Raw genomic sequence first — 144179 nt, 5'->3', positions numbered from 1 at the left:
ACTCATGCATGAGATCTAGGCTGAGTTCCTGTCTCCTAACTTCTACCTGGCCCTGCCCTGGCTGTTAGAGCATTTAGGGAGTGAATCAGTAGATGGAAGAATTCTGTCTGTTTCTTTGTCTGTGTTTCTGTCTCCCTGCTTTCAAGAAAACAAAACAACAACAACAAAAAGGAAGGGAAGATTCGGTAGGATAGGGCTTTAAAGTGCTGGATTCCATGTAGGGCTTTTGCATCTTGAAAAGAAAGGTCTTTTGTTGCCATCTCAGGGAAGTATTCTTGCAAGTGGGTATATTCTGTCCCAGTGTCCCAAACTCAGAAATCTTGAGGAGTTGTCTACCCACAGGGCAGCCCCTTATGTCAGGCTGTGGCAGTGGAGGAGTTAAAGAGCACTCTGATTTTGCTTCAGGCAGAGGGACTGTGAGGACAGCTCTGCTGGCTGCTGTGACTCACTGGTGCACGATGATTATGTAAGCGCCCAGGAAACTGCGTATTACATAGACCCAGGCAGCCGCAGGCTACTCCAGGCCTCTGATTCATTAGTACTTTTTAAAAAAATCTTTCCTTTGGACACAAGCGTCTCTGAGTTCATATTTGGAATGGCAGTGGAAGCATTATTGGAGAGCATGTGGAACATGAATTATCCACCAGTCAGGGAGTGCCCAGCCCTCTCCGAGAAGCTGGAGTTAGCCCATGGAACCTGGAGCCTGCCTGTCCAAGCTCAGACTTGCTGCTCGCCCTCTCCTCCCTCCCTGCTGCAGGACCCATCTCCCCTCCAGACTATCCAAGGTTGCCTAACCCCCCACTGGGAGCCTCAGGCAGGAAAAATGAGTCCCAGATCAGGGACAGTCCCAGGGACCGTGCAGTACGTGTGTGGCAGACAAGCATGCGCGTGTGGCTGGAGCACGAGTGAGTATTGGAATTCATTCTGCAGCTGGAGCCATGACTTGTAGAGGATTTCTGTAGGGCACAGGATGGAACCTAGTCCACTGAATTCTCCAATCAGATCACACACTTCAGTCTCTCCTTGCAGGGTGCCATAGAGGTCAGCTGTGGCTGACTCTCTACCTCCCCTGCCTTACATATCCATTGGCAAACAGTCATTCTACTTCTTGGTTTGCTAATCATTGCATGCTTTATTTGGGTGTCCCTTCACTTACCGGAAGTTTACCTTCCCATATGTGTTCACATCCACACCCTCTAAACCACTAAACACGACAAGCTGATAAAAGCCTCTTCCCCTCACATCACACATCATTCTTTCCCCACCCTACACAAATTTCTTGAACCCGTGAGTCTGTCCTTTGCTGCCTTCACTTCCTCATCTCTCACTTGTGTCTGACTCAACAGGGCAACGAACTATCCTGTGGTCCCTGGTGACCTTCTCATCACTCAATCCCAAGTCCTTTTTTTAGTCCTTATCCAATTTAGCCTTTTGCAACATGTGACATGCCGACCAGCTGTTCCCTTTCTGTCTCCCTCTCTTGGCTCCTGTGACCCATGGGTTTACTACTCTATTTCTCTAATACCTCCTCCTTCTCAGTTCCTCTTGCCATTTTCTCTTGCATGGCTTGCATGCCACCTGTATGTGTGTATAAAAGGCAGGTGTTTTTCCACTGTCCTCTAAAAATGATGTAAACAGGTGATAAAAATATTCCCTAGCCCAGAATAATAATAAAGAAAGGAATGAGATACAAGTGGTGGGGAATTAAGAATAAATTGTCGTTGGCATAAATTAAAGGTGCAAAACATCATAAAATTATCTAGTCAACAAATCCAATCATGTGACTCTTCACCAACAAGTCCTGGATGACACAGTGCTCAACTCCACAGCTTAGGTTCTCACAGTCTAATCCTAATTTGTTTTTCCAGCTTATTTTCTGTTTCTGGGCCTGGTACAAGTTGATCATTTTACTTAGAACACATAGCTGTCCTTTCCCCATATCTCTCCTTTCCCATTTAACAAACAGCTACCCATTTTGTTTAAAGATTTGTTTATTTTTATTGGAAAGGCAGATATACAAAGAGGAAGAGAGACAGAGAGAAAGCTCTTCCATCTGATGGTTCACTCCACATGCGGCCACGGTGGCTGGAGCTGCGCCGATCCAAAGCCAGGAGCCCGGAACCTCTTCTGGGTCTCCCATGTGGGTGCAGGATCCTAAGGCTTTGGGCCATCCTCGACTGCTTTCTCAAGTCACAAGTAGGAAGCTGGATGGGAAGTGGGGCCTTTCATAAGCCTGAGTTTCTGCTGCTAGATACTGGGGATAATAATAGAATCTACCCCTTCATTGTGAAGATGAAGTACACACAAGATTCAGTGCCTTGTAAGCATTTACTGGATGTTGGCTGCCAACTATTTTACTTTCTTTTAAATAGAGGGGACCATGACCAGGAGAATGAGATATTTTTCCAAGTTAGTTACAGATGTGTGATGACAGAGCTCAGAAGGAACCACCAGCTCCTCTAGCACAGGCTCCTGACTGTTCTGACCCTGCCCACAGCCTCTTATATGGCTTTGCATCAGTCCCTGGTCATTCCCCTCTGGAAAACCCTTTCCACCCCAGCCATTGATCCTTTCTGGCTTGTACACCCGAGGCGTGTATAACTTCATCAGCACGTGTGCAAGTATGGGTGCTATTCTGGACTGCCTTTGCTCTCCTTCTGTTTCCTCAGTCTTGCAGAGGTCATAGTCTGTGAGATTTAGTACCACAACAGTCTGGTCTCAGTGTGTACCAGGATTGTGAAACAAATTCAGAAGAAATCAGGGAGAAGGCATCTTAGTATCAACAGGCTGCCAGGAATGGGGGCACCAGTCAAGGCATTACTGGCCCTCATTGCCAGGAAAGCTTGGGCGCTCTGAAATCGGGCTCACAGGGGCAGCAAGCTGCCACAGCTGCCAGGGTGGGTTCCTGAGGGCCACCTCAGCAGCTTTCTAGCTATAAGTGCTCCACAGAGCATGCACCTGAGTGTGTGTCTGTGAAACAGCATTGTACTGTTTCTCAAGAAGTACTTGTCACCCAAGAAGCATCTTGGATCACAGTCAGAGGTTCATTGTCAGTCCCTCAGCAACATGTATTTAACTGGGGAATCTCATAGTAATTATACCTATACCAAGATATAGTTAATATCATTCAGAGCAATAAGAAAGAAGGCCTAAGATTGCCAAATCTCTCCCACAAAGTCTCAGAATTCTAGGTGGTGTTTATACAGGAGCTGAGGTCTGCCTGATGCTAAGGCTGGGTTCTTCATTCTGTAGCTTGTGCCCTTTTAGAAAAGTAGAAAAACAGGACTGGTGCTGTGATTAAGCAAGTTAATCCACTGACTGCAGTGCCAGCATCTCTTATCAGCTCTGATTTGAGTCCTAACTACCTCACTTCCAATCTAGTTCCCTGCTTGTGGCCTGGGAAAGTAGTGGAGGACAGCCCAAGACCTTGGGCCCCTGCACCCACGTGGCACACCTGAAAGAAGCTCCTGGCTCCCAAATTTGGGGCAACTCAACTTTGGCCATTGTAACCATTTGAGGAGTGAATCATTGTATGGAAAATCTCTCTCATTGCTGCCCCCATTTCTGTAACTCTTTCAAGTTAAAAAAAAAAAACATAAATTAAAAAAAAAAAAAAGCAGCAGCAAAGTGGAGAAAGACACGAGGGCTTCTAGATAGCCATATACAGCACCCTATCAGTGGAAGATGCTGTATTATGACCTTCCTGAGGTGCCATCCTGCACATGCAGATCACCCCTGAAAATACTCTTAGGTGATGTGTATATGGATATACTCAGAGGAGGGAAATCACTGGCTTTGGGATGGGTGCTGAAGTTAGAAGACACATGGAGAGCACTCTGCTGCTTCCAGCCCTGAGATCTTGGGCATGTCCCCTTCAGTTTGTCCATGTGTACTAGGAGCATTGTGGAGATAGCTTTAAAGTACCTCCTTCAAACAAGAGGCATCATATCTCTCCCACAGGATGAATATTGTTTACACAGTTACAGTGAGCTTGTGGGGTCTTATCTTGTATGTGTGTGCAACTTAACCCTTCCCTCTTCGTGTTTGTTAACATTCAGGAGTATGGCTCCTTTTAACTTTATTGATGTTGTGCAGTATTTTTCATACTTCATAACAATTGAGTAATTTGATTTTTAAAAAATGATACTTTCCCTCTAAGATCAGAATTGCCAGCACTTTCATAACTGGCATTTGACTATAGGTGTCAAGGAGTGAAATGAGCAGGTGTCCAGCATGGCAGGGAGAGGTCAAGGCCAGGTCTGGAGAGGAGTGTGTTTTCAGCAGGTGCAGAGTGCTCCCAGGATAGCAATCAGAGAGTGCAGCTTAGAGAGGCCACGTAAGTTTTCTGCCCATAGCTGGATTTTGTCTGGTCTACACAGTGTTTTCAAAAGATTGAAAAGAGTTTCTAAAATTGAAAATCAAGTTACTTCAATGTTTAGAGGAAGGACAATTAGCCCAACAGTTAATACATAGTCTTACTGAGGTCTTGCCTAGGTTCAAAACCTGGCTCTGGCTTTTGGCTTCAGCTTTACACTAATGCAGACCCTGGGAGGCAGTGGTGATTGTTCAAATGGCTACGTCCCTCTTGCCTATGCTGGAGATCTGGATTGAAATCCTATCTCCTGGCTTTGACTCGGCCCAAGTCAAGCTGTTAGGGGCATTTGGAGAGAGAACCAACAGATAAAAGGGAGCTCTTGGTTTCTCTGCTTCTCAAATAAATACATTTTTAAGAAATCATCATTTTGGCCTTCTGTTGAACAACGTGTGAGATGGAACCACTTTCAGCCAGTAGGTGTATACTGCCCCTTCCAGCCAGGGCCTATTCTATCTGCTTCCCTCTTCCTGGTCATCTACAATATGGGCACCTTCTCTGAATACGTAGCCTGCAGTGCCCAGCAATGGGAACGTGGAGTGGAGGACTAAATTGTGCTCAGCAACTTCTTTGACAATTAATTGTGCCTCTGTCTTTGTGAAGAGCCTGCTAGAAGTCCTTGCTTTGCACAGAGCAAGGGAGAGAACGCACATGAAAGTACTCAGTAAAATTGCACTGTGCTCCATAAATGCTAGTTGTTTCTGGTAGTTATTATAACCTGCAGGTCAGGATTCCAGCTGGAAACACGTGGCCAAGCTACCCCTACCCAGCATGCCAGACTCTCTCCAGCTATGGCTCTGGGGCTGAAGGGTAATGAGGAGGTGTTATTAGCACCGATTCTTGAAATTCCAACATGGTGTGAACAAAGAATCAATTACAGGTTACCCTGCAGTGTGGTGGCTGATTTTTCAACAGCACAAAGACTCGTTTATTTCCAGTACTGCTTTCTCCATGGTGGAGTTAAGCCCACCCACAGTCACTGCTCCTCCTTGGGAGGTCTAGGTTTGCCCACAGCTAGTGAGGGCTGATGGGTTCCTAACCCTCTCCCTGAGCAGTTCTCAGGGCACCCATGCACAGCTGGGCAGTTTGGGGACTAACCAGGTGAACCAGCTTTGCCCTTATGTGCCTTGGGGTGGGCTGTGCCTATTCTTTATACTGCCTCTGCAATGTCCACTCAGTTTATGCCCAGAGAGGGTGTCATTTGGGCCACGGGAGGTCCTGGTGCACCCTTAAGAGGCAGACAACAGACTTCTTGCTGCCCAGGTACTCAATCTCTATTTCCCCTACCCACTTCCATTCCCAGCTCCTGATTCTTCCTAGCCAGTCCCAGAGCTCCTCTTCCCTGTAGGCTCTTAGTTCTCTGTCCAACCCATGTCCCGCTATAATTTTGTAGAATTCATTTTCTCATTCTAATCTGGTCTAAAACAGTCGACCCAGGGCCAGTTCCTAAGACCCAAGGTCCAAACCACATTTGCTTTTCATTTAGTTTCTGAATTTCTTTTTCAGGAACCTCCTAGTTCCCCTGCCTCACTCCCTATGCCTACCAGTTGCCCAGCTGCATAGTGGAGTGTCTTGTGCACTAAATCCTGGAGAAGGCTGCTAACTCCTGGTTGTGGAGAACTTGCTGGACATCACAGTGCCTGTTGCTGCACTCTACCCACCTGTGAGTCAAGCTCTGGCTTTGTTCCCCACTGCTCACTATCTGCTTACACCCGAGCTGTGGATGCCTGTGATGGTGACACTCAGCCTACCTGCCCAGCCAGAGTGTCACTTCCTTCAGTGCCCATCCCATCTCACGGGTGAAGCTGGGCTGTTTCAGACCCTCCTGTCTTGTGATGGGCCTGTCTTGTGAGTAAATAGCCTATCATGCCCAGACAAGCCTGGAGGGATGACACAATGGATGGAGCATGGTTCTTACCTGTGACTGCCCCCATGATCACGAAACAGCGCATAATGGATAATTATTGAACCTTTTCGGCTGTCACTACTGCAGCCATTTTTGCCTGACAAGTGACTCAGAATTTCCACAGGTGAGTGTAGTGGTGGTTGGAGGGAGTTCAAAAATTTCTTCTCCTCCTCCTGAGAGTCACATTTGCTGTTATGCCATCTTGGAAGTGACATGTTCTCTTGGAATTACTGACTGCACCAGTGTTTCTTTGTTACTTTAGCTCAAATGTGAAAAGTTCTGCTATTACTTTTAATTTACTAATTTATTTCAAATGATTTATGTTTATTCATTTATTTTAATTTATTTGAAAGGCAGAGTTCCAGAGAGAGCAGGAGCAAGGAAAGCTTTTTCATTCACTGGTTTACTCCCCAGATGGCTACAACAGCAGGAATTAGGCTGATCAGAAGCCAGGAACAACTTCTTGGTTTCCCACATGGGTGCAGGAGCCATCCATGAACCATCTTCCACTGCTTTCCTGGGCACATAAACAGGGAGCTGTATGGGAAGTGGAACAGCTACTACTTGAACCAGTGCCCGTATGGGATGCTTGCATTGCTGGTAGTGGTTTCCCTCCTGTGCCACAGTGCCAGCCCCTACTTATTTATTTGGAATGCACATAGACAGTGAGAGATCTTCCTTCTATTGGTTCATACCCAAATGCCCACAGTTGCTGGGGCTGAGCCAAGCTGAAACCAGGAGCCCAGAACTCAGTTCGAAGCTCCCACATGGTTGACAAGGATCCATGTACTTGAGGCATCACCTGTTATTTCCCAGAATATGCATCATCAGAAGCAAACTGAAATCAGGAGCAGAATCAGGACTGCTGTCATATGGGATGCAGCCATCCTGAAGAGGGACCTAGCCATTGTGCCAGACACCTACCCGCAGCCCTTTTCTGTACATCTCTAGTGATATACCTTCATTCCTGATAGCTTCACACTCTGCTTTTGCTCAATAGATGGTTTTGGAGTACAAGAGGTTCCCAAGATTGAGCTGACGCAGCATTCCTTGACCTACTCCTGGAAGTCCCAAGCTGGCTGTTGATCCCAAGGTCAGGGCTGCTCAGGTGGTGACCTCTGCCCCCTGACAGCTACTTTGGGAAGTTCCCTGGGATGACTGTAGCCCCTCTCCATCCCCAAAGTGTCAGGGGCCAGACCAGGAGCAGAATGAAGCTGGAGAGTAGTGGGATATTGGCTCTAACACCTTCTTCCCCACAGTCCTCCCCCTCACCCCCTAGCAGGACTACTCATCCAGCTAATTAACTGATCCGGGAAGTGACAGGGTACATATGAGGGGGCAGCCAGGGTTCTACTGCCCAGAGCCGTCCTCTCCTAGTGCTGCCTCCAGTGACCTCAGCGAACAAGCCTTGTGCAAGCCTTAAGGCTCTGCCCATACACACACCCCATCCAGCCCGCCAGGGTCCTGACTCACTACTACGTGATTGGGCAAACAGCTTTTGGAGACTGACCTTGGAAGAGAAATGTGAGGATGAACTTGGCACTAACTGGGAATGGCATGCCCCGTGTCCATACTGGCCTCATTGAAGCAGTGTGGCATGGAGGGGGAGACATTGGGCCTGCTGTGGCTGTCCTCTCCCACTACCCCCTGACCCTCCACCCCAAATCCATGTCTGCATGCTGCTGTCTCTCCCTCTCCATCACTGAACCCTGCTCCCTGTGTCCCTCCCTCAGACAGTGTTCTGGATCAAAGACCACCTATCCAGCTCTGTTCCCTGGGCTCCTGCCCTACATGCAGGCCTCTGTTCCTCACCTTCTGCTGCACCTCCCCTACTGTGCGACCTCTTACACCACTTTGTTGGTTACTGATGCATTTGTTCTCTGGTGGCTGTTAGGCTGGCAAGGCTCTGATAAACTAGGTCACTCTTCTTGGAGAAGAAAATCATCATTCTAGGCTATTGTCTTTCCCAGTAGCATCTGCTTCCCAGTTTGTAAGTAAGCCTGAAAAGGGGATATATTGGAAGCATGGCAGCTGTTAACTGTCAGTGGATAGGGAAAGTTTGCAGTTAGAGAAATCTTCCTGTTCACTGCCAAACCATGCTTTTGTGCCTGGAAAATTGCCTGAACACCAAAGAACAGCCATTCCATCTCCCATATTTCTCTTCTCTCCAGGCTCCTAAAACCCTGAGCTATGACAACGCGTATTTTCACACAGGGTCCTCTAACAGTATGGGCTAACATCCCAAGGCCAACGTTCTAATCAGCTTTTCAGTATGTCTTTATTTACTGAAGTCAGTGTATCTTAGATTCTGCCGTTTCAGCCAGAGCTCTAAATCTGCATTTGTAATGGGTTATGGATGAGAAAGAGAAAAGAATTGGAAAACAACTCTCAGTGTTTCAACTTGAAATTAACTGAGAGGGAGCTAGAAAACACCTTATGCGAATGCATATACAAGAGTCTCAGAAAATCTGCATAAACTCTTAGATGTGCCTCTGATGGTACTGTGCGATCATCTGTGAATGTAGCACAGCCACAGACAAAAAATGGGAAAGTTGCTCTGAAAAGGTTGGTTTATGCTAATGACGTGAGCACACATACCTCACCCCGTGGCAATAGAAACACCAAAGGATTGCCAATGTGAAGTTTTTACAACTGTTCTTCTGTCTTCATTTGGGGAAACAACTGGGATTTTGCCAGAGGATGACTTATACTGTGAGATTCCTGCAAGTGATGTGAATGAGGAGTCACAGCTGGGAGGCCCAGAGGCAGTAGGAGGCCCAGCACCTGCAAGCCATAGTACCCTTGAATCCTTGCCCAGGATTTTAGCTCAGCCTGTCCAGCAGGCTGTCAGTTTAGGTTTATGTCAACATTTGTGCTCTGATGCCCAGAAAGACATGGAGTGACATGAAAGGCACCCAGGAGCCTAGAAATTGCCCAGCTTAGAGTGTTGGAACTATTAACTGTCCAGCAGCAGTACCCAGTGTGTTTCTGAGCTGCTTTAAAAAATAAAACCTTTATGTATTTATTTAAAAATCAGAATGACGGAGAGAGAGGAAGGAGAGAGAAACAAAGATATCTTCTATTTGCTGGCTCACTCCCTCAGGTACTACAATGGCTGAGGCTGGGCAAGGCCAAAAATCAGGAGTCTGGAACTCGATACAATTCTCCCACAAGAGTGGTGAGCACATAGGTACTTGGGCCATCTTCTGTTGCTTTCCTAGGCACATTAGCACGGCGCTGGGACAGAAATGGGGAGTACCTAGGACTTGAGCCAGCTCTCTAATATGGGCTGTTGGCATCTCAGGAGCCATTTTAATGTGCTGTGCTACATAGTGCTGGACTCACTGTGAGCCACTTTTGGTATTTGGATTGGGATGTGAGACTCAGTTAGCTTGGGGCCAGCACAGTGGCTTAGCAGGTAAAGCCATCGTAACTGCATCCCACTTCCCAATTCAACTCCTTGCCAATGGCCTAGAAAAGCAGCAAAGAATGGCCCAAATGATTGGGCTCCTGCACTCACATGCGAGACCCAGAAGAAACTCCTGGCTCCTGGACTTTGAATTGGCCTAGCTCTGGTCACTGTGACCATTTTGGAAGTGAACTGACAAGTGGAAGATGTCTCTGTGACCCTTTCTCACTCTGCCTTTTAAATAAATAAATCTTTTTAAAAATCAAAAACAGGGGCCTGGCATGATAGTATAATAGTTAAGGACCTCGCCTTTAATGCACCATGATCCCATATGGGCACCGGTTCTAATCCCAGCAGCTCCACTTCCCATTCAGCTCCCTGCTTGTGGCCTGGGAAAGCAGTGGAGGATCTCCCAAAACTTTGGGACCCTGCACTTGCGTGGGAGACCCGGAAAGAAGTTCCTGGATCCTTGGCTATTGCGGTCACTTGGAGAGTGAATCATTGGACAGAAGATCTTCCTCTCTGTCTCTCCTCCTCTCTGTACCTTTCCAATAAAATAAATAAATCTTTAAAAAATAAATTAAAAAATCAAAAACAGGTGTGAAGTGCAACAGTGAGTCTAGATTTTTTTAAGAAGCATAATATAGAAATACTTTTTCTTATGTATTATCAATAGTGCCACTTGTAATACTAAATACGTAGTTGTTTACTACAATGACCACATCTACAAATTGCTGTGATACTAGTTTGTGTCCTATAACTTTGTGTGTGTGTCCTACAACTTAACTCAATTCTGATATTAACTGCCTGACATTATTACTGCAGACCTCACTGACTGCTCAGTTCAATGGAACCTTCCATTGCAGACACCGATCAAAAGTAGTGTTTACAGTTTCCCATACTAATGCCTGACTTGGCTATAAATCAAGGATTCCCGTAACCCCTTCTCAGGCTTGGTAGTTTACTTAAAGGGTTCATAGAAGTCAAGGAAAAATTTATATTTGCCAATTCATTAGAAAAGATGTGATAAAGAATGAGCAGCTAGGTGAAAAGGTGCATGGGGGGTGTCTAGAAGAGCCTTAATGTAGGGTCTTCAGTCCATATGGAATTAGGTTACATCATCATCCCTGAGCATGCATGTGTCTGGAGAGGCAGAGAGCTCTGCCAACTGTGTGCTTAAGGGATTTCAGGAGAGGCTTCATGTTGTTAGCACAACCAATAATCAACTCCATCTCCTCTTTCCAGAGGCTAGGGTTGGGCTGAAAGTCCCAAGGTTCTAACTGTGGGGTGGTCTTTCTGAAGAGCAGCTTCATCCCAAAGCTACCATCCACCAAGAGTCTCCTCATTTTTTTTTTAAAGTCACATTATTAGAACTGAAGATGCTCTGTCACTCAGCAAATTCCAGGAGATGTAGGGCATGGCATCTGTCCTAGGTTGCGCATGTCTACAACAGCTGCTGAAACATGCAGGAACATGCTTTCCAAGTAGGAAGCAGGAGGAACAAAATGAGAGATGCAACTTTCAGCTGCCTGTTTCAAGACCTTTTTGTTTTCCCCAGTACACACTGCTGCCCCATTGCTCCTTGCCTCATATCTTCTACTCACCTTCTCCTCACTTAAGTAATGTCACATGAGTACACAGTTCTAAAAGAGACCAGTAAAACTGGGGTTGTATTCCTCAGGAAAAAGAAATACCGGTGTGTAGGCAACCAGAAGTGGCTGCCTCGTTATCTCAAACACAAGAACTTTGTGCTTTTGGAGTCCTGGCTGGTTATTTTTATATACAGAGGATTTGCAACGTGTGTGTATATACAGAAGCCACAGAAAAAACTGCAAGCAGGTTTAGAAATCAGCATGGCTCTTCAATATCTTTAATAATTCATTTGCTGGTTGATCTGATCTTACCTGTTTAGTTACTCCCCACCCCTCAAATAATGTCTGCAGACTTTTGGCTTAAAATGGAAACTGGTGAGCAGCCTTTAATATAACACACCCTTAATGTCTCGATAAAGAATCCAGGAAACCATAGCAGGGAGTGGTGAAGAGGGAGCTCATAACCATTGTGGACTTGAAAGTTAATGGATGAACGCAAGAAGCAAGGGAAGGAGCACCCCAGACCATGCCAGGTTACAGTACCCGCCGGCATACATGTGGGTCAGGCCTGAGGACAGACCAATCTGGGCCAGCACATAATACCCACTGGCAGACCTGAGAACCAGGACAGGGGGCAGGAGGAGCCAAATTGGGCCACAACATCAGCCAGTTCACTTTAGGGCCAGGATAGCAATCAGGTTCGGATAGGCTGCAGTACCACCAGCAGGAGCTGGAACAGGGGGCAGGCTAGACTAGGCCAGAATGTGCAATAAGATTGTGGACACTGAGGTGAGGTGAGGTGAGTCGTGCTGGGCCCAGTATAAACCAGATTCATAGACTCTGAAATTAGGGGAAGCCAATGGGGCTAGGGTCATCTGGTCAACCTGTGAAGTGGGTGCCAGGTTCATGAGTCACAGGGGTGGAAGATCCAGTGATACTTGGGATGCCTGGCCCGGGTCCTTGGGCTCATCTGCAAGAAAATGTCCTATTTAGTGAAAAGGTGGAGCAGTGGACACGGGCCCTGTTGTAAAAGGAGAATATGGCAGCTCATTTGATGCCGTGGTAAAAGAAGGAGAATGGAACAAACTGGACAACTACCTCATTCAAATGATGACAGCAAAAAATCATGGTGAATGGCGACTTGAGGCTTACTATGTCAGCCAATTACATCATCCTTGGATCAGTGAAATCAATAGCATTTCAGAACTATCCAAACCACTTGGGTAGAACTCTCGGAATATGTAGACATTGAGACTCTGGGTTGATATGAGGTGGAGGTTCCTCATCCCTGGGTACTGGGACATGTGGAAAGTCGTGAGTCATTTCCCCCTTTGTTCCTCCCCTTCCCTTCCCCCAGGAACAATAAGAAGAAACAGCAAATTTGAAAACAATAAATTTACCCAATTTTCCCTAAATTTTGATACTTCCCACCTTCATCAACCACCAGAAATGAGTGCTGGGGTGGATGCTTGAAACTGTAACCTGCCCTTCAGCTGTGGAACTGAGAATGGAGTTTGATCTTAACGCAAAGAGAAATGATGGTACAGGAAACTCACACACATTGTATGTTGTTAAATATCTAGTTAGATAGTATTTACCTTTAAAAATAAATTAAATGTCACTAAAATTCAGTATGGCATGGACAGTCTGGAGCCAGATAAGTCTGGGTTTAAATCCTGATTTTACTGCTTATAGCTGTGCAACCTTGAGCAAGGTACCTAACCCTGATGGCTCAGCATTTGCGCCTATATATAACATTAGGTGAATAATGTATCTCACTTCACAGAGTTGCTGTGATAATTACATGAGTCAATATATGAGAAATGCTTGGAAGAGTACACAGTAAGCACTCAATAAATGCAAGCTATATTATGATGAGGATCAAAGAGAAAAGCAATTTAACATGGAACCAGTAAACAGATTATGGAAACAAGAGAAAGGAAATAGCAGACTGAAGATTCAAGGCCAAATATATATATTTTTAAAATATTTATTAATTTTTTATTGGAAAGTCAGATATACAGAGAGGAGGAGAGACAGAAAAATCTTCCGTCCACTGATTCACTCCCCAAATGGCTGCAATGGCCAGGGCTGAGCAGATCTGAAGCAAGGAACCAGGAGCCTCTTCCTGGTCTCCCACGTGGGTACAGGGTCCAAGGCTTTGGATCATCCTCGACAGCTTTCCCAGGCTACAAGTAGGGAGCTGGATGGAAAACAGGGCTGCTGGGATTAGAACTGGCGCCCATATGGGATCCTGGCACATGCAAGGCGAGGACTTTAGCCACTAGGCTATTGCAGTAGGCCGCCAAATGTATCTTTAAAGAGTACGTACTACAGTTTGCGAAAGAAAAATTCAGTAAAATCTTTGATATCCTGAGTAAAAGAAGTCTTTATGAAACAGGATGAAAACATACAAAGAGTGGGGTAGAAGAGATGTTAAGTAAAGATTGAGTCAAAGATCAGTGCTTATAAAACAGAAGATAAAAATGGGAAAATGTGAAGAACAATCTTGAAAAATTCTGAGTGCAGAGGATAAGAATGGAGAATTGAGACATGACCTAAAAAATCATATATGAATAATTGAATAAGAGAACAGAACAAATGGGACGCAGTAATGCTTAGCTATGTAATAAAATATTTTCACACTGTCAGAGGTTTATATATTGATCAAGAATGATTTGTTCCTTTTATGCCAAAACAATGACTGGCACTCACAAAATATGTCAAGCATCCAGGTAGAGGAGGCAAACCTGAATGTCAGGCTGGTTGACATCTCTGCCAAGAGTCAGATGCACATTTATCTTTCTGTGTTATTATCTATTGTCTACCTGGAAAGTGGAAATAAAAGTAATAGGAAAAAAGTATAGAACCATTATACAGGCTCTGGATTAAGACTCATTTAGAGTATAAAAGTATGAGTTTTCTTACTTCCTTTCAAGAACGGTCTGCTAAAGAGTAACTGAGAGGCAAAGTGACGCCTTGACAGCTTCAAGGGGCCACAGCCCAGGCCCTTCCCAAGGGAACCTTGAGGAGCCCTCTGAGATCGTCCAAGCCCACTAGACTCTTGGTCAGGAAACCACACTTTCAAATGTGCAGCATGCAAATTGCTCGGCCATTTCCTAACTGATTGAGAGACCACTGGCAAGGAATGTCTTCCTCAGGCTCCTGTCCGGACGAGGATGGGTCAGGGGACACTTAAAAACCCCAAACCCTTTGGAAAACCTTGGTTTCTCTTCCTCTCTTTTCAAGCAGCACCTCATCTCCCTAAGCCCTTCCAGAAAAAACCTTCCTCTTCCTTTTTCTTTTTTAAAGGTAAATACTATCTAACTAGATATTCTTTTCCCCTTCCCAAACAAAACGTCTAAGTCTGCTGCTGATTCCCTGATTTTTATTTTTATACTAAGCTGAAGAAGGAACCCACAGAGCTTTGCCAGTAACATCCTCCTCCCTTTGGATTGTGACCCTCAAAGGTTTCCTGCACCTAACTAAGGGATAAAGCTAGACCAGAAGCTCTGACTATTTCGGTCTCCATTATTGGATCAAGGTGATCCCAGGTTACTGCTGCTTCCAGGCACAAGTAGCATACATACTCTCTAAGAAAAGGTGTAATCAAAGGCTTAATTCACCAGGAAGATATATTTTGAAAAGAGTAATAATACAAATAATTTCCAAAATTGGGTAAAATTTATATATATAGTATCTAAAGTGGTTAAAAAGGAGAAATTTTCTGGCAGTGTCAGTGTCTTCAAAATAGATTTTACTGATAAAATTAACATGTGATCTCAATTCCCTAGAAAACTTTATATGTATGTGTGTGTGTGTATAATGCTTTATTTATTCATTTGAAAGGGTTAGAGAGATGAAATGATATCTCTTATCTGCTGGTTCACTCCCTAAATGCTTGGCAATGGCTAGAATAGGGCCAGTCTGAAATCAGGAGACAGGAGATTCCTCCAGGTCTCCCATGTAGGTGCAGGGATCCAAGCACTTGGACCATTTTCTGCTGCTTTCCCAGGCACTTTAGCAAGGAGCTGGGATCAGAGTGGAGCAGCTGGGGTTCCAACCACAGCCCATATGGAATGCTGGTGTTGCCGAGGAACCATATGGTACTGCACCATAGCACTAACTCTTAAAGTTATCTTGTGTGGTGACAAGCCAGAAAACCAGAATAATATCTTTATATTTGTTTTTACTCTATAAATAATGGAATCCAGTCCAAAAATGAAGCATGTATTCTTTGCTGAAGGATTCCCACCACCCTCCCCCAGGGGGTTATTTAACATTTGCTCTATATACAAGAATGTATGTAACATTTGGTACTTTCTTTTTTCAAAAGCAACTTGTTCTTATTTTTAATTTGGTTTTATGACACAGTTTCATAGGCTCTGGGATTCTCCCAGCCCCTCCCCATGCCCTCCCCCTAAACATTTGGTACTTTATCAAGCATAGCAACATATCTGTGAGGACACTATCCAATTTATAAGCCAGTAACAACATCCCTTTTCTCTCCTCCCACATTTTTTTTACTTTTTAAATACAGAGTTATTTATTTTTTTTTCCTTGATATAGATTTACATGCATAAAGGATCATCCCTCAATCCTCTCCCACTCTCCCCTTTCCTAAGTCCCCCTCTTATTATTTGTTCCCAAATTATTACAATAGCATAGTCATTTCATTTCGGAACAATCGTTTCATTCAAAATTGCATGCATTCTGTTGATTTGGGCATGGTCTGCTCACTCTCCCGATCTTCAAACAGCAATGAAACTGATTCTGTTAAGATAGCTGGATAGATATGAGCTTATGTGTGAGTGAGGGACAAAAGAAAAAACAGCAATTTTTGTTCAATAGATCAAGGAAGCAAGCCTTGGAAGCAAACCATGATTTACATATCAAAAGTCTTACCATTGTTCAGTAACCTGGTTGGGTAGATCCCAGTTTTCTTAACAGGTTGGGGGTTGGGGCGGGGAGAGGAAGGGGAATATCATCTACTTTTTACTCAAGATACTGTTGGGAAGTTCTGGGTGGGATTCCATACCTAGAAAGCTCTCCACTCAGCAGCATTCCAGTGCAGGTAACAGAGAGGAGAAGCAAAGAGGACCCACACCCAACAGCCATAAAAACTGCAGTCTGAATGCAGGCTGGACTCTGAGCTCTTTATTGAGGTGCCCACGGCTCTGTCTGTAGTACCTCCTCATTCTTTGTTTTTTTTTTTTTTTTTTAGATTTATTTATTTTTTTTCTTGGGAAGGCAGATATACAAAGAGAAGGAGAGACAGAGAGGAAGATCTTCCACTGGTTCACTCCCCCAGTGACCGCAACGGCCAGGACTGAGCCGATTTAAAGCCAAGAACCAGGAGCTTCTTCCTGGTCTCCCACACGGGTGCAGGGTCCCAAGGCCTTGGGCCATCCTTGACTGCTTTCCGAGGCCACAAGCAGGGAGCTGGATGGAAAACAGGGCTGCTGGGATTAGAACCAGTGACCATATGGGATCCTAAACATGCAAGGTGAGGACTTTAGCCACTAGGCTACAGAGCTGGGCTCCTCTTCATTATTTCTTTTTCATTAAACTTTGCTAGCTTGCTTAGTGTTACTCTGTATCTCATGTCTGAACAAGAACACTGAGAAACAGATCTTTGATAACAATCCATGATGTGCTTATTCTCCTCTTCCTGCCCTTTCTCCTTCCTCTTCCATCTTCTCCTTTTCTTCTTCTTCCCCTTCCTCCTCCTTCTTTGTAAAATTATCTTTTATGAATGGCAGAATTACATAGAGATATTCTCTAACCACTGGTTCACTCCCCAAATGACTACAACAACCAGGGCTGAGCCAGGCAGGAGCCAGGAGCTTCTTTCAGGTCTCCTACATGGGTGCAGGGGCCCAGCAGATTGACACATTAGCACGGAGATGGATTGGAAATGGAGCAGCCAGGACTTGAACTAGTGCCCATGTAGGATGGAATGCTATACTGCTAGGCCACATCACTGTCCCTGAGTGCTTGTCCTTCTCCTCCTCCATCTTCTCCTCTCCTTCCTCTTCTCCTCCTTCTCCTCCTTCTTCTGCTTCTTTCTTCTTCTTTTTTTCACACACACACACACACACACACACACACACACACACAGAAATTTCCCTTCCATTCGTTCACTCCCTAAATGGTTACAGTAGTACAAGCTGAGCCATTCTGATGCCAGGAGTCAGGAGTTTCCTCTGGGTCTCCTACAGAGGCCCAAGGACTTGAGCCACTCTCCACTGCTTTCCAGACCATAAGCAGAGAGCTGGTTTGGAAATGGAGCAGCTGGGACACAAACTAGTGCCCATTTGGTATGCTGGCATTGTAGATAAAAACTTAGCTTACTACACCATGGTGCCAGCTCCCGGTGCTTGTCCTTCTTATGAGTCTTCTTCCCCTTCAAATCAGAATGATGCATATTTAGCTGAAGATTAAACCTGATAATGATTTTGTCCATGATTATTAATAAAAGAAGAGACAGGATTTGGCAAATAGCTAGATTACATGTTACTTAAATTTATAAGATTCTTCAAACTCTATCCATTGGCAATCAATATATTGATGAACCATAGCATGCTTTCATGTGACTGGCATCTGCAAAGCCACAACACCAGCTTTTGGAGATGTTTTCTGTGAAGATTCTGGCCATTAGAAAATTGAATGAGCTCATTTTTAAAAATGAATGAAAAATGAATGAGCTCATTTTTAAAAAGATTTGTTTATTTGTTTTATTGGAAAGTCAGATATATAGAGAGGAAGATCTGTGGCCACAAAGGCTGGAGCTGCACCGAACCCGGGAATCAGGAGCTTCTTCTGGGTTTTCCACATGGGTGCAGGGTCCCAAGGCTCTGGGCTGTCCTTGACTGCTTTCCAAGGCCACAAGGAGAGGCCTGGGTGGGAAGCAGAGCTGCTGGGATTAGAACCGGCGCCCATATGGGATCCTGGCGCTTGCAAGATGAGAACTTTAGCCAGTTGGCTACTAAGCCAGGCCTGAATGAGCTCATTAGCATGCCTTGTTGCCTGAAGGTCTCTTCCTAGCAATGCCTGCCATGTAGAGGCATAAACAAGTGTGTGTGATGAGCTGCAGATCTCAGGGATCAGATCATAGTCTCAGATCCAGAATGGTAGAGGAGGAAAAACATGAAGACGTTCATGAGATGTTAAAAGAGGTAACGCTTGAAACCTGCATTGTGGTGGTGTGTACTAAGCTGCTGTTTCCAATGCCAGCATTATCATATCAGTGTGCAAGTTTGAGTCCTGGCTGCTCAGCTTCTGATCTAGCTCCCTGTTAACATACCTGGGAAAACAGTAGCACGTGGCCCAAGTACTTGGATCCCTGCCATCCACATGGGAGATCTGGATGCAGCTCTGGGTTCCTTAGCTTCTATGGCATGTTGGCGAGTGAACCAGTGAATGGCTGATCTTTGTCACTCTCTATTGTACTGTTGTTGTTGTTAAATATTTTCTTTTTATTTGAAAGGCAGAGTTACAGAGAGAAGGAGAGACAGAAAGAGAGGTCTTCTGTCCATTGGTTTCTTTCCAAAATGACAATGTTGGACAGAGCTAAGCTTAACTGAAACCAGGAGCCAGAAGTTTCTTATGTGTCATCCATATGAGTGCAGACACCCAAGCACTTGGACCCTCCTCAGTTGCTGTCCCAGGCCATCTTCAGGAAGTTGGATTGGAAGTAGAGCAGCTGGGACGTGAATTGGCACCTATATGGGATGCTGGTGCCAACACTCATAAGTTGGGAAATGAGATTGTCCAGCTAGTTGCAATCTGGCAGCTTTTTATGTGAAGGTCACCCTCAAATCTTTGGGAACAATCAATGAAACTCTCTGCCAAAGCTTGTCACACCTTAGAAGAGGCGAAGAAAGAGCAGAGGAAGAGGAAGATGATGAGGAAAAGAAGAGCTTTGACAAGCGTTAAAGTCAAGAGAACAATTAAGCCCCAGTGGTAGAATCAGTAAAGGATGAGAGCTTTTGTGCGTTAGTTCCTTTTTCCTGTTGGTATTTCTTTAGATTCTTTCTTTGGAGACCTCCTGGCACTGGGCCCTCTTCTAGGGCAGTTGGCTTAATGAAAGACTCAGTTGGCTCTACTCTAGGACATAAAGAAAAACGCTGTAAATTGATTCAGGCTTACATTTGGGCCTGCATTTAGTCTAGGCCGTGGAACAGAGGCTCCTATATAGCCTAACTAAACTCAGAAAATTTGGGAAATCCACGTGAGAATTTAAACCCAAGGCCACTGGTAATAAGCCCTTAGGTTTATCTGGTGTTTCAGAAACTTGTGGAAGGCATGAGCAAGAGACAGTATGTTTGGGGATTTGGATTTGAAGGAAAGGTCCAAGAAAATATATTCTTCTTGAAGAAACATTAGAGAGGCAAGTTGCTTTTTGGTGATAGCTTCTGAGACATAACTGACTTCAAGAGCACACCCGTGAGTCCAGGTACTAGAATGTAGAATAAGCCTAACCCTGTACCAAGTGACATGATATAGGAGGTATCTCAGACTTGCATACATGACTTTTCCTGTGAGGCTAACTAGAAGGCATATGTGATGGAAGATAACCCTGGAGGCACACGGAGGTTGTAGGCCACATCCTGCAAAGGTATCCATTGGAGAGAGAGAGAACCACTGTGTTCCAATAAAGAACATTTGTAGAAGAGAAAGGGGAAATCTTGTTGTTCCTGTGATGTCGCTACAGTCATTAATTTGTCTTCCTCTTCTTGTCTTGTGAACATGTCATACTATATATTTCATCTTAAAAACAATCTACAAAATTTTGATTTGTTACTGCTTAGCCCATTGTTATGTTCAGTTTCTTCAAAGCACTTCTTATTGAAATATTCATATGTATTGAATTACTCAGCTTCTCATTACCAACACAAAATACTGGAAGCATGCCACTTTATTTTTTTTTTAAAGGTTTTTTTATTTGGGCCCAGCACGATGGTGCAAGTGGTTAAGGTCCTCACCTTGCACGCCTGGGATCCCATATGGGCGCCGGTTCAAATCCCGGCAGCCCCACTTCCATTCCAGCTCCCTGCCTGTGGCCCGGGAAAGCAGTCGAGGACGGCCCCAAGGCTTTGGGGCCCTGCACCCGTGTGGGAGACCCGGAAGAGTCTCCTGGCTTTGGATCGGCATAGCATCGACCATTGCACTCACTTGGGGAGTGAATCATCGGACGGAAGATCTTCCTCTCTGTCTCTCCTTTCTGTATATCCGCCTTTTCAATAAAAATAAAAATAAATAAATCTTTAAAAAAAACAAAAAAAATTCATAGAATTCTTTAAAAAAAAAAGATTTATTTATTTATTGGAAAGTCAGATATACAGAGAGGAGGAGAGAGACATAGGAAGATCTTCCGTCCGATGCTTCACTCCCCAAGTGAGCACAACGGCCGATACTGTGCCAATCCGAAGTCAGGATCCAGGAACTTCTTCCGGGTATCCCACACGGGTGCAGGGTCCCAAGGATTTGGGCCGTCCTCGACTGCTTTCCCAGGCCACAAGCAGGGAGCTGGATGGGAAGTGGAGCTGCTGGGATTAGAACCGGTGCCCATATGGGATCCCAGTGCGTTCAAGGCGAGGACTTTAGCCGCTAGGCCATGCCGCCAGGCCCAGCATGCCACTTTATAAAGAAGGGGGCTTATTTTGGCTCCTGGTTCTGCACTTGATCTTAGCCAAAAGGCCGAGAAGCGATTGGCCCCTGGTTCTGGAGAAGGCTGCATCTGTTCATGGCCATGTTGCTGGCAGAGCTCTGATGTGGTGCAGAGTATTACATGGCAGTTGATGGGGAATACACATGTGTGGATGTATATATCTGTTCTCTGCTTTTTCCTATGAAACCATCAGGATTTGCCTGAGGGATCAACTGCAATCCTAATCCCAATAACTTCCAAAAGGTTTCATCTCTAAACACCACCATTGCATTAGGTTTCTCTCCCCTGAATGCCTCACAGTGGGAGTTCAGTTACAACATGTGAAGCCCTGGGGAACACTAGGGTAATATTCAAATCATGCCGTTTGTCTATTTTTAGCTTCTGTGCTGTAGGAAATTGGGTCTTGTGCCTCTTTTTTTACTACTGTCTTGTACTGTCCAGGTGGTTCACTCCTCACATGTCCAAAACAGCTGGATCTGAGTTGATGTGAAGCCAGGAACCAGAAGCTTCTTCTGTGTTTCCCATGTGGATACAGGGGTCCAAGAATTTAAACCACATTTTGCTACTTTCCCAGGCCATAAACAGAGCTGGATTGGAAGTGGCATATCTGGAACTCAAACTGGTGCACATATGGGATGTCAGTTTTCTCAGGCAGAGGCTTAGTCTACTACACCACAGAAAAAGGCTCCAGTATTTCTTAATTAAATCCAAGAAATTGAGTGGCATGAAGATATGTAATGTAATTGCTTGGCTAGAAATAGATTTCTTTCAAATATACGTATAATTTCCAAAGGCAGAGACAATGGATTGAACATAGGAATAATAGGAAAAACAATTCCATAATCATTTGGTTGCAGTCTAGAGATGACAAACATAGCATACACACTCTATATCCTTTTTTAAACAAACTTTTATTTAAATTTAAAAATCATGTATTTTGTTTATTTCAAAGAGAAGGGGAGTGAGAAGGAGGAAGGGAGGGAGGAAAGGAGATAGGAAGAGATTGATCTTTTTTATTTTTAATTTTCTTTTTAATATTATTCACATATTTGAAAGGGATGCATGCCCATGTGGGTTTCTGATTAGAGTGGGAGGGTTAGGTATGGAGGATAATGGACGAAACAAATTTTTTAAATTTTTTCCTTTTGTGTCTGCAGGGGAGAATAGGGAGGGAGCTAGTGCTTGCTGTCAAACTGCATCAGCACCCGTGGGATGGAGGACGATCCTTTGATGATGCCTTAGAGACCCTGATGTGGGGAGGAGTGTTCTGAAGGTGTTTCTTGGGTGGTTTTGATAGTTCTGAGAAGTTCTTGATTTTGTTGCTCCAAGGTTGAGAAAAATCTTTCCAAGTTCTATTGGCTGACCAAGTCTACCTTAGTATATCTAGAGTCCCTGCAATGTGCTGCAAAACTTGGTCAGGAGAATTGTCCAACCTGTTCTGCTTTTTATCCTCTCACAAGGCAGTTGACATCCTCTGCTCGCCTAGATGAACTGGACATTATGTCCCAGTGTGCATCTGAGCATGGTGTCCCACTGCATAGGCATCAGCAATTGAGCAGATGCTAGGATATGCATTAGTGGGAAGCTGGAATTGGAAGCAGAGCTGGGACTCAAACTCATGCTTGTATGTGGGATTGGGTGTGTCAAGAGGCATCTTAAAAAAAGAGATTTATTTATTTTTATTGGAATGGTAGATTTACAGAGAGGAGGAAAGATAGAGGGAAAGATCTTGCATCTGCTGGTTCACTCCCCAAATGGTCGTAATGGCCAGAGCTGAGCTGATCCAAAGTCAGGAGTCAGGAACCTCTTTTGGGTCTCCCATGTTGGTGCAAGGTCCCAAGGGCATCTTCTGCTGCTTTCCCAGGTCACAAGCAGGGAGTTGGATGGGAAGTGGAACAGCTGGGACACAAACCAGCACTCATATTGGATACCAACACTTGCAAGTAGAGGATTTGCTGATTGAGCTGTGGTGCCAGCTAAGAGGCATTTTAATTGCTACAATGAATCCCTGCCTTCTTATCTCATTCTGCTTTTAAAAGGACACTACGAATCTATCACATATCTTTTGTTGATAGAGAGTGGTAACTACCTCCCTGATTTATTAAATTCACAGCACACATGAAAGGATGGATTTTGGAGAACTCCAATATGGAAGGCCTAGATGCTTCTCAAGAGCCTGATCACAACTTTAGAGTGTGAATATGTAAAAGAAGGAATACTTACATGACGTTAGTTTTTTCTTCCTATACAAACCCAATGGTACTGCAGTTTAATCACTGCGTATGCTGGAGCGTTCTAGCCACAGACAGATGCAAACTTCAGCCAAGAAAACCTGCCTGGATCTGTGGTCTGACCATGGAGTGCATGACTCAGACCTGGGCCTCCTTAGTTGTTGGAGAAGGTGCAGTGGATGGCATGCCCAGATGCACATGGGGGTATGGCAGTCCACTGGGGCATGCAGAGGACTTCTAAAGCCACAGCAGAAAATGAAGGGCAGAACAAATTGGACAACTCTCCCAAAGCCAAGCGTGGACAGCAAGTATCTGGGCAAATGGAGATTCTGAGAAAGACTGTGTCAGCCAAAGGAGCTTGGAAGGATTTCCTCATACTTGGAGCAACAAAATCAATAGCATTTTAGAATTATTTACACCACCTAAGCAGAAACCTCGGAGGATGCTTCATATTGGGGACCCTGGGATGACATTGGGTGGCCATCCGCCACCCCAGTATTGATGCAATTAGGATGCTGGGTGAGGCTTCTCCCCTCCGCTCCACTCCCCTCCCCCAGATATAGGGAAGAAAAAAGAGATTGGAAACAGTTGTCCTCATCCACTTTCCCCTATTCCTCGACCCTTCCCACCTTAATCAGTGGTCCACATGGGTATGCATCCTTCTCAACTATGTAAACAACATCAAAAATAAAAGAAAGGAAGGAGGAAGGGAGGAAAGGAGGCAGAAAGGAAGGCAGAAAGAGAAAAAAGAAGGAAGGAAGGAAGGAGAGAAAGAAGGAACAAAAGAAAGAAAGGGAAAAAAAACCTGTCTGGTGACATCAGAAAGCACAGGAGAGATGTGTGCCTCCCTGGCTATTATGGGAGCCAGAACTTACCGCCTCAGCGAGCTGCTGGCTCCCAGGAAAGTCAGAAGTGAGACTAAGAAAGGTACAGCTCTGGCCCAGCTTCTGAGTATTTTTAAAGGAGGATGTAGGCAAGATGGGTGGGTGCAACACATGGAATGCTGCCTTTTATTAAAGTGCAGGTGGAACTAGTACTTGGCTTATAAAGTTGGGGCTTTCTATAGCTAGCACAAAATCAACACGAAAGAAGAGTTAACAGGTATTTTCACAGCCTAAAATGATCTGCAGGGAATACATGCCAAGGAACAAGTGTTTTCGACAGTTCTGCCTCCTTTCTGACCACACACCCAAAACATTGTTCTGTGATAAACAGCTGGCTCATGGATTAGTTGAGAACAGAGAACACCGCTCATGATCACTCTGTGGGGAGTGGAAGGAGGGGGGCGCCTCTGGCTGAGAGATGGGCAGCTGTCCAATGTAAGCCATCTTGAGTAACTGCAGAGTTCTCATCAAATTGTGTGACAAACAAACCAACAAGACCATAAGGAGTAGAGGCACACGCTCAGATTCCCTGTTCCTGTCCCTGCTTCTGACCTCGCAATGATGGGGCCCCAACATGACCTCCAAGGGAGGTCTGGATGTGACCTGTCAAAAGAGGTGAAGGGCTTGTTCAGACCAGAAGAGGGAGAACCTTCTGAGGTGGGACCACGTGAGCCCAAGAGAATGGGCTTGTGTGTCTCCTGTGGGAGTGGCCCTGGATTCACAAAGGAGGCGAAGGGAGATGAGGGTGAGGTATCAAGAGGGATCTGTTTGCTCAGCGAACTCTGTGTGAGGAATGAATCACTCCTCAGATTGCAGTGGCATAGGAATAACACCTTACAGGTGTGGGTCTTCTGGCCTAGCTCCTTTCTCTATTGTTTTCCACCCTCACCTGCTCTCCTTCTCCCTTTTATAAACTCTTTTTTTCTACTGTTCAATATCACAGTTCTTCAAGAAATTGCCCCCTGTCCTGAATGTACTCTGTTTACATCATCTTTTCCCACACCCCATCTTTTCAGCTTACATTGTCTATCATGGAACCTCTTCTTACTTCTGTTTCTAGGTAAGGCAATTTAGAGACATTGCTGTCTTTAGTCCCCAAACAATACAGAAATATCTCAATGAGCAGCTATCTATATTTTATCTCAAATGAGGAAGAACAGGGGTATTAGGTAACTTTCTCAAGGCTAAAAAACCTTGAGTTTCAAATCAAATTTTTTAAAAAAGATTTATTTATTTTTTTTTAAAGATTTATTTTTTATTATTTTTTCATTGGAAAGGCGGATATACAGAGAGGAGAGACAGAGAGGAAGATCTTCCGTCCGATGATTCACTCCCCAAGTGAGCGCAATGGTCGATGCTATGCCGATCCAAAGCCAGGAGCCTCTTCCGGGTCTCCCACGCAGGTGCAGGGTCCCAAAGCTTTGGGCCGTCCTCGACTGCCTTCCCGGGCCACAGGCAGGGAGCTGGAAGGGAAGCAGGGCTGCCGGGATTAGAACCGGCGCCCATATGGGATCCCGGGCGTGCAAGGCGAGGACCTTTAACCACTTGCGCCACCGTGCCGGGCCCCAGATTTATTTATTTTTATTGGAAAGTGAGATATACAGAGAAGAGGAGAGACAGAGAGGAAGATCTTCTGTCTGATGATTCACTCCCCAAGTGGCCGAAACGGCCAGAGTCGTGCTGATCTGAAGCCAGGAGCCAGTAACTACCTCTAGGTCTCCCACATGGGTCTCCCACATGTGTGCGGGTTCCCAACACATGTGGGTTGTCCTCGACTGTTTTTCCAGGCCACAAGCAGGGAGCTAGATGGAACCTGGGCTGCCAGGATTAGAACCGGCGCCTACACGGGATCCTGGTGCGTTCAAGGGAAGGACTTTAGCTGCTAGGCCACCACGCCAGGCCCCAAATCAAATATTTTTTGCAGTAAATCATTTAGAATATAATGACTTCATGAGATTTAAATAATAATTCCAGAAAATAATTATCTTAAAAAATCATACTTAGGGCCAGGCATGGTGGCCTAGCGCCAGTCTTTGCCTTGAATGCACTGGGATCCCGTATGGGTGCAGGTTCTAATCCCGGCAGCCTCACTTCCCATCCAGCTCCCTTCTTGTGGTGTGGAAGACCAGGAAGAGCCCTGGTCTCATGGCTTTGGATCGGCACAACTCCGGCCATTGCGGCCACCTGGGGAGTGAATCATTGGAGGGAAGATCTTCCCCTCTGTCTCTCCTCCTCCCTCTGTATATCTGACTTTCCAATAAAAACAAATAAATTTTTAAAAATCACACTCCAAAAGTAAACATTATGTACTTGGTATTTTGAAAGATACCTTCCTCTGAAACGGATGCATCATATCTTGCACTACCAGTGTCTCCCAATGAGTGCACTGTTTGGAGTATGTGTACTATAGAAAGTTTAGGAGCCCTGGTCCCTTGCAGCTAAATACAACTAAAAGTGCTGCCCCAAGTCTGTGTCTAAATGTTCCTAAGGGCATGGCTGTTACTGCTTTCACTTGCAGGTAAATTACTGGAGGCTGTTACTACCATTATGTTGGGGTTGGGTTTTTTGTTTTGTTTTGCTTTGTTTAGATATTTATTCTAAAGGCATAGTTACAGAGAGAGGCAGAGAGGGAGAACTCCCCTCCTCTAGCTCAGTCCCTAAATGGCCTCAATGGCCAGGGCTGGAACAAGCCAAAGCTAGAAGCCACGAATTCCATCTGGGCCTCCCTTGTAGGTGTAGGGGCTCAAGCACTTGGGCCATCTTCTGGTTCTTTCCCAGATGCATTAGCCAGGAGCTGGATTGGAAGTGGAGCATCAGGAACTCAAACCAACAATCCATGTGGATGTTGTCCTTGAATGCTGAGGCTTAACTTGCTATGCTCAAAGGAAGGGTTGGGTGCTTCTTACTAATCATTACAGCCCCAGCATACAGCTCAAAGTTGGATTTTTGCAGACAATTTTTTTAAAATGGTAAAAATATGTGTCTATAAATCAGGCAACTGGACTCGGTTTAGATGATCCCAATTTTGTTGGAGACATCCAAGGCGTCAGTCAGGAACCAGTCACGTATATGCCTTATTTTCTCTGCCAGGGTTGATTTGGATACTAGATTTTGGCTACATCAGTGACACAGAGTTTCTTTGCAGCTTGTTTGACCTGGTGCTTGTTGGCCTTGACATCCATAATGAACACAAGTGTGGTGTTGTCTTCCATTTTCTTCATAGCAGACTCTGTGGTCAGGGGGAAGTTGATGATGGCCTAGTGGTCAAGCTTGTTTCTCCTAGGGTGCTCTTTGGAGAGTATTTGGGCTGTCGTGGGCTACCAGAACATGAGTGATGTGCAGGTCTTCTTTTTCTCGAGGCTGTGGACGGACACCTTTCAACACTGCCTTCTTGGCCTTCAAAGCCTTTGCTTTGGTTTCAGCTTTGGGTGGGGCAGAAACTTCCTTTTTCGCTTTCAACATTGTCTTGGTGAAAAGTGCTAGGCATCTTCTAATGCATGGCTGTGTGATGACTATAGATGGACCGTATTTATTTTTAAAGATTTTATTTATTTTTATTGAAAAGATTTACAGAGAGAAGGAGAGACAGAAAGGGAAGATCTGTCCACTGATTCACTCCCAAGGGCGCAACAGCTGGGGCTGAGCCAATCCAAACCCAAAATCTAGGAGCTTTTTCTGGATCTCCCACACAGGAACAGGGTCCCAAGGCTTTGGACCATTCTCGACTGCTTTCCCAGGCCACAAGTAGGGAGCTGGATGGTGAGAGGAACAGCTGGAATACAAACCAGTAGCCATATGGGATACTGTTGCATGCAAGGAGAGGACTTTAGCCACTAGGCTACCGCACCAGGCCCAGATGGACAGTATTTAGCTATCACGTTGGATGTTATCTGACCTCATTGGGCATCTTGTCAATATTTTATATGTATGTGATGTTATTCAAGAGCCATTTTATATTAGATATAGGAATCAAATTTTGATCATTTCTTGTAACAATGAAATAGACTACCTTAACCTGAGCATAAAATTTTCTATCTTATAGGTTTTTGTGGCTACCCCATTTTTTACTAAATAGTTGCTTATTTTATTGCTTCTCAGCCTTTTGGCTAAGATCAAGTGAAGGTTTGTTTATTTATTTCAAGGAGTTACAGAGAGAAAGGGAAAGATAGAGAGATCTTTCATCTATTGGTTTACTTCCCAAATGGCTGCAGTGTTCCAAGTTGTGCCGGGCTGAAGCCAGAAACCTGACTTCATCCTTATTTCCCATGTGAATATCAGGGGCCCAAATACTTGGTCCCTCTCCCATTGCTTTTCCCAGGTCATTCTCATGGAACTGGATTGGAAGTGGACCAGCCTGGACACAAACTAGCAGCACCTCATGGTTGCTGGCATCACAGGCAAAGGTTTTTATCTGCTATGCAACAGTGCCTGTTCCCTGGTCACCCCACTTCTACAGTATAAATTACAGCAGTGGCTTACTTGTGTTTAGACTTGGATATATCACATAATATTGCCTGTTAAATTTCCAATCAACAAATTCATCCTGTCTGCCTCACCCTGTGTTGTTTGGGTTTTTTTGTTTGTTTTTCTTGTTTTTTTTGTTTGTTTCCTGTATTGTTTTTTACTTCTATTCATAAAATTTAGAGAAACATTGTCCTCTTGCTCTTTTAATTTCTAGTGGTGATGCTTTCCCTGCTTGCTTCCTCAGCCCATTTCCTTTGTTATGCTGACCTATTCCTTCAGAAATTTCTTCTTTTCAAACATGAAGATATAGTATGAATAGAAAAATAGGCATGGCTTACTGGTGGGCAATCGCATGCCTTCACATCTCCAGTGGCCAAAGATACTAGGACCACTGTCAGCCATTCCTTGACTGGAGATTCTTCTGGAAATACGGGTATAGGCCAGCCGTAGAGACAGGCCTGGGTAGTAAACTTTGGCCATATAAGCCAAGTAACCTGGCAAGGCTCTCAAAAGAAGCTGAAACTGGATTTGGGGTTTGAAGAAAGGGTAGGATTTGTACAGTTGAAGAGGGATTTGAGAAGCCACTTCCTGTGAGATGAATTTATATGTGACTCAGTGATTTTGCACCTGAATTGAGCATTTCTTGGATCTGATTTGTTGAAACTGTCTGTGGGCCAAGTTGCTCAGCCATTAGGTCAAGATGCTGGCTCAGGAGGGCAGCTGAGGTTTTTGCATAGAAGTCACCTGATTTATGGTTCACACGCTATTTCCACTTGGTCACATTGACCAAATCCTATTAGGCAAGGGAGGTGGCTACTTCCACCCCCAACAGTTTCTCTTTGGAAGAATCTGAAGCTCATGTGCACATACAGTGTTTACATAGTACAAGTGTGATTTGATTGAAGAGAGAATAAGTATACATGTATGGAATTTGGAAGCCAGGTGGCAGATGACAAGGGGGTTTTGTAGTCTGGGCCCAGAAAAGTACTTGTCCATGAAAAGCACTCAGGGTTTTCTGGGAAAATAATATAAATAACAAAACAAGGCAATTGTGGCACAATCATTTTCTAATGATGGAGACTATGGCTAAGTGAAGAGTACTCACCCCACTTACAAGGGACAACTGCTAGCTTCTCTTTGTTTTGAATCCATACAAGAATGGTCTACTCTGACTGGGTTTCTTTTCAACTTCAAGGTGCTAATTGCTAATTGACCCTAAGAAAAGTTTTCATTTATATCATGTAGAGTTTGGGCAAAGAACCAAAGCAAAAACAAAATAACGAAAGAAAACAAAAAGCCATAAAAAATAAAACAACCTGCAAACAAACAAGCAAAAAATCCCAATCAACCAAGCATGATTCATGAATGGGCAGCTCTCAAGACCAGAGTAGGTTCTGAAAAACAGAGTTGGTAACTAGAAAACAACTTAATTGGCTGTAGCCTAGTCAATGAATCAGTTGCTATAGCTCAACTAATTCATTGTTTACAATGTAATTAGCTAATTAAACCATCCAAAACTCAGATACCATGATTAAACTCTATATTTTCTTAGTCTGCTGAGCCCATTCCAAATTCATGGTCTCCTCCAGTTTATTATTTAACAAAGAGAAGCCAGAAATATTGGCATTTGTTACAAGAAATTTTCTAATGTAAGACTGTTGCTGAGTTGGGTCCTCCTGCTATGAAACACCATTTTCCTATCTCTGCCATAGAGGCCACCCAGCTGTGAAAGTCACCCCTGCTTATCCTGGAAATAGAAGAGGAAACGTGTCAGGAAGTGTCCAAGCTCCTTTTCTGGCATGAATGATCCTTGCCTGCTTCTCTGGATTTATCTTTCCCTGTGTTCCACTCCTAATGTATCTAATGTACCTGGCACAGAGATTGAATCCTGACCTTAACCCAAATTCTTAGGAAAATGTTGTTTCTTCATAAGGATAAGCTGAGACTGTGTGAAAATTTCAAAATATGTTCATAATTTTTAATATTCCTTCCATTAGCAGGTGGACTTTAAAACTGATGGGGCATTTGTGACAAGTCCAAGGGAGTGTGAATTAAGACTTACGGAGTTTAGTTCATTAAAGGCAGTGCAGTTTCCACTTTGCTTGCTGGCCACGCCTCCTGAAGCCTTCAGCTTGCCCAGGAGCAGCCTGACTGCCCTGAGGCCACCAGGCTGGGAAGAAACCCTATGAGTCCTTGGGAAGAAACTAAGGGCGAGAACTGGGAGGGGATGGAAAGAGGGAGAGAGATGCTCTTGCTCCCTGCTCTTCTAGCTTTGGCCAACACTAGGGCTGTAGTTGCCCAAAAGACCAGGAGTCGGAAGTGCCTGGCTGAGTGCTCCCCAAGTTCCTCACACCTGAAAACTCTGAGAGGTAACAGAATTTGTATCACGATAGCAACTGAACAGGGGAAATTTGCATTCAGAACCCAGTCAAAGGAGGACAAGTTCAGGCAGGAGCGGAAGTGGCTTTAGCATCTAATCTGCTACCTTTACTACTTAAAAAAAAATTATTTATTTTTATTGCAAAGTCAAATATACACAGAGGAGGAGAGACAGAGAGGAGTATCTTCCATCCGATGATTCACTCCCCAAGCGGTTGCAACGGCCGGAGCTGTGCCAATCTGAAGCCAGGAACCAGGAGACTCTTCCGGGTATCCCAACATTGGTGCAGGGCCCCAAGGCTTTGAGCCATCCTTGACTGCTTTCCCAGGCCACTAGCAGGGAGCTGGATGGGAAGTATGGCTATCGGGATTAGAACAGGCACCCATATGGGATCCAGGTGCATGTGAGGCGAGGATGTTAGCCGCTAACTACTGCGCTGGACCTGCTACCATTTCTTCTTTTATAAACCTTTTAACATTATTATGTATTTATGTGACACAGAGAGAGTGTTCATATCTCCTAGTTTACTCACCGAATGCCTGTGACAGTCAGGGTTGGGTTTGAGGTTGAAGCTGGGAGCCAGGAAATAACTCCAGGTCTCACACATGAATGGCAAGAATTCCATCCCTTTAGCCATGATCACTGTTTGCTAGGGTCTGCACCAGTAAAAGTCAGGTGCCAGGCATTGAACTGGACATCCTGACACAGTATGCAGGCAGTTCAGTTGCCATCCTAACTGCTGGGCTAAATGCTTACCTCTACCTTGCTTCTGTGTTCTTGATGCGATTTGGCCAACCCTCTGCTGTTCTTCCTCTGTAATTCTTTCTGTGCTATTCTTTCAACCAGCTGAGCCTTTAGGCCAGGTACTCACCCATACAGTCTATAACCCATCACATGGTTGGCATTGTTTAGGAGCCCACGGGGAGGAGAAGTTGGGGTAGCTGGCATCCAGAGCGCCGGTCTGGTCCCTGTGCCTTGCTTTGTGCCTTGCTTGATGTACCAGCCTTGTGCTTTATGATTTCAAGGCATTTCCACTCCCAACACCCATCCATGCTTGGAGTCTCAATTCAGTATTCATTCCTTATTTCCCTAGGAGGACCCCCCCCCCATCTCTGCTCACCTGCCCCACTGAAGAATACTCGCTGGCTTGCTCACCTTTCAGTCCCATAGGCAGCAGTGAAGGTTTTTGAAAGATGGTTAATTCATCTCAGTTCCTAACGGTGACTCTGCTGCGGGTTTGTAGCAGGGCTGGATGAATCATTGACAAAACATGAATAGATGTGTTTAGTTAAAGGAGAAAAGACAGAGAGCCATCACATGAGTTTCCCTAGAGCTTGGAATGCTTTTGATGTCTGAGCGGAGAGGCCCAGCTCTGTCTCACTGCCTCTGGAAATGGCGGATAACCACTCATCAACTGTCATTCTGTTACTAGCAGTAGGTTGCATTCTAAAAGTGTGAGGTCTGGGACTTGAAACAAGGTTTTTCTCAAAGCAGTAATGCTATAAGCCAGTGGTTTTCAAGATAACAACAAAGAAGCAAACAAAAATCAGGAAATTCTTCAAAAATATGTGCTCCACAAAACTCACTTCTTCCTTTACCTCCCACATCCTTTTACTACCCCTATGCCAAGGGGACTCCTAGAAACTCACCCACACCCGTAAGTGAGTGCTGGGTCCTAATCCCCAAGGAAGCCCACATGTAGCCAAACTGCAAATTGCCCTGAGCTGCTTGGAATGGGGGACACCTTGAAAACTATCCAGCCAGGTGGTGGGAGCTTAACCAAGGCACCAGAAGAAATATACAGAGAGGACAATGAGAACATGAAGTTTTTGTCTATTCAGGGCTCACTTTGTATGCAATATTTTGTTTCTCAGAACAGCGCTATTTAATTGGTGTTGTTTGAACCTTCCTACAGAGAAGAAGTTGAGCTCAAAGAGAATAAGGTATGCCAGGGGTCCATTAGGCTGCAGGTGATAATGTTAGGATGTAAACCATGGCTCCTCTGATACTGAGGATCACAGTGTGTCCTACATCACTGGGAGGCAGGGTAACCTGGTGTGGCTAAGGGCAGCAGGACTACCCCTTTGCACGTCATCCTGTGGGAGATGCAAGTAACTCCTGATGTGTTCTCGGGTGAGTGTGGCACCCCCACACTGGGTGACCAAGTGGTGCTGGTGCCTAGGAGTGGACCTCTGAAGGCGTGATCATGCTTTGAGTGTGTTTTCCTAATAACCCAATCTCTTTGCTTCCATTACAGGGGGCAAAAAGTCTTCAAAAATCTACACAAAACCAAACTTGGAAAGTCATCTGTGGAGTGGTTAGAGGCTAACATTGGCATAATCTCTGTGCTTTGGAAGAAACAAGTACACATAGGATTAGAGAGTGCAGAGTTGTCAGCTAGATAGAAGGCCCCAGCTGGGGTTGTTCCAAAGATACCAGACACAGTGCGAGGCAGTGGGGATCCAGATAAATACTTAATATTTTATAAATGTCTTATGCTTGGGTGGTGCAGAGTGCAGATTTAGCAATTTGTGTATTGTGCTTTTACTTCAAAATTACCATGAGAAATGTTGACAAAAGACCACATAGTTTTCTTTATGCACATGCAATGAGCTTTGCTTATCATTCCACACATTTTCAGTCTAGCTATTTCCTCCCTTGTCTACCCTCTTTGACCTATTTTTAGGTCCAGAAGCTAAAAATAAAAGCTACAAAAACCTAAGCAGCCCTGGAGCCCTGATGTGCCTTGAGGGAGATTCCAGTCTGGGTTTTCAGTGAGTGCGATACCCACTCAGCTGGCCTGGACTGAGAGGCTTAGATGGTCACAGAACTGTGGTTTTCTATCCTTCCCTCTTCCTTCTCCCACATGCCTGCTGTTTGGTCCTACTCCCCTCTGCCCTACTCCCATGTCAAGCTGCTCTGAAGATGCCATCTCCCATACCCTCAGTCCAAGTCACAGTCCAGCTGTAGCCATCAGCAGAACCTTGGGATACAGCCGGTCTTGTCTCTTTGCCTTTTTCCTAGCTATCACTGAATGTGTTGCAAAGCAAGTGGCAGTTGACAGCAACCTCATTCACTCAGGAGGCAGAAGAATGAGAAGAACTTGGCTTTTAGAGGAAGAGTTTCAGCAGGGTTCAGATTCCAGCTATGGTACCATTTGCTGTGTACCAAGGCAAATCACTTACCCTTTCTGAACTACACCTTCTTCATCTATGAAATGGGGAGAATGATAGCAATCTCTTCTGGAAGCTCTGGAAGTTAGAAATAATGTGTGCAAAATACATGATGCAGTGTGCCTCCCTACAACTTGCCATATCCTCATGGGGTCAGGGACTGTGTCCTCTTGTGCATGTTGAGTGCATGTGTGCCTGGAAGGCTTCCATTTATCATGGCCTAGATGAATGATTGTCCATGAGACATTTGTATGAAAATGGAGGAAGAACATGTCCAAAATCTGCTCTGGGGGAGGATGACTCAAAAGTCAGATGTGTGGAGTTGATGTTGGAATTGAAATTGTCATGTTCAGATTCTGACTTTTCCAGTTGCTAATTGCTGTGGGCTCAGTTTTCTCATCTGTCAAATTCAGATAATAATGATGGTGATGTGACTATGGTGACAATGACAATATCTACCTACTCAGGTTGGTGAGAGATGATATGAAGGTGACAGGCTTATGAGAATAGAACTGGAATTACATACTATGAATGTTAATTTTCATTATCATCCTTTCCTCTCTGTTATCTCTGTAGTTGGTGAAAGAAAGTCCTCCAAGAAAAGTGTCTATTACCCTTTTATTTATCATTAAATTATTTTTCTGATTATAAAATTAAACATGTAAAAAAAAAGTAAGCATGTTTAAGGGAAACAATATACAAGTGAAAAAAAGGCAAAAAGATGGAAGCATATATAATCCCATGACCCAGAGATCCTGGGAACATTTTGATGTTTTGCTTCCAGAATATCAGTATTTATACCCTTGGCAGAGTAGGTAAACATGTGCAGCAATAGGAACTGAGGAGAGAGTCTGTGTTTTGGCATGTGTTTGAGCTTGTCAGTGTGCACCCACCTCTCTGTTGCGGAGCACTGGTTCTCACAAGGCTGTCTCTGCAGCAGAAGTATCACTTACATGCTTGATAGAAGTTCCGGCTCCCTGGGGGCAAGCATTGTGGTGCAGCAGGTTATGTGGCTTCTTGTTACATGGACTGTATTAGAGTGCCTTTTGCAGTGTTTGTGGTTCCACTTCCAATCCTTCATCCTCTGGTTCAATTCCTAAATGAATGCAACAGCCAGAGAGGGTAGTAAGTTTCTCTCTCTCTCTCTCTCTCTCTCTCTCTCTCATTCTGTTTCTGTCTCTGTCATGCTGATGTTCAAATAAACAGATAAATGAATCTTCAAGAAAAAAAAGTGGGGCCTGACATGATAACTCAATTGGCTAAATCCTCCCATATGGGAACCCATATGGGCACTGGATCGTGTCCAGGATGCTCCACTTCTCATTCAGCTCCCTGCTTGTGCCCTAGGAAAGCAGAGGATGGCCTGAAGTTCTGGGACCTGCTTATGAGGTCCAGAGGAAGCTTTTGGCTCCTAGCTTCAGAGAGGATCACTCCGGCCAATGCGGCCATTTGGGGAATGAATCAATGGATAGAAGATCTTTTCTTTCTGTTGCTCCTTCTCTCTATAAATCTGCCTTTCCAAAAAATAAATAAATCTACAAAAAAAAGAAAGTTATAACTCCAAGACTGCATCCCAGACCTGCTGAATCAGAAAGTTTGGGCCATTCGCTTGAACGTGTTGCAGAGGCCAGCAATCTTGTATCTTAAGATCTCAGGAGATTTTGACATCTGTTCAAATATTAAAATAAATAAGTAAAAATTCATAGAATCACATGCACAAGTTAAACAAAAGTTTAATAAATTTTTGTTTTCCTTTTTTTTTTTAAGATTTATTATTATTAGTAGTATTATTTTTACTACAAAGTCAGATATACAGAGAGGGGTAGAGACAGAGAGGAAGATCTTCTGTCTGACGATTCACTCTCCAAGTGACCACAACAGTCGGAGCTGTGCCGATCTGAAGCCAGGAGCCAGGAACTTCCTCCAGGCCTCCCACATGCGGGTGCAGGGTCCCAAGGTTTTGGGCCATTCTCGACTGCTTTTCCAGGCCACAAGCAGGGTGCTGGATGGGAAAGCAGGGCTGCCAGGATTAGAACCAGCGCCCATATGGGATGACAGTGCACTCAAGGCGAGGACTTTATTTTTTTCCCATATTATAATTGTTTATTTAGATGATAGTGTTATTTTTTTTAATAATCTTAGTTTATTAGGGTACAAAGGGTCAAGGGCTACAGGGTAAAAGTGGGTAATATCATTGTTTCCACACTAATATAATCATTTTGCCCTGTATCTGGGGTTAGGGGAGTAACAAAGGGAAAAGCCCCTCCCAACCTCCCACCCATCCTCAATTCCCACCATGAGGCACTCTCCAGGGGTCCTGCTCAAACAGTTTTGATAGTTCATCAGTTCTGGATTGCTGCCAATCTCACCGTCCCAACCGCAATGAAGCCTATTCAGAGTCCACTGGCTGACAGTCTCTTGATGGTTGGGGTTCCAAGATCAGCAGTTCAGTTGGAGAGATATCCAAAGAAACTCCATCTGAGATGATTCCAGACCTGATTCTTGAGTTTGCTAAGGCGAGGACTTTAGCTGTTAGGTTACCATGCCAGGCCCAATTTTTGCTTTCTAATCTCTCATGAGTCCTGAGCCACTTATCTGAAATAGAAGCTTCCAGAAAAAGATTAGAGCTCAGTGTAGCAGCTACACTGAGATGCTGTGTTGAATATAGCATTAAGTGTGGGTATTTGCCTAATGGTGAAGATGCTGATTAGGACACCCCCATCCTATAGCATTTCTTCTCTGTGCCTGGCTTCAAGTCCTGATTCTGCTCCAAATCCTGGAATCCTGCTGGTTTGGGCCCTGGGAGGCCGTAGGTGATGGCTCAAGTACTCGGGTACCAGTTGCCCAGATGGGAGACTTGGATTGAGTTCCTTGCTACCAGATGCAGCTCCAACCAATGGGGACAATTGGGAAGTGAATAGGAAGCTCAGGCTTTCTGTCCTTGAATTTCTGTCTCTCTGTTTCTCAAATAAATACAGAAAGAAAAAAGCAGAAATATTTCACAAAAACTTTTTTAAAAGTTGATGCTATTTTTAATGTCTCTGCCCTCTTTTAGAAAGAACTTTGAGTCACACATTTAATTTCCTTGTAAGTTCTTTTTTTTTTTTTTTTTTTTAATTGGAAAGGTGGAGAGACAGAGAGGAAGATCTTCCGTCCGATGATTCACTCCCCAAGTGAGCGCAACGGCCGATGCTATGCTAATCCGAAGCCAGGAGCCTCTTCTGGGTCTCCTACCCAGGCGGGTGCAGGTTCCCAAAGCTTTGGACCGTCCTCGACTTCTCTCCCGGGCCACAGTCAGGGAGCTGGATGGGAAGCAGGGCTGCCGGGATAGAACCGGCAGCCCATATGGGATCCCGGGCGTGCAAGGCGAGGACCTTAACCACTTGCGTCACCGTGCCGGGCTCCCTTGTAAGTTCTAAAATGGATCATAACTTCTTATGTTGGCACCTGCCATGGGTAACAGACACACCCCTGTGATACAAGAGTCTTCACTTGTTCCTGTCTTTGTCATTCATTCAGATAAATACCACCCAGCTCTTCGAAGCATTTTTTATCTACCAGTTATGCATCACAAAAGAAATGATCTGCTTTTGGTTTTTGGATTTTATTTTAAAAGTATATGTTTTCAATTACATTTGTGAAGATATGAATAGAGACATTTTCTCTTGGACTTGGTCCTCCATTATTAGTACGGAGATGAGGAAGGCTTTCTAGGTTCTGTTGTTCTGGTAGCAAAGGAATTGTATCCCAGTAATTGAGAAGTTGGGGAATTGGGAAAGAATGGCTCACCAGTGCTCCTTGAGACATTTTAGGAAAATGACTTGTGTCCTAGAAGAAGAGAGCTAAGTAAAAGGCATTTAGTTGGCTGCCTGAAGGGAGTACATCATGGTTTGCTCAAAATATCAGTGATTGTATCACAGATCAGATTCTAGACTAGATCTTATAATATATATATAATATTTATATAACAATATACTACATATTGTACATAATTTGTATAAATATGTACAATATACACTGTATGTATGTTTATAGAATATATACATATATAAAGGCAGAAAGGCAGAGGGAAGGAGGAACAGAAAGAGGGCTCTTTGAGCCAATACTGTAAAAGCTAAACCTCCACTTGTGGCATTGGACTGGCATTGCATCTGGACTCAGGTTTGAGACTCAGCTGTTTCACTTCTGATCCACCTCCCTGTTAATGAATTCTGTGCCCATTTGAGAAGTGAACCAGTGGATGGAAGATCTCTGTCTCTTTTTAAATGATTTTTCCTTTTAAATAAAAATAAATACATTGAAAAGAAGAGAAGAGAGTTCTTCCATCCACTGGTTCATTTGCCAAACAGCTGCAACAACCGGAGATGAACTGGTTCAAAGTCAGGAGCTTCTTCCAGGTCTCCCACGTGGATGCAGGGTCCTAAGGACTTAGGCCATCCTTTACTACTTTGCCAGGCATATTAGGAGGGAGTTGGATTGCACATGGAACAGCCAGGACTCAAACCATGCCCATATAAGATGCCAGCGCCTAGTACAGTGGCTTTACCTGATACGCCACAGCACTGGCCTCATAGACTAAAATGTTTAAGATAATAATAATAATAAAAAGTTTGGAAGATTCAGAAAAGCAGCAGTCACTGGCTTTCAGCCTGAGATTTTGAAAACAAAGTATGTCAGCCTGATCTTTGTCTCTCTCTTGATATTATTTCTTGACTCATTTATTAAGAAAATATGATAGACATAAAAGCTTGCAGCATAATAGAGATTCCGTCAGTACTTGTTGACTGAATGATTAGACTTTTGCAAGATTTCATGATAAGATCTCTCATGACTTGGTTAATAGAACTATGGCAGAATGAAGGCCGGATACGTGAGTAATAAGCTGAGTTAGAGTTGTCCAGAATATGCCCTTCATAGCAGCAGGGAGTCAGTCATAATGCTGGGCCTGGTCACCCCCAGTAGGTTCTCTCTGATGTCACATAGACAATATGCGCTTCAAACTGAATACAATATCGTGCTGGGCAGGGTGGTACACACACTGAGGGATGGATTTCAGGTCTGCAGACCCTGTTAGTAATTTCCTCTGAGCATACGCAATACATCTTCACTGTGGGTAAGTTGAGAAATACAGGAAAGATTGAAGAAAAAAGTGGCAAAAATTCATGACATTCAGAAATGCAGTCCATTCTCCTGTGAAAGTAACCACAGCTAACATTTTAATGTAAAAAGTATACTTTATTTACAGTCTTTGCTTAGTGCATATTTTGATCTGGATGAGTTATTTCATACTTTTTTCACTGAAGTTAAGCTCTTCCAAAGCACAGTTTGTAATAACTGTATTGTATAATCCATTGTATCTGTGTTGCTTTTCAAATGTTTATTTGTAGTAACAGAAACAAATAATAGCAAATATTAATATTGCATTTTATTAAGGCCCACATAACTTTTTAAAGATTTATTTTTATTATTTTTTTTTTTTATTGGAAAGGCGGATATACAGAGAGGAGAGACAGAGAGGAAGATCTTCCGTCCGATGATTCACTCCCCAAGTGAGCGCAACGGGCCGATGCTATGCCGATCCGAAGCCAGGAGCCTCTTCCGGGTCTCCCACATGGGTGCAGGTTCCCAAAGCTTTGGGCGGTCCTCGACTGCTTTCCCAGGCCACAGGCAGGGAGCTGGAAGGGAAGCGGGGCTGCCGGGATTAGAACCGGCGCCCATATGGGATCCCGGGCGTGCAAGGCGAGGACTTAACCACTTGCTCCACCGCGCCGGGCCCCCACATAACTTTTTAAATTAAGGCCCCATTAACTAATTTTTTAAGTTTTATTTGTTTTTAGTTGAAACATGTATCTGAGAGAAGGAGAGACAGAGAGAGAGAGAGGCAGAGAGACAGAGAGCTTTTATCTGTTGATTCACTCCCCAAATGGCTGCAACAGGCTGAGCTGATCTGAAGCCAGGAACTAGGAAACAGGAGGTTTTTCTAGGTGTCTCATTTGGGTGCAGGAGCCTAAGGGCTTGAGCCATCCTCTCCTGCTTTGCCAGGCCATAGGCAGAAAGTAGGAGCAGAAGTGGAGCAGTTGGGACACGAACTAGCCCCCAAATAGGATGCTAGGACCACAATGTAGAGAATTAGCATGCTGTGGCACTACATCACCATGTGTCCATAGCTATTCTAAGTACTTCAAATGTATTAATTTTTTTTTAAAGATTTATTTAATTTTTATTGGAAAGTCAGATATACAGAGAGGAGAGACGGAGAGGAAGATCTCCCGTCTGATAGTTCACACCCTAAGTGACCACAACAGCTGGAGCTGTGCCGATCCAAAGCCAGGAGACTGGAGCCTCTTCCAGGTCTCTCATGTGGGTACAGGGTCCCAAGGTTTTGGGCCGTCCTCGACTGCTGTCCAAAGCCACAAGCAGGGAGCTAGATGGGAAGCAGGGCTGCCGGGATTAGAACCGGCGCCCATATGGGATCCAGGAGCATTCAAGGTGAGGACTTTAGCTGCTATGCCACCGTGCCAGGCCCAAATATATTAGTTTTTTTAAATCCTCAAATAATCCTGTGAGGTATTAATCATTCTTTTCTAATTTATAGATGAACAAATTGAGGCATAGAATTTACATATTGTCCCAGCACTAAATGATGGGAGTAGAAATTTCTTTCTTCTGAAGTGAGTTTTGACATTTTATACTTGTTAAATGGTGTTGGAACAATTGAAAACCCAACTGAAAAATATGGATCACATCACACTTTACCTTTGTATTAATTCTAGGTGACTCAAAGACTTATATAAAAGACAACATTGAAACCAAAAACAATGATTCTCCATTCTCTTCAGGTCTTAGAATCACCGGGGGAATCCTGGGTGCATAGCAAAAGGAAATAAAATCAACCTGTTAGAGATCTTCATTCCCATGTTCATTGCAGCACTATTCCCAAAAGCCAAGATATAAAATCAGCCTAGGCGTCCACTGATGGATGAATAAATACAGAAAACATGTGTAGACACACAAAGGAGTATTATTCAGCCAAACATGGACGAATGGTGGGGATGCCGAATGCCCAGCTTGATGGGTTTGTGATGTATGCATGTGTTGTAATAGTGTTCTGTAACCGAGGAGGTGTACAGGGTAACAGAGATTTAAAATAAAAGAAGTGCCAGTGTTCAATCAGCCCCGTCCAAGCTATTTAAAACAAAATCACAGAGGTAAGGCTAGGCACTGTTATTTTTTAAAAAGTCCCGTGGTGATTGGAATGCAGCCAGAGTTGAGAGGCACTGACTAAAAGAAAAAAAAAAAAAAAAAAAAAAGGACAGATTAACAAAGAAATCTGGGAAGAAAGAAAGTTTTTTTTTTTTTTTTAATAGAAATGCACTGAGTAACTCCCATAGTGGGAAACTTTTGTTTAATGGGTAGAATTTCAGTTCAGGAAGATGAAAGTTTTGGCGTGTGATGGAGGTGATGTCTACATAGCAGTGTGAATGCGCTTCCTACCATTGAATTGCACGTTTAAAACAGGTCGGGGCCAATGCAGTTGCTTAGCAGTGAATGTTCCAGGCCCAGCGGCGTGGCCTAGCGGCTAAAGTCCTCGTGGCTAAAGTCCTCGTCTTGAACACACTAGGATCCCATATGGGCACCGGTTCTAATCCCGGCAGCTCCACTTCCCATCTAGTTCCCTGCCTGTGGCCTGGGAAAGCAGTCGAGGACCGCCCAAAGCTTTGGGACCCTGCACCCGCGTGGGAGACCTGGAAGAGGCTCCTGGCTTCGGATCAGCATAGCATCGGCCGTTGTGCTCACTTGGGGAGTGAATCATTGGACGAAAGATCTTCCTCTCTGTTTCTTCTCCTCTCTGTATATCTGACTTTCCAATGAATAAATAAGTCTTTAAAAAAAAAAAAACAGTGAATGTTCCACTTATAGTGTAGGCATCTTATATGGGTGCCAGTGTGTAGCCCATCTGCTTCACTGCCAATCCAGCTCCCTGCTTATGGCATAAGAAAACATCACAGGATGACTGGAGCTGCCCTTAGGCCCCTGCACCCACCTGTGCAACCAGGAAAAACGTCCTGGCTCCCAGTTTCAAATCAGCTCAACTCTGGACATTGTGGCCATTTGCGGAGTGGATTAGCAGATGAAAGATCTTTGTTTGTCTCTCTCCTTTTTTTTTTTTTTTTATAATAACTCTGTCTTTGAAATAAAAATAAATAGGCTTTTTTAAAAAGTGGTGAGATATTATCAGAATAAAACAGATGTATTACAAAAAAAAATCATAGGCACAACCAAATATAAACAAGAGATTGAGAAAAACAAATAGTTCATAATAAAGAGAGGATTATATATAAAGAACTGACACACTTCAGTAAGATATAGAGCAGCTCAGGGCTGGGTATGTGGCCTGGAAGTTACCAGCTATGGTGCCAATAGTGTACATCTGAGTGCCTGGGTTCATTCTCTGCCTCCTGATTCTTGCCGTCGCAGTAGCTGGGTTCCTGCTACCTGCATAAGAGATCTGGAATGAGTCCGTGGCTACTGACTTTGGTCCAGCCCAACACTGCCATTGTGGGCATTTAGAAAGTGAGCTAGTAGGTGGGAACTCTCTCAAACATGGCTACATCCACATTCCTTATTCTCCTTCTCTGATTAAAAAAAAAAAAAAGAAAGAAAAAGGAGAGTAACTCAATGTAAAGATGGGCAAAGAATGAAGTTCATAGAAAAAATGGATGTTTTTTAAACATATGAGAAAAAACCGTTTTTATTAATTGTGAGAAAAAAATAAAAGTTCATATTAAAATATCTCTTTCACTTTGGCCGAGAGGATTTTTTTTAAAGAGTTTAGTAACCCAGTTGTCAGTGAGGACCCAAGAAAGAGCTGCTCATTCTTTGCTGGTGTGAGTATCAACCAATGTATTTTCTGTGATGTGCCCATTTAGGACTACCAATCAAAATTTCAAATGCATGTATATTTTAATCTCATAATTCCATGTGTAACATTTTATCCTTAGAAATATTCACATTCTCTCTGTGTGTGAATTTCCCTCTCTATATCTAACTCTGCCTTTCAAATACATTTTAAAATACTTTTGGGAGTACACTGTGAATGGTAAATTTTAAAAACAAAGCAGATCTATGTAGACTTATATGAAATGACTGGCACTATTTGAAAATGGCAGATGGGAAGGAATATATAATGGACCTAATTCTGTGGAAGTAGAAGCTGGGATACAGCTAAGATTTTTTTTTATGGTGGGATTTTTTCCTACTGTTTTCTTAAACCTCATGAATGTTTAACTTCTCTAGAATTCTTCCTTTCCAAAGTACAGCTTCACTGGGGAGGAAAAGAACAATATAAAATGACACCTAGATGGGACTGAGGGTCAAGGGTTTGTTGTCAATGTGGCTATTTGGTTGCTTGTCAGTTGCAGGGGGAGAGGAGACATTTTCACTTAAGGCAGAGATGAAATCAGCAGAAAGGAAAAGGCGATGGGGCCATTTTGAGCGGAGAAGGACAGGAGTGAAGTCAGGAACAGGAGGCAGAAGCAGACACAGCCCCTTCTGTGAGATGGACCAGATGAACAGAGATGATTGGACCCTAAAGATGAAAAATGGAGGCATGGGTGGTGGTAGTGGTGGAGTGCCTGCCTCATTGCCAGCATTTTCCCGAAAACCGTTAGATAGGTTATCTGCCACTAGGAAGGAAGGAGTGAGATGCTGACCCTGGGGGCCTGAGGGGATTAAAATGTTAACAGCTGTTACAGAATGCCAGCAAGCCTTAGGAGGCTTGAATGACAGCTGGCAGATTAAGGGCCACGTAAGCCTGCAGGGGTGGCTATCCGCTGGGCTGAGAAGTTTTCTCTAGCAGTTTCAGTAGTTGGGACACTGAACTGGGACCCCCTTCCCACACCCAGGAAGAAGGCACCCAGGAGGACGGCTGGGGGTTGGAGGTGTCAGAGAGTGGGCCAGGTCTGAGACTGTGGGGAGAAAGCGCATAAACACTCAGGTCCCTTGAGGGCCTGTTGACCTGTCCAGGACACCAGGAACCTCTCCACCCCAGGCCCCAAGAGGGTACCTGCTCACAGATCATACTCAAGGAATACCTTTCCAATTCCACCAACCGTGTAAATGTAAAACTGAAGGAAGACAAGCACCAACACTAGTAAGACCCAAGTCTTATCGCTTTGGCAATGCTGTGTGAGGAGGCTTTGTTCCCTGTGACATTTCAGTGTTCAGCTACGTTGTTCCCTGATCCTGTTTGCTTTTTCCAGATACAACAGTTGTCCCAAGAGAAGATCTCAGGGATGTGCATCTCTGTACATGCTGCAGGATATGGTGGCATGAAATGTGCAGGGCACAGGGTTTTTCTGTAACACTTTCATCAGACATATGTGGTATTCGTTTCCTAGTGATCCATGCTGCGGATTTCTCTTTCTTTCTTTCTTTTTAATCTTATTTTTACAATACTTATTTCTGATTTTTATTGGAAAGCCAGATATACAGAGGGAAGGAGAGACAGAGAAAAGATTTTCCATCTGCTGGTTCATTCCCCAAGTGGCTGCAATGGCCAGAGCTGAGCTGATCCAAAGCCAGGAGCCAAGAGATACTTTCAGGTCTCCCATGCAGGTGCAGGGTCCCAAGGCTTAGGGCCATCCTCCACTGCTTTCCCAGGTCACAAACAGGGAGCTTGATGGAAAATGGAACAGCTAGGACAAGAACTGGGGCCCATATGGGATTCTGGCGCCTGCAAGGTGAGGATTTAGTCATTGAGCCATCACACCCAACTCCCACATTTCTCTCTCAGTCATATGAAGAGGGCAGGAAGGGAGGTGGAGGAGAGGGTCTGCAGAGAGAAGAAAGTACAGTGCCCAGGAGGTAACCCTCTATTACTGACTCCTTAGTACCAGTGGCTTGCAGCTCAGGGAGTAGCAGGCACTGGATGTTGGGAGGAGTGTAGGGCTCTTAGAAGCAATCTGAAGGTAAATGCACATCTGCAGCTATTTGGAGAGTCACTTTTTCCCCCAGGCCTCACCCTGGATGCCCATTCCACTTTCCTCTCATCTCCACCAGCAGTGAGCTTCCTGCTCACTGCTGGTGCTGAAGAGACCCTTGTTCATTCAGCCATTCTTGCAGTGGCATCTGAGCCCTTGCTGCCGGCCCAGGAGGAATGCAGAGTCCCCCTCCTACCCCCCTCCCTGTCCGCCCCTCACGAGCTGCAGACAGGAGGCTTCAGCTCCAGCTGGGGAAAGGTCTCGTGATTGCCTTTGGATATTATTGTCTGAATCCTGGGATTAACAACATACTCCTGAACCCTGAGCAAGTGAGAGACAGCAGTGCCCTCCAGGGACCTGGCAGAGTGCACATGCCAGGCTGCACGTAGCTGCTGGGGCAGGGATGAAGGCGTTGCCGGGGAAACTGGCCCCGGCAGCCTTTCAGCTCGACATCTAGGTTGCTTTGTTTCAAGGAGACACATGCATAGCTGTCTCTCCTCTTTGTTATTGTTCCTGGAAGAGCTGGGGAGGAGTTTTCGGTGAATGGAGTGGCATAAGTGGAGCTGAGCATGGGCAGGAAAATAGCAGGTAGGAATCAAGAAGACCACCTAACTAGCTGAGTAGGGCTTCCAGTAAGGTAGTGGGGGCATAGCTGGTGCAGTCCCACAGCTCTGCCACCCTGGAGGGAGAAGCATGGCTCATGTCATGACCCCACACCTGCTGCCCTCTCCTCCCCCGCTCTCATGGGCTATATGGTGTTTAAGGAAAAGTCCAGGCAGGTGCTGGACTTTTGGAAAGCCAGATGCTGGACTTTTGGAAAGACTTTTGGAGGCTGAGGCAGTGCAGTGCAGTTAAGAAAGTTCTGGAATTACAGTAAGGAGGACTGGATTTTAACCCTAATCCCAGCAAGGCTTGGCCTTAGGCAAGCCATTTCTGTCTTCCTGGCACTGTTTACTTACCTGGAAAGTGAGAGGGCTGGGCTAGAACCAGCATTGCAAAGAGCTGCATCAACATCCTCTGAGAATATTACTTGATGCAGACTTGGAAGCCCCCTCCAGGAATTCCTATTAGATATGTCTAGATGGGACCTAGGAATCTGTTCATGTGAAGGTGAATTTATTTCAGTTTGAGAAGCTGTTGACATGCTTGAGGTAATTAAAGACACTGTTGAGAGCAGTCGCACCAGAACTATGAGTCACTGAATCAGAGATAAGTGGGAGCTACATTTAGATAATGGAGTAGGATATTCTAACAGTATATTATCTGATTAGTCCCAGGCCTCTGTACTACTTATCTCATTGTGGAATGTCCTTTAGTGCAAAAGTGACCATCGTTGAAACCTTCTTGAGCAGACCTGACCTCAAGATATCCTTGAGGGCCCAGCATGATGGCTTGGTGGTTAAATCTTTGCCTTGAAACCACTGGGATTCCGTATGGGTGCCGATTCATCTCCTGGCTGCTCTACTTTCCGTCCAGTTCTCTGCTTGTGGCCTGGGGGAGCAGTAGAAGATGGCCCAAAGCCTTATGACCCTGCACCTGTGTGGGAGACCTGGAAGAAGCTCCTGGTTCCTGGTTCCTGGCTTCGGATCAGCTCAGCTCCAGCCGTTGCGGTCACTTGGGGATCTTTCTCTTTGTCTCTCCTTCTCTCTGTAAATCTGACTTTCCAATAAAAATAAATAAATCTTAAAAAAAAAAATTTTTTTAATCCTTGAAAAAAAGTAAAAGATTGAGCAGGGCCAGGTGCCATGGTATAATGGCTTAAGCCTTTGCCTACAGTGTCAGCATCTCATTTGAGTGCTGGTTCTATTCAAGGTCCAGCTGCTCTGCTTCTGCTCCAGCTCCCTACTAATGGGAAAGCCTCAGAGGATGGCTTATGTAGTTGGACCTTTGCACCAACACAGGAGACCCAGAAGAAACTTCTGGCTTTAGAATGGCTCAACTTGGGCCATTGCGGCCGTCTTAGAAGTAAACCAGTGGTTGAAATATCACTCTGTCTCACCTTATCTCTTTGTTGTTATTCTGCACTTAAAATAAAAATAAGTAAATCTTTAAAATGCAGAAAATATATCCTTGAACATCAGAATGGGCAGGTAAACGCCCAGTTTCTCCCAAATGGCTGTCACTGACACTGCGGTACCAGTACTATAAGAGATGGGGCAAAGAACAGGCCACTGAACACTACCTTGAGAATTGTCTTCCTTCCCTTTGGTAAATCCATTTCTCCATTTTAACAAATCTTGGTTCAATACATGTATTCACCTGGATGAGTGCCTGTCTGGTCCTAATAGTTTTAGAGCCAGTCCTGTGCTGGGCTCTGGGGCTACAAGGGAACTCACAAAGGCCTATGGCCAATTGCAATATGACGTCATGAGTTTTGTGAAGATGCTGTGGGGCTGTCTACCCAGACTAGGCCCAGACATCTTCTCACCTTTTTGCCTCTAAACTCTATTCTGTAAAGCTATAAATGACATTTACTGGCAACATGATGGAACAGAACAAGGATGGCTGTGACCAGCAGTCGGCCAGATTGTAGGTGGTGCTGGCAGAGAGAATCTCCCAGTTGGTGATAAGAGATTGAGAATGGAAGTCCTCTGAGAAGGTCCAAGCAGGGACCTGTGTTGTGGCACAGGGGTTGAGCTCCCGCCTGTGAACACAGATTGGAGTTCCAGCTGCTTCACTTCCAGTTTGTCTTCAGGATAACATGCCTGGGAAAACAGCAGAAGATGGCCCAAGTAGTTGGGCCTTTGCTACCCAAGTGAATGACCAGATGGAATTTTAGGCTCCTGACAAGTCTGTCCCATATGTATTATGCCATTTGGGGAATGAACCAGTGGCATCTCTTTCTCCCTCTTTCTCTCTGTCTTTTTCCTCTAACTCTGCCTTCCAAATAAAATAAATTTCAAAAAATAAAGACAATCCTAGCAGCTGGGAAGAGATAAAATTTAGGTAGGCATGTGAAATCTAGACAGATAATTTATGAATGAAGCAGTGGTCAGGTGGATTCTATCTCAGGGCCCTACGGGCAGGATGAGGTGGCACCTGATCTAGACTACCTGTGGCACTTAGCAGGCCATCTGTACATGGACACAGATATGGGACATGATAGGTCAGGTGGTGGTCAGTGAGGGCTTCTTTGAGGAAATGATATATAAGCTGTACCTGAAGGATGAGTTCTAATGATCGAGACAGAGGCAGAAATATTCCAAGAGGAAGCAGAATGTGGAGGAGTGACTGCTGTTACCTTCTGTGTGAATATAACTGATGGTCTTCTTTTCCATGGATAATGCAAAAGAGTCAGGAAATCTTACAGGCCTGCAGAGACTGGGCAAGTCCTGGAAGGTGTCAGGAATTCTGCCGAGGGAATAGAATCTGGGGAGGAAACTCCTTCCTAATCAGAGAGAGCTTTAGTGACCAAATGGCCTTGAGGTGGCCAGTTGTAAGAATTCTTCTTTATCCCTTAGGATTACCTAGGTGAAGATAAAGGTTAACAGGAGGTTCTCAGATGTAGTTGCATGTTTTACATACACAAAAGTATACAACCAATTATGGATTATTATTTATAACTTAAATAATTATCTCAAAATTTAAGCAAAGAAAGAAACGTAGATTTCAAAAATGTTTCCTGTCTACTTAAAATTTTATTTTAAAAAGGATTTATTTTTATTGAAAGGTAAATATATGTAGGGAGAAGCAGAGAGAGATCTATTTGTTATTTCCCTCCCCAGATGGACACAATGGCTAGAGCTGAATTGATCTGAAGCTGGGAGCTTCTTCTGGGTCTCCCACATGAGTACAGGTATCTAAGGACTTTAAGATTCTGTCTGCTGATTGGAACATCTGGATTGCTATTAAGTATATTTCTATTGACTTTCTCTTTTCCTTTTAAGATTTACTTATTTATTTGAAAGGCAGAGTTACAGAGAAAGAAAGGGAGAGAGTGAGGTTTTTTACTTTAAGATTTATTTTTTTTTTGTTGGAAAGGCAGATTTACAGAGAGAAAGACGTTCTGTTCAGTGCTTCATTTCCCAAGTGGCTGCAACAGCCAGAGCTGAGCCAATCTGAAGCCAGGAGCCAGGACATTCCCTTGGGTCTCCCTTATGGGTGCAGGGTCCCAAGGCTTTGGGCCATCCCCGACTGCTTTCCTAGGCCACAGGCAGGGAGCTGGATGGGAAGTGGAGCAGCCTGGATACGAACTGGCGCCCATATAGAATCACAGCACCTCATGGGATTCTGATGCATGCAAGGTGAGGATTTAGCCACAAGGCTATTGTACTGGGCCCAGAGTAAGCTCTTTCATTCTCTAATTTACTTCCAAATGGATACAACAGCAAGAGCTGGGCTGGTCAGAAGCCAAAAGCCAGGAGCTTCATCTGGGAAAGGAAGAGAAAAGGAGAGACAGATAGATCTTCCATCTGCTGGTTTATTCCCCGAATGGCCACAATGGCTAAAGCTAAGCTGATCTGAAGCCAGGAGCCTTCCCTGGGTCTCCCACATGCGTGCAGGGTCCTCAGGCTTTGGGCCATCCCCTACTGTTTTTTCCAGGTCACAAGCAGGGAGTTGGATGGGAAATGGAGCAGCCGTCATATGAACCGGCACCTATAAGGGATCCCAGTGTTTGTAAGGGGAGGATTACCCAATCAAACCATCATGCCAGGCCCAGATAGTCCTTTAAAAAAAATTTTTTTTTTAAGTTTTCACTTGAAAGAGTCTGTGTGAGAAAGAGATCGGGGACAAGAGAGATCTTCCATCCGTTGGATCACTCTCTAGGTGACTGCTAATGGCCAGATGCAAAGGGGGAGCCAGGAGCTTTTTCCTGGTCTCCCACATTGGTGCAGGGGGCCAAGACCTTGGGCCGTCCTCTGCTCCTTTCCTAGGTCACCAGCAGGGAGTTGGATTGAAAATGGAGCAGTTAGGATCTGAATCACACCCATTTGGAATGTGGCACCAGAGGCAGAAGACCAGCCTGCAATGCCACCACGTCACCCTCCAGGGTGGATGTGTAGTGGGGGAGGGGCATTGTGCACATATCTGAATTTCCTCCCTTGTGATTTCTTCCCTTTGAGCATTTCTCCTTCCATGTCCAGATGCTTTGGCAGCCTCATGCTTCCTCTGGTTCCTTATCTTTCTGCTTGATTGTTATTTCCATGTACCACACTACACAATCCTTAGGGGAAAGCTGGAGTAGCTATGGGTCTCCTACACTGTGCGTTCTCCTTTGAAGGCCACATCTGTTCACTGTCCTGTGGTGATGGACTTGTTGCATGGAGCTGATAAAGTTCATTAGCAGCATCAGGCTTTTATAGACTGAGGGTCACATAGGATAAGGAGGAAGCTTTGAGGAGTTTACATAGTTCCCATAAGCCTGTCTATGGAACCCATCAATTGTTTTCCACACCCTTGTCTAAAAGTATCTCTCTTTGTTCTGTAGATACCCAATCAGTTGTCCTACACATATGCTCTGAAGTTTGTGTATGTTCTGCACTGTGCTTTAGTGCTTTCAAATAATCAGTTCTGTCCAGAGTTCTAAGTTGTCAAAAGGACTGTTAATTAAATGTATGGTTACTAGGGTACAGAAAGGATAGAAGCTGAGAGCATTCTCTGTATCTGATTTTAGAGACTGTAAATTCAAAACAGACATAACAGGAATGTGTCCATCAGTTAGCGGGAGTCTGCAGTAGCTGAAGAGTCTGATCTGGCCTCTACCTGGAATCAGCATTTAGAACTGTGGCCATGGAGACCAGTTAGGATGCTGAAGTCTGTGCAGGCATGTGCTGAGGCAATCGAGTCAGAGATAGTGTAGAAAGATTGAATTAGGCAACTAGAGAGACTTGGGTTTTATGGGAATGAAGAGGACCACAGAGAGGAAAGAGACAGAAGAGACCTCTCAATAGTGATCTTGGAAGGCAAGGGGATTGGGAAGGGTAATTAGAGGTGCCTGTGAATGGTTCATCTGGAGGGCAGTGTTGGGGGCCAATCAGTGCAGAGGTGGTGGTCTCTGAGGGAGAGTTTGGAGGGAGCCAGGTGAGGATTGAACCTACACAAATGCTGGCCATCAGGAGAAAAAGGAAGAGAGTGGCGCCTTCAAGACCCTCCTGCAGGGGGATGGGAGAGGACAAAGTGATTACGGAAGAGTCTAAGGAGGGATGTTTAGGATAAGCCAGCCTGCGAAGAGGTGAAAGTTCAGCAGCTCAAAATGGGGAGGAGGAAAAGGAAAGGTCAGAGGGCAGTTGTGAGGACAGATTCTGGACAATGGTAAAAACGGAAGTCATCGCAGCAGGTTAAATAACAAGTGAGTTTAAGTTACTAAAAAAAAAAAAATACAAAACAAAACAAAACAAAAAATCCTGCTCTCTGCCTTTAATACAATCTTGTTCCTCACCCTCTAGCTCTGTCAGTGTCAGATCGGCCTCTTGCTGCCTCTGGTTTTCCCAGAGAATGGTGTTTGCAGCTGCTGTCAAGGGTTTCTTACAGGCAGTTTTATCTGTCTGGGAATGAACCTCCCAGAAGAGGATTCAGCTGCCCCGGGGAGATACGGACACACCAGGGGAGCCGCCTGATCTCCTCGTGCTTGGAAGATAAAGGCTTCTAACCTTAGAGTTTCAATCTGAGCTTCTTCTAACCTTTCCTGTCTTCCACATGTTTAGTTAAGATGATGGATAGCACCTAATTGTACATCTGCCTTCGCAAATCATTTTGAGCATGCGTCTCCCAGGTTCCAGACTGGCTGGAGACAAGGCAGGAGAAAGACTTTGTTCCTTGGGCACCTTTGTCACTCCTGCACTCTCTGGGTCATGTGGTCATAGGCAGTGTTAACCCTGAACTGGAGTAGACACAGCGGGCACTGGGCACTGGCTACCGTGTCCCTCCTTTTCTTATTTTTAGAAGAGTGATTTATTTTTATTGGAAAGACAGGTTTACAGAGAGGAAAGACAAAGATCTGCCATCACTCTACCAGTGGCCGCAACAGCTGGAGCTGAGTTGCTCCAAACCCAGGTGTCAGGATGATTGCAGGGGCCTAAGGCTTGAACTATCCTCCGCTGCTTTCCCAGTCCGTAAGTAAGGAGCTGGATTGGAAGTGGAGCAGCTGGGACATAAACCAGTACTCCAATGGGATGCCAACACTTGTAGGTAGAGGTTTAACCAGTTGAGCCATTGCACTGACCACTAGGGTGCTCCTTGTTAAAATGAACAGGCTAGGACATAGATTAACTGTGTGTGGAGAGGAAGATGATGCATGGAGGGTGGGGAGGTGGCTCTCTAGAGTACAGTCTGATTAAGGAGCAGGTAATTAAGCAGATGAGGGCAAAAAGAGGAATACAGTGTGGAGGAAGATCATAACCTTGACCCTGAACTGTTGGGTGCAAGGGCCTATGAAACAGATGCTTTCTGTGAGACCCAGGCTTGGCCAAGAGTGCAAGGTGAGAATGACAAGTAACTGGGGTGTGTCCTTGGACATGATGTTGCTGGTGTCTGTTTTGCTTACATGCTGCTTACATCATATTTTGTCTCGTTTCACAAAAGAGAACCATTAGCAAGGGAACAGATTTTTGAAAGAAAGTGATGGAGGCAAAGAAAACTGTGTAGGGCAATGACATGGTCCCCAAGCAGCTTACAAACCTGTTGCAGTTGGGGCTGCAGATTTGGCTTGGACTCTCCTCAAAGCCAAAGCAAATATTTTCTGATAGGGATTGTCACAAGGGCGCGGCAGAGAAGATTTCCAGATCCTGAGACCTAAGAGAAATATCTCCTGAGGGTTCTCAAAAGGAACCCTTTGATAAGGTACTTTAGAATCATTCAGGAAAGCCTGTATTCTGAACGATTACAATAAAGTAGATCTGGCATGTGCTCCAGGCTTTCTTGATCCCATCTAGACCCTCTGCTGTTAGAAAAGGGGAGGGGATTATTTCTAAATACTGCTGCATTGGAGGAGGCAGCCTTCCTAACCCTCAAGTCAGGGAATGGCAAACTTTTTCTATAATATTTTAGATAGTAAATATGCTATACCTGTGGGCAGTTAAATCTGTTACAACTACTCAGTGCTGTCATTATAGCTTACATTAAGCCATGTAAGACCCCCTAAACAAATGAGTGTGATTGGGTTCCAGTAAACCTTTAGTAAGGGCCAATAGAATTTGAATTTTAATGACTTGTTTTTATAACAAAATACTAACTCTTATTTTGATTTTTTTCAGCCACTAAAATGTGTAAAGATCATTCTAAGCAATGCCCTACAGCCATGGACAATAGTCAAGTAGACTTGACTCACATACCATGGTCTACAGACCTCTGCTTCAGGTGACCCTCTTTAAAGAGTAATTTTAATAACTGATTAAAAAGATGGAAGCCAAGGATGCTTTAGTCCAATTAGACTCCTGTAAGAAAACATTATAAACTGGATACCTCATAGGGAATAAAACTGCACTGCTCACACTTTTATGGATTGGGAAGTCCAAGTTCAAGGCACATTGGGTGCTGGTAAGGGCTTGCTCTCTTGCCTCCTTGTCACTGCGGTCTCAAATGGGGTAAAGACATTTATATAGACCCCTTTATATCGGCTTCTGCTTTTATTCACAAGGCCCTAATCACCTAGCTGCTCCCCAGAAACCCCATCTCCTAAGCTCATCACCTGGGGTGTTGAGGGGGATTAGGATTTCTTTATTTTTGGTTTTTTATTTATTTCTTTGTTGGGATTAGGATTTCAACATAAAAAATTTGGGGAGTAGGGGCACACATTCACACCATCACTCAGGAGGTTGAGGTTAATTTGAGAGACACTAGATACTTTGATGGATCAAACTCAAAATCTCTGACTGACCAGGAGTATTTTTCTGCTCACGTAAAGTCTGAACCAGGTTTCCTGATGGCTGGGTGGGTCTCCTCTGAAAGGTAACTGAGGAATCTGGGGTCTGAGTGCCTGGTAGTTTCACTTCAGCCAACAGATAGGAGAAAATAAGGTAATTATCAGCTTCCTTTTCAGGCCTTTCATCTTAGAGTTGACACATTTACAAGGCCACAGTTTCATGGAAAGGGACAGGTTGTGCTGCAGACAAAGCCATTACCTGGCTGGTCAATCACTTTCTGGTACTGGTGCTTCTCTTTGCAGGAAGCTCAAGTCTGTGATGGGTTGCTGGCGCTCCTTGCCAGGGTGATGGAAAAAAAAAATTTGTGCACACATAATGGTGCTGGTTAAGTGTAGTTGTGAACCAAGATGAACAGAAAGAAGGCATTCTTTTCAGAAATTAAAGTTGCTAACCAGGCCACATAGCTGGGATATGTAGAGGGCCGGGATTTACTACTTTCCTCCCTTTTTCATAATACAATTTTCATTAATTTTAAAAACATTTCTGTTTTAGTTTTGAATAGCTTCAACATAGTTCTTAGATACAATTGTAAGAATATAATATTCTCAGGCCCAGCACAATGGCTTAATTGGCTACATTCTTACCTTGCATCCACCAGGATCACATTTGCATGCTGGTTCGTATCCCAGCTGCTCCACTTCCCATCCAGCTCCCTGCTTATGGCCTAGGAAAACAATGAAGGACAGCCCAAAGCCTTGGGACTCTGTACCTACTTGGGAGACCCAAGGGAGTGTCCTGACTCCTGGCTTCTGATTGGCTCAGCTCTGGCCATCATGGCCTTTAGGGAATGATCTTTATCTCTGTCTCTCCTTGTTGTATATCTGCTTTGCAAATAAAATAAAATAAGATAAAATAAATAAATCTTTTTTAAAAAGAAAGAATATAATATCCTCTTCCTCCCTCTCTCCTTGTCTCTTCCTTTAACCCTCCTTTTCTCTCACCCTCTTTCCCCCTCTCTTCCTTCATTTCTTTTTAAATTAAAAAAAAATTGTTTTATTTTTCATATTGTTTATGTAGCTGAGAAGGATACACACCCATGTGGGCCTTGGATTAGGGTGGAGAGGGTTGAGGTATCCTTCCTTCTTTCCTTTCATTTTTTGAGATAGCATTTTGTATTCAATATGCAATTATTCAACTGGAACAGTGTAAACTCCAAAAAGTAGGTGGTAGAAGGTTCAGTGTTTTCCACTGAAAAAGCTGGAAAAACTTCAAAGAATTGTGATCAGTTGCCCAAGAAGGCAATAAAAACCACTGACAAAGAACCCAGGGAACTTAAAATGTTAAGCAATATGACCTCCTTTTGAACCTTCTAAAATACAGTCATCTTGAGTTGTATTTCCTCATAACTCAGAGATTCTTAGTAACTGGTAACTCAACACCATTCACATTTGGGGCTGGAAACTTCTCTTATGAGGGCTGTCTTGTACTTTATAGGATGTTAGCAGTTCCCTGGCCTCAACACACAAGCAGTACCATCTGGTTCCCTTTTCATGACGGTCAAGGATGTCCCCAAACATTGCTCAGCATCCTTTAGGAGACAAAACTACCCTGCGTTGAGAATGATAGAAAATGCTGAATAAAATAATGATAGAAACTGCTACACTCCCATGTAGGTGCCGGTTCTAATCCTAAATGCTGCAAGACTGAAGCAGTCCGTGATGATGTTGACTCTGTAATTGTTGGTTTGGGGCCATCCTTCCAGACAATAAGAAATGGGCTGGTTTGCTAAGAACTTCTGTTAGTGAAAAATGACGCTTGGGCTTGGTGCGATAGCATAGCAGCTAAGGTCCTTGCCTCTAGTGTGCCGGGATCCCATATGGGTGCTGGTTCTAATTCCGGCAGCTCCACTTCCCAGCCAGCTCCCTGCTTGTGGCCTGGGAAAGCAGTGGAGGACAGCCCAATGCCTTGGGACCCTGCCCCCGTGTGGGATACCTGGAAGAGGCTCCTGGCTCCTGGCTTCAGATTGGCTCAGTTCTAACTGTTGTGGCCGCTTGGGGAGTAAAACCATCACATGGAGGATTTTCCTCTCTGTCTTTCCTCCTTTCTGTATATCTGCCTTTCCAATAAAAATAAATCTTTAAAAAAAATGATGGCACTCATTAAACAACACAGAAAATATAGTATGCTCCTTTCAATTCTCAATATCAGGAAGGCACTTGGGCTCTCATCTCAAGGAGGTTTCACATCAATAAATTTAAAGTAAATAAAATAAAGGCTATGAGAGTGCAGCTAAAATAATTCAGGATTAATTTAATTGAAAGTGTTGTTTTATCTGTTAAGTTGAAACTCTGACCTGGAAGGGGGCTCTAAGCTACCAGTCTGAATACAAAAATACTGTTCAGAATCTTTACTCTTCTATGACTTTGTATTCGAAGACTAAATGCCATTGATTAAAAAAGAAATGGACCCATTTCTGATTGCTTGCTTCACAATGTGATGGACTGCAAACTTAGCCTCACAGTTAAAACAATGAATGTGGGCCTGGCGCGTTGGCCTAGTGGCTAAAGTCCTCGCCTTGAATGTACCAGGGATCCCATGTAGGTGCCGGTTCTAATCCTGGCAGCCCCACTTCTCTTCCAGCTCTCTGCTTGTGGCCTGGGAAAGCAGTCAAGGACGGCCCAAAGCTTTGAGACCCTGTACCCACATGGGAGACCTGGAAGAAGCTCCCGGCTTCAGATTGGTGCAGTTTCAACTGCTGCGGCTGCTTGGGGAGTGACAGAAGATCTTCCTCTCTGTCTCTCCTCCTCTCTGTATATCTGCCTTTCCAATAAAAATACATAAATCTTAAAAAAAAACAATTGACATGGCAGAACACCTAAAAGGAAAAGGACCAGAGAAGCTATTAGTATGGTTCAGTCAATGTTTAAAGGTCTGAGAACAGAGGAAACTGATGGTCTAAACCTCAGTTCTAGTTTGAAAGTCTGAGAAAGTGGTCAAGGTCTGGAGTCCAAAGGTGAAAGATTCTGAAGTTCTCATGTCCAGGGCAAGAGAAGAGGCTGTTTCTGCTCCAGCAGACAAGACAAAAGTGAATGGGCCTTTCCTCTGTCTTTCTATTCCCTCCGGGCTGTCAAACAATTAGAAGGCACCACACTGGGCAGGGGCAGATCTTCCGTACTCAGCTCACTGACTCATAGGACAATATTCTTTAGAAACACCCTCACAGAAGTACAAAGCAATGCTTTTCTAGGTTTTGGGAATCCCTTAGTTTAGCCCAGGAATTAAAGTACTCATTTTAGCAATAATAATAGCAACATAACAGCAATAGTAATGTTAGTATTATTTCCATGATAGGCAATAGCAAAATGAGACTTTGTTGGAAATTATGCATGCTGGTGTCACAGAATGCTTCCCTGCCTCACAGTTCATTAAAAAGGAAACTTAAACAAAATACAATCCAGACTTGTTAATACGGCTTTCAAGACCCTGCAGTTCAGCCCCTCCCTGTATGTAACCTCATCTTGCCTCATCCACTTCTTTTGGCTTTTTGAAGTCCCTGACCTCTAGAGATTTGGTGGCATAGTACTGAGGTGGTCTAGGAGCATCCTGAATTTTAGTACTTTCTCACTGGTTTTGATGGGCTAGCAGGTTGGTGAGTTGAGGCCACAACCATTGCTTTGCTCAAACCTCAGCTGGTTCCAAAACTGGACAGATGCTAAGTGAGGTGAAAGCTGGTACTGTTGAAAGCCATGACTTCCTCTCCATGAATGAGTAGACTGGATTGCAGGAGCTATGTGGGTGGAGGCCTGGACTTGCTAAGAGAGAAAGGTACAGTCCCAGGAAGACAGGACCAGTAGGAAAAGCCAAGTAATGTTTCTCTTTTAGGAGCTCTCTCCCAAGCAGGAGGGAGAGCTCTAGGTCTAGGCGCAGATGTTGCCAGCCGCATCTGTATGTACTGGCCACATGCCGTACCCAAAATGGCGCCGGCCAGAGAGGCTACACCTTGGTGTCTGGTGGAGAGTCACATAGCCTTCGCGGTACTGCGCAGGCGCCTAGCGCATGCGCAGTGAGCTGCAGCGTGGCCGGTGCATGAACACTGGGACTGACGAATCCAGTCGCCCAGGACCCTGCGTAATCATGACGCCGACCTATCATCGGCGGAGGCGGGGCCAGTCAGCACATAAGAGCAGACAGCCTGCCGGGTCGGAGCCTTTCCCTCCTCATCTTGGTGCGCGCAATAAAGATTACCGCAGAAGACTTCACTCGCGTCTGCGTCTTATTGCGGGGCGATAAGACACATGGGCGCCACACGCAGACACCAGGGGGGAGGGGAGGAGAAGAATGAGTTCTTAAACCAGTGGTAATGATGTGGTGAGCACTTAGTAAAAATTTCCTAGTGTTGAAGATTTCTTCAAAGGCCCTGAATTTTCCCAAATTCAATATTTAAACTATGCATATTTTACTTTGTTTAGGAGTCCTTCCAAAAATTTAACATTTAACATTTAAGTACCACTAATGGAGCAGGTGCCGTGGTGTAGTAGGATAAGCCTCTGTCTGCAGTGCTGACTCCCACATGGGGGCCAGCTTGAATTCTGGCTGTTCCATTTCTGATCCAGCTCCCTACTGCTATGCCTGGGAAAGTAGCATTAAATGGCCAAAGTCCTTTGGTCCTTGTTCCCATGTGGAAGACCCCAAAGAAGCTCCAGGCTCCTGGCTTTGGGCTGGCTGAGCTCCAGCCATTGCAGCCATTTTAACAGTGAATCAGCAGGTGCAAGGTCTCTTTTTTAGTATCTGTCCTTCCTCTTTGTAGCTCTGCCTTTCAAACAAAAATAAATAAATATTTTTAAAAAACAGAACCAATGATAATAGAGGCTTAACATTGGCTCAATGAATTGTGCCAATGGTCTTTAACATAGATTTTGTTAAATGTATATTAGCCAGAAGACAATAAACAATGAAAAGGACATATTGTATGTGATATTTATTTTAGTACATACAAAAAAATACAAGCTAAGAGGGCCACTGAGTTGGTCTAGAGGATGTGATAAAAGATAACTCTATTCATGGATGTGGGATAATTAAGTAATTCTCCTTTAATTTTCGGACAAGCAGATAAATGGGAAATTCCAGAAAGTTCTGGTTTATTTGCAGGATATATTCCATTTTGGCTTTTTCATTTTTGAACTGGTTTTTTTGTGACTTATTTTATTTTTTGTTGCTTGCTTTATATTTTTTGTTTGTTTTTAAATATTTATTTCTTCTATTTGAAAGGCAGAGTTACAGAGAGAGAAGGAGAGACAGAGAGATCTTCCATCTGCTGGTTCACTCTCCAAATAGTTGCAATGACTATAGCTGTGTGAACATGGAACAACTAAGACTTGAACCAGCTCCATGGTTTATTTGTTTGAAAGGCAGAGTTACATAGAAGCAGAGATATATACAGAAATATATTCCATCTGCTGGCTCACTCCTTAAGTGGCTGCACAGCTAAGGCTGAGCTAGGTTGTAGCCAGGAGCCAAAGCCAGGTGTCCTACATGGGCTCAAGGGCTTAAGCATTTGGGCCATCCTTCAGTGCTTTCCTAGGCACACTAGCAGGGCACTGGATCAGAAGTAGAGCAGCTGGAACTTGAACCAGTACCCACAAGGGATGCTGGCGCCACAGCTTATCCTGCTATTGCCACCGTTTTGGCCCCTCTTCCTGGATTTTTTATGATGGAACTTTAAAGACACATTTCAATATTAAGAATCAAACATTCACCACTTTGGAATCCAGGGCACAGCTTTAGTACTATCTGCTTTGCTGTTATCTCTGAATCTCTACAACTTTGGTTTTGATGTTCTTGGTCCTTACAGGGTGTCAGGTGTCTAAGAGAGATGTCTAAGACAGGGACAGGTAAAACTAACTCTGCAAGAAGACAGATCGAAAAACAACCTGGGCTGACTCAGAATGAATTTAGGTGATCACCAGGCAGCGGGACTAAAGACCCTGCTTTCCGAGATGGTCCAGCATGGGGATTGAGTCATTTGGTCTTAAAAGTGCAGTCACTGGGGAGGCTTCAGAAGTCCTTGAGTAAAATGACTTTCTACTACCCTTCACCATTCAACCATCTGATTCTGAATATCTCCTTTGTGCTCACCTCTCAAAGTGAGGATATCAGGATGGGGCTTGGGAGCAGTGGTTCATGACCGAGCACACAAGCAGCCAGGAAAGAGTGACGTAGCTCTGAAGATTTTTAGATCCCCAGTTTTTGCTGGGAGTATATTTGGCGGGGAACCAAGGGGACAGAGGAAGGTATTTTAAAAAAAAATGTTTTTAAATTTATTTGGAAGGCAGAATTACAGAGGGAAGAGAAGAGATAGAGAATTCTTCCACCCATTGATTCACTCATTCCCTCAAATGGCTGCAGTTACCTGGAGCTGGACCAGGCCAAAGCCAAAAGTCTGGAGCTTCTTCAGGATCTCCCATGTAAGTGCAGGAACTCAAACACTTGTGCCAGCTTCTGTTGCTCCCCGGTTGCATTGGCAAGGAGCTGGGTCACAGATGAAGCAGTTGGGACTACAGCTAGTGCAAATGTGGGATGGCAGCATCACAGGCAGAGGCTTTAACCTGATATAACACAACACCTATCCCAGAAGGCGGGCATTTTTATGAGAGAAAAACCTGCTAGAAGTGGTGAACAGCATGATTGCTATTGTCTAGCCTCATCCAGCCTGTGGTCACAAGCTTTGCCCCCTCAGTAGGATCCCTTGCCACATGGGAGGAGCATGGCCTGGAGCTGAAAGACCCAATTTCAGTCCTGACTTCGGTTTTCAGATCTTGAGCAACCTCACTCAGCAAATACCCCGCCTAAGAAAGCATACATGTAAGTGTTTCATAAATTGCTTCACAAGATACTATTGTGAGGGTAGACCTGTGGCTTAGTGGCTAAGATGTATCAGAATAACCTGCATTCCATATCCAGGTGCCTGTATTTGGGCCTGACTCCTGACTTCTGTTTCTGTCTATGCAGACCCTAGGAGGCAGCAGGAAGTGGTTCAAGTACCACACTAGTTGACTTCTGTCTGGCTAGGACTGTTCCAGGCTTTTGGGGAAGTGAATCAGCAGAAGGAAGCTGGTGTTTCTCTCTGTCTCTAATTTTTTTTTAAGGAGAACTATTATTGTAAAAATCAGCAGAACTTCATGAGCAGGACGATTCTGGTGACACAAAGGCATGTGTGTACAGGCTTTCCTAGAGCGATGGTACCTGCTGTCTTACAGGATGCATTTCAGCTGAGATGCTTCGAAGATGATTTCTTTGTAACCTTTGCTCCAACATGGCTTGCAGGCAACTTACAAAGTAGCTTCTTTCACTCCTTTCCTTCTTGCCAGGATATTCAAATGTCAATGGTTTCAGAGCAGCAATATTAGAGTTGATTCTTATTTTATTGTATATGATTCTGCACTTTAAAACATAATAACAAAGACAAAGAAACATGCAGAGAGTTTTGGGGAACCACCAGGGGTCAGGTGTGGCTGAAAAGTGGAATGGCCAGAAGTGGTAAGTGAAGGTGTAGAAATGCTAACCTTGAATGAGATGGTGCACTTGTAGAGTCCTTTATTCAAAAAGCTAGTCTGGTAAACATGCTGAATTTTTTAAAATCTTAAAAAAAAATCTTTTAATACTTAAAAAATTGTTAATATTGTTTATATTATTGAGAGGGATACACTCACATGTGGGCCCCCAATTAGGGTTGGGAGGGTAGAGACATGGAGGAAGTTGGGTGGGACAAATGTTCCTTTTTTTTTTTTTTTCATGTGTCTACACAAGGGAAGGTGAGAGGGCCACTCCTGGCTGTCAAGCTGCATCAGTATCCTGGGGATGAGAATAGCCATTTGATGATGCCTTAGTAACCCCAGTATGGGAAAGAGTATTCCAAGGGAGTTGAGAGGTTTTGATAGCTCTAAGACGTGTTGTTGCAACAGGGTTGAAAAAATCTTTTCAAGGTCTATTGGTTAACCAAACTCACCTTAGTGCATCCACAGGCCCAGGAACATGTTGCAAAGCTTGGCCAGGAGAATTGCCCAACCTGTTCTGCTTTTCTTTCTCTGCCTAGACACTAGACATTCCTTGCTAGCCTAGATGAGCTGACCTTCATGGCCCCGTGTGTCTGGACATGCTGTCCCACTGCACAATTATCAGCAACTGTGGAGGCCCAGAAAGCAGGGTGAATTTAATTTAAAGAAAAATGCATGGTGTGTCTCAAAATAGAGGATTTTGAATGTATTCACAGAAAAAAGAAATGTGCAGAGTCTGAGGTGAGCAGTACGATAATTACCTGATTTGATTGTCACTCAACATATACATAACCAGAACATCCTATTGAGGACCACAATTGTGGTTTAGTATACTAAGCCACCACTGGTGATGTGGGCAACCCACATTGGAGTGCTGGTTTGAGTCCTGGCTACTCTGTTTCCAGTCCACCTCCGCCTCTGCTAACGTGCCTGGGAAAGCAGCAGAAGACATCCACATGGCAGACGAGGATGGAATATTGCACTCCTGGATTTGGTATGAATCAGACATTTGGGAAGTGAACCAGCAAGTGAAAGATGTCTCTTCTTCTTTGTCTCTCTGCTTTTCAAATAAACAAATAATTTTTTTAAATAACATTACGTCATACCTCACAAGTATATAAAAATATAAAATCAATCAGGAAACTGGAAAGAAAGTTCTGCAGGTTCAAAGCAGTGGACCTCAAAGTGCAGTTCCAAGACCAGCAACATTGGCCTGAGACTTGCTGGAAAAGCCTGTTCTCAGATTCCAGCCAATATTTTGTATCCAGGTTTTGGGTAGGGCCAAGCTCTGTGTCTCCATGAGCCCAGTAGCTGACTGAAATGCACAGTAAAACCTGAAAGTCTCTGCCCTTGCTGAACTGGCAAAGCTGGTTGCTTTGAGGATCTGTCAGCACAGCCTCTCATTTGGGTGCCCTGGGTTGGTTCTCCAGACCCTAGAGAAACCCCTTTCTCTGTGGTAAAGGTGGTTAGGTGATTGGAAGGACAACTTGCCTTCCAGTGAGCCTAGGTTTTTATTTATAGGCCAAAAAGTGTTGGAGAAACAGACATTACAGTGCCTGTTCAAATGGAACGGACTTCTTTTTTTGGGTTACAACAGTCTGGAAGTGACCCAAAAGAGGTGGTCAGAAGGCACTGGGTCATCTGGTGCTAGGGTGCTACAATGTATTCTCTGTAGTTGCTCCAGCACGGTCTCTGCAGCTCTTCTCTGCTTGTTCCCATTCTCCAAGGACACAGCCTCCCATCCTGCTCTCCCCACAGAACAAAGAGGCCCTGGCTGCGGTGAAACCCTCAGCGCCAGTCCCAGTGCCTGTGGCTTTCAGAGCCCTCCCCTGGAAGCCACTTCTGCTTCACCTGAGTATACTGTGTTCACAACCTTTACCTGGATGTTATTGCCTCCCGGACAACCGAAAGTGCTTAGCATACAGTACAGAACCCAACAAATGATAGTTATCCCCATTATTGTTATTGTTTTGCAGTAAGCAAGAGGACAAGAGAAGAAGGGCACTTTAGGGAGAGGGAACATCAGGGTTGGCTGCACAATTTATGGGACCTAGACAAAAACAGAAAATGTGAGGCCTGGCTGGGGAGGGCAGGGGTCCAGGACAATCATTCCTTCTTCCCCACAGAGCTATTCTCCCCAACCCACATCTAGTAGGCAACACTTCGAGTAATTGGAATTTTCATTCAGGGACATGGTTAGTCCCTGGAGTGGATGAGAGAATCCACAGAGCTACTTACCAAACACACCATCAATCACAAGAACATTTGCAGCTCAGGAACCACTGAAGCATGTCCAACCCTATATCTTCATGCTCATGCTCCCAGGCCCTGGGTAGGGCTGGCAGGCAATGGAGGAATGACCCACTTGGCACCTAGGCAGAGGGTGACCATGATCATAAGCCTGAAATGGGAATGTTAGGTTCCAGATTCAGGGAGCAGATGGCCAAGAACTTGTCCCAGAGGGTGGCAGGAAGTCACATGAGAGTCATCTGACCATCTCAGCAGTGACATCTAAGGCGGCCTTACTGGACAAGTGAGCTTTCTGGGTACGTGCCCTGCATAATCACACAGGACCACATTCAGAGAGGCTCCATGCTTAATTTAATATCTTCTGTTGCCATACTGAAGTTCTTAATAATTATATCTTTGAACATGAAGTGAGTTAGTGGGGTCCAGTAGGACATGGGGTGTGCATGTGCAAAGTAGAGAAGTGAGCAATATTGTAGTTCTTATTTCTTGAGTCCCAAGCACTCAAATGCTGCTCCACATGCACAGAATTCACCTGACTCATTAGCACAAGGGCACTCAGGCACAGGGCAGCACGGGATGTTGGTGATTGAATAAGTGGGGACTTCTATAGTCCATGAGGTCACACTATCCATTCCAACTACAACTAGCTTCATATGCAGAAAGAAGGCATTTTAAGCAACAAAACCAAAGAATCTTATATCCTTCCTTGTGCTATCAGCTAACTCCCTAGCTGAAGATGACACACAAGCAAAAGAGTGTGCTGATTGCTGCTAGTCCTTTCTGCTCAATAGGAAACTGAAGAGAACGTGTTGGTAGGATGTGCACATGTTAAGAAGTGAAGTAGAAATAAATGAGTTTATTTTGTGCAGTATTTCTACCATTCTGGTAAGAATGAAATATTCATGCATGTACAAGCTACAAAAATATAAATTGTCTGATTTATTTTAAGTTTCTTTTTTTTTTAGATTTATTTATTTATTGGAAAGTCAGATATACAGAGAGGAGGAGAGACAGAGAGGAAGATCTTCCGTCCGATGATTTACTCCCGAAGTGAGCGCAACGGCTGATGCTATGCCGATCCGAAGCCAGGATCCAGGAACCTCTTCCAGGTCTCCCACACGGGTGCAGGGTCCCAAGGCATTGGGCTGGGAGCTGGATGGGCAGTGGAGCTGCCGGATTAGAACCGGCGCCCATATGGGATCCCGGGTGCTTTCAAGGTGAGGACTTTAGCCGCTAGGCCATGCCGCTGGGCCCTAAATTGTCTGATTTTGATTTTTCTAAGTTAACTGTGCTTATGTTTGTGCTAAAAGACTATAGAGATGCTTATGATTTAAAAATTTTGACTTTTCTGTACTTAGTGGCATTAAATTAAAATAATAATAATAACAGGTGAAGAGAGAGAAAGTGGAAGAGCGGGGGAATGGCAGGTGGCCTGGCAGGTAATAGCGTGCTTGGATACCCAAATTCAAACAAGGGGGCTGGATTTACTCCTGGGCTCTGGTCCTCACTCCAGCTTCCTGCTAATGTGTGTCCTGAGTAGGTGTCAAACTGCTTTCTCCCACTTGAGAGGCCTGGGTTGAGTTTCTGGTCCCTGGCTTTGGCCTGGCCCAGCTTCCATAGGTTACACACATTTGGGAAGTGAATCGGTACATAACAGTTCACTCTCTGTCCCATTCTGTCTCCCTGCCTGTCAAGCAAATATTTTAAGGAAAGAAAGTGGGAGAAAGAAAATTTGTGTATTTGTATCTTTAATGACATTCTTCTTTTAACTCATGCTGTCATTTTTTCATCTTACTGTAGCATCTACAAATTATGTAACGAACCTTGCCTTGGTCATCCAGGACTTACCCTCTTGGGCTCACAAGTTTATTCTGCACTCCAAGACCTGACAGTTTCAAGTTTGTTTGGTTGATCTATACTCCAGAAATGCGTGCTTCAAAAAAGGCAATGTATTTCATTAAGATAAAGAGTTGGATATACCTGAAATACTTAAAAATTTATTCTATTTTAGATAAAGATGTTTACCCTAATACTTCTTATAGTGGCAAAAAAAAAAAAAAACATGAAGCAAAGGGCTTGGCACTTTAGTCTAATGTACTAGGTTGCACCCTACAGAGCTGGCATCTTATATGTATGCCAGTTCACGTTGCAGCTGTTCCACTTCTGATCCAGCTGCGTGCAGATTCCCATAGAAAAGGCAGTGGAGAATAACCCAAATACTTGGTCCCTGCACCACGTGGGAGACCTAGAATAAGCGTCTGGCTCTGACCTGGCCCAGCCCCAAGCCATTGCAGCCATTTGAGGAGTGAACCAGCAGGTGGAGATCTCCCTTTCTCTTTTTCTATGTGTATCTCTCTCTGTGTAACTCTGCCTTTCAAATAAATAATGCATCTTTTAAAAAAGATGAAACAACATCTATATTTAAGTATGGAAGATTAACATATTAAGTGAAGTTATACTTGTGCCTTGAATACTTGGGAGCCCTAAGAATGGTGTCAGGAAGCCCGGCAGGGTATCATAGTGGCTAAAGTCCTCGCCTTGCATGGGCCGGGATCCCACAATGGGCACCAATTTTAATCCCGGTGGTCCCACTTCCCATCCAGCTCCCTGCCTGTGGCCTGGGAAAGCAGTAGAGGATGACCCAAAGCCTTGAGACCCTGCACCCACATGGGAGACCTCGAAGAGGCTCCAAGCATTTGATTTTGGATTGGCTCAGTTCTGGCTGTAGTGGCCACTTATGGAGTAAACCAGAAGATGGAAGATCTTCCTCTCTGTTTTTCCTCTTCTTTGTAAATCTGACTTTCCAATAAAAAAATAAATAATTTTTAAAAGTTTGTTTTTTGAGTTACATGGGGATTAATTCTTTGTTTCAACTTGGCTAGGTTATGGTGCTCAGTTGTTGGTCAAACTACTTTTAAGATATGATTAGCATTTAAATATACATAGTCTAAGTGGGGCTAGCATTATGGCATAGTGGATTAAGCTGCAGCCTGCGGTACTAATATACATGCGGGTGCCTGTTTGAGTCTCGACTCTTACATTTTCCTTCCAGTTCCCTGCTAATGTTCCTGGGAAAGTAGTAGAAGGTAGCCCAAGTGTTTGGGCCACTGTGCTCACATGGGAAATATGAAAGAAGCTCTTGGGTCCTGGTTGCAGCCTTGCCTGGCCCTGGCCATTGTGACTATTTGGGGAATGAACCAATAGATGGAAATCAAGTGGAAGGTTATTCTCCCTCTAACTCTGCCTAAAGAAGATTACTCTCAAATAATGTGGGTAGGCCTCACCAAGTTGATTGAAGTCTTCAAGATTAAATATTAAAAAACCCTAGGTTTTGGGGATTAAAATTAGGTACAGGCATTAAGTTGCAACTTGAGACACTATATCCTATTTCCAAGTTGCTTATTTGAGACTTAGCTCCCCTAATTCCAGTGTAGTTCTTGCTAGCATGTACTCGAGAGGCAGCAGATGGTGGCTGAGGTAATACAGCCCCTAAAGCCCACATGAGAGACTACATTGAGTGCTAGCTTCCTGGGTCTTGCCTGGCCCAGTCCTGGCAATTGTTCTGCGCATTTGGGGAGTGAACTAGCTCTCTTTTTATTTGTTTTTTGATGTTTTTTTTATTTGTTATTATTACTTTATATATTATCATTTATACAGTTCCTTAGGCCCTGGGATTTCCCTTCCTTCCTCCCACAGAGTTCCCCTGTATTATTACTATAGTAAAGTTCTTTATAAAGTTATATGTCCATCATTGTGGGCATGGACAATGGCAGAGAGTACAGTTTCATTGGGAGTTCATCTTTGATCTGAAAGTAGAGAGGCATACTGCATTGTATCCTCACATCTGGATATGATAGTCTCCATTGCACAGTTACTATACCTCCCCTTAAATGAAAAGCCATGAAACAAAATCTGCAACAGGAAGAAAAAGGAAATTAACAACACCATGAGGTTTAATGCCATGCTACTGAATGACTAATGTGTTGCTGAAGAAACGAAAAAGAAAATCAAGAATCTTCTTGAAGAAAATGATGCTACTATATAATTTATGAATCAGTGAACAGTGTAATGAGAAAGCGTTTTGAAGAGACGAAACTAAAAAAAAATCAAAATCCATTAGATATAGTTTCCGTTTATCTTTGTTGGTGAGATATGTCTCCTGTAGGTAACAAATAGATTACCGATTTCAATCCAGTCTACTTACCTATGATGTTTGATTGATGAGTTTAAACCATTTACATTCAGGGTTAATATGAATGGGATAAGGGAGGAGTATTGAGCTTATCAACAAAACTCATCAACTGTTTCTATACTTTTGTTTGGAACTCTTTTTGTTTTGTATATGCTAAAGGTGGCAGTGTGTGGAGAGCATAAAGATGGGTAAAATGCAGTCATTTCCCCTCAAGAAAATGCTGTGGCGTCACTTCCCACCCAGCTCCCTGCTAATGACCTGGGATAGCAGTTGAGGATGGCCCAAAGCCTTGGGACCTGGCACCCATGTTGAGACCCAGAAGAGGCTCCTGGCTCATGGCTTCAGATAAGCTAAGCTCCATCCAATGCAGCTACTTGAGGAATAAATCAGTGGACAAAAGATCTTCCTCTCTGTCTCCTTCTCTTTGTATATCTGACTTTCCAATAAAAATAAATCTAAAAAAAAAAATTAACAGATGCAGGATACACACAGACACACACATATACACACTCACAATGGGTCATTTTCATGGGCTGGGATGATCAGAGCAGTTACACATGTCTTATGTTTGTGATAAAAAGTAGGGGAGTGTGAGTAAGGTACATGGATAGCAGAGAAAGGGTGCAGTGTATGTGAACAAAGACTCAGAGAAGGCTCTCAAAAGCTCAGTCTGCAATGCACTAGGAAGACCCAAGCTTGCGGGAGGAGAGAGTTGGTGTCAGAAGGAAGTATGGACAGGGTGGAACAGGCTGAGCTGTGAATACCAACCTAATATCTTGGACTTAATGTCTTGGACTTGATCCTGTGGCAATGAGCCTTGATCAAAGTAGCAGTATTGTAAACTGTTGAGGCATGTAGGATGGTGATATGGCTGTAGAACAGTAGTTCCTGAGAGTGGGAGAGGGATTGGGGTGGATGATTTTATGAAGGAATTTGAAAGATAAGCAAAAGCGTTTTGTTTGTTTTTTTAGATCTTAAAGCAGAACTCCTTCTCCCTGTCCCCAAAATAGTGTCAGAAGAAGCTCAATGTATCAAAGAAACACAAGCAGCCATCAGTGTGCCTAGGTTGGGATCCCCTGCTCAAGTTGATGGGGAGTCCAGCAGCTTGTAGACTCTCACGGCTGTGTGTGATCTGAATGAAAGGAGAGAAGATGTGAATGAGTTTGGGTTAGAACAAGAGGGTGAGAATGTAGATGATAAAGATGAAGGGATTAAGGCAGATCTGGAAAGGAAAAGGTAAATACAGGAAAGGAAAGCAACTAAGCAGAGAAGGAAAGAGCCTGAACTCTCCGGAGAGAGGGAAAACAAACAAAGAGGAGAGAAAGATCTGTCTACTGGTTCATTCCCCAAGTAGTCACAATGGCCAGAACTGAGTGGATCCGAAGCCAGGAGATTCTTCTGGGTCTCCAACACAGGTGTAGGGTCCCAAGACTCCAGACCATCTTCTATTGCTTTCCTAGGCAAGAAGCAGGGAATTGGATGAAAGTAGAGCAGCCAGAACATGAACCAGCACTCCAGTGGATGCAAGACAAGGATTTAGCCACTAGGTTATTGCACCAGGCATGAGAGGGAAAGAACTCTTGCCAGTGCTTTTAGAGTGAAAGAGCTGGCTGCCATCAGGGAGTAATACTTACCAGCCAACTTGTGTGGCCATGTTACAGATTGTCATGATTGCCTATCCACTAAACTTTGTTCTGTGCTGGGATATTTTAGAAGAACTTATAGAATATTTAAATTTAGTCCATTGAGAAACACAATGCTTGTCTGCCTTTATATAGTCTGATAATAGGAGGCTGTCAGGAAGGTGTTTTTGTTTTATTTTGTTTTGTTTTGAAAGTTCCATTGTAGTTCTTGAATCTTATGTTAAAATTACTTGTGCAGGTTCCTGACTATCAAGAACCGTGAAGAGTTTGGGATTTTACTACACTTGCAAACTGGCGAAGTTGCCACATGGAGGTTGACAAAAGGTGCAAGATTCAGGGCAGGAGATGAAGACTAGCTTGTTATTCACAATAATAGCACTGGACAGAGTATCATTTTTGTACTGCTTTCCCATGACATGAAAGAGCAAGGGATGCTTGCACATATATAGTGGATTACAATCTATATAGCAGATTACAATCCAAAGAGGAGCACAAGCTTATGGAACTCAAAACTGGTATGAGGGTGCTTCAAAAAGTTTGTAGTAAAATGGAATTATTTGGTATTTAAAAAAAATACTAAACTTTGTGCATTGTTCTATCATAATATGCATTTTCATAAATGAACATTTTGAAGACCCTTTCCTTTTTTTTTTTTTAAACAAATACATCTTTGTGAGGCAGAGAGACATAGAGACACAGAGAGGGCTGTCATGTAAAAGCTTGCTCCCCACATGTCTGCAGTGGCTGAAGCAGGCAAGGGACCAAAGCTGAGAGCCAAAATTTCTGTCCAGGTTGCCCACGAGGGTGACAGGGACCTGACTGCTGCCTCCTGGTATCTGAATCAGCAGGAAGCTGTCATCAGGAGGGGAACAAGGAGTTGAATCCAGGAATTCCTAACTAGAGTCTTAACTGTTCGGCTAAATGCCTGCCTCTGAGCTTGCCTTTTAATTCCATTTCCCAGAAACAGAATACACAATAAACTGGCCTAAACTTTGCTCTGAAGGAAGACACTATTTTTGTTATAATAAGCAGTAAGCAAACCTGCCCCCTCATCTGGGGGGAGAAACTATCTCTGTCTTCCAAGGCTTTTTCTTCCATATTGACATTCTAAAAATATGGGCTTGGCACTCTGACCCCCAGATAGGAAGAAAGGCCAGAGTCTGTGAACAGTTGTCCCCCACTGAGGACGGCTCCTTGGCCCTTCCTGGGCGTTTGCCTTACTTGCCCCCACCACCAGCTTGTCCACTGCCCCACCAGCCTCTCAGGCCTTAAGGCTGTACAAGTGGGCAGCAGCTGGTGCTGGATGGAGGGGTTGACAGGTTACCAGCAGTGCTAGTGCTAGCCATCAGCCCCCACAGGGGAGTCTCCAGCATGGCATCCCTTCAGTGTCTGGGTTCAAGTCTCTGCTTAGCTCCATTTTCCAGCTTCCCATTAATGCTGGCCTCTGCACCTTGGACACCAACCCACAAGTCCCAAGATGAACTCTTACTTTCTGGATTTGATCTTCCAGCTATTTGGGGCTGTTGGCTTAAACCAGAAGATGGCAGGAATCTCTTGAAATGATGTTTTAAAGGAAAAAGAGAAAAGAAAAAAGACAAGGATAAAGAAGAATTGCCTCCTAACACAACAAGGCTCTAATGGTAATGCATTGTAGGGATGAGAGATTTTCTTCATTTTCAGTCTTTTCCTCCATGGACTTCATGGTTCCTAGATTTCCACGTCATCTACAAGGTCAAGATTTCTGTCATGTTTGCATTCTTTGGAGTGTCTCAAAGTTGTGACCACTAGGTAGCTAAGATTCTACTTGCCCATACACAGCTAGTTTAATGATTCTTCGCTGACCAGTTCTTCAGATTATTTTAATTCTTCTCACCTCAACTCAGATTCCTTGTTACCTTGATGTTCTATAAATTCTAGGACCCAAAATGCTGAATTCACAATTAAGAATGTTCAAAACTTCCCCTAAAGAATTTTTCACAGGTTTGGGAAAATAAACTATATAGAAAGCTTTGTAGAAAGGAGTTGTGATGTAGAGTAGCCTAGTACAATCCATAAAAGATTTTACAAGACAGCTGATAAGAATAAACTTCCTCCACTGGGGAGTCCTTCTAAGTCTCCAGTCTCATTGTTCTAGCATGTAATTGGACAGAAGAGTCATGCTCTCATACCTTCAGATGAGGGTGAATTGTCACCACAATCCCACAGAACTTGTAGTTTCCCCAAGTCACAGCTCTAACAAGGATGTGCCTTTAGCCCCTTCTAAGGCTAGAGAGGTCTCAAGTGGCAACTGTGACTTGGTGCAGTGGTCAGCCATGTATGGTAAGAGGAATTAACATTGCTCTCATTATAATGAGTGAGTGAGTCAGGGATCCTTATCAAAGGCTCATGCACTCAACCCATTGTGAAGTGGCTTGGAGAAAAACATAGTTCAGTATAGGGGACCTGTACTGTATGAGACAGGCAGTTTCCTTTCCTCCACAGAGAAATATAAATATCAGACTCACATAAGTTGCAGACTCACATAAGTTGGCACAACCTCAAGAGCAGGGTGCAAGAAAAGTGTCTCAGTTCTCTTAGAGGTTTAGGGGCCATCTAAATACAGAATATGAGGGCAAGCACCTCACACAGTAGTTAAGGTGCCACTTAGAAGGGCTACATCTCATATTGGAGTACCTGGATTCAAGTCCTGGCTCTGTGGATAATTCCAACTTCCTTCCAGTGTGCACCATGAGAGGCTGCAGGTGATGGCTCGAGTATTTGTGTTCATGACACTCAGATTAAGATCTGGCCTCCTGACTTTGGCCTGGCCTGATACTTTCTGTTTGGCCATTTTAGAAATGAACAGGAAGGTGACAGATACGTTTCTCACCCTGCCTTTCAAATTAAAAAAAAAATTAAAACATATAAAACAAATCCAGGATATGCTAGAACTTAGACAGAAAGGGTTTTCCTTTAAATCTTATGTAGTAGGGACAGCATTGTAGTATAGTGGATAGGGTTTCTGCCTGCAATGTTAGCATTCCATATGGGTGCCAATTTGAGTCCTGGCTGCTCTACTTTTGACCCAGCACCCTGCTAATGGCCAGGGAAAGCAGCAAAAGATGGCCCAAATGTTTGAGTCCTTACTACCCACGTAGGAGACTCAGATGAAGATCCTGGTTCTTGGTTTTACCCTGGCCCAGTCCTGTCCATTGAGGCCATCTGGGAAGTAAACCACCAGATGGATCTCTCTTTCTCTCTTGCTGTGTGTGTGTGTGTGTGTGTGTGTGTGTGTGTGTGTGTGTGTCCCTTTCTCCCTATAACTATCAAATAAATAAAATAAATCTGAAGGAAGAAAGGGAGGGAGGGAAGGAGGGGAAGAGAAGGGGGAAAAGAAGGAAGGGAAGGATGAAGAAAGAAAGGAAGAAAATAAAGAACGGAAAAAGAAGGAAGGAAAGAAAAGGAAAAGAAAGGAAAGGAAAGGAAAGGAAAGGAAAGGAAGGAAGGAAGGAAGGAAGGAAGGAAGGAAAAAAGAAAGAAAGGAAGAAAGAAAGAAAGAAAGGAAGAAAGGAAGAAAGAAAGAAAGAAAGGAAGAAAGAAAGAAAGAAAGAAAGAAAGAAAGAAAGAAAGAAAGAAAGAAAGAAAGAAAGAAAGAAAGAAAGAAAGAAAGAAAGAAAGAAAAGAAAAGAAAAGAAAGAAAGAAAGGGGGCCCGGCGCGGTGGCGCAGTGGTTAAGGTCCTCGCCTTGTACGCCCAGGATCCCATATGGGCGCCGGTTCTATCCCGGCAGCCCCGCTTTCCTTCCAGCTCCCTGCCTGTGGCCCAGGAAAGCAGTCGAGGACGGCTCAAAGCTTTGGGACCCTGCACCCGCGTGGGAGACCTGGAAGAGGCTCCTGGCTTCGGATCAGCATAGCATCGGCCGTTGTGCTCACTTGGGGAGTGAATCATTGGACGGAAGATCTTCCTCTCTGCCTCTCCTCTCTGTATATCCGCCTTTCCAATAAAAGTAAAATAAATCTTAAAAAAAAAAGAAAGAAAGGAAAAGAAAGAAGGAAAGAATGAGCCTGGTGTGGTAGTCTGGTGGCTGAATCCTTATCTTGTATGCAATGGGATCGCATATGGGGGCTGGTTCATGTCCCAGCTCCTCCACTTCCCATAAGCTCCCTGATTATGGCTGGGAAAGCAGTGGAGAATGGCCCAAAGCTGTGGACCCTGCACGCACATTGGAGACCCAGAAGAAGCTCCTGGCTTCAGATGGGCTCATCTCTGGCCATTGTGGCTGACTGTGGAGTGAACCAGTGAATGGGACATCTTTTTCTCTGTCTCCCTTTCTCTCTGTAAATCTGACTTTCCAATAAAAATAAATAAATCTTAAGAAAAAAAGGGATGTTGTTGATGTAGGTTTCAGTGAAATTCTTGTCTACTGAATGAAAATTTATTGAAAAAAAAAATCTTATGTAGTGACGTAATAATGCCCTAAAAGGATTTCTAATCAAAATGTAAGTAGACCTGAAATTAGAGATAGAAAATAAGTCCTATGTGCAAGAGAAGTGAGACTCTGGAGGAAGAGGCATTGTGCTGCAGGCCAGGATTCTACAAATACCACACTATCTAAACATGAGCTAGTAAGGAGAGAAAGTTATCTTGGCTATGTGCATTGTCAAAGCCAGAGATGAAGATTTGTTCCCAGCCGCTCCCGTCTAACCTTATAAAGTGTGGTCCATAGGGTATGAGACTGAAAAATGTCAAGCACAGGAGAAATGAAAGCCTCTTTGCCCACACTCCCTCAGAAGCAGATCTCATCCTTTCCCATGACTTTAAATATAACCTTAGTCTGACAACTCCCAAATTTTATCTCCAGCCAGATGTCTGATACGAGGGAAAAAAGTCATACAACCAACAGTCATCTCTGTCTGGATTATAGCAGGCACTTCATCTACGCATGCACAAAATGGAGCGCAAATCCACTTTCCTTCACCTTCTGCCAGTTCAGTAAATGGTACTATGTACAACATAAGCCAGGAACCTGGAGTCATTCTTAACCCTTCACATCCAGTCTGTTGACAAGTGATGCCAATTCTATCTCCCAAACATGTCTTGACTCATCTACTTTTCTCCCTCTCTGCAGCCATCCATCATCAAGCCACTGTCAGCTTTTCCCTGCTTGACCCAGTGATCTCCTGTCAAGTTGTAGCCTTTCTGCTGTCTTCTAACCCATGTTTCAGACAGCAGCCAGATTAGTTTACAATCTATAAATGTAAAAACACATACATAAAAATAAGTTGAATCATGTCACCCATGCCTTTAACGCTTTAGCCTCTTCCCATTGAACTTAGAATAAAAACTACCTTTCTCACATTACCTTCTAGATTCTCTGTGAAACTGAGGCTTATCTCTTGCCCCATCCTGCGAGTGACTTGTCCTTGCAGAGATATTTCCTGTCCCAGAGCCTTCAAGTATGTTGGAAACCACATACATGGTGTTTTTCCTTAAGCAGTATACCTTTGGGAACTCTGCATCCAGATGGCCTTTTTTTTTTTTTTGATTACATAACCTAAAATACAGTGCAGGCTTCTCAGTCATGGAGTGCCACATTGTTTTTCCTTTATAAAATTTTGTTAACATTCTTTGTCATTATTGCTTATCAAAATTTAAAATTTTGCCACTGGAGATTAGAAAAATACATTGTCACTGTAATTTTATTTTGCATCTTTATTTGTTTTTTTTTTTAAAGATTTATTTATTTTTTTTACAAAGTCAGATATACAGAGAGGGGGAGAGACAGAGAGGAGGATCTTCGATCTTATGATTCATTCCCCAAGTGAGCGCAATGGCCAATGCTGTGCCGATCTGTAGCCAGGAGCCAGGAACTTCCTCCAGGTCTCCCACAAGGGTGCAGGGTCCCAAAGCTTTGGGCCGTCCTCAACTGCTTTCCCAGGTCACAAGCAGGGAGCTGGAAGAGAAGTGGAGTTGCCGGGATTAGAACCGGCACCCACATGGGATCCTGGTGCGTTCAAGGTGAGGACTTTAGCCACTAGGCCAACGTGCTGGGCCCATCTTTATTTATTTTTGAAAGGCAAATAACAGAGAGAATCTTTCCTCTGTTGATTCAGTCCCAATGACTGTAATAGCCAAAGCTGGGCCAGGCCAAAATCAGGAGCCAGGAACTCCATCCTGGTCTCCCACAGACATGTCCCAAGTGCTTATACCATTATCTGTTGCTTTTCCCAGTACATTCATAAGAATTCATTTTCAAAAAATATGTATGGAACATTTATATTTCCTTTTCTGTGAACTCTTAACATTTTTGCATGTTTTTCCAAATTGAACTGTTGATTTTCTTATTAATTTATTACAAATTTATTTATTTTACTTCAATAAATGGAGAGAGAGAGAAAGAGGGATCTTCCATCCCCTGGTTCATTCCCCAAAAGACTGCTCTGGCCAGTGCTGGGATGGTCTGAAGCTCAGAGCCAGAAGCTTCCTCCAGGCATCCCATGTGTGTACAGAGGCCCACGGCCATGGGCCATTAGCAGGGAGCTGGATAAGAAATGGAGCAACTGGGGCACGAACTGGCAACCCATATGGGACACCAGTGCTGCAGGTAGATTCGCTTGCTCTACTGCTGTTATGGCTCCTTTTCCCATTATTTTTTTGAAAATTATTTATATCTTAGGGGAAATTTGTTTATGGCAGATTTATTTTCAGAGATTAAAAAGAACCTTAATAGTGCTAAATTAAGGCATCTGTCTCTCTCTCTCTCTTTTTTTTTGGTGGTGCTTAAACAAGCTTCAGGTAGAGGTAATGACAAACATTCTCCTATGATTTTTCTTATACCTTATAAATATATATAAAGCTTTTTTCCATTTGGAATTTATTTTTTATAAGCAATAAGTCAATAATCAAATTAATTGTTCTTTCCAAATTGACACGTAGATGTACCAGTCCCATTTATTAGTTAATCCATGTTTTCTCTGCTGATTTGAAAAATCAAAGCTTTATTGTGTCCTAAATCCCTGTATGTTTCCGGGTCTGTTTTATACTTATTACTTGGTCCATTGTTCTATTTAATCATGTCTGACTTCATGTTGTACGCAATTTAATGTCCCTATCATGTCAAAGGGTTATAAAGGCAGATTTCTCACCCAGTATTACAGGCAGAATTGGATCTGGCAAACTAACTGGGACATACAGGGATCGAATCCTCAACTCTACCTGAATAACTCTTCATTGACCCAATGCCAGCTACTCCAAAACAGGTTCTTACACCTCTGGGCTTGGTATGTCTAGACACCACATTCTGTTCTCATTTGAGACTCACAACCCCTGGTGAGGTGAGGTTTAGAGGAGTTATTTTGGTAGCATGAAACAGAGATTCATTGAGGCTGGGTCAGATAATAAGGGGATTGTATATGTGCGGCCCATGAATCTTAGCCACATCATCCAAAGCCATACAGGAACACCTCCTGGGAAGGGCTCTGGTCATTTTTAAAACATTGCACATCCTTTATGTAATGTTCAAACATAGGTATCATTTATAACTCATTTTGTGAGCTTGACTGACCTTATATTTAAAGACTCATATCAGACATATGAGAAGGCTGGTGTGTGACCAAACGCTGGGAAGCAAGAACATAGGAATCAGGGTTGTAGGGTAAAAAGCAAAAAGTGAATGTGAAGAGCCCGGCATGGTGGCACAGTGGTTAAGGTCCTCGCCTTACACGCCCAGGATCCCATATGGGCGCCGGTTCTATCCCGGCAGCCCCGCTTCCCATCCAGCTCCCTGCCTGTGGCCTGGGAAAGCAGTCGAGGACGGCCCAAAGCTTTGGGACCCTGCACCCGCGTGGGAGACCTGGAAGAGGCTCCTGGCTTCGGATCAGCATAGCATCGGCCATTGCGCTCACTTGGGGAGTGAATCATTGGACGGAAGATCTTCCTCTCTGCCTCTCCTCTCTGTATATCCGCCTTTCCAATAAAAAAAATAATAATAAAAATAAAACTTTTTTTAAAAAAAAAGAAAATTAAATGTAAAAGTTTGGATGTTGGAATGTGAAAAGGGAGGTAGGGAATTGAATGGAAGGGAGCAAATCTGGAGCCATGCAGGGAGATGAGGAGGAAGCAGATAATTGCAGGGAGAGCTAGCATTTTTGTTTGTTTGTTTGAAGTTTTATTTTTATTGGAAAGGCAGATTTACAGAGAGAAAGAGAGAGAGCTGGGATAGGAACTGGCACCTACATTGATCCCTACGGTTGCAAGATGAGGTTTTAGCTACTGGGCCACCTGCTGGGCCTGAGCCCATGTGTTAGGAAAAGCAGACTGTTACAGTAACTGCAGTTTAAAACTAAAAAGGTTATTTCTTGCTTATTCTTCTTGTCTCAGTCCTCCTCACCCAGGAATCCAGGCTGGCAAAGACTTTGTCTCTCTGCTTCCATGGAAGTCAAAGCTCAATTTTTGGGGGGTGTACCTGCTGCATTTTTCATTGGCCAAAGCAAGTCACATGGCCACATTCAAAGCAAGTCACATGGCCACATTCAACTTTAAAGGGACGTGGTTATATAATCTTACCATGCACTTAGAGGAAGAACTATAAATATTTACTATAGCAGTGACCACAGTTCACAGGAATGTGAGCCATAGGGTCAATTTCTCTGACTTTACATTTTAGAAGCAAATTGTAGCCTGGAGTCCCAATGGCTCCCAAGTCAGCAAAGGGCCCCTGGCAGGGGAGGGGAGTGGTGGCTGTGTCTGAAGGCACAAACAGCCTGCTCCTGTTCTGAGGTTGGGGAGTAGGTCCTTGAGAATTAAACATGAAACATTGGGAAATGCACACACACACAATCTCTAGGATGGCTTGGCAAAGCCAATATTTGTCCTAGAGTGCTGGTCTCCATAATTAATGCTTTGTGTCTTCTGTCCAAAAAGATAGTAGGTAAATAACTGTGTCAGCATAATACCAAGAACAAGGATATATTGTTCTTCTGGATGTTTTAGCTGATACTTTAATCCTAACTCCCCAAAACTCCCATGTCTCCTTGAGATATCAACCAATGTTGCAAATAGAAGCAGTCTAACCCCACAGTTTGGCACAAATTCTACCAATAGTGACATCATATTTTCCTCTGCCAGATTAAGAGAAGCAATTCTGAAATGTCCTCAGACTGACCAGTAAGTGTCCCTGGGGTCTTTCTGAGTGCTAGCCTTATAATTCTGCAGAAATATGAACACTAAGAGAGTTAGCCTCAGTGGATTCGAGGACTGCATAGCCCCATGTTGTGATCAGACATCCATTTCTAAATTGTTCCTCTGGGTTACCTGTGAAGCAGGGGCTTAAAGGATGCTGTTCACTGCCTATCACCTTCCTTCTTTTCCCTTAAACACCTGAGAGTGTTTGAGATCTAGCAAATGACAAAGGGATAGGAAACCACCTTTAGCTCTCAGGATGGGTCCTGATTAGTGTCAGCCACGTATTTCAGGCTTGGCACAATTAAGGGTTGAAGCAGTGTAATTCCTTGATTTCCTTGTTATGTGGCTACTGTATGTTTTCTAGAACGTTTAGCAGTGCCCCTGCTAGTTGCAGCCCACACTCCAGTTGTTTCTAGGCAGCTGGTTTAGGAAAAGTGTGTGATTAAGTGTGGGATTAAGGAGAAAGAATACTCTAGAAGGATTTCAGGAAATTTTTCTTTTTCTTTCTTTCTTTCTTCTTCTTTTTTTAAGCCTCATGATAAGGAGATCCAGGATGGGTTACCTTCCATTGTTTATGGCTAAACCCTGGACACTCTGCTATTCATCTTGCTGTTAGTTTGAAGATGAAACCAATTCAAGGAGTGAGGCAGAGCCAAGAGCTCAGAGAAGTAGGGCTAGAGCCCTGACGCACCTGGCCTGGACCCCAGCCCACTGCTACACAGCTTTTTATTTGCTACAACAAATATCCTTATTGTTGGAGGCAGGGTGTTCTGTTACTTGCATCTGAAACCATTCTAACTGAAGTCACTAATTGACTGGGGCACAGAGGGAGGCACCCTCAGTCTGCCTGAGCTGCCCCCAACAAGGGCCTCATTCCTTCCCGCTGGGCCAGGCATCTCTTCCAATGAAAAACAACACATTTCCCATCACTGAGGGGTCAGGGGGTTGGGATGGGCTTACTTGAGTTTTAGGCAAGCTTCTAATGGCAAAACTGAACTCTGGCTGCGTCTTCTAGAGGAGAAATGAGGCAGCCACAAGGGAAAGGAGCAGATGCTGCTGGGCCAGAGGAAATACAGAGATCAGAGAACCACAAAGGGATCAGCCTGGTGCTTAGGGATGGAGGAGACAGATTTAGATGGTAAGACTGACACAGATTCAGCTGATCTCCTAAGCACCCAGAGCCATGATTTTTATCCCTGATTGCCCATTGGAATAACTTGGGGAGCTTTAAAAAACCCTAAGATTCTAAAACTTGTGATTGTTTGAGAGGCAGGCAGAGAGAAGGAGTGCACCCATTGCCTGGTTCGCTCCTCAAATGCCTACAATGGTTGAGAATGAGTTTGGTCAAAGCTGGGACCGTGAGTGGGACCCAAATAACTGAGCTATCACTGCTGCCTCCCAGGAAGCTAGAGCCTGGAATTGGGACATCTGGGATGGGATATCAGTGTGTGTGTGTGTAGATAATACTTGCTCCTGGCAGAAGATTACACTACCAAGGCTGTTGTGGTACACTGAGCTAAGAGACTACCTACAACACTGGCATCCCATATTGGAGTGTTGGATCGAGTCCCCAATGCTCTGCTTCCAATCCTGCTCCTTGCTAATGTGCTTGGGAAGGCTGTGGTTGGGCTCGCGTCATCCATGTGGGAGATCCTGATAGAGCTCCAACCTCCTGGCTTCAGCCTGGACCAGTCGTGGGCCACTGTAACCACTGGAGGAGTGAACCAGAATATGGAAGATACCTCTTTCTCGCTTTCTTTCTCTCCCCTCCCCCTTCCTCATCTTCTTCCATCATTCTCCTTTCAGATAAGTAAATAAATGATACACAATGGAGTCTTTCCATACTTATCTCCCAGTCACTCATTTCCTCTAGTTATAGGACATTTTATAACTATGCACAGGTATACATTTATTTAATGTAAAATTCCTGTTTATATACCAAGGTAATTTTCCATGAATATTCTGTAGCCTGATTTTTTTTTCTCTTTTACTTTATCTTGCTGAGAGTTTCATATTAATACTTTGAGATCTTCTTTGTATTTTTTACATATGGTGACCAAATAGTTTCATGGTGTGGATGTGCCATAAACCACTCAGCTAGTCTCCCAACGATAGGAGTTAGGTTAGTCCCAGTTTACACAGACAGTGACCAGAACATGTGGGAATACCTGTATTAGCAAATAGAGTCAGGAGATCAAAGGAGAGTTATATTTGCAATTGATTGGTGAGTGTCTCCTGGTGGCATGTTCTGTCCTACAGTTGCTCTTCCATTATGGCAATGAAGAGAAAGCCAAATGAGAAGGGATGATGAACAAAAACTGGAAGGAGTAGGGCCCAGCATGGTGGCCTAGTGGCTTAAGTCCTTGCCTTGAATGCTCCAGGATTCCATATGGGTGCTGGTTCTAATCCCGGCGACCCTGCTTCCCTTCCAGCTCCCTTCTTGTGGCCTGGGAAAGCAGTTGAGGACGGCCCAAAGCTTTGGGACCCTGCACCCTTGTGGGAGACCTGGAAGAAGGTCCTGGCTCCTGGCTTCAGGTCGATGAAGCTCCAACCGTTGTGGTCACCTGGGGAGTGAACTATTGTATGGAAGATCTTCCTCTCTGTCTCTCTACCTCTCTCTCAAACAAACAAACAAAACAACAACAACAACAACAAAACCAAAAAACCAACACTTGGAAGAGTAGAGTGAATGGAAGGAAGTTCCTCCAAATTTCAGCTGCACAAGGTGCTCAGAAGTCCAGAACAGGTGGAATCTGAGCAGTGCTACACCTGCTTCCTGTCCCTAGGGAAATCTGTTCACCTCGAAGAGTGCTTCCTACTCATAGTTAGTGTGTTCTCACTATTAGATTTTTGCCAAATGATGGGCAAAAGAATGGTGTACTACTCTATTTTCAATATTCTGGATAATGTTATTCAAATTTTCATATATTACATAGCCATTCATTTATTTCCTGTGTTCTGTGTCCTTTACCTAATAATTACATTTCTTTCCCCTATAATTGGGAGTTCCTTATAGAGTATTTTTGTGTTGGCTGTCTTTTGACTTTGTTTCACAGAGATTGTTTTATGGCTCTTTTCTCTGATGACATTTAGGATTTCAGTCTTTCTTGTAAGTGGCTTCACATCTCTAATGTTTAAGAAGCAAATGAATTGCAGAAACTGAGTGGTGGAGGTCTTGTTTACTTTTTCATGTAGTTCTTAAAAATTCCTATTTTGAGGCGAATTATATTTAACGTTTACAGATCATCATAAGAGGAAGTGAAATCTTTGAAGTACTGTTAGGCCTTCCTACTTATTCTGAGTTCTTTGTACAGCTTAAGTTCCTAAGAATTTTGTCTTTTTGTTCACTGTTAATGTGGCAAAAAAAATGCCATTAAATGGTCTGTTGATTGCTTATCTGGCACAGGATGAGTTGAAGCTTTCCAGGGGATTCTAATATATTAGAGTACAATGGTCAGGAGTGGAGGGGTAATCTGGAAACTGCTGGTTATAATCAGGAATGAGTATGTTGTCATTGATATTATTTAAAATTGTCAGTGTTGGTGCTAATAATACTGATAAACCACACTGGCTAAAGGTTTTTATTACTGTTTATAAGTTCTCTGGAGCAAGGCACTCCTCATTGACTAGACCCAGGGTCAAGTACCCCTACCTCTTGGGGCTTCTTGTTCCAAAGAGCAGTCAAGGTTGAGAAACCATTGTCCTGGTGTCTTCCACTGCTCTCTGCCCTTCACATGCAGTCACTTGTCACGTGTTGCCAGGCTGCCTCTTACATTTCTCTCACTTATTTTTGCCTGATCCCTTCTTCTATGAGTCTAGTAGGCACAGCATCTTTTCTCAGGACTCGAGTCTCACTTCCCTTGGGTCTGTCTGCTCCATTCTTCCTGAGCCATAGCTGTGTCTTTAAGCACTGATAAGATTCTGTTGTCTCTCTTCCTTTCGGCTAAGCCCTGCACATCTGCCCAGCTTCCCTTTTGCCATTTCTTACTGGAATAGTCTTTCTTGATCAGGACACTGAATTTCCATTTGGCACAAACCAGTCTTTTCCCTGAGACTCTGGCACCTGATTAAAAAAAAAAAAATCACTGAATTCCTTTTGCACAGAGGACTTGAGATTACAGGTAATAATTTCAGGAAACTGGTATTCAGGATCTACTAGGCACCAGACTGTGAAGTAAAAGCTTTGTACATTCCATATCATGAATTCTGCTTTGCAGGTAAGGAAACTTGGAAAAAATACACAACATTCCCAGGCCAGCCTCAGCATTTCCTAGGTATATCCCTCTGGTGCTATGAAAGGGCTGAGAGTGGGGATAAGGTACATTGCCAGCACATTTGGAATGGCCTTGGTGGGGGATGGAAATATTTCATAGTGGTCTTTTCCTCACCTGATGTGGACCCACACTGGGTTGCAGCCTGTGTGTGGATGGTCCAGCATCCAGCTCCATGTCAATCCTTGAATAGTTTTCTGGTGTTTGCCTGCTGATGACTGTCACACTAATTAAACTTTTACTAATGATAGATGCCTTAATCTTCAAACTTTTATGTATTTTTAAAAAAATGTATTTCAGAAAGCCAGCTAGTTTTAAGGTATTTTGAATTTTGTAATGCAGCACATTCAGACACTGTTGATTATAGTGGATGTTTGTCAAACTTTGGGACTTCCCAACCCTCTTGAACACTTTTGAAGTTTTGGGTCTTCTCCATCTTACATTTCCTAATTCTCTACATCCTGTTTCTCAGGTTCCCATGCAGTTAGGACATGAAAATTTATCTAAACTCTTGGCAATCAGCTTCGAACTTTCAATTTATAAATAAGTTCCAAAAGGAGGAGGTGCTGTGCAGAATTCTTTCTGTAGAGGGTAAGAGGAACAGATAGTCAGCTGCCAGAGGTAATCATCCTGCCCTAGCTGTAGGCAGCTGCCTAGGTTGTCTCGTACCTAGGCAAGAGTTAAACTACTGGTAGAAAAGCAGTCAGTAGCTGGTGGGAATTCTGGACCTGGTTAATTTCAACTCTGTGTTAACTACCTGGTTAATGTCAACTCTGTGTTAACTGTACCAGTGTGCCAGCATAGTTGACACAAGCCTTGGCCTTGTGTGGTTAACCTTCCTGTGCCCTTTTGTGTATACACTGGGACCTGTAACAATACCCATTCCCACCACCTGTCACTTCCTAGAGTACAGAAGAGGTTACACATACTCAGAGCCTCTCATGGTTATTAGCCGATGCACATGAAGGAGGACAAGAGGGAAGTAAACAAGAGACATAAAATTAGTATCTGGTGAGAGGATCATAGCTGATCTGACCCACTAGCTTCGGTCCCATCTGCCTAGGGATATTGGATTTTTGCAGTACTGGCTTAATGGCTTTCTAAGTGTTTTTGGGCAGCAGGCATCCCCCTTTTTATCCCCTAACCTCAGCCAAAGCCATAAATTCTACCTGAGACTTAACATCTAAATATAGTCCAACTCCCTGGCCCACCCTCATCGTGGCTCAAGCCCTAATCTTGTAATTTCTGTTTCTTCCTGCCTCTTCTCTCTGATATTCTTTTTCCTTAGTTCATATGGAAATCTGTCACTGCCCTAAAAACAAACCTGGAGGTGGGCCTTGTGGCACTGCAAGTTAAACCACCACTTGGGATGCTTGCATCTCACATTGGGATGCTTGATGGAGTCTTGGCTGCACCATGCTTTTGGTCCACCTAATGTACCTGGGAAGGCAGTGGGTGATAGTCAAGGTGCTTGGATCCCTACCACCCAAGTGAGAGACCTTGGTGGAGTTCCTGACTCCCAACTTGAGCCTGATTCAGATCTGGCTGTTGTGGCTGTATGGCAAGTAAACCAGCTGATGGAACCAGGCGCCCTGATAAGTGATGCAGAGGTCCCAGGTGCTGTTGAGACATAAACTGCGAGGCCAAATGCCTGTCGTGGGTTATGTTTTAAACAAGTCACTTGGGCTCCTGAAAGAAAAAAGAGATTATAGGGTTGAGGTCTAGGTGGATAAGAATGGAAGCAGGTGCACAAGGCAGCATGACATTGGTGCTGAGATGCTGGTGGCTTAGATAGTAAGTATCCAAGGACACAGAAAGAAGTGATCAGATGCATGCTCTATTGCAGGTTAATGCCCCTGCTTGCTGAGGCACTGACTGGCTTGGAGGGTGGTGTCATAAAAATCTAATATGACTTAGGGTGGATGATGTTGTCATGGGCTGGGATAACCAGGAAAGGAAATTTTGGGGAGAAAGTTGAATGGACTTTGGACATGTTCCATGTCAGGTACCAGAGGTGATGACATGGTAGCTGGAGTAGTCTGGAGCTCTGGGAGAGCCCTTGTAGATTTTCTTTTATGAGTCATCAGTGTGTAGATGATATAACAGTCATGGGGCTTGGGAGGGATGGCGCAGAGAGGCAGTGTAACTAGATCAGGCAGTTCGGGGATACTCCAGTGTTTAACAAACAGGAGCCAAGCAGCCTGAGGAGCAGGGTTATCCAGGAACCAGCACAGCTGATCGTGTTAGGCTCTAAGTGAGCATGGAAGGTATATCCAGATGGAGGTGATTAACTGTTCCCAGCATCAGTGAGAGGCACAAACAGCCAGTGGACATTTATTCCTTGTGTGACAACAGTAAGTCAGTTACACATTGCAGACCATCAGAAAGAATGATATATCTTCTGTAGGATAGGCAGCCCATCAGTCTTCTAATGCCAGCTTCCTCCTCCTCTCCCCACCCCCGCCTCCTGCCCTGCAACCAGGGCTTATTATTCTCCACCCCACCACCAACCTCACATCTGCTGAAATCGATGTTTCATTCATGCTGGTTTCCATCTCTTTACACTCCCATATCTATATCCACATGGGGTCTCCAAAAGCTTAAGAGGTAGGTGGACTTTGGTAACGTCTGAGCAGCAGTTACAACTGCTCATTTGGCATCAGCAACGGTGAACAGGTCGAGCTACAATAGGCAAGAATTTGGATGCTTCAGATGTGTGGCTGGGCTGTAGGAGGCCCTCACATGATCCTAGGAATCCAGACGATGTCCCTCTCTCCGGAGACACAGGGTGTGTGCTTGTCCAGAGGCCTGTCTTTCCAGTCGCCTCACATCTCGGGTCCCGATCACGCGCCCCCCACCCAGAGGCGCGCCTGACGCGGCGGTGGCTCATGCGCCTTTCCGTCCAAGCCTTCTGCCACGGAACACACGTCCCATCTTTGCAGCCCAGCCCAGCCCCGCCTCGCGCCCCGGGCGCACCTCCCCAGCCCGCCAGCTCGGGTGTCTGAGCGGCCGCGCCCGCGGGCCGTGCGCCCTGATTGGCTGTGCCGATGCGGCGGGCGGCCCACGGGCGCACACACCCTCTCTGTGCAGCCAATGGACGTGCGCGCGTCACTGACCGGGCGGCCCGCGAGCGGCAGCCCCTTCAATAAGCCACATTGTTGCACGAAACTCCAGCGCAAGAGTCCCGGGCTGCCGCCTTCATCGCCGAGTCACACAGCTAGGAAGATCTACCGACGGGAGCATCGCGCACATTTGTCTAAGAGGTCCGATCACCCCAGTGAAGCTGGGCTGCGGTTCTTTCCAAGTTGAGTTTAGTGCCCCTGTGGCTTAGGTTAGTGCTTTGACGTAGGGCAGCCGGACACGTTGCCTGGAGTGTAATACTTAGTCGCTTTTACCAGTTGTGACTCCAAAGAATTCCTGTTCCTAGAGCCCCGAGTTCCCACCTAACCAGGCGCGCTTTCGCCGTTAGCCTTCTTCGTGGATTCCCTGCTCCCCGTCGGGCCCGCCGAGTCTAGGCACAAAGCGGTCGTACCACCCCCAAGCGCTCGCGCTTCGGTTTCCCAAAGTCGGCACCGTCTGGTCGCGCGGTAGGATGATTGCCTCGCATCTGCTCGCCTACTTCTTCACGGAGCTCAACCATGATCAAGTACAGAAGGTAAGTCAGCGGAGCGGGGGCGGCCGGCTCGCTTCTGACAGAGTTGCGCGGTCTCGGGGACCTCCTTCTTGGCCCTGCCGGGACCCGCTTACTCTCCATTCCCGACTAACTTAGATGGAAAAGTCTGAGCAGCCGGCAAAACTCTCGGGCTGGAGGAACCAGGTCCGGCAGGCTAGTGCGCACAAGCCGGGAGCGGGGGGCTCGCGCGCCGCCCGACTGGGTTCCTCGCTGCCATCCTGTGCACATTCGCGTGGCTGCCCCTACCCCCTTTCTTGTTTCGGGAGCGGCGAGTCGCCCGGCACGTAGTCAGGGACTGCGGCGCCCACGTGGTAAGGACCCCCCTTCTCGCAGGCGAGTTCCGGCGAGAGCACGTGGGGGAAGCATCGTGGCTGGGGGAGGAGGCTCCGTGGCCGCGTGGAGCCAGCGCCGGCATCCAGACGGAATGCGAGCGGGAGGCGCGCGGCGGCCCCCGCCCAAGCAGCGCCGCGGCCCCGCGGAGGTGGACTTCGGGGAACCGAGCCGGGGAGGCGCTGAGAAGCGAGCGGAGGAACTCCGCCCGCCGCGCCCCCTCCCCGGAACTGAGGCGCCCGGAACTGAGGCTCGGCCAGGGGCTCGCGTCGCCCGCCCCCAACTCGGCCTCGTGTCCCCGGGGCCCGCCTCCGCGTGGGGGCGGGATTTGGATGTTACTTTCTGCGTTTGCTTTTAAAAGTTACTCAGAAGAGTACCAACCCCCGCCCTTTCCCGGATTCCCTAAGATTCTTGTCCTCCTGAAAGAGGGATTTCTGCGCTCTGGGCCACGGCCGGTCGGCGCTGCCAACGGCTCGTGGAGCCGGGGCCTCCCCGCGCCGCCCAATTTACATAAGAAAGAGCCTAGGGGCCCTGCCGGGAGCCTTTCACCCCGCGTCCCGGTGCGGTGGGGGCGAGCTCGGTGGCCCGGGGTGCGCTCCCTCCCGGGGGAATGAGGCTCTACAGTGGCTGGGATTAAGGGATTGTCCCCTGGCTTGAGGTTTGACTGAGATTGGAAGGAGAGGATGAACTGGCTGGTGGAACGGCGAGTGTTGTGGAGTTGTGAGGCAGTGGAGCGAGCATTGCTCAATGACACACTTGAAATCTCGGAATCAGAAATCAGTAATGTCTTCTGACAGTTTCGTTCTGCTGGTCTTCCCATTCTGATGCAACTGGAACCTTGGCCAGACGAAGAGCCGAGGGTAACTGGGTTGATTGAGTTGTATCCCGTCTGGAAACGGCTGTTACCCTCGGAACCCTGGATGTGGCTGCGCCTTTACAACTCGGCGTGCCTGGAAACGTGGCTGTGAGCTGGCAGTCTTTCTGCCCCGCCTCCACAGAAACGAATTAACTCTTGCGGGGAGATTGTCATCTCTTGGTCAAGTCCTCATGCTCGAAGTGGTGGAAGATCACTCATTCCCCCCCTCCCCCCGTCCCCGGAGGAGGAGCGGGGTTGTGTGTATCTGGCTCCAGGACGTTTGGGTTCTTTCATAAACTTCCGTAAGCCAGAGGAAGATGCTGGGTGTCCGTGAATGAGCCCAGGTGTCTGGGAGTGGGTCCCAATCCTTGACTTGAGATTTATTAACAGCAAGAGTATCTATTGCTTTTTAAAGACGCAGGTGGTGGCAGCCTCTTCCACTTCGTGGAGTTGTAATGATTAAGCACTATGTTGGCGTTTGATCGCACAGTTTGCAGTTAGAATGTCCCACTGGAGGAGGCAGTTCCTCTAAGTTACCACTAGGGGTAGAGGGGAATCAGGGCTTTAACTCCACCAGGGCTCCCATTCTGGGGTTTAGGCTCCCAGCTCAGGTGCCCGAAGCTGTTGGATTGTGGTTGCATTAAGATAGGAAGTGAGAAGGCAGAGTATGTTAGAAACATCCTTTAAGAGTTGCTGTTAGAAGGAGGAATGAGAGGAGGGTGAAGCTTAACTTTGTCTTTTGAAAAGGCCTTGATTTGATGCTTCTGAAATCTCCTTGGGATGACATCATCTTTGTGTTATGTCATCTGAGTGCATGGAGTGCTTGGGGTCACGCACACAGAACTAGTCCCGTTGGGATCCATGGTATTAGGATGAGAGTCAGGGATGTTGGCTGTCTTTATTTTTGCCAATTCACACAATTCAAGAGCAAACACAGGGGCGTCCTGACTAGCTGAGGCTGTTCTAAGCTCTTGACATAAGTTAACTCATTAACATTTACAGCAGCCCTGTGAGATAAGTGTGAGTATTGTCAGCATCTGTTTTACTGGTGAGGAACTGAGGCATGGAGTGACCTGCTCAATGTCACCAGCTTTATTACAGGAGCTGTGAGCCAAAGTCACAGGCGTGGCCAAAGTCACAGGCGTGGCTCCAGGCATTTGCCTGTCTCCCAGGAGTGCTAGCGGGGCTCCTGGCTGTGTCTGTGTCCTCACCCTGGATAGCACACCCTCCCAGCATGTCTGGGAGTGGAACTGCTTTTCCCAGTGGTCTGGTCAGTGGCACCAGCACCCTTGGCTATTCCAGCTGGGAGCCCCTGGTTCATTTTCACCGACTTTCTGATCACTAGATGGTTACTCCCAAGTGCCTCTCTGTTTCTTAAGGCAGAAATGGCTCATTTCAGAAGTCACCTACATCTGCATTGGCTCCTGAATGCTGCTTGACCCTACTCTGCATCTCAGCTTCATTGTCCTCACATCATTTCATTCCCCCAAAACCTGAATTGCCATTCCTCTACTCCATGCTTACTTCCATTGGGACCTTTTGCTCAGGCCCTTTTTGCAGCCCCAAATGTTCTGCCTACCTTTTCTGCATTTGACCTTTTCCAGCTAAATGCTGCCTGCCCTCCTCAATATCTCTCTTCCTCCTTCCCTGCTCCCTTCTCTGGGCCCACCTTATTGTAATTGAACCTCCCATGGCATTTGTTTTTTTCTTGCATATGTAAGAGTTGATGGTTTGTATTCTGGGCTCCTTTCTCGGGGCAAGGAGAATCCTGGCTGGGCACTTCAGCCACTGCAGTTTCTGCCCACTGGTGATAATGCTCAGTGAGTGCAGGGATGCAGGAAGCAGAGGAAGGTTGGATGGGTGGACCTTGGGAGAGAAACTTGGTTCTCAGGGCTGCTTCTTCAGTGGAAACATGGCTTGCGGTTGATGCTAAAGCAGGTGATAGTGGTGGAATGGGGGAGAGGAGTTCCTGTTCCTGTAGTAACCAAGACTTTCAGTCCTCTGTGGATGGAGTTTTTGTTTGTTTGTTTGTTTGTTTTTTAACTAATTGGGGTTTTTGTCTCTTTTTAAGAGAGGCTTAGGGTTTTTTTTTTTTTGGCAGGGCAGAATTAGAGATGATCTGTCCACTGGTTTCACTTCTCAAATGGGGCAAGGGGCAGGGCTAGACCATTAGCCAGGGACTCCATTTGGGTTTCCTACATGGGTACAAGAGCCCAGATACCTGAGCTGTCCTCCAGTGCTTCTCCAGGTGCATTGCTAGGAACAGCCAGAACTGGAACCAGTGCTCATATGGTATGCTGACATCACAGATGGAATCTTTAACCCTCTGTGCCACAATGTTGGCCCCAAGATTTTTGTCTCTTAAATGTTAGAACCATGGTTAACCATGTATATACCAGTGTATACCTTTTTCTTTAGCCAATGATCAAATTATTTTTCACTCTGTAAGAGCTCCCAACTTTTGGTCCACTCCTCAGATACTGTAACAGCAGACATAAATTCAATCCAGGCCGTTAGTACCCATCACTGTTCTCTCCCAGAATTTACCCTGGTGAGAAGCCAGAGTAAGAACTAGAGTCAACTGATGTCAGGAATCCAATCCCGGGAACCCAGTGTGAGACATGTGTGTCTCTCCCCTGCCTGTCACCCCCCACTTTAATAAAGATCTATTTATTGGAAAGGCAGAGTTATATATAGAGAGGGAAAGACGGAGAGGACTGGGCCAGACAAAAGCCATGAGCCTGGACCTTCATCTAGGTCTCCATTAAGGGTGCTCGTGCCATCCTCCACTGCTCTCTGAGGCATATTATCAGGGAGCTGGAAAGGAGGTAGAACAGCTGGGACTTGAACCTTAACTCACAATATGACAACATTGCTGGCAGCAGCTTTTTCTGCTGAGCTATAATACCAGGCCCTGGACATGGATGTCTTAAATGATGTCTTAAGCAGTAGACTAAATGCTTGCCTCTCCCAATTGGTTGACATATAGAGACTGGTGATATTACCACTCTGGTCCTGGGATATATGTAGCTCACTTAAAGCTCCTGGCAGGAATGGCCTTAATTCCGCTTGAGTGGGGAATACCTTGGAACTGAAAAGCTTCTTCAGAGCTTCAAGAATCAAAATAGACAAGACTTGTTTCTTGAGACCCTACTGTGAATACAAGGCATTCTGGGGGCATTTCAGTTGCCTGGAGAAGTAAGATTCCAACAGAAGATCATTTATGGCCGCCAAGCCAAAGAGGGCATGTTAGTGTGAGTGGATGGGGTGTTAGAGACCTCCAGGGAACACTGAAGCATTTTGAATACCTATTTGCCATTAATCTCCAGATAAGAGGTTAAATGATGAGAGTAAACCAGTGATGAAACTTTAATAGGTTATTTTTGAGCAGGTTAATTAGATTGATATTGATGGGTTAACTGGCATTGGTAGATATGATTTATCTCATTTGGTCCACATTTTTTAATCAACCTTGTCCCTTCACCTATTCTCAGACAACTTTGTGGTAAGACTGTTCTGTCGCTTTTACTAACTATGCTTTTGTTTATGTTATTTGTTAGAAGCACTTTTTTCTATATCCTTGCATGAATTAAAATTCCCTCTGAGGTCACATAGCCAAAGCCAACATCACTTTTCAAAGCGAATTTTTCCAGCACCCTGTAGAGTTTGGGGGCAGCCAGGGGCCTCTGGAAATCAGGGCATCACAACCACAAAGTCAAAATGTGGCGGCTGGAGTCAGATCTGATGTGCTAAGGAACTCGGGAGCCCCAGAAACTCAGAACTCAGGAGTTTCTTTTGTTTGGATACTTCCAGTAGAAGAGCAGCTCTTGATAAGAGGTTCCTCATTATCACAGTTGAGTTTCGAATCAGCAAGTTCAGTTTGTTTTTCAACATTGTGTGTTGTCTCTGTCTTTCAGGGTAGTGGGGGTGGGGTATCCAATCCAATCCCAGCGTTTACTGAATGGGACCCAGCACAGCAGTGACCTTGCTGCTGGTTTCTGTCTTGATACTGTTGGCACTCTGGGTCAAATTTTATTTCTTGGAATTGTCTATCCCAGCCTGTGATAAAGAACAAGAATTTGTTCCTGCTCCAAACACTGGGCAAAGCCCATTTGTGTATGTGTGTGTTTCACTGTTCTTTTAGAGCATCATTTTTAAGTTGGATTTTGGCAGTCTGGTGACATTGTTGGTTGTCACAGATTAGTGACAGATGGGTGAGTATGTGTTACTGATATCTGGTTAAGTAAAGACTAAGGAAGACGCTGAATGTCCCCCATTGTGCTGGATAGCTCTCCTATCTCCTCTGGTCCTAAACATCTGTAGTGTCAGGATTTAGAAGAACATAGATCATCCCCACCACTCTTTTGAAGGGCATCAATCATGATCATGCAGCTACGTCCTGGGACAGTCATATGGGGAAAGAGGTGAATTTAAGGATAGGTCTCCAGTCTACAACAGCCAGCAGATACCCACAGTCCCTCACTGAAGGCTGGTTTCCAGTTACTGTCTCTCAACAAAAAAAAAAAAAAAAAAAAAAGAAGAAGAAGAAGAAGAAGAAGAAGAAGAAAAATATATAGGGACAGTGGCTGGCACCCTAGCAAGCCACCAGGAGAGCGAGCTGCTGAGTTGTCTTGGGAGAATCTCACCCTGGTTGTGCTGGGGTTTCCATGGAGGTTGAGCTTGGCTAGGCTTCCAGACAAGGCCGGCAAGTGAGCTGGAGGGGAGCTGCCACGGCTGTGGAGCGGGGGCCAGGGGCCAGGGGCCACTGAGCTGCATAGTCAGGCTCTCTGGGGCCTGCCACGCACGGAGTGGTGTGAACTTGGGCCAGTTATTAAACTTCTCTGGGCCTTAGTGTCTTCCTCTTGTAAAATGGAGATTGTTTGGATAACACTTTAATAGGGCAGTTGTAAGGATTAAAGAGAAGCAGAGTTAACACACTGGGAGCCCTTAGAACTGTGCCCAGCCTGCATGTTAGTACACAGAAAGAACGAGGCCCTTGGAAGCCCACTGCCCTGTCTATCTGGAGCTCAGAGAGGCCCTGCTTTGATCTAGTCGATTCCTAAGGGCTTCTTGGATCACGTGTGGGTCACATCTATTTGTGACCTCTGTCTGAGGTCAGATTATATCGAAAGATAGAGGGGCAAAAAAGTAGAAATTTCCTGAAGCCGGAGAAGAAGGAAGTGTCCCTACTTCCCCTTTCCTCTTCTCTAGAACCTTCTCTTTCCTGAGGCCCAGGGGGTGGGGCATCCTTAAGCTCTTTCTCTGACTTTCCTTCTAATCTGTCCCTGGAATATCTCGCCTGTGAGGACACTTTAGCATCCTCATTGTGACACCCCAGGAGACACAGCTGTATTGAACTCCTTCTCACCAGAGAACTTACCCCTCTCCCTCAACCACCTCCCTAGAAGGCAGCTGCTTCCCGCTGGACATTTTTTTTTTTCTGACGAACAGTTTTCCAGTAACTACTGGCCCTACCCTGGCTTCCCACAGAGCCAGGCAGAGGCAGGCTTGGTTCCCCTTGACTCTTGGGATTTTGCTGAGGCGAACTGGCATTCCTTGGGCTCACTGGGTGGAGGTTCCTAGCCGTCTTGGGTCTCGGTTGGGAGTTCTTTGCTCATGCAGGCTCCAGGTGCCAAATGTGTTCTTCCTGCTGATGCAGGCGTGCCCAAGAGGATTCTGGGTGTGGAACCTGCACTCTTTATCCTTCCCCTTGAGCAGCTTTTGTCAGATTCAAGTCAGGGGTCTTGGCCCTGGTCCTGTATCCCCTTGAACACTGTCCTTGATTTTAGTGGTCAGTCAATGGCTTTTGTTCTTGCCTCTGGCTCTCTAAGCCTCTCCTTCACATGCCATTCCTACTCAAACTTTATCTCAGAGTTAGCCAGGAGAGGGAGTCAGGATTCTGAGAAGCAGGCGGTGGAAGCCCTCGGGGCCCTTCTACTGAGCCTCCTGCAGCAGGGCGTCAGCACCCCAGCCCTAGATGGCCAGCATCCCTATCCTGGAAGGTCAGGAGGTGGTTCTTGTTCTGGAAAGATCTTCTCAACTTCTTACTCTTGGATTCTACAAGATTAGAGGCAGGAACAAAGCAGGTGTGCCATCTGATGACTTTAATTAGGGCTAACTGAGGGTATCAGAAGCAGCTACTTTTCCTTCTTTCCCGTTTGAGGGGCTTCCTCCTGCTGCTTCCTGCTTCCTCCTCCAAATTTCCTATTTAATACCACCACCTCCTGACACTGTGAAGCCGTCCAACTGTGTCCCTTCATTTCCTTCTCCCCTTTGCCTGTGGGCAGTCTTACAGATAACAAATCAGATAACAAATCAAGGTCCTTGGGAGAAGTGACCTCTGTCCACACCCTCTGCACAAGGTAATTGAGGGCAATCTCCAGAGGTGATCCTCCAGGGCAGGCTCTGTGAATCACTGTTATTCAGTTGAAGCCTGAAGACACAGAAGAAGACAGTATCTTGTGCAGAATCCCACTCAGAGACAGGTTGGCCCCTGAGACCACACCTGCTGATGGCCAATCATGTTTCAATTTCACGAGGTAATAAATCAGGTATCAGCTGGGAAAAGACCTGTGGTATCACATGATCCCAACCTTCCATTTCACAGTTAAGGAAACCAGTTGCTGTGTATCTAAAGGACCAGCCCCAGCTCACATAGGATAAGCCCTAAATCTGGAACCCAGTTTTCTGTTAAGCAGCATCTGCACAGCATGAACTGTTATCACTTAGGTGTGGGTTCCCCAAGAGCATGCACAGGCAGAACTTGCCTAGTGGCCTGTATCTGGGGGTCCAACTGGGCTACTTTTGAGTGTGAAAAAGGCATTGGCCATACTTAGGCCACTACCACAGGTGTAAACTGTACTTTGAGTATCATGGTGGGTGTCATTTTGACTTGGGCAGGGCAGACTGGGAAAGTCTAGGACAGGATAAGGGAGCAGAGGGACAGACTCAGACATTTGATCCAGAAGTGGACGGTTATTGCAGCAGACAGGAATGGGTCATGCAGATGCCACTATGAGGTAATGTAGGGTTTTTGACCCCGAATATGGCAGCAACCCCAATTCTTGTCTCGCAGGAAAGAATTTTCGTGCGGACACAGTTTAGGATTTATTAGAAAAGTTGAGAAGAGAAACTCCTGTCCTAGTGACGGGAGGGCGCTCTGAGATAGAAAGGACCCTTACCCCCTGCCATAGTGGCAGGAGGAAAAGTAAAAAAAGACCCGTGCATGAGGGGTGTTGGGGCCTTTTTAAAGCTTTATTTCAGAAGGGGATTTTCTAAGGACAAAGGAATTTCCTGGTCCCCAGGTATCTGGTTTTGGGGGCAAAAGACCAGGGAGGTGCCAGACAGGACATTCCAGGCCTTAGGCATATGTGCATTACTTCCTCCTGCCCTCCTTTCAATGATAAGGAGATCAGCCTGAGGCCCTCCCACACAATGGCCTGGGGTAATGGCCGGTACTCCAGGTGGGGAATTGATATGCTGATAGCACCCTTGATAGACATGGTGGGGAAATTCTCTTTTATATAAAAAATGACTTGGGGACCCAGAATACTGCCTACTATCCAGTCTAACTCCTCTCACAGTAAGAGACCCAAATACAGACTCTGGTCTTTGGCATGGGGCTGTCTAGGAGTAGACAGCGTTTAACCTCAAGAGAACCTAGCACACTAAGCCTAGTATGGGTAACCAGGTAGGGTGGGTGGGGAGGGTCCCCCTTAGTGAGGGCACAGGCCTGGAGAGAAGGTCAGGCCCAGCCCACCTGCCAGTCTGCAGTTGACTGGTCTTCCTTACCGAGTCAGTCTTATGTCTGGCATTACGATAGCCCCTTAGGAATTTCGTGACAACTATCTCTTGAGCTCTTACTGTCTGTATAATGATATTGTTTTTAACTTTCTCAGGACAAATGTTCTGTGCAATTATATTGGGGAATGTGATATAAATGATAATAAATTTGTATTTTATTGCCATGGAATAAACTGCCTCCTGTCTGCCCTGACTCCTAGGTTTCTCCGCCTCCCCACCCCAGACAAAGCTCCTTGCTGGCTAGACTAGTGTCTGCTTTTAAATCCCAGTATTCTCAGTGCTCAGCTTTGTACAATAATAAACTTGGTGCTCAATCAGTCACTTTTGGTAAGTGAACTGTGTTGGAGCCATTTATACCTGGGACATTATTACTACTTGGTACTGCTGGCACTGCTGCCTCACACATGGAACAGAATGTCTGAGGACAGGAAGACCCAGGGCCCAGTCCCTGACAGGTGCTGCTGCCTGAGGAGGTCTGGCTGTAACTTGATGCAGCCGGGAGAGAGAACTGGAAGAACAGGAAACCCTGTGACTCACAACAGTGCAACAGGATCCTGGAGGAGTGGCCTCCTGCCTCCCTGGTCAGCGCCACCTGCCCTCTGGCGCCCCAGGCTTCTGTCTGAGTCCACCGTGTGTCAGCTGGAATCTTCCTGTGGTGCCACAGCAGGTCCCCCCCGCCCCAGGTGGGTCTGTTTGGGAACCCAAACTGACCCAAACAGACCCTCAGCTCTCATCAGCTGAGGTTCAGAGCAAATGGGCCTGGAAGGCTCCATGTTCCGCTGAGTGTCTTCTCTCCCAGACACATCTTTTATTTTATTTATCAGAAACATCTGGCCTTGAGCTTGGCAACTTTACAGGATAAACTTGCTGCTCTTTGCATGGCCTCTGCCCTGCCGGGAGGAGTCTGTGAAAGCATTATTATTATTATGAATGAGGTCACTGATATAGCAGGTGTGCAACTTTCCTGGGATAGGCACACCTGTAACTTTAGATCAGTGCACTCGGCTGGCCACAGGATGTCCGGGTCCGGCCCAGGGTTAGACCTGTGACTTGAAGAAGCTTCTCCAAGCCTTGGTTTCCTCGACAAAGATTTACAGTAAGAACTGGCAAAAGAATCATGCAAAAATATGAAATTGGTTCTTGCAAGCATGTGCCAGCCTATAGCCAGTGGAAGGCTTTGTGTGGCTGAATTTAACTTGTGGGTTTCCTGTCTGGCTTTTCCTCATCTGACCTGTTTCATTCCATTTGGCACCTTGACATTATGTAGTAGACACACAAGAGCCAAGTTCTTGCCATCTGCCTTTTATTCTTCCTTTTTTTTTTTTTTTTTTTTTTTTAAATTATTTGAAAGCCAGAGAGAGGGAAGCAGAAAGAAAGGAAGAAAGGTAAGATTGGTTCCAAGTGCCTACAAGAGCTAGAGCTGGGCCAGGTTGAAGCAGGGAACCAGAACTCGACCTGAGTCTTCCACTTTGGTGGCAGGGACCCAAATCCTTGAGCTATTACGTACCTCTTACCAGCGAGGAAACTGGAATCAGGACACAAGGCAGAGCTCGAACTTGAGCACTCCTAAGATGTGGGTCCCCCAAGCGGAGTGTTAACCACTCAGCCAAATACCCTTCTGTCTACATTATTGTATATTAACAACTAATACTGAACACCAGGGATAAGCACCCTCTAGGTCCAGTGACAGATTATTACCAGTACCAGCTCCATTTTTCCAGTACTGGCACCACCTACCACTGTCCCTAAGTGCAGTCACTGTCTTGACCTCCTACAGAATAGATGCTCTGTGTGCTTGGCGTAGCGGGCACATGCAGTGTGTTACCCTCAGGGTCTGATGTTGGTGTCCTCTGCATGGTGTTACTGCATGTGCTATGGTAGGTGGTGTATTATGATTGTTGTGTTGTATTTTCTGCCCCACCTGGGTTGATCTGGCTGATGAAACTAGCTGCAGGGACCTTCAGTTCCAAAACGCTCAGTCTTTCTATTTTTTTCTCCCTTCCTTTTAAAAGGTTTATTTTTATTTGAGAGGAATATTTATAAGAGAGAAAGAGAGACAGAAAGAGAAATTTCCCACCCATTGGTTTATTCCTGCAATAGGTGCAGTGGCTGGAACTGAGCTCAACTGAAGTCAGTAGCTTCTTCTGGGTCTCTCATGTGAATATAGGTTCCTAAGAACTGGAAGCATCTTCCTCTGCCTTCCCAGGCTATAGACAGGGAGCTGGATCAGAAGTGGAGCACCCGGGACTCAAATCAGCTCCTGTATGGGATGCAGGCACTGCAAATGGAGGATTAGCCTGATAAGCCACTGTACTGGCCCCTCCTAAATTTCTTTGGAGGAGGACCGCTTGGAGCTTTGATGTAGTATGTAGATTATCAGATTGTATCATCAGACAAGAAAACTTAAGAATGTGGCCGGTAGGTAGGTTGATCTGCTTTGTATCCAGAAGCTAACAGGTAGAACTTGAACTAGTGTTCCTTCAGAACCACTTGGAGAGAGGGCTGTGGATCTTAAAATCAGAGATGGTCAGGACCAGCACAATGACTGAGCAGGTTAATCACTTTCACCCAATCTGATCCAGCTCCCTGCTTATGGCCCAGGATAGTGAAGGGTGGCTCAAGTCCTTGGCCCCCTGCCACTCAAATGGGAGACCTGGACGAAGCTCTTGGTTCCTGGCTTCAGATTAGCTCGGCTCCAGCTATTATGGCCACTTGGGGAGTGAAGCAGTGGATGAAAGATTGAGTGTACATCCTGCTCTCTGTAAAGCCTTTCAAATAAAAAAAATATGAAATATCCGAAGATCAGAAGGCAATCAACTCTGGTTCATGTGTCCTTGCATCCTTAGCTGGGATCCGTCTAAGCTTGTTGAGTCACTTTTTTAGCCTTTGTGAACACTTGAGCTCATCCTTCTATTGGGAAGGTGTGTCATAGAAATGACTGAGCATTTAGTCATTCATGTATTATTTAATTTTCTGCCTGCTTACTAAAAGGAGTTGTTGATTTAGTTCACCTTTAAGTAAAAAGATTTCTAGAATAAGAGTCAGCAGTTGGGCGGGGATGATTACCAGAAAACTTAGACTAGAAGTTGTTAATTGGCATTAAAGGTAGAACACTGAGCTTCCTGGTGGCCAAGGCATAAAGGACAGCTGTCCTTGAGTCAGTGTTGCCATCTCGTTGGCTGCAGGAGGAAATAATATGTCTGACCAGCTGAACTTTCTCCTGGCATAAACCTAAAGGAAATTGAGTGGTTTTGGCAGTTTTACACAGGGAGCTGGCCTTTATGGTAATACTTGTGATCACATTGCTATGAAGCATTGCACTAGGGAGCCTGAATGGCGTAGGAGCTAGTAGCTTTCTGTGTCTGAAATGAATGCTCCTCAGCATCTTGGACTTGGCCCTACCTTCTGAATGTCTCCTGAGCTCTGGGTTTCATAGGCCACTTTCACCCAATCAAGGGCTACCTCACATTGTACTTGACTTATCTGCTGAGACCCATCTTTTATTTGAAAGGTGGAATTACCAGATGGCTACCACTGCCAGAGCTGAGCCTATCTAAGGAGGAACTGGGAGAGGGAGGGTACCAATGGAAGTGCAGGCACCCAATAACTTGGGCCGACCTCTACTGCTTTCCAAGGCCATAAATGGGGAGCTGGATGGGAAGTGGTTTAGCGGGCACTGCAACCGGTACCAGATATCCTGCCAGAGGCAAAGAATTGGCTTACTGCACCATACGCTGGCTCAAAACATGTTTTTTGTTAGAATATGTTTTTTTACATTGTAGTGTTTTTGTGGATAATTGAGGTTCAGTACATACTATAAAGTGGGAAATACTGAAGCTGTAGCAGTGACCAGGAAGCCAAGGGTTAAATGTTAGGGTCCTAATTAGGTATTTAGACATTGGAATCTGGGGGTTCCTCTGTAACTTCCCTTTTAAAGCCCCTTAAGGTACTCAAGGTGAAGTTTGTAGTACTTTAAATAACAAAACCAACAAAGTTGGGATATTGCTATATTTCAGGCATAAATCAATTGATCAAGGCACCGAGACCAGAGGTGGTAGTCTCAGGATCCAGGTGTTGGTCACCAGCCATTCAGATGGACATCTGGCCTGTGAGGGTTCCCTCTGGAGCAGTAGGGCTGTCGCACATGTGGGTGTCCTGGACGGCAGTCTCTACTGGGCCTCGGTTTCCCCGAGATTTCTTTCTGGCTCCCATTTCCAGACCTTCCCTTCCTGGAAAGATGTGTCACTCACCCTGCCCACTATTCCTTCCAAGAGGTTCCTCTATGAGGAAGATCTTTTCTTTCCTCTGGGCTGTGCAACATGGCTGTGACAAAATGTCCCTCGCTCTTAGTACTGCTATGAAGGAAAATATTCCTCAAGAGTATGGCCTTGCCCCTCCACCACCAGCCCCTAGACGCTAGAGGAAGGATATCGGGCTGGTGGCTTTTGGGGCAAAAATGCAGCTGACCAGGATTACCCAATGAGGAAGTTCTAATCTCCTTGACATTGCCTAATAGATATCAGCTAAAATGTGTTGTTTTGCCCACACACCCTTACTCAGGGGTAGGCGGGCAGCCCTCCAGCTGTGCTCTGGCCTGCCTCACTGCTGGAATGTCCCTTCTTGCCTCCTGTCTCCCAGACAGGATAGAGGTGAAAGAGAAGCAACCCCACATGGTTAACTCCCTAAGTGTGACAGAAGACGATTGAGAAGTAGCTTTGATCTTCTGAGGGCCCACTTGGTAGAGAGAAGTCTAGAAAGAAAAGGTAGTAGAAAGAGGATTGCCTAGAGCTTTATGCTTGCTTCCTAAATTACTGTGTAGAATTGTTCATCCTCTAAATGTTGCACACATTACCTACAGTTTCTACCTGTGGTGAGAATTTGCATGCCGATTGTTCTGATGCCCTACTTCATCACCACCAGTTACTAAAAACCTGAATCGTTCTGCTTTGTTTTTTATACTTTTTAGTTTGTTTTTACTCGTTGACTCTATAAATGCACACAACAGCTGTAGCTGGGCCAGACTAAAGCCGGGAGTCCAGAATTCAGTCTGAGTTTTGCACATAGGCAGCAGGGACCCAAGTACTTGAGCTATCACCTGCTGCCTCCTAAGGCATGCACTTTAGGAAGCTGGAATTGGAGATAGAGGCTGGACTGTTAGCCAAGGACCCTGTTGGAAACAGGTATCTTAAGTAGTGTTCTAACTCGGCATCAGTATTTACTCTGGTGACCCTGCTTTGATGATTTGAAACAACTTCAAACAGGTGTTTCTTTCATTTTTATTATTAAAGTTTTATTTTATTTATTTGAAAGACAGTTACAGCAAGAGAGATCGATCTTCCAACTACTGGTTCACTCCCCAAATGGACACAACAGCTGGGGCCTGGCCAGGCCAAAATCAAGAACCAGGAGATTCATCTGGGTCTGTCACATGGGTGCAGGACCTCAAGGACCTGGGCCATGTTTATTTGTTTTTATTGGAAAGTTAGATTTACAGAGAGAGGGAGAGACAGAGAGAAAGATTTTCCATCTGCTGGTTCACTCCATAAGTGGCTGTAGTGGCTGGAGTTGAGCTGATCAGAGCCAGAAGCTTCCTCCAGGTTTCCCACATGGGTGCAGGATCCTAAGACTTTGTGCTGTCCTCCATTGCTTCTCAGACCACAGGCAGGAAGCTGGAAGGGATGTGGAGCAGCTGGGATATGAACACGTGCCCTTATGGGATCCTGGCACATGCAAGGCAAGGACTTGAGCCACTAGGCTACTACACTGTGCCCAAATACTTACTGTTAAAGCTGCTTGTGTGATTCTGAGTTTGAGAATACACATCACAAATAGCAGAATGGAGATGAAATTACGAGGAAGCAGATTTCTCACTGAAAGAAAACTTTCTAACAATAGCCAACTTACAGGGAAGTAGTAAGCATTCATGCTTAGAAAAGAATTTACTTCTAGGCCGGTGACCTGTGCGGGGGAATGTTTCTGAGCTGCAATCCCAGTGCTGTGTGAGCATGTGGCATCTCTTTCATGGCTCTCTCTCTTGACTTAGATGGCCTTGTGCCCTGTCCCTGGGGTTTTGTTGTGGTTGAAAGTTGGCTAAAAAACTGACTTTGAATGGAGGCTGCCTCATTTTTCTAACTTGCACTTTCGTTGGCTGCTGTTCACTCAGTACCAGCAGTGCCCTCCAAGCTGGGTGAGCTCCAGTATTATGACACTAGGTAGTCAGTGATCGTTTTTTGGATGACATTAAGATACTGGGTGGGTACAGTTGTTTGATAGTTAAGGTAACTCTGGGTGAAAGGGGAAGTTTGGGGCAAGGTGTGTTTTTCACCACTGTTCTATCCTTTCTCTTGATAAAGAGGAAACTAGAAGAGGGCTCACCCAGGAAACCAGAGGGCAGTCAGGGAATGCCACCCCTATGGAAAGAGGCCATGGACTGGCAAGGGTGGCAGTCATGAGGGTCCTTAGAACCTCTGTTTGAATTCTACCTCTGCCCCCTACCACTTGAGTGGCCTGTTAAACAAGGACACAGAAGTGTCACAAAAAGACAGTGGAAATCAAGTTGTTCCAGCTGTGGAGGGCGCCTGGCAGGTTAGAGCTGCTTGGTTAAGGTTCAGCTGTTGTAGTTATTGTTGTCACTTGTTTTCATTGCCATCATCTATTGTGCAAAGGGCAACGTGACTTGAGTAAAGGGTGACCATTTAACTTGAGTCTTCAGAGTTAAAGGTGAGAAGACTCAGGATTTCCAACAAGCTTTCTAGCAGTTTAAACATCAAAGATGAACTGAGAATGGCCACAATCAAATGAGTTCAAAGCCAATACTGTTAATGTGCCTGGGTAGGCAGTGAAAGAGGTCCCAAGTACAAATAAAATAAATCCAAAAAGGCTGAAAAAACAGAAAGCTTTCCCATTAATGAGTGTGTTAGTCCAAGAAAACCAACTGCAAAACACCGTGTCCTTTGTCGGGGTTGGGTCATTAACCTGTTTCTCATAAGAATGACAGCAGATTGGAATCCATGAGCTCTAGAACTGGAAAGAGCAGCATCTGTTCTAGTCCCGCCCTATCAAGAAACTCTGATAGGGTTACTGGTGCTTCTGCCCCTCCTGGTATGCAATCTGGAAATGGTTAATATAAATATGCCAGGGGCAAGGCCAGCTTTTGCCTCTGAGCGCATGAGAAAGGGTGGTGTCATTTACACAGAGCCTCTCAACATGTTAGGTACCATGCCAGGTTTGGAGCTCACATAGGTGAACCCACACATCTCAGGTTCTGGTACTGTGATGTCCATGCCATTGTGGACACTAACCCAGATAGCTCTGACCTATAGTGATTCCACTTAATAGTTTATGACTTTATGATGGTGTGAGGATGATACTCATCTCATAGAAGCTGTACACACTCCCCCCACACCTCTCCCCTATCCCTGGCTAGTGATAGCTGTTACAATTTTCTCTTCGTGGTGCTGGAAGTGACTGGCAGCATCTATTTCTGTAGTTTTTCTTTTTTCTTTTTTTTTCCCCAAAGGCAAAAATTTCATCATATCAGTTCTTGTTAATGGCCTTTAGTAAATCTCCGTACCTAACAGATTTTTGAGGGAGGTTTCACAAGAGACATGTACCGTGATTGATTTGACTTATGGATTTTTTGCTGTTTCCCACCCACCTCTTCTAGGTTGACCAGTATCTCTACCACATGCGTCTCTCTGATGAGACCCTCCTGGAGATCTCTAAGAGGTTCCGCAAGGAGATGGAGAAAGGGCTTGGAGCCACCACCCATCCCACTGCGTCCGTGAAAATGCTGCCAACTTTTGTGAGGTCCACTCCCGACGGCACAGGTACTGCAGCTGGGTAGTCCTGAGTGACCCAGGTCTAGGGAACAATTTGCTTGGCTCTCCTTGGAGGCCCAGAAAACTATGTGTCAGTGAAGGTTCTGTGGTTTCAAATGTCAGAAACCAACTGTGATGAAAGATCCCTGGAGTGGACTGGGAGGCTATAGAGGGGATAGAGGGGAAACATTGGGAAACTGGCAGTCCTGGCATTCAAGGTAAGAGTGTTTCCTGTCAGCCCTACTGAGCCAGGGGAGGAGGGCACTGCAGTCAGCCATGAGATAAGAAACACTGCTTGGCTCAGCCTGGTATTTTACCGTCTCAATAAAGTGGCACCTCGAGGAGGTGGTGGAGCACAGCAGACTGCCTTGAGATGGCCCAAGCCTGGGCTGTGGCAGCAAGCTGCGAGGCCACCTGTTCACACTTCCTAAGTAGCAAGTCCTTTGGGTGTGCTGGAGAGGCAAACTGTGATGCAGAGGCTCCTCATTTATTGCTGGAAAGCCATGAGAAAGGTTCTAGAGGGCTGACCTGGGGAGAACAATGTGAAAAGCCACAGTGCCTGGCAAAGAAGCAAGGTTTTGAAGTTGAGTCTTCAGTGGACACTGTGGGGTGTGGGTAGAAACCAGGTTTTTGTAGGGTTGGATGGAGCTATCTTGGTGATGTTTTATCGTTAGCTATCCCTGATGGGGAGGCCCAGGGGGTTGACAACAACCCCCAGAAAAGGAGAATGAGCTACATCATGTCAGAGTATTCACACAGCTTGTTTTGCTGAATCCTCACAAGAAGCCTCTATCTTAACACTGAAGCCCCTGTGAGGCCTGCACAGAATAGGAAGTGGGGAAGTGCAGGTACAGGATAAAGAGCTCAGGGACAGCTCCTGGGGCAGCGGAATGACCCAGAAGAGCAAACTCCAAGATCTGGAGGGGAGGGAGGAGCTGCAGGGGGTGCTAGCCACTGGTGAGGTGCCTGCAGGGAACTCACAAGGTTTGGGGCTGGGGCTGGGCGGGGGACAGGGCTGTTTATGGGCCTCACGCTTGTTTCCATCACACCATGTCCTTGAGGCTCACCTCCTTGGGTGTCCGGGGACTTGATTTGTCCAGCAAGACTTTTTAAGTTCTTCAAATAGCTACATATTTGCTGAGGCTTTTGGGACTGCCTGGACGCAGCGCCAAGGGTGTGGCTTTGTTTGGGATTGTTCTCTGAGCATGTGTGTCTCAGCCCTTCAAAGAGACCCTTGAGGTGAGGGGCCCCAGCAGCCATCCCTCCTGCACCCTCTAGCTGGGCATGCTTATTGTACCTACTGTTCTCACTGAAAACTACACCTGTTGCCATGGTGTCTGTTTGACCTTCTGATAAATAACCACCTGTTGAAGGCCAGTCCTTGGCTGGCTCTCACCCAGTGCTCACACTAAGTGCCCTAAATATTTTCTGAACATATGCTATAGAACAAACTATTCTGAACACCTACATGTGCTCATTCACTTTTACAAAACCCTATGTAAGGGAGTTAGACATTTCAGTCATGATTTTCAGATGTGGGGTTTGGTCAAATGTTGTTCCCAAGATCACACAGCTAATGGGGAGCGAAGTCAGGAATCTAACATGGCAAAAGCTCAAGCACCGAGGCCACCCCCAAGTGTGCACATGTGATCCTGTGTACTTTGTACTGAAACACGGCAAATGTTCAAGTGCATTTGTGTGAAATGAGGTTGGTAGTTCAACCTGTGGTATGGGGAGATGAAAGCTTGTTGGGAAGAACTTAACAATAAGGAACCAGCATTCAAAAATTCCTTTTGCTTTCCTGAGATTGCTGGTACAAAACACTGCCCCTGCGTCCTGGAGTTTGCACTGGTTGCTGAACTGGGATATTTTTCACTTAAATAAAGGAAGTAGACCCTGGAATAGTGGAGCCCAGTCTGCAGGACATGTGTGTATACTCCATTTCTCCCACTGGGTCTGTAGGCAATCTCTTCTACTCTGAGCTCCAGCACTAAGAGTTTGGTTCCTATAGGCCCAGAATGCTCAGCACATGTATGAGAACTAGTGTGCTGATCTAACACAAAAAGGGATATTTGAGATACTGCAATCAGAGAAAAACTCTCAATGTCTGCCAGACCAGCACTGGTCAATTAGCATAGAAGAGTCCTTAGGAACCACTTATAAAGCATGAGATAGAATATGATCTGAAGGGGCCTGGCGTAGTGGCCTAGTGGCTAAAGTCCTCTCCTTGAATGTACTGGGATCCCATATGGGCACCAGTTCTAGTCCTGACAGCCTGTTTCCCATCTAGCTCCCAGCTTGCAGCCTGGGAAAGCAGTCGAGGATGGCCCAAAGCCTTGGGACCCCGCACACATGTGGGAGACCCAGAAGAGGCTCCTGGCTCCTGTTCTCAGATGGGCTCAACTCCAGCCATTGTGGCCACTTGGGGAGTGAATCAATGGACTGGAAGATCTTCCTCTCTGTATATCTGACTTGCAATAAAAATAAATGTTAAAAATAAAGCTGCATTGAAGTCAAGATATTATTTTTTAGACTATATCACTTAGACAACTATTTCATTGCTGTTATCAGTTTTTAAAAGATTGAAAAAACTGAAGTCCTAGAAAATAGGAATGTAATTTTTAAAAAGATTTCTTTTGGTTTTTAAAGAAAAACCAAAAACTTTAGTTTTCAACATGAGTTACAAGGTCATGAACACAATGCAACGTGACCCACTGCATACAGGGGTGCCACAAACTTCTCTTCCCCTGAAGCCAGGGCGGCTCCTGCAACTGTGGAGGGAAGGTGGGTGCTGGAGGACACCACCATCTTAAAAGGAAATGCAGGAATAATTGACATCATTTTAATAAGTTCCTGTGATCTTTTCTAGTCGGTTTACATCAGTCTATTTTACTCTCCATAAAAACTTTACAAGAGAGACATTCCCACTTTAAGACAACTGAGGCTAAAAGAGGGTTGGGGATTGGATTGTAAGGTCACCTGTGGGCAGTTCACTTCAGCTGGTGACAGATTTGGGGCTTAAGCTCGTACTGATTCATGGCATTAAGGTTCACTGTTTTGGGGGCTGGTGCTGTAGTGTCATAGGCTAAACCTCCGCCTGCACCTCAAGTCGTGGCTGCTCCACTTCCAGTTAAGTTCCTTGCTATGGCTTGGGAAAGCAGCAGAGGATGGCTCAAGTTCTTGAGCTCTTATGTCTACTTGGGAGATGTGGAAAAAAACGGCTCCTGGCTCCTTGCAGTCATATGAGGAATAAGCCAGTAGATGGAAAACATTCTCTCTCTGTCTCTAGATTCTGCCTTTCAGATAAAAAAAAATATATATATATATATATACATATATATATATGAGATCAACATATATATATGTCATATATATGTATATATATGTTATACATATATATGAGATCTCATATATATATGAGATCAATATATATATTTTTTATCTATATGTATATATATATATATATATATACAGTTTTGATGGCTCTTGTTGCTGAACAAAAATGTCCAGAGCAAGCCAAATTATCTTTAAAAAATTTTTTTAAACTGTATTATCCTATTTGGTAGACACAGAGATCTTAACTTGCTGATTTGTTTCCCAAATGTAAATGCTGGGGCTGGACCAGGCTGAAGCCAAGAGCCAGGCAGGACCCCATCTTGGGACCTGTGCGCCTGAGCTATCATCTGCTGCTTTCTCTGTAAACGTTAGCCAGAAGCTGCATCACAAGAGGAAGAGCTGGCGCTTAACCCAGGCATTGCAGTGGAACTGTGGTTGATCTCAGAAGCAATTTAACTGTTACACTAATATTGTTAAGAAAAGTTTATTTGAAAGGCAGAGTGACAGAGAGAGAGAGGGGGTTGGAGGAAGATGGAGAGATCTTCCCGTCTTCTGGTTCACACCTCAAATGGCTGTTCCAGTTGTGACTGGGCCGTACTGAAGCCAGGAGTCTGAAACCTCGTCTGGATCCTCCCACATTGGTGGCAGGAACTCTAGTTGAGCTATTATCTGCTGGCTCCCAGTGCATTAGCTGGGAGCTGAATTGGAGGTGGAGTCTCTGGGACTCAAACTGGCACTCTGATATAGAGCAGGTGTCCCAAAGGGCAACTTAACCTGTTGTGCCATATGGTCTGCCCCCAGATGGTTAGAAATACAAGTTGGCTTTATATCATTTAGACAAGTTCAAGTACAATCCAAATGCTCCTGCTGTAGGCTCTAATTTAGCAATGAAGTATCTGTGGCATCTTCATTGACCTCTTTGTCCTTGCAAGATTGTTTAGGTTTCACTGTAGCACTGTCTGAGTAGCAGAGTTAGGGTGAGGCAGCATCAAGTTGACCATCTGACACTCAACTTCTCTGAATTGTGAATTATCAGGTAAACACATCTCTACTCTTCAGTAAGACTTAGATAACCAGGGAGGAGGGGCTAGCTTGGTGAAAATAGCAGGTATTTTGCTGAGGGCCATATTTGAGCTATCTTATTTTATACACAAAAAAGCTAGAATTAGGGAGATTAGGCACTTGCCCAAAGTCGCATAGTGAATAATGGCAGTATTGGGATTTGAACTTACTGGCCAAAAGACAAAAGAAAAAAAAAACCTCACCAGCCGTGTACCAGGCCTAGCGGCCCTACACACACCACTGCTGGCACATTTTGTGCTTAGGTATGTGTGACACTATTGGCACAATGCATTGATTTTTTTTTTTAGTAACTCAGGCCTCCTTGTTTAGTTAATCAACAGATCCTCTGTCCACGGCCGAGCTGCCATGTGTCCTGCCTTTGAAGAGCGAAAATTATGCCCGGGGAGATAAAGCTTACACAGATGAAACAATTAGAGGGTGATAACAGGCCATAATGCAGCCACACTGTATGATAATGGGAGACTGGCAGGCTGGGTGCAGGCGGAGAGAAGCCCTTATCTTGGTTGGTCTGCATTATATCTCAACAGCCATGCAGTGGAGACATGGATCAACAGCACACAAGCAGGTTAGGTGGATTGATGTGGTGGTGGCAATCTGAACTGAAAATTGTACTAATAAATGGCCACCATTTAGGTGACGCATCAGCCTTGTTGCCAAACACCATATTACACTTTGTTGCTATCAATTTTTTAAGGTTTACTTATTTTTATTGGAAAGGCAGATAAATAGAGAAAAAGTTCTTCCATCCACTGATTCACTCCCCAAGGAGCTGCGACAACTGGAGCTGAGCTGATTGGAAGCTAGGAACCAGGAACCTCCTCTGGGTCTCCTGTGTGGGTGCTGGGTCCCAAAAGCTTAGGGCCAACCTTGCCTGCTTTCTCAGGCCACAAGTGGGGACCTGAATGGGAATTGGGGCTGCCGGGAAATGAACTGGTACCCATATGCAGTGAGTTAAGGATTTTAGCCACTAGTTTATTGTGCTGGGACCCAATCTTTTTCCTTTCTTTCCTTTTTTTTTTTTTTTTTTAAGATTTATTTATTTTTGGGCCCGGCGCGGTGGCGCAAGTGGTTAGGTCCTCGCCTTGCACGCCCGGGATCCCATATGGGCGCCGGTTCTAATCCCGGCAGCCCCACTTCCCTTCCAGCTCCCTGCCTGTGGCCTGGGAAAGCAGCTGAGGACGGCCCAAAGCTTTGGGACCCTGCACCCGCGTGGGAGACCCGGAAGAGGCTCCTGGCTTCGGATCGGCATAGTATCGGCCCGTTGCGGCTCACTTGGGGAGTGAATCATCGGACGGAAGATCTTCCTCTCTGTATCTCCTCTCTGTATATCCGCCTTTCCAATAAAAAATAATAAAAATAAATCTTTAAAAAAAAAAAAAAAAAAGATTTATTTATTTTCATTGGAAAGGCAGATTTACAGAGGGAAAGAGGTGGAAAGATCTTCATCTACTGGTTACTCCCCAAATGACCACAGTGGCCAGAACTGGACTTATCCAAAGTCAGGAGCCAGGAGCATAGTGTTGGATTTAATACAGTCCAGCTGTGTTGATTTTTTTTCTGGGACTTTCTCAGTTTTAGCTCCGAGGTCCATGTCACTCTAGATCTGGGTGAACTGGGACAATCACCCTTATAGATCTTTGTTGCTGTTCCATTCATTTATCACTGCAGCTTTCGAGCCAGCCTCCCAAGCTCTGGACCCCATTCCCCAAGCTGTGCTACTAGCTCTCTCTTGGAAAGACAAATCTGACAAATCTGACATGTTGAAGTACCAAGGTCGCTGGCCGTGGCGTTTGCCAAGAGCTCATAGCCATGTCGTGTAAGCCCTGTGTTGTAGCCACTCTGGACATGCCATTGTCTCTCAGTGCCAGGCGATGCCATCCCAAGCCGTTACACCACACCTGTCCTGCCTTGCCAGGTATGGAGCGTGCCATGAAGCTCCACACCCTGTGCGCTCCCTTTTCTCTGATAGCTTCCTACTCAATAAACCCTGGCTGTCCGTTGCCCGTGGCGGATCTTTCCTTATCAGAACAGAAATATTCGCTCCTTCTACAATAGTTCCCGTCGTGATATTGTTCTCGCCACTGCCCACCTCCCCATTCTACATTGGTGCAGCGAAGGAGCTTTTGCTCAGCTGTCTTCAATGCTCAGTGTTGAAGTAACTAATCAACAGAATAGAAACATTTTGTTCAAAGGTCTTTGAATGGGTTCAGATTTTCTTTTTCTTTCTTTTTTTTTTTTTTAAAGATTTATTTACTTTATTGCAGTCATATATGCAGGAGTGACAGGAAGATCTTTCATCCGATGATTCACTCCCCAAGCAGCCGCAATGACCGTAGCTAAGCTGACTGGAATCCAAGAGCTAGGAACCTCTTCTGGGTCTCCCACGTGGGTGCAGGGTCCCAAGGCTTTGGGCCATCCTCAACTGCTTTCCTAGGCCACAAGCAGGGAGCTGGATGGAAAGTGGGGCTGCTGGGATTAGGATCGGCACCCATTTAGGATCCTGATGCTTGCAAGATGTGGACTTGCAAGCTGCTAGGCCACCGCACCGGGCCCCAGATTTTATTTGTTAAGATGCAGTGCTTGTTGTTTTCTTTTTTTTTTTTTTTCCATATTTCTTGAAATGGCTTTCTTCAATCTGTTGGCACTGGAACCCACACTCAAACTTAAGCCAAATGAAATGCTGTATTGAAACCCACATAAAAGACAGGAGAAATAATAATATAGGCGGTGAGGTTGTAGGAGGTGATTTTTACTTTAATGGGCCTCCCATAACCTTCGCTAAGGACAGACTGCCACTTGTATGGATCCCTGAAACTCTGAGAACGTGGTGTAAAAACCATGTTTTAAAAAGGGAGTACCTGTAGCTTAGAGTTCCAGAAGTCTGTTTGATCTCTTGATGCCCTGGGCTGAAGGGCTTGGCCCCGAGCCGCAGCCTTCACCGTGGCACAGCTTCTCTCTGCGGAGTGGCCGTGGGTGAAGGAGCACGGCTGCCTTCCAGTGCAAAGCAAAACCAAAACTGTTGCGAGTCATACTGTGAGCACAGCTAAGGATGGAAAATAGACCCTGTTGAAAAATCTAACTGTCCCTTATGTCTCAACCAGAATGACATGTCAGGTCCCAGGCCAGCATGAATGTATGCACTTAACACTGCTCGAGTGACAGCTAGTTCAAATGCATCACAGATGCCGCATCAGCCAAGACGACATCGACTGTCATGTTTAGGTGAGCAGTTGCTCAAATCCGTGTTAGTCTCCAGCACTTCCCTGTGACAGGTGAATTCCCAGGAGAAATTCAAACCCGTTTATCGTGCTGACCTGATGTATCCGATAAGAGTCAAACTGAAAGTGAGTTTACCGGAGTCCTCTAGCATGGGAAATGAGTCAGCAAGCCAAAGCCAACTGCTAGAAGGAAACATTTGAATCTTAGTTTTGGGCACTCGGTGGGAGGGTGGCGTGGCCTGATACTCCTGCCGCCAGTTCTTATGACCAGCACTGTGTCTTTGGATTCCTTTTTCCTCTTTTATTGGAGAGTGGGGGGAGCTTTTCTCACCTATTTTGTGAGGAGCGGGGTGAGGATATTTTGGATGACCAAGATCTTCAGCAGAGAGGACTTACAGAAATGAGGACAGAGCTTTCCTAGAGCTGTAGGAGAGGGCACCAGTTTGCGGCTACCAAAACAAAACCTGGGTCTGATGCTGTAGCCTAGTGGCTAGATCCTCACGTTGCTTGTGCCAGGATCCCATAAAGGGCACCATTTTGTGTCCCAGCAGTCCTGCTTCCCACCCAGCTTCCTACTTGTGGCTTGGGAAAGTAGTGGAGGATGGCCCAAGTTCTTGGGACCCTGCACTTGCATGGGAGACCTGGAAGAGGCTCTTAGCTCCTGGCTCCTGACTGCAGACTGGTTCAGCTCCAGCCTTTGCAGCCACTTGTGAGCCACTTGTGGTTAGTAAACCAATAGAGGGAATATCTGTCTCTCTGTAAATCTTTCTAATAAAAATAAATAAAATCTTAAAAAGCAAAACAAAACAAAACAAAAAAGCACCTTGCATTCCCTAGCTCTCCTAGTCCAGGGTTGCTCTGAAGAGAAGGGATGCCTCCCCTTGCCAGCTGATGTGTGCCAGCTCTCCCTCAAGAGGGAAGGTGGAGTCGGAGAGAATGTGCCGCTGAAGCAGTCCAGGGCATGGGCTGTGGTTATTGATGAAGGATAGGGTGTCTTGCTCTCCCACCACATTATTGGCTTCCAGAATCCAGAGCCATGAAAGATGTGGATGTAGAACAAAGCAGGGACCCAGGCTCTGGCGCCTGGTGGACTTGGGTTCACACCCAGCACCACTCACCCCCATGTGACCTTCACCCAGCAACTCAAGTTCTAGGCTAGCTGCGGCACCGCTTCCTCTGTCTCCCAGACCAGCTATTGTCTCTCTGTGTCCTTAATTGAGGGTTTACTGCTTTCCCATGAGAAGTCTTATTTTTTGTTGCATCAGGAAACTTTGTTAGAAAACAGATCTTGCTTGGGATTTCTTGGTGCTCTTTTTGTAAAGTGGGGATTATAATGTCTGGCTGAGTTGTTGAGGATTACTGAGATAATGTTGAAACAAAGAGCCCATCACTTAACAAACCTGAATTTTCTTCTGTTATGGGATTACTCTCTGTTGAGGCCCTAAATCTACTAGACAGTTCTCACTTCTGCCTCTGTTGCATTGTTTTGTTACCACAATAATCTGGGAGTGAATGAGGAAGTCTTAGATCTTCCCTAGGAACAAGAGAGGTGAGGGCAGGGTCCTAGATACCATTTTTCAGAAAGATTTCATAAGAAAATAAAAGATGAATTTGACCTTTTAAATAGACTTCCTTGTTTTGGCAGGAAGAAATGGAGAGTTCTAGAACTCTATATGTGTCTATATTCACATACAACATGTCATGTAAGCCTTATATCCAAGGGGAGAAGCCAGTGTTGTGAACCATCTTCTTTTATGTGTGAGGTGAAGTGCTTGGATTTATGTGATGTGCCCAGGCCACACTGCAGCTGAGTTGGATTGAACACAAGGTCTCCCCACCCATCTCTAAAGATAGCTCTTAGCTGCCACTCTAGTGGGCTGGCATGACCTGGCTAAGGGTTCTGTTAGGATCCCCAGGGTTCCAGCTTGGTGTAGAGTCTTTGGCTCTGGTGGCTGATCTTCTGGCAGGGGGAGGTAGGTGGATTGCAGGGTGGAGGCACATGGAGGAATGTCTATCCCAGAATAGTCGGCAGGAAAGCGGTGGATGCAGTTCTTTGCTGGACCGGGAGTCATCAGCAAGTGCACTCAGTCCCCTGGAAGATCCTGAAGCGCTGCCGTGCCCCTGCCGTGGAGCCTGCTGGGCTGGCCCTGGGTGATAACTAACCAAGGGCAGCCCTTTCCAGCTCAGTCCCCCTCGGTCACGGACGGGCCCTGATTCAGCGGATCATGTGTATCTGGGCCTCAGAGTGCTGAGGCAGGCAGATCGTGTTTGGTTCTCCTCTTCATCCCTCATGACAAGTGCCACAGAGTGTTTCCTAGAATCTGGCTGACTGTCCACTCCCTGGGGAGGCTCAGAACTTTTCCAGAGTATTGGGGGAAATGTAGCTCATGGCCACAACAGGGAATAGGGAGGGCTGGCAGGAGGACCCCAGACAGAGTTGTTATTATTTTACCCAGGGTATAACTGTAGCAAGTGTCAGGGCAGCCTCCAGACACCAGATGGGCAGTGGGAAAGCAGTACTTCCCAGGAGGAAGCTGAAGTTCCTGGACCACCACTGGTGGCTTTTCTTGGACAAGGGTCTTCCACCATGAATGTAGGTAGGGGGCAGTGCTTGCTGAGAGCCTGGACAGGGTGTGTGTCCTAAGCTCTCAGCAACTTGGGTGCTAAGAACTTAGACCCCCTCAACCCAATGACGTATGATGTGTCCATTGTAGAGGTGAGCCTCATCCATGAAGTGGCTGGGCTTCTGATGTAAATGTGGGTCCCCAAGCCAGTCTCCATATGTTCTAGCACCTGACTGCTGTTTGGTTGAACATCTCCCATAGGTGAAGTCTACAGCCAGCTGTGCATGGGTGGTCCTGGGGAACTGGGACAATGTTGCTTTTTCTCAGGCAGGAACAGGTGCTGTGGGAACCTGGGCACAGAATAACCCTTGTAGGTTCATTTAGTCAGGGCATGTCCCAGACCCTGTAATCCACCAGGCTTCACTGCAGCAGCGGGAAGTTACAGGATGTCACTCCACACACCGAAGAACTCCTCTGGGAATGATCTCAAATCCTTAGAGCAGGTTGGAGGCAGGGCAGCTGGAGACTGGGGCAGCGACAGGAACTGGTTGAGTAGATGCAGGGAGGGTGAACCCACCTCCTCCTGCAGCCGTGGCCTGCCTGCTACCCCCACCACGGCTATGGCGCTGCGCCTCTTCAGCACTTTCATTCTATGCTGTACAATGGGGTGCTTTCCTGCAGCCACCGTGTCATTGTCCACCCTCTGGATGTTTCTTGTCCCTGCTGTTTGTGTCTGAGGTGGGAAGGAACCCTATACTCCTGGGGATTCCTGGAGATCGGGCCCATTTATGTCTGTAGGATTCTTATGGAGTCTTTGGCCCTGCCCCCCATCTCCCCGCAGCTCTACGGTTTGCAGGAGTGCAATATCCCAGTGCCTCTTGTCTTTGTACGCTCTCAGGTCAACATCCTTTCTCATTCACTCATGTTCTCACATGCCTGGGACCCTCTGAGGGACACTTACTTGGCTCCTTAATTTGTAGCTGGCTGGACCCTATTTCACTCCATCACTATCATCGTCTTGGCACACAAGCATTCCAAAGCAAACTTCTCAGCAGGCAGTCTGTCAGAAACCCTGGAGCCCACAGGCCTACAATAGCATGTTGGGTATTCGAGGAGGAAGAGGGGCAAAAGAGAGGCATGGACCCTTGACTCGGGGCTTGCAGGGCGCCAGGAGCTCAAGGAGGACTTTACTGAACCCAATTAGGGAGGACTCTCATGAGGGGTGAGTGTCTCACCATTGGCTGTGAAACCAGATCCTTGTACATGTAGATTTCTAAAAGTGCTCCCCATGCAGGGGATCCTACAGCACATCTGTGTATGTTGAGGACAAATGACAACTGTTGACTGCCCTGTCTCCCACAGATGGACCAGTTTCTTAGAGCTCAGATTTTCAAGTCTTGACCTTGTTGGCTTTTCCCGAACCAACAATGACACCTCCCCTCACCCCCTTTGTCTGCAGAACACGGAGAATTCCTGGCCCTGGACCTCGGGGGCACCAACTTCCGGGTGCTCTGGGTGAGAGTGACTGACAATGGGCTCCAGAAGGTGGAGATGGAGAACCAGATCTATGCCATCCCGGAGGACCTCATGCGCGGCAGTGGAACCCAGGTACAGCCTTTCTCTTGGAGTGGCCATCACTCTGTCTTCCCAAGATGTGTCTTGTGTGCCTTCTTAGCTGCCCTAGGTCCATGGGTAGGCACTTGGTGGGAACGTAGCTGTTGGCTGGAGTTCTGCCTTAGTCTTGCTGTGTTTTCACACCCAGTGTGTACTTGATAATAAAAGCAGTGAATGCCAGAAAATCACACAATCCAAGGAGCGCATGTCTAGCATTGTCACATCTTGGGTCTCTGGGCTTGGGGAGAAGTTGAGCGCTCTGAATCCTGGTCTGCTGTCCCCTTCTGCCACTCTAAGCCACTCCTGAGAAAGGAATTTCTGGCTGGGAGGAGAGATGTGAGGAGGCTATTTTTAGAGCATTTATTTGTCTTGCGGGGGGGGGGGGGGTACCCCTGAGAGTGAACCTGCTTCCTTTGCTGCAGTGCTGGAGTTGGGGAAGGAGGTGAGTCCCCGGGCCTGCGGGTATATTAAAGCCCTACTAAGCTTGTCACAGGGCTCCAGGGCAATGTTAGAAAGGTCACAAAGGGGGGGGGCCCTGCTTCCCTTGCACCTGCCCGATGCTGTGACAATGAGGAAGTTGTTCCTTGTGATTCTGGGAAAGCAGCAGATGCCAAAGAGCCAGTTTACTGATCTGTAAGGAGGGATGATAGCACCTGGATTGTGGTGGGGCTTAGACAAGATGATGTGGGTTGAGTATAAACTGGGGCTCTTGTTGCTTTCCCTTAGGGCTTTCATCCGTTCCTCTGTGGCTGGCAATTGTACTGTTGCCTCATCACAGGGGAAGTGGTCACCTTCTCCTCATTGCCTCTATCTTTTATCCAGATTACAAACATTTGAGAACCAAGTAAGCAAGACTAAATGACAGAACGTTTCAAGTGTGCTCTGTGCTTCTCAAAGGCTAGCAATATGATGCTGATGTGTTAAGTGAATCTAAGCTCTATGGAAATAACACGCTCCAAACATAATTCCAAGGCTTGTTGTTCACACCTCAGCAGCGTTGAGGTTCCTCACAGCCCTTGTGGTTTCGGGGCTTCTGTAGGCAGTGAGGTGTGTTTGCCAAGCCAGAGAGTGCATCTTTCAGACACTCAAGATCTGAGTGAAGTTTGCCATGGAAAAATTACGTTTATATCTCCCGAAACGCTTACTTAGATAGTATAAAGACGGGTATTTTGGGGGGGAGGGAATATATACATATATATATATATATTTGAAAGGCAGTCTCAGGGTTTAAGCCTGCCAGCAGGCCCCGAGGTCACTGAGGGGGAGGAGCTGGTGTTCTTCAACCAAAGAACCACTGGAGACAAGCTGGTGAGGAATGTCCACTTTATTAAGCACAAGTTAAGGGGTTGAAGGCAGGAAGGTTTCTTCCAGCAGTCCCCGGCTGCCCAATAATGATGTATTCCCCCTGCCCAGGCACGTTCCAGTCATGTCAGAGGTCACTTCAGGTTCCAGGTGCAGGCCTGGAAGCTGTGCCTCAGGTCATGGACAAGTAAGTGATGAGCCACGCATACCAGGGAGTGGTCAGGGCTCAGGTTTGATTGCCTACAAGGCAGCTAAGAGGCCTGGCACAGTGGCTCAGTTGGCTAATCCTCCCTGTGCAAGTGCCAAGATCCTAAATGGGTGTCGGTTCACGTCCCAGCTGCTCCACTTCCCATCCAGCTCCCTGCTTATGGCCTAGGAAAGCAGCAGAGGATGGCCCAAGGCCTTGGGACCCTGCAACTGCATGGGAGACCTGGAAGCAGCTCCTGGCTTTGGATCAGCTTAGCTCCAGCCACATTTTCCACTTACGGGAGTGAGCCAGTGGAGGGACACTCTATCTCTCCGTTTCTTCTTTCTGTAAATCTGCCCTTCTAATGAAAATAAATAAATCTTAAAAAACAAAGGTAGACAACAAAGAAAAAGAGATCTTGTGTTTCATTTTCCAAGTGGCCCCAACAGTCATGGCTGGACTAGCCCAAAACCAGGAGCCTAGTCCTCCATCCAGGTCTCTCATGTGGGGATAGGGGCTCCAACGCTTGGATCATCTTATGCTGCCTTTCACAGATTGGGATTGGAACAGGAGCTGCCGGCACTTAAACCAGCACTCTGATATAGGATGCTGACGTTGCAAGTGGCAGCTTAGTCCACTGTATCATGACACTGCTCTAAGAACACAAGGACAAGATATTTTAGTCTAATTAAAACACAAGCACCTGAAACCACATGGAAGAAGCAATAAAACCATTGGGATAAGAGAACGATCTGAATAAATGAGGGGAATGCTCAATAAAAGGAAACCAGGAGCCCATTTACCCTGAGCAAGAGAAAGAATACTGTAAATCTAAAAACACTGGGGAAAAGCATGGATAAAAGGCTATTTCAGGTGATATGGTTACTGTTATTGTCTTACTCTTTTGGGGTATTAGGTGTTGTAAGTGTCTTAATTAAAAAGAAACAAAAAATAGGGCCTGGCACCGTGGCCTAGCAGCTAAAGTCCTCACCTAGAATGTGCTGGGATCCCATATGGGTGCTGGTTCTAATCCGGGCAGCTCCACTTCCCATCCAGTTCCTTGCTTGTGGCCTGGGAAAGCAGTGGAGGACGGCCCAAAGCCTTGGGTTCCTGCACCCGTGTAGGAGACCTGGAGGAAGTTGCTGGCTCCTGGCTTCGGATCAGCTCAGCATTGGCCATTGCCCTCACTTGGGGAGTGAATCATCGGACTGAAGATCTTCCTCTCTGTTTCTCCTCTCTGTATATCTGACTTTGCAATAAAAATAAATTTTAAAAATAGATAAACAAATTAAAATTTTAAAATGGAATTCAAACAAAGATGAAATCGGCAACCCCTGCAAGTTGGCAGAGGTTTGTGAGGACCCAGGGGTCCCTGGGGGGCAACTGTCTCCCTGGGCTGTCACTTCCGCCAGAGAGCAGGGATGGAAAACCTGGCTGGAGGCCACTTGGAGTTTTTAGAGTGAGCAGATGCTCACACCAATAAGGAAAGGAAACCTGGCTGAGTGTATAAATGATGCCCTTTGAGCCTTTTTATGGCCGGAAGGTGTTGTTAGCTTTTCCTTCTTGTATCTCATGCTTATGTTCTCAGTAAATAGAATAGGGGAATCTTCCAGTACAAGGAAGCTGATGGTCTCTTTTGACCAACTTACACATATAGGTTGCTTGCTTGCTTGCTTGCTTTCTTTCTTTCTTTCTTTCTTTCTTTCTTTCTTCCTTTCTTCCTTTCTTATTCATTTATTTGAAAGACAAAGTTACAGAGATAGAGGCGAGACTGAGAAGGATTTTCTGTTGATTCACTCCCCATATGGCTACAACTGTCAGTGCTAAGCTGGTCTGAAGCCAGGAACTTTTACTGAGTCTCTCATGTGGGTGCAGTGGGTCATCCTCCATTGCTTTCCCAGGGCACAAGCAGGGAGCTGGATGGTAAGTGGAACAGCCAAGAATCAAACTGATTCCCACATGGGATACTGGCATCACAGGTGGAAATAGCATGCTATGCCAAGGCACCGGCTCTAATGATAGATTCTTTGAGCCAAACTTTGGCCAACAAACCTTCATACAATAATAGGATTTTTTCTGGGGCTGCTTTGGGCAACACAGCAGCCACTGTCCACCTGTGGCATGGAACACCAATAATGTGGCTAGAGGAGCTAAGGGCTTATATTTTTTTATCTAAAAATTCAGGTTGATTGGAATAGCCATGGATGGCCAGTGGCTACCATATGGGGCAGGGTAGCATTTAATCTCCATTGCTTTTCTTTCTGGGCCTCCCCAGGCTGGGAGTATGATTAGAAAGGTGGTAGTTGTCAGTATGCACATGGGAAGCTTGTTGCTTTCCCCTTTCTAAAGGCCCCTGCACCTCTGGTGATGGCCCTTATCTCTACAAAGCTTTTGTAGTTTCTTCTCTGTCCATAGAAACTTAGTTGTTCTCAACATTTTGACTAGAGTGCTAGGAAGAAGGCACTCAGCTTCTCAGCAAAAACAGAACTCATTGACTCCCAGTTAACATATTAAAACAAAACACTTCAAATATGTAGTATGCATCTCTGCCCCAGGTCAGTACCTTTCCCTTGTTGAGAAAATCCTGACCTTCTGCTCTTGAGAGTGTAGTGATTAGAAGGCTGAAGGTTTCAGCATCAACTGTCATTAGCCTTGCATGGGATCAGACAGAGGGGCAGAATTCACCAGAATGTCAGGCAAAGCCAGCCACCTTCTAGCTGGGTTGGTCTTGTCTTCCCAGTTCCCTCCCACTGATGGTACTTGGGGAGCTAAACGCCTCCCTCTCCTGACTGCTCAGTTCCTTCAGAGATGCAGATACATTCGGGGGTTAAAGTCTTGTTAGCACACTTTCTGGGGTCTAGGCCCTACGACTTGCATTTCTAAGTTCTTCTCGGGTAGTGATGTTGATGCTGCTGGTCCAGGACCATGTTTGAGAACAGTCAGTTTCAGAAATCTTGCTTACATCTTGGAGAAGAAAAGGATGGTCATCCTCTTCCATCCTCTGTGCCTTTGGCTTTTCTATGTTGCCACCTGATCAGCCTGGCACTTGGAATTGCCTAGCTTTTTTACTTCTGCTTCACTCTTTGCCCAGAGTGCCCTTGCCTCAACCTCTAAGCATCTGGAAGGGCACCACATTCTCTTTGAGGGAGCCAGGTGGGGAAGAAGGAAGCCAGTAGAAAGGCTGGTTTTTGTGAACGCAGCTTTCTCTGCAGAGTTAAGGGTTGGGGGGCTGCTCAGCATGGTCAGGTTGTGTAGGCTGCCCACCTGCAACTCTGTTAATTGATTTTTCAGTGCCAATCACCGACTCACTTGGGTGTATTCCATTTTGTAGTCAGAAACCATAGAGAACTACTTTGAGGTGCCTCCCAGAAAGTACAAAACTATGAATTACTTATTTTGAAGATGGTTCATAGGACAGTAACAGGAGAATGTTGCATCTTTTTCCCCTATCACAAGGGATGGGAGTGCTAAGACTTCTTGGTGGCGAGTTGGGCAGTCTTTTCTGGGAAGATAAGCAGCTAGGCTTGTGTTCTGATAGGGCCTCTCCAAGAAGCTGTGACTGTTGGTTAACTTTGGCTTCACAGAGTGATTTTGACAGTGATTTGGATGAATGCTTAAAGAGGGAGATTTAAGCCCTCTAGCTGTATTAGGCATATATATATAGATGTAGATACATAGATCAATCTTTGGTCACTTAATCATTTTAGTCTTTCCATGAGGACAGATCCAGTTGTCATTCTAGTGAGCATAGGCTTTAAAAAGGGGGTATGGCTCTGACACAAGACTTAGTTAGCTCCTTTCCGAGCCCCAGGCTCACACACTCACTCCCTGTGTTATGTACCTCCCTGCTCATCTTCGTGTGTTGTGTGTCCTTAGCTGTTCGACCACATTGCTGAATGCCTGGCAAACTTCATGGACAAGCTACAGATCAAAGACAAGAAACTCCCTCTGGGTTTTACCTTCTCCTTCCCCTGCCACCAGACTAAGCTCGACGAGGTAAGAGAGGCTTTCAAACCATTCTATTACCTTGTTCTTGGCTGGGTGGACCAGAAAGGACATCTGAGTCACCTGCCACTGTGGTGTCAATGGTGCCCCAAAGGGGTTGAGTCCAGAATTCTGAATTCTGTCCACCCATGTGACAGGTGACTCTGTGTGTGTGTGTGTGTGTGTGTGTGTGTGTGTGTGTGTGTGTGTGTGTGTAGCTGCTGAGGAAATGGTGACAAAGTGTCACAGAAATGGGGTGTTTTCATCACTCTTGCCTCCATTAATATCACACAATCTCTTATCCTGCTGACAGAAGCAGGACTGAAAAATTAGAAACTCCTCTGATCTAAAGTATTGTGATAAAGATCTCGGGAATAAAGACACAGTAGTGTCTGGTTTGGGTAGTTCTAAGCCTGTTGTTGTTGCTTATTGGGGACCTGAGAGTCTCAGCTTATTTGGTTTTTAATGGGTCCTGAGTTTCTCCTTCCCAGCCTAGTCAAATGGCAACATACAAATTCAATCATGACTTTAGCCCAGTGGCAGTGACTTGTGCTCATGGTGGCTCTTTGAGGGGTATGGCCCAAGTTCTAGCTGTGAGAAATCAATATTCATTCCTCGATCCTTTTCCAGAGTTTTCTGGTGTCATGGACCAAGGGGTTCAAGTCCAGCGGAGTGGAAGGCAGAGACGTGGTGGCTCTGATCCGCAAGGCCATCCAGCGGAGAGGGGTGAGTGAATGGGTTAGCTGGTGCTTGGGGTCCATGGGTTCTTTTGGGTTCCCCCTGAAGTCTTCCCTCTTCTCCCTGCTGTGTTTGCCCATCTGATTTTGTGTGTGATCAGATGCGTTTTGGGGTCTCAGAGGAGTGCAAGGACTGAATAATCATGATTGTGGTGAAGGAAAGCCCCTAAGTTCTTACCCTGAGAAAGAGCTGGATATCAAATTTAAATAATAAAGTTGGGATGTTTTTGATATAAAAATGGAACAGAACAGAGAAGGGAAATGACACGGAAGAAGGGAAGAGAGAAAAGAAGAAGGAAGAGACAATAAGATGGACTCCATTAATGCACTGGTGGCTGTGGATTGCTTGCTGGGCTGCCAGTGAGGAAGTTGGGCCTCTGCATGGAGGCCAAGCAGAATGGGAAGTAGGTTGGCACAGTTTGACCACATGTGGACTTGGGAGTTCCAGCTCTTACCCTCCTGGGGATGGGTTAGTTGGGGGAAGCTCTGCTCTGGTTAAGCTGTATGTCCTTTTCCCATCTTCACATCTGAAGCCCTCTGTGATATTGATGGTTCCCCCATAGGACTTTGATATTGACATTGTGGCTGTGGTGAATGACACAGTTGGGACCATGATGACCTGTGGCTATGATGACCAGAACTGTGAAATCGGTCTCATTGTTGGTGAGTAGATTCTGGATGGTGGGCTGGAAAGGGAAAAGAAAATTGTGGTTAGGTGTTTTCTTGTACTTCATATCTAAAGATTATTTGTACAGTCACTTTGGAGGACTGAGACAGGACTTGTGTAGTTGGGAATAGCAGAGGACAGGATCTTGGGTTGTGATTCACTGGGAATTTCTGGCAATGAATTCCAGCCCACCGGGTACGCTTAGGTCTGTGGTGACAGAGGGAGATGAGGCTCTGGGGATGAGAAGGTGTGGTTGGTGCTGAGCAGTCCCTTGCTTTAACCAGGCACGGGCAGTAATGCCTGCTACATGGAGGAGATGCGCCACATCGACATGGTGGAAGGCGATGAGGGGCGGATGTGCATCAACATGGAGTGGGGGGCATTTGGAGACGACGGCACACTCAATGACATTCGCACTGAGTTTGACCACGAGATTGACATGGGCTCGCTGAACCCTGGGAAGCAACTGTGAGTAGGCTCTTCCTGGGAGGGTGGGCTTGGAGCTAAGGAGCTGAGGTTGGGTTTGGCCAAGGCTGGGCTTGGTTCCTTATAGTATTGTATCCCCAAAATGTTGCTCAGGCATAATCGGTTATGGAAATACCTGTGACCACCTCTCACAAAGAGAGCTGTGGAACAGATAGAGCAAGCATTGGACCAGATTATAGCTGATAATTTAGCTCTGACCTTTGGATTACCTTCCTCTCTGTGTAAATATTCATAAAACTCTTATCTTAGCCACATAAGAAAATGATGTAATGATGGTCAAGATTACCATCTCTAAAGACATCTTTTGTAGCTGCCACCCATCACTATCCACTACAAGGCTGTGGTACTTCCTAGCCCATGGAATCCTGGACTTCCTGCCCCAGCTGCAGGCAGGCCAATGGCTTGGTGGAGGCTGGCTAAGGAACCCCCCTGGATCTCCACCCTGGACTGTGTCCCAGTCATGACCGGGGGTGAACTAGAGAATGCCCCAGCAGTTTGGACCCTGACTGCTGTACTAGCCAGCCTGGCCTGACTTGACTCTTACAACACATTATTTCACTCTCGCATTTGCCAAACGTCCCTGTGAAAGATCTTAAAATAGGATTGCTGCAAACTCTGAAGGCCGTTGCAAAATGTTTTGAGTAATACGCTGCTCTCTGGGTCTTGTCGCTGTAACCATGTTAGGAGCTCCTTTAATGCAGATGTCTTCTTGGAGATGATTGCCCACCCTGTAAAACCAGGTTGCCAATGGGCAGCCCTTTTCCATGCAAGTGACCTTGCTTCCTCTTTACTTGTTGAAATGTAATTCTTTGCACTTTCTTAGGAATATTCACACTCGGGACACACTTAGATTGTGTCTTCCATGGATGGTGAGGTTTTTATGAGCTGAAAAACCACTCAGTCACTGCCTTCCTTCCTTGATGAGGCACGCCCAAGTTACCAGAGGAGCTATATGAGGAGCTATATGTCCTTTGAAGTGCCCAAAAATGGGGACTAGCAGTCAGGCCTTGGCAACACATCCCTAGCTTGTCCTCAGGCTAGACAAAGGCTGGGAGGATATATGAAGGGGCTTCAAAAGGTTTGAAAAACATGGAATTAAAAGTTTATTTTCTTACAAAAAGTAAAATGTTGAAATCCATGATTAGTTTTTCCAGACTATGCATTTTCCATAAACATTTTGAAGACCCCTCATGTGCATAGATTTAATTTTTTCTTTCTTTTTTTGCTTCAAAGTAAATTTAACCTTTAATTGAATTTCCCATGAGCTTTGAGTGCCTTCATAAGCCAGTTGTCAACTGAAGCCCTGAAGTCATGACAGGACAGTTCCTCTTCCCCCACCTACTGTGTCTAAGTAAATATCTTGCGAATATTGACCAGCACAGAGTAGTTTAGAATACATCCTTACAAAACATCCCCTGTACTTGGGAGCTCTGCTGGCCACAGAGCCAGCTCCCTAGCAGATGTGGAAGAAGACAACATGAGTTCTGGGCTAGAGAGGAGAGCACCAGTGTCACTGTCATCATGTTTTAAATCTACCTTGGGCTCTAACCCACTTTCTCAGTTCTCGGTGAGCACTGGTCCTGCCATACCTGGCCCTTGGTCTTGAGCAAGGCACCACCCAAGGGCAGTCCTGGTGTTCTCTGAGACCCAGATCTTTCCAAAGATTCCCAGAAATGACCCTTCTTTGTCAGGAAGCACTGCCAGTACTGGGTTTCCTCTGCCACATAGCGTTGGCCCTTTTGGTGTCTGAAGGAAACAGTGACACCTAGTGTTGGAAAATTAAGTTGCCTAACTGCCCTTGCAGTTGCGGGGTGGGGGTGGCCTATGCCTTTGCTTTCACCTATCCTCCCCACCTTCATAATTTTGAAAACCAGTTTTCCATGAAGGCACACTTGATCCACAGGTGGAGAGCAATGGGGATTAATGAGCTGCTAAAGTCTGTGCCCTGCATTTAATCTGATTGGAGTGCTACATAAAATTTTACTTATTTCAAAGACTTTTTTTGTTTGTTTTTTAATTGGAAAGGGCAATTTACAGAGAAACAGAGAGAAAGATTTTGCACCTGCTGGTTCACTCCCCAAATGGCCGCAACGGCTGGAGCTGAGCTGATCTAAAACCAGGAGCCAGGAGCCTCTTCCAGGTCTCCCATGTGGGTGCGGAGTCCCAAGACTTTGGGCTGTCCTCAACTGCTCTCTCAGGCTACAAGCAGGGAGCTGGATGGGAAGTGGAACATCTGGGATATGAGCCAGCATCCATATGGAATCCCAGCACTTGCAAGGGCAGGATTAGCCAATTGAACCATCATGCCAGGCCCAAGATTTTATTTTAAAAAATAGAGTACCTAGCTACAGAAAAAAAAATTTTCAAAATCTTTGCCCTATACATAAGTTACTTTAGCCAAAATTCAGACCATTCCAGAATATTCCATACGTCCAAGACCTGCAGGGCAGCCCAAGCCACCCAGTCCCAGAAGCCCCCTGAACTATCACTTGTTCACATTCCTAGGCTGTGCCACCTGTGGCAACTCTCCACCTGCCCTCCATCCTGTAACATCTGTTGAAGTTGGTATGTGTGGGTGTTGCTTCCGCAGGAAGGTTTGAACTCAGCAACAGGGGCTTCAGTTTTCCCATTTGTGTCCCTGCAGGTTTGAGAAGATGATCAGCGGGATGTACATGGGCGAGCTGGTCAGGCTCATCCTGGTGAAGATGGCCAAGGAGGAGCTGCTCTTTGGGGGGAAGCTCAGCCCTGAGCTGCTCACTACAGGTCGCTTTGAGACAAAAGATGTTTCCGATATCGAAGGGTAAGCTTCTGGCTCCTGCATATCTTTTGCTCGGGTCCCAGAGGGGTGGGTGGACATTAGAAGCATGAGAATGGAAGCTGGACTCGGGCCCTTCGAGCCCGGGCCTCTCCAAGAGGGTACTTCACACGGTGGACCACGCTGGGCCTGTGGCTTCGTTCAGCTCCCTAACCGGTTTTCTCTCTGTATATGTCGGGACCTGAACACTGCACTGGATTCGGTGCCGGAGATGTTACCTAGGGCCCCTTAGTGACTCTTAAGCACCTGTCTCCCTTTTCTTCTCCAGAGATTTCTGATTTCATTCCCTACCAGTTTATTTATTTTTAAACTTTTGATGATGCTTACTTAGTTGAGAAGGGAACATGCCCATGTGGACCACTACTTAGGGTGGGAAGGATCAAGCAATAGGGGAAAGTGGATGAAACTTGTTTCCAAGGTTTTTTCTTCTTCCTGTATCTGGGGGGAAGGGAGAAGCTGTACCCAGTATCCTAATCACATCAGTACCCAGGGATGGGGGACGGCCACCCGATGTCATCCCTGGGTCTCCAGTGTCCCACCAGTTGTTTTCAAAAGGAACTCCATTGCCTGGCTGGGCTGGTAGTGCAGATGACCTTCCTCTGTTTGATTTTTTTGTTGTTGTTGTCGTTGTCGTTTAATGATATCCCAACAATCAGGCCTAGAATCCTGCTTATAGACTGAAGAGATCTTACTGTTTCAGGGACCAGATGAGGTAGGACAGAACACTCAAACCAAGCAACTTAAGTAAAAACTCCTGGGAGGACAGTGTCTATTTGTTGCTAAACTCTAAGTGGATCAAACTACTCCTTGCCTGGAAGGTGTTCAGTTCTGCTAGCAGGTTAGTGCCAGCCCTGCATGGCTGACTGGATGCAGATAGATTCAGGCTGCTCGGGGGTGGAGGGGGATTGAAGACAAGTGGGCACTGCTGCTGGATTCAAATGATTTGAATTAGTTGGTGGCAAAGAGATGATCTGATTTCCCAAAAATCAGCCAGCATAGCACAAACTCACACTGATAGAGCTCACCAAACAAGGCGCCAAGGTCAGTACACATCACAAATATTAGTTGTTGGGCCCAACACGGTAGCTGGTGGTTCTCGCCTTTCATGTGCTGGGATCCCATATGGGTGCCAATTTGTGTCAGAGCAGCCCTGCTTCCCATCAGCTCCCTGCTTGTGACCTGGGGAAAACAGTGGAAGATGGCCCAAAGCCTTGAGACCCTGCACCCGTGTAGTAGATCTGGAGAAAATGTCTGGCTTTGGATCAGCTCAATTCTGGCTGTTTTGGCCATATAGGGAGTGAATCAGCAGACAGAAGATCTTCCTCTCTGTATATCTGACTTTTTGTTTAAAAAAAATGCTATTTTATTTACTTTTATTTGAAAGGTATAGTTACAGAGAGAAAGAAATCTTCCATCTGCTAGCTCACTCCCCACATGGCCATAGTAACTTCAACTGGGCCAGTTGAAAGCCAGGAGCTTCTTCCAGATTCCCCCTGTGGATGCAAGGGTTAAAGCACTTGAGAAAGCTTTCTCAAGAACACCAGCAGAGAGCTGGATCAGAAGTGGAGCAACTGGGACTTGAACCAGTGTCCACATGGGATGTCAGCACCACAGGTGGAAGTCCAATTTACTATGATACAGTGCTAGCCTCAGAAATTGTATTTTTTCTCAGTGGAGGCAAAAGTGGCTACATTTATTTTGCCCCCTCCTCCTTTGCTTGTCCTCCATCTCCCTCCCTTCTGGCAGGTGCAGCAGTAACAAGGGATTCTGTTGTTTCCAGAAAATGGAGTTTTCTGGAGCTGAGGGCTTGCGCTTCTTGCTCAGACCTCCTAATCACACACACATACTATCTTTTGCAATTCCCAGGGAGAAGGATGGCATCAAGAAGGCTCTGGAAGTCCTGGTACGGCTGGGCCTGAACCCAACCCAGGAGGACTGCGTGGCCACCCACCGAATCTGCCAGATCGTGTCCACACGCTCAGCCAACCTGTGCGCAGCCACCCTGGCTGCCGTGCTGCGGCGCATCAAGGAGAACAAGGGCGTGGAGCGGCTGCGTTCCACCGTGGGAGTTGACGGCTCTGTCTATAAGAAACACCCCCAGTGAGTCTGCCTCCTGAGGCCTGCAGTGACCCTGCAGGCCAGTTCCCTTGCCTGCCAGGGCGGGGTGGATGGACCATGGCGTGTGGGTCTTTGCAGGGGCTTGCATGAGATCACCGACAGGTGATTTTTAAAGACTGCTCATGCCTTGGGCTCTGCACGGAGCTGCCCCAGTTGCTAGGCATTCTCTTCCCACTCTGTTCCTCACGAGGCAGTGCTTCCATCTGTCTGTTGCTCCCACTTTCCCAGCATTTTCACTTGACCTGAGCTCCAGTGTCTTCATTGGCTGCTGTGGCTGAACTGAAGGCCACACCCAGGGACTTCTGGTACAGTACCTTAAAAACTATAACCTACATGCTCTGGACTTTTCAGAGGCAGGTGCTGGTTCAGAATGCCTGGGCCAGCTCATCACTGTGCATGTTTCTAACAGTACTCAGGCTGCTGGCCCATGCCTTGGTCCTGGCTCAAAGTAGCCACCACTTGGAAAACTTTTGGCTGAACATGTTGTTGCCCTTGGCTGTTCAGATACCATTAACGCTACTGGGAGTAGCTGACAGACAGGGGACCCAAGTACAGAAGAAGAGCACTTTTCGTTTTCCAGTACTGGGTCTCTCCAAGGTAGCACTCATTCATTGAGTGGCCGGCCATGAGAAGTAGATGGTGTTAGATTCAACAGACATCATTGGGCAGCTCCAGTGGAGAGGCTATATCATACTGGGGAGAGGAGCTTGAGGAAGAAGAGGTCTTGTGTGACTACATATGGGGGACAGTTAGAAGGGTCCTTTTCAGAACAGGTGGACCCAGTTGAATATGTGGACGTTTGTTCACTGACCCCTTTTCTGGGAACAACTGGGGAAAGAGCATTAGGGCGGCTCTGCTCCTGCAGGTACCTCCTGGTGTTTGAGCCTAGGAAGTAACCTACTGCCACCACCATGTGCCCTGTTGGTCTCACTGTGCCCATCTGTCTCTTGTCCCACCTGGGTGACTGCAGTTTTGCCAAGCGTCTTCACAAGACTGTGCGAAGGCTGGTGCCCGACTGTGATGTCCGCTTCCTCCGTTCAGAAGATGGCAGTGGCAAAGGGGCAGCCATGGTGACGGCAGTGGCCTACAGGCTGGCTGACCAGCACCGAGCCCGCCAGAAGACCCTGGAGTCTCTGAAGCTGAACCATGAGCAGTTGCTGGAGGTCAAGAGGAGGATGAAGTTAGAAATGGAGCGCGGTCTGAGCAAGGAGACCCATTCTGTGGCCCCCGTCAAGATGCTGCCCACCTACGTATGTGCCACTCCTGATGGCACAGGTATGTCACCCAGGCCATTGCACTGCTGTGGAGGTTGGGCATTCTCATTGGATGTTTGTTAGCTGTATTATTGTGGAATCCCACTGGAGGTTCCTCTGCTACCAAAGGACAGTAATAGTGGTCAGTAGTCTAAGGTTCTTACTGTGTGTCCAATCTGTGCAGTAATCCACTTAGTCTTCATAAAGTGTTAACAGAGGTGAATATTAAACTTTGTTTAGTAACAACCTGCTTCATTTGGCAGAAGCTGAGGCACAGAATTAAGACCTGCCCAAGTTCACACAACTAAGAAGATATCAGAGCTGAGATTCACACTCAAGAATTCCGGTTCCAGAGCCAGCTTTCACAACCACCCCATTGATCTGGGTCAAAGATTGACAAACCATGGCCCAAGAGTCAGATTTGGGCCACAGAAGCATTTGTAAATGAAGTTGTATTAGAACACAACCACCATGCCTGTTCATCTACACATTGTCTATGGCTGGTGGCACTGTGTGGCAATGTCCAGTGGCTGATAAGCCCAAGTTGCTCCCTGGCTTGCCATGTACAGAAAAAGGTTTCAAATCTGATGTTGATCTTCCAAGCAAAGAAATGGTGGATCTATGTGCAGGCTAGTGTATATGTAAATATAGCACAGTGGATATAGGCTCCAGAAACAAACTTGGGCTTGGCCCCTGCTCAACCCAGTCTGCCTGTGTAGCCTCAAGCAAGCGGTTTACTGTACTTCATTCAGCCAGGTTTCTATTTTCTATGAGAATGGAATAAAATGCCTCCCCTGCAGCATTGCCAAAGGGGTTGAATGAAAACTGTGTTGCATATTGGAATTCCCCAAGAAGGAAGGTGCTATTCATTTGAAATGATTTCCCTTCTAGTTTGTTTCAAGATCTTGGCTCTGCTAGAATCCTGGTAGCCTAGACTCTAATATAAAGTGATGTCTAACTTGGCCCAAATGGCGCATTTAATTAATGATAAGCACCCTGTATCAGCATTCCCTGTTTTCTGCATAGCTCATTCTGACTTCCACCTTCCTCTTGGATTCAAAGGAACTGGCTCTGGCCCAGGGGATCCTACCTTCTTCACTGTTGTGTAGAGCTCATGAGCCGTTGAACGGCTTCACCCACAGGGGACGGTGCATTAGACTCTGCCTTGCTGTTGCAAGGTGGGGATGGCCCAACTTATCATCTTCTTGGTCTGTTTTCCAGAGAAAGGAGACTTCCTGGCCTTGGACTTGGGAGGAACCAACTTCCGGGTTCTGCTGGTACGGGTGCGAAACGGGAAGAGGCGTGGTGTAGAGATGCACAACAAGATCTACTCCATCCCACAGGAAGTCATGCATGGCACCGGGGACGAGGTGAGACATGGGCTCTGGGTACACTCCTGGACCTTCAGGTCAGCCTTTGGCATCTGCTTCCCCTTGGCCTGGGGAGGGCTAGGCAGGTTCAGAGAGACCTGGCCTGGTCCTTCTTCAGATTTGGGTTCAGGCTTGTAATTCTTCTGGGTGGAGACCTTGAGTTGGTACCCAGTCTGCTATGGCTAGAGCCCTTCCTTGACTGCCACCCATTTCTCTCTGTAGCTCTTTGATCACATTGTCCAGTGCATCGCTGACTTCCTGGAGTACATGGGCATGAAGGGCGTGTCTCTGCCCCTGGGCTTCACCTTCTCCTTCCCCTGCCAGCAGAACAGTCTGGATGAGGTAACAGCACTTCCCAGAAGACTCTATCAACTCTAAACTTACTCGCTTACTCGGATTTCAAGGGAAGCTGTGGTGGTGGGAAGTTGAGTCAAGAGGAGGGGTAAGGGGGCATAGGTACCCGGTAGGAAGGAGGGAACCCTTGGTGGGAATGAGGTAACACAAGACTGGTGAAGATTAAATAGGCCAGCTCAGCAGTGATAGTCTTTGGGATGAAGATCATGCTAATTAAAATACTAGCAATTCATGTTTTTTAAGCATTCACTTTGTACCAGATACTGTACTAGACTTGCCACATGCCTTATCTCAGGTTGTTCTCATAGCAGCTGCCCAAGACAGGCTGTTTGTATGCTTTACAGAGAAGCGCAAGTGCCGAGTACCTTGCCCCAGGTCATGCAGCAGGGGTGTAGCCAAGCCACAGCTTCAGTCCTGGTTTTCTGGCACCCGAGTCCATGCTGTCAATGACACTGCAGGCTCTTGTTGCAGCATCAGGGCATTTTTATTCTGACTCCTCTTGGGTAATTGCCCTAATTCTTCTCTGGTTTCACATTTACCTCTCATTCTCCTTCAAGTTGCCTTGGATGAGTGAAGCAAGTGGTAAAGATATGGCGCTCCTGAGTGTTTTCATGAGTGTGCTGAGGAGTAGAGGAGAATGGAATAGGCCACGCTTGGGTGTGGGCTAATGGCCAGTGGAGCAGATGTCAGAGTACGGCCACTGAGGCACCTGTTCCTTTGTGTCTTAGTGAGTCGTGTCTGTGCCCATGTGCTTGCCACGGATGCAGTTGCCAGGTAGAGAAGGCATGTCCTGCCCTAGATCCGTGCAGAGGGCTGATGAACCAATCTCAGAGAAGTAAGAGCTGCTGTTTGGTACGTGGCACTGAATTGCTCAGGATTTGCAGTGAGATGCTAGTCTGCTTGTGCACCTGGAGGGCTCCAGGAGTGGTTAGAACAAGTCACAGGAAGGAAGTAGGGAGGATAAAGGCAGAAGACCTAGCCAGCATGGGAACAGGCTTGTGGGCAGAATTGGCCGGAGCCCATCCATGGGAGGAGGAAAGGCCAACCGTGTGCCACAAGGGCATGGAACACTGATCACCAAGTTGTTCATCTGTGTTTTGTCAATGCCTCCTTCTTCTCCCTCCTTGAAGTTCAACTTCCTCTGTGCACTGGTTACATGAAGGTTTGGGGAAATAGTGTAATGAAAAGCCTGCGTCCTCCATCAAAATGCCTAGATTCAAGTCCCGGCTGTACTTCTTACTATAGTCTCCAACTAGTGTGCCCTCTGGGAGGTTGATAAGCAGGTGATGGCTCACGTAGTTGGGTCCCTGCCACCCACATAGGAGACCTAAGATTGAGTTCCTAGATCCTGGCACAGCTCTGGCTGTTGTGAACATTTGGGGAGTAAACCAGCAGAGAGGAGTCCACCCTGTCTCTTTGTCTTTCAAACAAAACAACCTTAGACTGAGATATATAAAGGACAGGGACAAGGCAAACTTCCCAGGGAAGGAGACACTATGGAGGAACATTTATATGAGTGCATTCATTAATCAGCAGGCCTGGAGGGAGTCTGGCTCTTGTCCTCTAATCTGTAGACCTTGAGCAAATGACTCTAGAACTTGAGTTGCCTAGGAAGTGGGCCTGATCATGACAAATATCCCACAGGTGGCTGTGAGGATAAACTGGTATAATACATGTGATGTGCTCAGAGCAGTAGCTGGTGCAGAGAAGGTGCCCAGGATACTCCAACTAGTACTTAATAAGGCAAACTGAGCATTCTTCATGGGTGAGGTTGCTAACTTGAGAGGTTGAAAGCTGGAAGCACAGCCCGGACCCTGGGAATAACTCAAGAACCTTTCTCTGATTGCCTGTCCATGCCCATGTGTGATTTTTTAGAGCATCCTCCTCAAGTGGACAAAAGGCTTTAAGGCATCTGGCTGTGAGGGTGAGGACGTGGTCAGTCTGCTGAAGGAAGCCATCCATCGGCGGGAGGTGAGCAACGAGGCATCAGGCCTGATGTCGGAGGAGGCCACATGAAGTACTGTTGTGTTGATGAGTGTGGAGGTGGCGTGTGCCTAATTCAGTGTCCTCTCCATGTCAAGCCCTTTTGTTAGCCTGAGGATTCAGGAGGGGCTGCTGTGAACACAAGCACATGGCCCTCTAGCAGGTGCTCTTAGAGGCTGTGAAGAAAATTAATTTGGGGAGAAGAGGTGAGCGGATGGTGTAAAATGAGTTGAGAAGGGCAGTTTAACAGCACAGCTTGGAGTGGTCTCTGAGGAAATTACATCTGAACAGACATGAATGAAGAAGCGTGTGGGGGGCTCACTGTGCTTGGCATGTGCGTCTGTCCTCTCAGGAGTTTGACCTGGATGTGGTTGCTGTGGTGAATGACACGGTGGGAACCATGATGACCTGTGGCTATGAAGACCCTCACTGTGAAGTGGGCCTCATCGTTGGTAAGAAGGCTGGCTGGCCTTCTGCATGGGGGATGCATGGCCTCGGGTGCCTGGGAGGCCAGCGCTGAGTGGGCCTGGTGCTGCTGTGATTGGCAGGTACGGGCAGCAATGCCTGCTACATGGAGGAGATGCGCAACGTGGAGCTGGTGGACGGAGAAGAGGGGCGCATGTGTGTCAACATGGAGTGGGGGGCCTTCGGGGACAATGGATGCCTGGAAGACTTCCGCACCGAGTTTGATGTGGCCGTGGATGAGCTTTCCCTCAACCCTGGCAAGCAGAGGTAGGCCCGCAGCCACATGGGGATTCTGTTACCTGTATCCTAGGATTGCATAGTGTTGTAGGCAGCAGCCTCACTGACTGTACCACAGTGCTAGCCCCAACCTTATTCTTTTAAAGGACATTATGCTGGGCCAACAGGTCCTCAAGCCATTGCATGGTCATGTTCGATTCCAGTGGCCTGGGCAGGAAGTCTACAGCCGGTGTTAGTGGTTTGATTCATGATGAGCAGGCTCAGAAGAAGGTGTGCCAAATGTCTAGTGAAGATAGGGATTAACATGGCATCCAAGAGTGGTGTTTTGAGGGGGGTATTCCCTCTTGAGGAATTGACAGGAGGCCCTGGGAATAATTCTAGAAGGTGGGGCAACTCCTGAGGGCCCTGTGGGCCTTTGCTGCAGGTGGCAGATCAGCATGTGAGGATGCCAGGTGTCTTGCCCAAGTGAATCTGGTAGTGTAGCCTTTCACACCAAGAGGAGTCAGCATATCTTCCACTTTGTCAAACACTGGGACAACTGTGGAGGTCTTTTGTGTCTCAGTACATCCTGACAACCTTCTGGTTTAACTTCCATGCATGTTGAACCCTCTAGGTTTGAGAAGATGATCAGCGGTATGTACTTGGGGGAGATTGTACGTAATATCCTCATCGATTTCACCAAGCGTGGGCTGCTGTTTCGTGGGCGCATCTCGGAGCCACTCAAGACAAGAGGAATCTTTGAAACCAAGTTCCTGTCTCAGATTGAGAGGTGAGAGTTTAAGGCTCAGGGCAGGTTGGGACTGTGTTCACCTGTTTACCCATGGTTAGAAAAGCTAAAGGATCCACACGTCAAGGAAGATCAGGACATGGCTTTTACCAAGGTCATTTCAGTAGTCAAGACACTCTTATCTCCAGGGCTTACTTGCATAAAGAACATAATGGGTAGAGGTGATTTAAAGGCAGGTGTATCATGCATCACTGGATAGTGAGATTATAAGGATACATTCTGAGAACTGCATCATTACAAAGTTAGCATGGACATTGTAGATGAACTTGACAGCCACGAGATAGTTAGGTTATATAATATCATAGGACCACTCTATGCCATCCATGCATGATCATGCATGACATTTTATGGAAGATCATGTTAAGCATGGTGTGAAACCATTTGAGGCAATATTACATGTCTCTGTAAGGCAGGAAATGATTCCAGGCTCCCAAAATGGTTCCCTTTATACAATAGGTTTGTTTTCTCCTTCCCACTTTATTTGTGTTAGTTTCATAAATCGGGCATGGGCAGAGTTCAGACCACTGGGGACGGGAGCATCAGGAATCTGTTGCTGGTCAGTTCACGCTTATCCTGCAGACCTGTGGACAGCAAAGAGAAAAGGACATAAAGGACTTTGCAGCCAGGAACTGCTCCTTCTGGGCATTGCCACTGCCTTCATTGTTTCCCAGTGAGTGAAAGGAGTATATCTTCCTACAAGCATCAGTTTTGTAATGCAACGTCCAACCTTGCACAGACCAAGTAGAATGGCATCTGTTTCTTTACATTCCAGTCCCTCAGGCAGAGCCAGTGCTGTCTAGTGCAATCACTGATCTGAATTCAGGATCAGGAGCCATCTTCTAAAGCACACTCCCAGAGGGCCAGACCTCACTCCCATCATGGAGCTTCTGATGAAGGATCCAGGCCCCAAAGTAGGAAGCCTCAAGTGCTCGTGTCTCACACTGACCACTCACTGTTTCCTTCCCGCTCCAGTGACTGCCTGGCTCTGCTGCAGGTGCGGGCCATCCTGCACCGTCTGGGGCTTGAGAGCACCTGTGATGACAGCATCATTGTCAAGGAAGTGTGCACTGTGGTGGCACGGCGGGCAGCCCAACTCTGTGGGGCAGGCATGGCCGCTGTGGTGGACAAGATACGAGAAAACCGGGGGCTGGACACTCTCAAAGTGACTGTGGGCGTGGATGGGACCCTCTATAAGCTACATCCTCAGTGAGTATCTGGGTCCAGCCTTCCCTGCCTGCTTTCTCTTTTCTTCCTTCTCTCCACTCTTCTCTCTTTCTTAAACATTTTATATGTGAAGATGTGTATACTCCAGCTTGAAGGTTCTGTAGGCTTGTGTTCTATCAGCCCTCCACCCCAGCACTGGGAGCCCCTCAACAAGCCCCTCTGCGATTGCACCCTCCCTCCCCCATGCCACAGACAAGTATTGTGTTAATTTAGTCATTTGCTTTTCTTCCCGCTATAGGTCAAGGTACACATTTCTGTGGGTTAGGTTACTTATTTCTGAGCTGGCCACTAATGGAATCGCAGCATCTCTTCTGCAAATGGCTTTTCCCACACAGTGCTTACAGTTTTGAGATGCTGCATCCACACTGAAGTGTGCAGATGTAGTTGGTTCCTTTTCAGATCTGGAGATCACGCCACAGAGCATGACATTTGAATTCTGGATTGTGACTATTTTACAGTGCTGTTGTGATGGCTTTACAAAATGTATGCTAAAACTCGAGCAAGATTTTTTTCCTACAGCCTGGGGCAAGCAGATCACAGCCACTGGCTGGTTTTGTTAGAACACAGCCTTAGCTGTTTGTTGATGCCTTGTCTGGATGCTCACAGACCAAACGGCTCTCAAGTTACTCTTGTGCTGCCCTCCATCTCTCTGTTTCTCTGTTCTCTTCTTTCCCCTCATTTGCACATGTTTTGAATAATTCATCTTGAGGACAGGAAATGCTCCCAGACTCTCCCCCAGAAACCTTTCAGGTAAAGAAAGAGTAAATGAGTGGACCTGTGCCTTGGCTGGGCAGTGGGCACAACATAGTATGAAGGACGGGGAGCCTGGGTTCTGTCTTGCTCACGTCGTGTTTGTTTCAAGAGGCTCTTCCAGAATCTACACAGTTAGTGAAGGAACCAGGTCTCTTTCCTTGATCAGTGTCATGGCTAAAATAGGAGCATGGGTTCTGGGTGAGTGTTGGGAGGGAGGCAGCCTGGGGCTCTGGGACCTAGCATCAAGTCTCCGATAGGGAAGATATCCTGACATGCTAGGGTGAAGCCAGCATTGACAATTTATTTCTCATGCCCCACATGGAAAGACTGTGGCCACTGTGCTATTCTGGCAGTGATTTTATGTCTGCCTGTTTTGTGTGCAATGATACATTGGAGTGGATGTGATTTGATGTGAGGTAGTGTCCTTGGAAAATACAAAGACATGCATGGGCATCAGTCTCCCCCTGTGGAGTTTCTGAAACATGTTCTGAAACAGCTTCTGTGCCGTTGAACTTCTCTTTCTTTGACGAGTTTTAAGGGCATAACTTGCCAGAATCTCTGACATTTGTCCCAGAGTCCTAGCCCCTTCAACTGCCCTTTGTGATAGAGAACTTGAACAATATATTACTAGCATCCCCAAGCCTCTGTTTTCTAGTTGGTATTTATGAAGTAAATGTTTCCCAGGTTTTAGCAGTCCATCTGCTCATCTTCATGGTTGATCGGTTTTCAGCGTCACTTCTTAGGTCTCATCTCTGAGGACACAAAAGAATCGACTTAAATCCTTTTTCCTGTGTTTTCCTCCCGCCCTTTCCAGCTTTGCCAAAGTTATGCACGCAACAGTGAAGGAACTGGCCCCCAAATGTGACGTGTCCTTCCTGGAGTCGGAGGATGGCAGTGGCAAGGGGGCAGCTCTCATCACTGCTGTGGCCTGCCGCATCCGAGAAGCCGGACAGCGATAGGACCCCTGACATCACAAAGGACTTCTGGTTCTCCCCTTCCCCACTTTAAATTATAAGATGTCACCCCCGTGTCAGACTGACCCCTTGGCTTTTCCTTGGCAGAGAGGATCCCACTGGACTGGGTCTTGTTCCTGTAATTACTCACTGTACAGTTTGATACCTACAGATAAACACAGCTTGAAGTAAGAATTTGTTCCCATTAGTCACAACCAGCCCCATTGGTTCTCTTAAGAAAATTAACTCTTGGTAGTAATACCCCTGGTCATGTTCCACACCTCTGAAAGGATGGGGGTAATACTGATAATGACAACAGTTCTTCACCTCGGAGCCTGAGCGCAACATTTCTATGTGAAAAGCGTCCCCCAGCAGAGCGCCAGACATCTGGGCAATCTGCAAGTGAGCCTGATTCTTCTACAGAAGAGGTAACAGTGGAGGGAATGGATTTCCAAGGGACAGCCACTCTTCAGCCTCATCCACTTATGTGTGTGCTGTGGATTCCAGCCTCTGCCCGGACAGTGAAACCAAAGCCAAGAATTGATGCTTCCTGCCTGTAGGCTCGTAGTAATGCCTCTTTGTAGGGCCACAAATCATACATACGCAGTGGAGCTATTGGGGGCTGGGGAGCAGAGCATTTCGGTTTGTTTTTCAGATTTTTTTTCTCCTGCAGAAGTGAAAACACTGTATTTTCATTTTAATTTATGTTTGAGATTTATTTAGTTGATGAAGTAAGTGTTCATGTTGACCTGTAATGGTCAGTTGTATGTAATGTATTTATATGTGAATGTATTGTATATAGAAATGTGGAGTCCCCATGGACTCAGCCTCATTTGTAGATTAGTTAAGGATGGAAGGTGGAGTTCCTAGAAATACCTCGTTCCTGCATCGCCTCTGAGAAGAGAAGAGAAGCCTCTCTTGGGCGAGCAAATAAATGGCAGGGCAGCCACCTTCCAGCTCTTCTTTCCTTCTCTTGCCGGCTTGGAATGTGTGAAAGGCAGAGACGGGGCAGAGGTGGGGCCTGTAGCTTGGAGGAGAAACTACAGCAATTGCTGCTCTGTGTAGAGACTATCCAGCGCAATATTCCATGGGATGCTGATCTAAGGAAACCAAAGGATTCATTTCAAAGGGACTCAGACATTTGTACTCTCATTTCTTAAGGCAGTCAGTGCTCATGGTACTTTCTTCAAGTTCTGAGAAGATAAAGGAAGCCACCAAAAAAATGTCTTAAAAACTGTTACCTAATTGTCAACAACAGACCAAAATGAAGCAATTAAGCAACCAAACCAAGGCTCAGGGACAACTGTTTTTCTTAATGTATGTGTGCCCCTGGGTTTGTTTAATGAGTGTTTTGCAGGAAATGTTCATGTGCTTCCCTGGGCTGAGTTGGTATTGGTCTGCTGACCCGTTTTTATATTTTTATACACAGAATTTTTTCCAACTGTTGAAAGGGATGGGAATGGCATAAAAACTTCTCTACCCTGATCAATTCTGAACACCCAGGACCCAGTTCTCTTCACAAATGCACGCAACCACAGTCATTAAACCTATACACACATTGAGACTGTTGTAGCACATTAAACCTCAGCCTGCAGTGCTGACATCCCATATAGGTGCCAGTTGAAATCCTGGCTGCTCCACGTTCCTTCTAGCTCCCTGCTAATGCATCTGGGAAGGCAAGAGAAGATGGCCCAAGTGCTTGGCCCCTTACCACCCATGTTGGAGACTCAGATGATGCATCTGCCTCCTAGCTTCTGCTAGACTCAGCCCTGGCCTTGCGGCCATTTGGTAGCCAACCAACAGATGGAAGATCTTTCTATATCTGTGTCCTTCTGTCTCTGTAAACTCTGCCTTTCAAATAAATAAGTAAATCTTAAAATTAAAACAAAAACCTGGACACACATGACAGAAAAAATGAGCTTATAACACCATTAAGTAAAATACAAAGATGCAACAGAGATGGAAACTCAAGACTCAACTGCCCCCTCCCCCCCCAGTTTTTGCGCATTTTCCAAATGTGTACTATAAATGGGGCCTGATTGTTTTAGCAGAGCAAAGTGAAGAACTGCCCAGATCCCCCTGGGAAGCTCATGAAGAAGGGGTTGGGCCTTCTCGTTTGTTGCAGGCTCCCTTTGTCTGGGGTAGCTCTTCGGTCACTCCCATCTACACCAATTGATCCAGAATGTGAGCACCTCTCTGTAAGAAAGCCAAAAGCCACCTGCAGGTTTGTGGGTCACCAAAGGATGTCCATGAATTAGAGATGAATCTCATTGTAAAATTGAAAATTAGACATCTTCTATGAAATTATACTTTTTGTTTTTTAAGGCAGAGATGTGTGTGTAGCTATTGAAGATGTGCTGCTGGTTTGTAAAAAGGAGTGATGGAAATGCATTTTTTAAATGTTTGCACTCCCAGCGTTTGGCTGACAGCAGCGTGTTGGTGCTGCTTTGCTTGGTGTGAACCAATGGATCTCGATCTTTGGGGTGTGCTAAATCGTCGATCATCTCAAATCCTTGAGCACTCAGTCTAGTGTAGGTGTTGTCATGTACGATAAAGAACTAGTGGAATTAACTATGTGATGTTAACTATTAATAAATTTTAACATTTTTCAAAATAGTCCTGGTGTGATTCTTGAGCGCTTTAAGAGCGTGGTTATTTTGGGAACATGTTAGTGCTTCCTGGCTGGTCTGATGGATAATTTATTATAAGTATCTTGACTTTTACTGTGTTGTTGTCTTTTGGTATCTACAGGGGATTGGTTCCAGGAATTCCTATGGAAGACGAAATTTGTGGAAACTCAAGTTTTTAATAAAATGGTACAGTGTGTGCCTATGATGTACACAATTGTCTCATATACTTTAAATCATCTCTAGATTACCTGTAGAGTCCTGGCTGCTCCACTTCTGATTTAGCTCCCTGCCGACATGCCTGGGACCCAAATACCTGGGCACCTCCTACCCACACCAGAGACCCAGATGGAGTAGTTCCTGGCTCTTGGCTATTGCAGCCATTTGGGGAGTTAATCAGTAGACTAAAGCTTTGTCTCTTCCCCCTGTCTAACTTTCAAATAAGTAAATAAATCTTAAAAGAAAGATTCTAAGCACTTGCCTCTGTTCTCTCCCTACCAACTTTCCCCTCTTCTCAAGGCAAAGAATGATTTTGGAGAATATCTCTAAGCTCCCACTGACATTTCCAGGGTTGTGCTTCAGGACAACTGCGGAGGAAGCTGACCAGGGCCAAGGGGGTAATACAGAAAGCCATTGAGTGATTGAGAAATTAAGGTGAGATCCCACAAGTTTCTAAGTGTAAACTGGTGAAATGATGAGATTATTATCATACTATTGGTGGAAGCGTTAAGTTAGTACAGCCGGTTTGGAGAAACAAACAGCCAACTGCATCCAAAGCAGGCTTTGTGTATTTTTTTTCTAGAAAGTGGGGTTAAGAAAATACACATACTTTTATTCTATGGGAAGTCGAGGTTGGGACTGATTTGTGTGAGTTGTAATAGGTTAAAAAGAGGCTCTGTGTACTGGGCCTGCCCACCTTGTCTCTGATCCCAGTCAAACGATCTATTCCAGTAAACACTTTGAATGCAGTGCTGGAAGAGCTGAGGCAGCAGACAGCACAGGGAATTAGCCAGGCATTAGCAACAAGCCACTTGTCACTCACTAGCCGGATCAGAAACCTGGGGAGGGAGGAATAGGACTTGCAGCTCTATGGAGACAGATCTACCCTGCTTCTCTGCCCTATCCATGTATTCTCTAGCGTGTTTCCCGATGGCTGAACCTGGCAGGAAGTGAGTAACAGGAGCAGGTTGGGCGACCTGGGTTAGAGCAATTGGGAAAGTAACAGGAGGGGTGTCCTGTGAGACAGTTACGTGGAATTACAGTTATGTTGTGATCCAGACAGCTACATCATTAAAAATCAGCCAACAGGGCCCAGTGCAATAGTGTAGCGGTTAAAGTCCCTTGCCTTGAACGCTCCAGGATCCCATATGGATGCTAGTTCTAATCCCAGCAGCCCTGCTTCCCATCCAGCTCCCTGCTTGTGGCCTGGGAAAGCAGTCAAAGGATGGCCCAAAGCCTTGGGACCCTGCACCCATGTGGGAGACCTGAAAGAAGCTCCTGGTTCCTGGCTCCAGATCAACTCTGCTTCAGCCATTGCGGCTGCTTGGGGAGTGAATCATTGGATGGAAGATCTTCCTCTGTATATCTGCCTTTCCAATAAAAATAAATAAATCTTTTAAAAAAAATAAAAGAATCAGCCAATAGTATTCTGGAAGTATATTTGATAATACAGAAAATATTGACGGTATGTGGCTTCATGCTGAAAGTATGTTACAAAACAGACACATTTTGAGACCATTTTTGTGTGCAGGAGGTGTAACGAGTTTCCCCTAACACTTCCCTACCTCGCTGAGCTGTGGTACAGGCCAGAGGCTTCTTCCTCGGCAGCTGCCCTCAACTTGCCCAGCCCCCAGGGTTCCTGAACCTCCACCCAAGTTACCTGGGCTTTGCCAATCTCAAGCAGGTTGCTGCTCGGGGCTACTGGCAACAGCAACCTGCTGCTCTCCCACTCCCTACGGGGGCAGAGTGAGAGTGGTGTGGAGCGGTAGGGGTGAGTGTATGGGCTCCCGAGCTGACACAGACCCTTATTAATTCCCCTACAGACTGTCACTGGACAAAGTGGGCAGAAGCCTCCATCATGAGGCCCTCAAAACCCTGGATTTCTGTCCTTTCCTGTTCCTGCCTCTGCCCTGGGGCCGCTCAGCCCAGATTTTTCTGAAGCAGATGGATGGCTGCACTCAAGTGCCGTCCAGTTAGCCATGGCCTTTCTTCTGGCTTGCTTTCCTTGCGTTTGGCCCCTAGGTGTAGGAGGCTAAACCTTGCTTAGCCTTGCTCACTTCACTTTTCATGAACCCTCCCTGTTGCTTTTGTCCCCATTCCCATGTTTCATTCTCCGTTTACAGTTGGGCAATCCTGCTGTTTGGTGGACAGGTTTTTATTGTTTTGTCTCTTTAAGAAGCATGTCTGGTCTTGTGTGCATGCTTTTTAAAATGTATAGAATGCTGCTGACTAAAAGTCTCGGTTTCTTGCTCTGTGAGCACCAGCTTTTACAGACCATAGATGTTGCAGTGTGTCCGTTAAATTTGTCATTTCCAGTTGCTGCCTAATATCCCATTGCAAGAACGCGTGATAGCTCCCGTCCATTCTCTCTGTGGTGGACATGTGCATGGACTCAACTCTGGCTGCACAAGCATCACGGCAAAAAGTATGTTTGCACACGCCACCTTTATCATCTGTGATAATCTCTTTGGGCATACCCAGGAGCAGGAAAGCTGGATCACAGGGCGAGGTTTACTGCATTTGACCACCACAACGACCGGATTATCTTCCTGAAAGACTGCCCCAGCCCTCATTCCACCAGCAGCAAATCTCTGCTAGAAACGTGGCGTCATTCAGCTCTCCAGTCCTGGTCCATCTGCCGAGAGCCAAGTGAGACTTTGTGATTGCTCCACTTTGCATTCACTCTGATCACTGTGGACCTGAACATCCCCTTGTGTTCTTAGCTTTCTGGATTCTCCTTACTGGCCGTTTCATGATCGTATACATATTCATTACTGACTTTCAAACAGGGTTCTTTGCTTTTCCTTCCTGATTGGCTGGAGTTCCTGATTTAGTGTCAGTGTCAGTCTCGTGAGCTGTGGTTGCTGCACGATCTTTCCCTAACCTGTCATTTGGTGCACATAGTGGGGTACCTAGCAGCCTCCTCAGCCTCTAATAGATGACCCCTGTGGTAACATCTTCAGGTGCTGGATTTGCCCTGCAGGTAGGATTGACAGACAAAATGCAGGCACTCATTGTTTCATCCCAAATATTGCATGGGATATACTTATGCTAAGTAATTTCATTGCTTATCTGAAACGCAAATTTGAACAGAGTCTATATTTTTCTTTACTAACCTTGGTAACTATCTGAGGGGCGAAATTGCTCCTGGTTGAAAACCACAGGTGTAGAGAAACCTAAGAGACCTTGTTGGTTGGCCTTGAAAACGTCATCATTAGTTGTGGTTGGCTCTTTGTTCTGCTTTCTCCATGGAGGTGATCATATTGTCTGTAAATAATGGCAGCTTTCCCTCCAAATTGCTAAATGATGTCTTTGTCTCTCTTCTTACAATGTTGGATAAAATGTAGTCCTAAGGTAAATGGCAGTAACCCTTGCACGCTTGCAGAGGTGCTGATCTGCTTCACGAGGGGTCCATTTCATGACCTCAGCTCCCAAAGACCCTACTCCCTGGGCCAAGATGCTGGGCACTAGGAATTAATGAGTATGTTTTTGAGCCAGCACCCATATGGGATCCCGGCGTGTGCCACTGAGCCATCGTGCTGGGCCCAATTTGCTAGGTTTTATATTTCACCTTTTAAAATGTAGTAGTGTATAGTTTGCTGTGATATGTTTCGTAATCAACCCCTTGGTTATTCATTTCTAATTTTTGGTGTTCTGGTCTGACAGCATGATTTGTTTGATGCCAATTTTCTGGAACTGTTTATTGTAACCCTTTGCCTGGTATGTGGGTAATGCCCTACCCTCCTCCACCTGCTTGGAGACTGTTTTCTCTGGTGTTGGTGATAGTTGTAGACAGACACGAACAGAGGCGACGTGACTGAATTAGAATCTAGAGCATTAATCTGGGTTTCTTTAAAATATTTTTTATTGTATTTACCTATTTATTTATATGACGGGTCTCACACAGAGAAAAGACAGAAGGCTTCCATCTGCCAGTTCACTTCCCCTGATGTGTGTAGCTGGGTGGTTGGGAAGCCAGAAGCCCAGAGCTCAGCCCCGCTCTCCTGCACAGGGGCAGGGCCTAACTATCTCAGCGGTGATGGGCTGCCTCCCACATCCACCAGGGCATGTTAGCAGGCAGCTGTAATGGGAGTGCAAGCTGGACCTCAATCCCAGGTCCCCTGTCGTGGGAGGCCAGCAGCTTCAATCCTGGGGCTTGATGCTCACCCTATTTCTGAGTTTCTTGTTGGAGTTACAAGTGACTTGTTTTCTTGGAGAGCAGTAGTCTCATCTCTCGCCAACATTCTTGCAACACTGTCACTGATGTGTCCCTGGTCTGGGGCTCTCGCCCAGCCTTCTGGGACCTATCAACCTGCTGCATCAAAGGAGAAGATGTAAGCTCCCACCAGCCTGAGCAATGATGCTCTATCCCGTCTAAGCTCCATCGGCCGCTGGAGCACTCAATTCTGGAGCCACTGGTTGTG

The 144179-nt window shown here is 45.7% G+C and overlaps 1 protein-coding gene across 1 annotated transcript; it reads left to right on the top strand.

The window, feature by feature from the left end:
* Window positions 1-85983: 85983 nt before the first annotated feature.
* Window positions 85984-139525, top strand: HK2 (hexokinase 2). The gene is made up of 18 exons (XM_040993639.1): window positions 85984-86592; window positions 103266-103428; window positions 115080-115228; window positions 120600-120719; window positions 121338-121433; window positions 122008-122107; window positions 122396-122579; window positions 125242-125397; window positions 127279-127512; window positions 128501-128805; window positions 130005-130153; window positions 130376-130495; window positions 132383-132478; window positions 132843-132942; window positions 133039-133222; window positions 133806-133961; window positions 134952-135185; window positions 136771-139525. The coding sequence occupies exons 1-18, from the start codon at window positions 86530-86532 to the stop codon at window positions 136913-136915; spliced, it is 2754 nt and encodes a 917-aa protein (XP_040849573.1). The 5' UTR covers window positions 85984-86529; the 3' UTR covers window positions 136916-139525.
* Window positions 139526-144179: the final 4654 nt, after the last annotated feature.

This window comes from Ochotona curzoniae, unplaced genomic scaffold (assembly GCF_017591425.1).
Source record: "Ochotona curzoniae isolate NIBS_2020 unplaced genomic scaffold, NIBS_Ocur_1.0 contig_883, whole genome shotgun sequence".
Taxonomy (NCBI): Eukaryota; Metazoa; Chordata; class Mammalia; order Lagomorpha; family Ochotonidae; genus Ochotona; species Ochotona curzoniae.
The sequence above is the reverse complement of the archived record's forward strand: the minus strand, read 5'-3'. Positions and strand labels throughout refer to the sequence as shown.

What these genes read in the sequence shown, in the direction of transcription:
- HK2 (XM_040993639.1), top strand. Translation starts at nt 86,530, where the DNA reads ATGATTGCCTCGCATCTGCTCGCCTACTTCTTCACGGAGCTCAACCAT. An exon ending in AGGCCATCCAGCGGAGAGGG is followed by an intron (nt 121,434 to 122,007) that starts GTGAGTGAATGG and finishes GTTCCCCCATAG; the next exon opens with GACTTTGATATTGACATTGT. An exon ending in CTCAACCCTGGCAAGCAGAG is followed by an intron (nt 133,223 to 133,805) that starts GTAGGCCCGCAG and finishes TGAACCCTCTAG; the next exon opens with GTTTGAGAAGATGATCAGCG.